This window comes from Salvelinus alpinus, chromosome 30 (genome assembly GCF_045679555.1).
Source record: "Salvelinus alpinus chromosome 30, SLU_Salpinus.1, whole genome shotgun sequence".
NCBI classification, from domain to species: Eukaryota; Metazoa; Chordata; class Actinopteri; order Salmoniformes; family Salmonidae; genus Salvelinus; species Salvelinus alpinus.
Genome location: NC_092115.1, coordinates 9,350,351 through 9,494,529, shown reverse-complemented (window position 1 = coordinate 9,494,529; position 144,179 = coordinate 9,350,351). Strand labels below are relative to the sequence as shown.

At 42.4% G+C, this 144,179-nt stretch overlaps 7 protein-coding genes across 9 annotated transcripts; 4 read left to right on the top strand and 3 right to left on the bottom strand.

Moving 5' to 3' along the window:
• The first annotated feature begins 31,690 nt into the window (after window positions 1-31,690).
• On the top strand, window positions 31,691-41,208 carry LOC139560367 (zinc finger protein 723-like). The gene is made up of 2 exons (XM_071377069.1): window positions 31,691-32,002; window positions 38,179-41,208. The coding sequence occupies exons 1-2, from the start codon at window positions 31,837-31,839 to the stop codon at window positions 39,495-39,497; spliced, it is 1,485 nt and encodes a 494-aa protein (XP_071233170.1). The 5' UTR covers window positions 31,691-31,836; the 3' UTR covers window positions 39,498-41,208.
• A 259-nt stretch (window positions 41,209-41,467) lies between these two features.
• Window positions 41,468-55,689, top strand: LOC139560366 (dnaJ homolog subfamily C member 1-like). 2 transcript variants are annotated; one of them, XM_071377067.1, is made up of 12 exons: window positions 41,468-41,952; window positions 43,061-43,162; window positions 50,664-50,710; window positions 51,118-51,283; window positions 51,800-51,897; window positions 52,178-52,271; window positions 52,507-52,606; window positions 53,127-53,299; window positions 53,695-53,814; window positions 53,990-54,038; window positions 54,448-54,905; window positions 55,213-55,689. In XM_071377067.1, the coding sequence occupies exons 1-12, from the start codon at window positions 41,797-41,799 to the stop codon at window positions 55,279-55,281; spliced, it is 1,632 nt and encodes a 543-aa protein (XP_071233168.1). In that variant the 5' UTR covers window positions 41,468-41,796; the 3' UTR covers window positions 55,282-55,689. The 2 variants fall into 2 exon arrangements, with proteins under 2 accessions (XP_071233168.1, XP_071233169.1); XM_071377068.1 differs by having other exon boundaries at window positions 41,545-41,952; window positions 43,061-43,187.
• A 3,289-nt stretch (window positions 55,690-58,978) lies between these two features.
• riok1 (RIO kinase 1 (yeast)) lies at window positions 58,979-68,684 on the bottom strand. Its single transcript, XM_071377066.1, has 17 exons — window positions 68,543-68,684; window positions 67,402-67,603; window positions 67,085-67,175; window positions 66,211-66,280; window positions 66,043-66,085; window positions 65,348-65,440; window positions 64,874-64,986; window positions 64,334-64,414; window positions 62,868-62,954; window positions 62,243-62,380; window positions 61,813-61,916; window positions 61,202-61,308; window positions 60,935-61,000; window positions 60,681-60,800; window positions 60,403-60,456; window positions 59,987-60,118; window positions 58,979-59,602 (listed from the first exon to the last, which is right to left on the bottom strand). Exons 1-17 carry the CDS (start codon window positions 68,596-68,598, stop codon window positions 59,492-59,494), a joined length of 1,668 nt encoding a protein of 555 aa, XP_071233167.1. The 5' UTR covers window positions 68,599-68,684; the 3' UTR covers window positions 58,979-59,491.
• A 6,716-nt stretch (window positions 68,685-75,400) lies between these two features.
• Window positions 75,401-77,072, top strand: LOC139560395 (LYR motif containing 4). The gene is made up of 3 exons (XM_071377109.1): window positions 75,401-75,615; window positions 76,310-76,430; window positions 76,711-77,072. Exons 1-3 carry the CDS (start codon window positions 75,467-75,469, stop codon window positions 76,780-76,782), a joined length of 342 nt encoding a protein of 113 aa, XP_071233210.1. The 5' UTR covers window positions 75,401-75,466; the 3' UTR covers window positions 76,783-77,072.
• Window positions 77,073-79,826: 2,754 nt separating this feature from the next.
• On the top strand, window positions 79,827-88,255 carry rpp40 (ribonuclease P/MRP 40 subunit). The gene is made up of 8 exons (XM_071377108.1): window positions 79,827-80,081; window positions 80,312-80,456; window positions 80,581-80,649; window positions 81,986-82,081; window positions 82,233-82,358; window positions 82,623-82,821; window positions 87,338-87,472; window positions 87,867-88,255. Exons 1-8 carry the CDS (start codon window positions 79,965-79,967, stop codon window positions 88,063-88,065), a joined length of 1,086 nt encoding a protein of 361 aa, XP_071233209.1. The 5' UTR covers window positions 79,827-79,964; the 3' UTR covers window positions 88,066-88,255.
• A 6,974-nt stretch (window positions 88,256-95,229) lies between these two features.
• On the bottom strand, window positions 95,230-105,500 carry LOC139560393 (chromodomain Y-like protein). 2 transcript variants are annotated; one of them, XM_071377107.1, is made up of 7 exons: window positions 103,761-105,500; window positions 102,674-103,481; window positions 101,762-102,027; window positions 100,618-100,790; window positions 100,014-100,224; window positions 98,520-98,663; window positions 95,230-97,816 (listed from the first exon to the last, which is right to left on the bottom strand). In XM_071377107.1, exons 2-7 carry the CDS (start codon window positions 103,437-103,439, stop codon window positions 97,658-97,660), a joined length of 1,719 nt encoding a protein of 572 aa, XP_071233208.1. In that variant the 5' UTR covers window positions 103,440-103,481; window positions 103,761-105,500; the 3' UTR covers window positions 95,230-97,657. The 2 variants fall into 2 exon arrangements, with proteins under 2 accessions (XP_071233208.1, XP_071233207.1); XM_071377106.1 differs by having other exon boundaries at window positions 104,911-105,499.
• A 14,975-nt stretch (window positions 105,501-120,475) lies between these two features.
• Window positions 120,476-122,193, bottom strand: LOC139560107 (B-type lectin plumieribetin-like). The gene is made up of 3 exons (XM_071376614.1): window positions 122,098-122,193; window positions 121,094-121,187; window positions 120,476-120,966 (listed from the first exon to the last, which is right to left on the bottom strand). Exons 2-3 carry the CDS (start codon window positions 121,181-121,183, stop codon window positions 120,700-120,702), a joined length of 357 nt encoding a protein of 118 aa, XP_071232715.1. The 5' UTR covers window positions 121,184-121,187; window positions 122,098-122,193; the 3' UTR covers window positions 120,476-120,699.
• Between the last annotated feature and the right edge of the window lie 21,986 nt (window positions 122,194-144,179).

The following is a 144,179-nucleotide window of genomic DNA, read 5'->3' as shown; positions in this document are numbered from 1 at the left end:
ATAGAGACTAAATTCTACACTCCTGAAGCAACCTGAATTCTGTGCATTCATCATAGAGCAGATCAATATTTTTACTTTGACAAACAAACCCTCCGCTCCTGACAGTTTCATTCTTAGGCTTTCAATGTGTCCCAATCTGAGGGGACAGATCATTTCCTATACTGAAGGGTCGAAGAGAAAACACGGTGCGGAACTGAATATCCTTGAATCTGAAATCTCTGACCTAGAGAAAACCTACCAAAGAGGCCTGACTAAAGATCTATACAGGCTTTTGTAAATAAAAAACTGAAATATAATACTCTGAACACATATCAAGCTGAGAGGGCCATCACTAAATCAAAACAGCGTTACTACGAGCTTGGAGAGAAAGCACACAAAGTATTGGCATGGCAACTGAAAGCAGAGGAAAGTAAGAGGACAATTAATGCTATAGAAACTCTTACTAATGAGATATCTTTCGACCCTACTGAAATTAATCATACTTTTAAGAAATACTATGAAGACCTCTACACTTCCCAATCAAGTGATGATCTATCAGAGATCGACTCCTTTCTCCCCTCTCTCAACCTTTCATGCCTGTCAGAGGAAGACAGAGGGCGCCTGATTGAACAGTTCTCAGTTCCTGAATTGTTGGAGGCCATTAAATCCTTACCTTCTAATAAATCTCCTGGGGAGGATGGCTTCCCTCCAGAGTTCTATAAAGAATTTAGGGAGCTGTTGGTCCCCTACCTTATGGAGGCACTTAAAAGAGCCGGGGAAGACAACTGCTTTCCAGAGTCTTTCTCTCAAGCAGTGATTACTGTAATCCACAAGAAAGGGAAAAACCCGCTAAAGTGCGCCTCCTATAGACCAATCTCTCTCCTTAACACAGATTGTAAACTGGTCACCAAGATGCTATCTAAGAGACTGGAGTCATGTCTTCCCCTGTTGGTCAACCCAGATCAAGATCAGACTGGCTTCATAATTAATAGATTGTCCTCCAATAATCTCAGAAGGTTCTTCGATATAATTCACCTTGCTAACAAAAACAAAATACCTAGTGTCACAGTCTCCCTCGACGCTGAAAAGGCCTTTGATAGGGTTGAATGGCCATACCTCTTTCGCGTCTTGGAAAAGTTTAGTTTAGGTACCGTGTTTGTAATGTTGATAAAATCACTCTACAAATCTCCTAAAGCTAGGATTGCTACCAACGGGATTACTTCCTCCTCTTTCCCTCTCTATAGGGGGAACAGACAAGGTTGCCCAATTAGCCCCCACCTCTTTGCCCTCGCCATCGAACCTTTGGCTGAGGCTATTAGAACGTGCCCTGACATACATGGCTTTGAGGTGGGCCCCCAGACCCATAAGTTATCACTCTTTGCGGACGACCTTATCTTATTTCTAACAACCCCAGAACACTCCCTCTCTCACTTGCAGATCCTACTACGGTGTTATAGTTCTTTCTCTGGATATAAGGTCAATTTTGATAAAAGCGAAATCTTACCGTTGTCTGTCTTTGACCATCATACCATCAAGCACAAGTTTCCTTTTAGATGGTCGTCTATGGGCTTCACCATCATAAGCCTATGGGCTTCACATATTTGGGTATAATGGTGGATGGTAACCTGAAGAACCTCTATAAACTCAATCTGGCCAGCTTGTTGCAAAAGGTGGAGTGTAAATGGATGGATTTGCCTCTCCCTCTGCTGGGTAGAATCAATGTAATTAAAATGAATGTCTTGCCCAGATTTCTATATTTGTTTCTCTCTCTCCCTATCCCTGTGCCCGCAGCATTCTTTTCCTCTCTCGACAAGCTGACCAGATGCTTTATCTGGCACGGCAAAACCCCTAGGGTTGGCCTGGATAAACTGACCCTTGATTACGGTCAAGGGGGCTTAAACCTCCCCAATTTTAGAATGTACTACTGCGCTGCACAGTCTAGGTTTCTGGCTCAGAGGTTTGATAAGGGTCCCTCTCCCTCATGGTTGAACATTGAAAAGTTTGAGGTAAATGATGACACTGGGACAGAATTGTTTTACAAATGGGACAGAAAATCTATAAAAACCATCACAGACAACCCTTTAATCATACATTCTGTCCTGGCATGGTGCAAACTGCATGAGCTGTTCAGACGAGGGGGATTTCTTTCCCCTAAAACCCCTTTATGGAACAATAGATTGATTCCTATGTTTTTCCAGAATAGTAACTTTAGACCATTGGTCTGATAAGGGGATCACTCTTCTGGAACATTTTTATGAGGAGGGAGTTCTTATGTCTTTTGAACAGCTGAAACAGAAATACCACTTGCCTAACAGGGACTTCTTTAGCTACCTACAACTACAAAACTTTATTAGGGTGACTCTCAAGGGACAATGGAACCTACCTAAGATGTCACCTATTGAACAACTCTGCCACGCAGACCAACCACTGTTCAAGACCATTTCCCGTGTTTACGATGCTCTTATGTCAGGACTAACACTGCCTGAGCTAGATAAACCCCGACTTAGATGGGGAAAAGATCTGGGTATTAATCTTGATGAGGGTCTATGGAGTGACCTATGCAGGGATGGTGTTACATCCACATTGAACTCCAGATACAGACTGATCCAGTTTAATTTCCTCCATCAGCTCTATATCACCCCATCTAGACTGCACAAGTTCAACCCTGATATCTCCTCCCTATGTTTTAGATGTGGCTCAGATGAAGGAACATTCCTCCATTCCACTTGGCAGTGTTCAGTGTTCAGTGTTCAGAAACTACACGGTTTCTGGCAGGGGGTATGCGATACCATATCCTCAATTCACGGGGTTGCATTCCCTTTAGACCTGTAAGTCTGTCTACTGGGTAACTTTACTAACTTCAATCTTAGGCAAAGCCATACTATAAAGCTAACAGAAATATTGCTAGCGATTGCCAAGAAATGTATTGCCTTGAAATGGAAATTGGATTCCCCCCTGCCAGTTGCAATCGGAAGTTAATAGTTGTAACCCACTGGAGAAAATGACGTACTGCTTGAGGAATAAGTTAGAGACATTTTACAGAATTTGGCAACCTTTTACTGACTATATGGAGAATCTCCCCTCACATCACATTGATTGAATCTCTATATAATCCTCACATAATGTATAATGTGTAGCTTACGGCAGGTGACCATATGATCCAATGTCTCATTAATATTATTTTTTATTTAACTTTTTATTATGACTTATTTATTGTATGTTCGTATATATAATTATTATTATTTATTTATTTATTTTACGCTCGCCTGTTACTGTCACTTTGTCATATTGTTGTCTAATATCTTTTCACTTTTGTTTTGAATGTTCTTAATTGGAAAAATTAAAAAATGTTTTTAAATCAACTCGCCGTTGTTATCATTTATGTAAAAAAAAAAAAATCTATAATTTCAATCGTGTAATCACATGGAAATACATTTTAGCAAATGATTTATTTATTTCACACTCATGATTTAAGTGGCGGGCTGTGAGTGACGGACTGTGAAACTCAATCTCCCATGATTCCGTAGTACCGGAACTGACCATATAATTAATCAATTTATGTTGTATTTCACACACAAACTTTTTTTTTAAACAATTACTCTGCATATAATGTATAATAATAGAAGAAACACTTGTATTTTACATTTGAATTAGATCTGTGATAGTGTAGCTAGTTTATTTATAGACCTGCATGTGTCCAATAGAATAAAAATGGGTATGTCCTGTCTGCACAACCATTAAAATGGGGAATGCCTTTGAGCCTTAGTAGTTGCTCAGTGAAACATCGTTGACAATATATTGAGATGTTTATTCACAGTACACTCTGCTTTGGGGCACCATTTATGCCTATAGGGGAACCCTCTTTACAAAAAAAAGGTTCCAGATTGTCACACAGTTCACTGTTTATATTGACGGTCAGGTAAAACAGAGAATGACTGTTGTAGCATTAAGTTTGTGTGCTGGGACAGCATCAGTGGGCAGCATCAGTGGGCTAGACTGGGAAGGCTTACTGTCCAAATCTACAGGGGCGCCAGGGATGTGACCCGGCAATAGTGCAACCAATAAAACTATACTACTTTGGCAAGACTGCCATACAAAGGCAAAACGCAGTAACTATGAATTTGCTAAAAACATCTTTGATCTGCTGTAATGGTTTCCTGACACAAGAACAAGCCAGTCGATCAAAATGTATAATGGATTATCAGAAATTGCTGTCTGACTAGACAGAATAATTATTTGAAGTCAGATTTTGCAGTAATGTAAATGTAGTAGTTCCTGCGTTTTACATTTGTAAGGCAGGAGTGGGAGCCTAATAATCATATCTTCCTATCAATATATAGCAACTATACAATAAAATATAGGCCTACAACATTTCTTTTTTTTTACTTCGCACAAGCATGTTGACATTTATTGTCATCAGTCTTGTCCTGGAGGCAGAACTGAGCGATTTCCCCTTAGATAGGCCAGCTGGCTATATTTAAAAAATGAATAACAATAAAAATGAGCTTTTTGGTCTTAATTTAGGGTTAGGGTTAGGCATTAAGGTTAGCTGTGTGGTTAGGTCTTCTTTGGGCTAGGGGGCAGTGTTCGGAAGTTTGGATAGTCTGACATGCCCAAAGTAAACTGCCTGTTACTCAGGCCCAGAAGCTAGGATATGCATTATATGCAATTATTATATAATTGGTAGAATTGGATAGAAAACACTCTGACGTTTCTAAAACTGTTAAAATCATGTCTGTGAGTATAACAGAACTGATATGACAGGCGAAAACCTGAGGAAAATCCATCCGGAAAATGTATTTTTTGAGCTCCCAGGCCTATGTTGGCCTATTGAATTTCCAACCAAAAAGCGCCCAGATATCAGTACCTATGGCTTCCACTGGATGTCTTTATAAAAGGTTTCAGGCTTGTTTTTTGAAAAATGAACAAGTAGTTGAAGTTTTTCTAAGGTGTCTCTCGTTAGGACTCTTGTCTTGTGGCGCGCATGAATGAGGGCGCGCACTTCATTATTTATCTCCGGTATTGAACATACTACATTCCGTCTTAAATTAGATCGCTTATTTACATATCAGGGTACGTGAGGATTGATTAGAAACGTTGTTTGACTTGTTTGGACAAACTTTTGGGATTCCTTTTTCTGCATGTTGAACGAGTGGAACGGGTGGATTACTGAATCAAACGCGCCAACTAAACAGACTTTTTTGGGATATAAAGAAGGACTTTATCGAACAAAACAACCATTTGTTGTGTAGCTGGGACCCTTGGAATTGCAAACAGAGGAAGATCTTCAAAGGTAAGTGATTTATTTTATCGCTATTTCTGATTTTTGTGATGCCTCTGCTGGTTTGAAAAATGTTTTTAATGCTGGTGTATGCAAGGCGCTGTCCTCAGACAATCAAATGCTATGCTTTCGCCGTAAAGCCTATTGTAAATCGGACAAAGCGGTTCGATTACCAAGATTCTAAGCTAAAGAATGATGTATGACACTTGTATTTTCATGAATGTTTAATATTACTATTTTTGTATTTTGAATTTAGCGCTCTGCAATTTGGCATGCTAGCAGGACACCTGGCCCAAAGAGGTTTTCAAATCCTAATTTTATGACTTTGTGGCTGTGCCAGCTAGTGACCACTCTGCAGAGCTGCCTCCAGAACATGATTCATGATGAAAAATGCTAACCTGCACTTCACAATTCCAGACTCGATAACAATGCACAGTCTATTTTCTGAGAATTTATCAGCTCATTTTACCAGCATTGCGCTGCGAGAAAAATTGCTTTCTAATTTGGCTTTTTTGTATACTTATGATGCCATTGACGCTCACAGCCTGTCTGTTTTCTCTGATTGACTCCCATGCATTCAATTTCCAGCGTAAGCATGTTTGTTCACGCACGTATAAAAATGGCTCCCTGTGTGATTTGGGCTTTCACCCATAGTGAATCAGGCGTTCCCAGTTCACTCCCTAACTCTTCCTTTGGCCCTAACCTTTAGATGATTGTATACACTACCAGTCAAAAGTTTTAGAACACCTACTCATTCAAGGGTTTTTCTTTATTTTTACTCTGTTCTACATTGTAGAAAAATAGTGAAGACATCGAAACTATGAAATAACACATATGGAATCATGTAGTAACCAAAAAAGTGTTAAACAAATCAAAATATATTTTATATTTGAGATTCTTCAAATAGCCACCCTTTGCCTTGATGACAGCTTTGCACACTCTTGGCATTCTCTCAACCAGCTTCACCTAGAATGCTTTTCCAACAGTCATGAAGGAGTTCCCGCGCTTGTTGGCTGCTTTTCCTTCACTCTGCGGTCCGACTCATCGCAAACCATCTCAATTTGGTTGAGGTTGGGGGATCGTGGAGGCCAGGTTATCTGATGCAGCACTCCATCACTCTCCTTCTTGGTAATATAGCCCTTACACAGTCTGGAGGTGTGTTGTGTCATTGTCCTGTTGAAAAACAAATTATAGTCCCACTAAGCCAAAACCAGATGGGATGGAGTATCGCTGCAGAATGCTGTGGTAGCCATGCTGGTTAAGTGTGCCTTGAATTCTAAATAAATCACAGACAGTGTCACCAGCAAAGCACCCCCACACCATAACACCTCCTCCTCCATGCTTTACGGTGGGAAATAGACATGCAGAGATCATCCGTTCACCCACACCGCGTCTCACAAAGACTCGGCGGTTGGAACCAAAAATCTCCAATTTGGACTCCAGACCAAAGGGCAAATTTCCACCGGTCTAATGTCCATTGCTCGTGTTTCTTGGCCCAAGAAAGTCTCTTCTTCCTATTGGTGTCCATTAGTAGTGGTTTCTTTGTAGAAATTCGACCATGAAGACCTGATTCACGCAGTCTCCTCCGAGCAGTTGATGTTGAGATGTGTCTGTTACTTGAACTCTGTGAAGCATTTATTTGGGCTGCAATTTCTGAGGCTTGTAACTCTAATGAATTGATCCTCTGCAGCAGAGGTAACTCTGGGTCTTCCATTCTTGTGGCAGTCCTCATGAGAGCCAGTTTCATCATAGCGCTTGATGGTTTTTGCGACTGCACTTGAAGAAACTTTAAAAGTTCTTGAAATTTTCCGTATTGACTGACCTTCATGTCTTAAAGTAATGATGGACTGTCATTTCTCTTTGCTTATTTGAGCTGTTCTTGCCATAATATGGAATTGGTCTTTTACCAAATAGGGCTATCTTCTGTATACAGTGGCTTGCGAAAGTATTCACCCCCCTTGGCATTTTTCCTATTTTGTTGCCTTTCAACCTGGAATTAAAATAGATTTTTGGGGGGTGCTTTTCCAACAGGGTTATCATTCGATGTACACAACATGCCTACCACTTTGAAGATGCCAAATATGTTTTATTGTGAAACAAATAAAAAATAAGACAAAAAAACTGAAAACTTGAGTGTGCATAACTATTTACCCCCCCAAAGTCAATACTTTGTAGAGCCACCTTTTACAGCCATTACAGCTGTATGTCTTAAACATTTAAATGTTTCCCCTTAAACCAGTTGAGTGTTGCTTTAGCAGTATGCTTAGGGTCATTGTCCTGCTGGAAGGTGAACCTCCGTCCCAGTCTCAAATCTCTGGAAGACTGAAATAGGTTTCCCTCAAGAATTTCCCTGTATTTTGCGCCATCCATCATTCCTTCAATTTTGACCAGTTTCCCAGTCCCTGCCAATGAAAAACATCCCCACAGCATGATGCTGCCACCACCATGCTTCACTGTGGGGATGGTGTTCTCGGGGTGATGAGAGGTGTTGGGTTTGCGCCAAACATAGCATTTTCCTTGATGGCCAAAAAGCTCAATTTTAGTCTCAGAGTACCTTCTTCCATATGTTTAGGGAGTCTCCCACATGCCTTTTGGCGAACACCAAACGTGTTTGTTTTTTCTTTAAGCAATGTATTTTTTCTGGCTACTCTTCCGGAAAGCCCAGCTGTGTGGAGTGTACGGTTTAAAGTGGTCCTATAGACAGATACTCCAATCTCCGCTGTGGAGCTTTGCAGCTCCTTATCTTTGGTCTCTTTGTTGCCTCTCTGATTAATGCCCTCCTTGCCTGGTCCGTGAGTTTTGGTGGGCGGCCCTCTCTTGGCAGGTTTGTTGTGGTGCCATATTCTTTCCATTTTTTAATAATGGATTTAATGGTGCTCCATGGGATGTTTAAAGTTTCAGATATTTTTTTATAACCCAACCCTGATCTGTACTTCTCCACAACTTTGTCCCTGATCTGTTTGGAGAGCTCCTTGGTCTTCATGGTGCTGGTTGCTTGGTGGTGCCTTTTGCTGAGTGGTGTTGCAGACTCTGGGGCCATTCAGAACAGATGTATATATACTGAGATCATGTGACACTTAGATTGCACATAGGTTGACTTTATTTAACTAATTATGTGACTTCTGAAGGTAATTGGTTGCATCAAATCTTATTTAGGGGCTTCATAGCAAAAGGGGTGAATACATATTCACACACCACTTTTCTGTTTAGAATTTTAAAGAATTTACTTAAACAAGTAATATTTTTTATTTCACTTCCCCAATTTGGACTATTTTGTGTATGTCCATTACATGAAATCCAAATAAAAATACATTTAAATTACAGGTTGTAATGCAACAAAATAGGAAAAACGCCAAGGGGGATGAATACTTTTGCAAGGCACTGTACCCCCCCCCCCCCCCCCCCCTCCCAACTTGTCACAACACAACTGATTGGCTCAAATGCATTGGCTCAAAAGGAAAGAAATTCTAGAAATGTGCTTTTAAGAAGGCACACCTGTTAAATGAACTGCATTCCACGTGACTACCTCATGAAGCTGGTTGAGAGAATGCCAAGAGTGTGCAAAGCTGTCTTCAAGGCAGAATGTGGCTATTTGAAGAATCTTAAATATATTTTGATTTGTTTAACACTTTTTTGGTTACTACATGATTCCATATGTGTTATTTCATAGTTTTGATGTCTTCACTATTATTCTATAATGTAGAAAATAGTAAAAATAAAGAAAAAACGTTGAATGAGTAGGTGTTCTAAAACTTTTGTCCGGTATTGTATGTGTAAGTAAGGTGTAAGCAATATGGTGTAAGCTTCACCACTTTCATGATTATACCTATCCAGACCCTTCAGAACAATCTAAGGGTTAGGTCAGGGCCAAGGAGGAGGGGTAGGGAGTGAATTTGGACCAGCAAATAATGTGTATGTGCCACCTAAGAGTTTCAATACCAATCATGTCTGTGTGTGTTCATTCAGGTTGAAGTTCACAGTGGAAGAGAAGCAGGGGTCCATTGTGACCGTGGAGGAGGACACTGGCACTGCAGAGTGCCAGAAAAGACAGAAACCGAATAAGTGCCAAGGTACCTATCTTTAATTTGTCACTGACTATTTTCTTTGTCTCCACAGTACACAATGCGAGTCTGGGCTGTCATCTCTATAGTCCAACATGTTATCTAAGTTGTTTATTAATGTGCCAGCAATGACAGTGAAAGTCGACTAAATTATCAACAGCATGTATTGCTATGTTTGAGGCAACGACTAAAATACATTACCATGTGTAAAAAAAGAAAAGAATGAATGATGACAGAAAAAATATCATTTTTCAGAATACAATATACCAATGGAAATATGGAAATAGACCGATGGAAATCTGTCCTTTGGTCTGATGAGTCCAAATTTGAGATTTTTGGTTCCAACCGCCGTGTCTTTGTGAGATGCAGAGTAGGTGAACGGATTATCTCCGCATGTGTGGTTCCCACCGTGAAGCATGGAGGAGGAGGTATGATGGTGTGGGGGTGCTTTGCTGGTGACACTGTGATTTATTTAGAATTCAAGGCACACTTAACTTGCATGGCTACCACAGCATTCTGCAGTGATACGTCATCCCATCTGGTTTGCGCTTAGTGGGACTATCATTTGTTTTTCAACAGGACAATAACCCAACACCTCCAGGCTGTGTAAGGGCTATTTGACCAAGAAGGAGAGTGGTGGAGTGCTGCATCACCCGACCTCAACCCAACTGAGATGGTTTGGAATGAGTTGGACTACAGAGTGAAGGAAAAGCAGCCAACAAGTGCTCAGCATATGTGGGAACTACTTCAAGACTCTTGGAAAAGCATTCCTCATGAAGCTGGTTAAGAGAATGCCAAGAGTATACAAAGCTGTCATCAAGGCAAAGGGTGGTTACTTTGAATAATCTAAAATATATTTTGATTTGTTTAACACTTTTTTGGTTACTACATGATTCCATATGTGTTATTTCATAGTTTTGATGTGTTCACTATTATTCTACAATGTAGAAAATTGTACAAATAAAGATTAGACCCTTGAATGAGTAGGTGTGTCCAAACTTTTTACTGGTACTGTATAAAGAGGTAGAATGGTAAACATGCAGGTTTGGGTCACTGCTGTGTTCTTCCGGACGTCACATGACGTTGACACTTCCTTTGTAGGAAGGGTATCACGTGATCCTGTCAGAGTTCATAAAATATTGTCTTTAATTTGTCTTTAATTTGAATCACGTTCACATTTGCTTATACAATAACCATAATCGGATTCGTATGAATATATTCACCAATATCATTATAATAATGCTTGTAAATTGGCACATGCCAACTCAATGTTTAAAGTGGTGCGCTTTTTAAAATGTGTTTTTCAGTCCTTAATATTTAATCTTGAAATGTGGGATCCTCATAATTTAATTAGGATCCATTAGTAAACCTTCATGTCAAATAATGTTTGGATATGTCAATCTGTTCTCGACCTACAAATCATTCAAATTTGGAGGAATTGCACCTTTGGGGGGCGCTACTGAGCACCCCATGGCCACCAGGGGTATGGAATTGCACAAATATGTCTGATTCACCACAAATATATTTTGTGCCAAGCCACAAGTCTGAGCTACCAAAACCAAAAAATGTAATTTGGGGGATTCCATGACCAGACATGGCTTGTTAAAATAGAAGGTTTTCTAGGGGAGTATATACACTGCTCAAAAAAATAAAGGGAACACTTAAACAACACAATGTAACTCCAAGTCAATCACACTTCTGTGAAATCAAACTGTCCACTTAGGAAGCAACACTGATTGACAACCTTCTTGCCACAGATCGCATTGATGTGCCATCCTGGATGAGCTGCACTACCTGAGCCACTTGTGTGGGTTGTAGACTCCGTCTCATGCTACCACTAGAGTGAAAGCACCGCCAGCATTCAAAAGTGACCAAAACATCAGCCAGGAAGCATAGGAACTGAGAAGTGGTCTGTGGTCACCACCTGCAGAATCACTCCTTTATTGGGGGTGTCTTGCTAATTGCCTATAATTTCCACCTTTTGTCTATTCCATTTGCACAACAGCATGTGAAATGTATTGTCAATCAGTGTTGCTTCCTAAGTGGACAGTTTGATTTCACAGAAGTGTGATTGACTTGGAGTTACATTGTGTTGTTTAAGTGTTCCCTTTATTTTTTTGAGCAGTGTAGCTTCATGGCAGAAAACAAGTGTATACTCTATACTTAGGGGTGGCAGGTAGCCTAGTGGTTAGAGCGTTGGGCCAGTAACCGAAAGGTTACTGAGCTGATAAGGTAAAAATGTGTCGTTCTGCCCCTGAACAAGGTAGTTAACCCACTGTTCCTAGGCTGTCATTGTAAGTAAGAATTTGTTCTTAACTGACTTGCCTAGTTAAATAAAGTTTAAATAAAATTAAATCAGTCAGTAAGCTTTAACAGGACACATGTCGTACCATTTGAAATGATGGTGTAGGGTACAATGCACTGCTGAAATATATGGGTTGGGAAACAGTACATTCCACTCAACATCAGATTAGAAAGATGATGTTATACTTACAATGTTGCAAGGGGGACTTTTTATTACGTCAAAATAAGTCATTCAGACTATGTAATCGATTGAAACACACACTCAGAGCTGTTACTGATTAATGCATTTATTTATTAAGACCTTTATTTATTTATATTAGCAGTCCCATTGAGACCAAGGACTCTTTTGCAACTCACAATTACACAAAAAAAAAGTCCCAATCACGACATCATAGACAATACTTAAAGAAAATACAACAAAAAACAATCATGAAGAACAAAACACATTCCTCGGTAAAGAGGTCTTCGAGCAACAGTCTGAGTTGCTGATGATTTCGCCATAGCCTAGGACCAGAGGAAACAGAGGAGAGGAGGTGAGGAGAAGACACATGGCAACAAATGCGCTGAAAATGACACATTCCTTCTCCACTAGCGAGTCATCAGGCAAATTACATTTCCCTGAATGGGTTCATAAGGTGAGGGGTCAGGGGTCAACGTCAGGAGACCAGGCTGCTCCCAAGGGAGGTGGTGGCGGCCTTCTCTCTCTTCTGCGGGAGACAGCGAGACCGAGAGAAAGAGGCAGGGGTGTTGTATGATTTCAGAAAGCATAGCAGGAGTCATCTGAGCTCTCAGCAATAGGACTTCTATCTTCATCTGAGTTCTCGTCTACATCAGAGTCATCAAAAATATCCCCTCCCAGAATCCCCCCAGTGCCTCCAGAGTTCCTGCTGCTGTTTGTAGGCTCCCCCCAGTGCCTCCAGAGTTCCCGCTGCTGTTTGTAGGCTCCCCCCAGTGGCTCTTCATCTCCTGCACCAGGATCCTCTCGTCCTCCTGTAGTCTGTTCACCAACATCAGTCTGTCCAAGATTGCCTTTTTTTGATGGCAAGATGGCTGTTGCCTGTGTGATGTAAACTCACAGAGGTATATAACAGAACAGCAGCAATGATTGCAGCCTACGCTAAAAGGTAAACATTCAATCCCAATAGATACCTTCTGCAATCATATACTTACTGGTGCCAAGTCTCTCCCATGGCCACACAAAGTTGTCAGTATTAAGCAGCTCATCCACTGTGGGGAGCCTAAACTCTGTCTGCTGTTGGTGAAGTTGAACAAGGGCAGCTGTCAAGGCTACTTTGTCCTCGACAATTTTTCTCTGAATCTGATGTCTCCTTTTGTTGCCATGTGAATAAAAAGGGGTGATTAGACAAGACTGTATATTCAGATACTATATTACATGACTATAAGTTACAGAACTACTATGGAGGCACAAACAAAGAGAGTACAAAGCAGTCAACTCATTTCTAAAGTGTTTGTTGTCATGCGGTTATAACATTATACAAGGCATACAGAGTTGTGGCTCACAAGATACTCTGCTGTTTAAAGGTCATGTAATTTCTCAGTTTAATTAATGAAACGTTTTGCATGAGATCAATTAATAACATAGGTCATGGATACATTTGATCATAAACATGGTCTGATGTGTATGACTAATGCATTTTCTTTCACAAATCAGTTTTACTGCTTGATTAATAAGGTGTTTGATATCATATTGTTGTTGGGGCCTTACCTGTCTAATGGTAGAGGTAGTGTTTCCTCTGTTTCACACTGAGGTAAAGCCCCTCAGTCTTCTTCTGGAGATGCCCCGTCTACCCTGTTTGACTATCCTGAAGTGTGGCGGTCAAACATAGGGCAAGTTACAAACATGACTCCACTGACATCAATGCAATTATGACGTTGAGAGACAGAGAAACATTCACTTTTCTACCTGTTGGATTCTGGCTTGAAATATACTTATTCCTGTCATCATATTAGAATGTATTGATTACTTTATATGTATAAGAAATGTACAGTACCAGTCAAAAGTGTTAAACAAATCAAAATATATGTTATGTTTGAGTGCTGCATCAGATGACCTGGCCTCCACAATCACTCGAGCTCAACCCAATTGAGATGGTTTGGGTGAGTTGGACTGCTGAGTGAAGGAAAAGCAGCCAACAAGTGCTCAACATGTGGAAACTCCTACAAGACTGTTGAAAAAGCATTCCAGGTGAAGCTGGTTGAGAGAATGCCAAGAGTGTGCAAAGCTGTCATCAAGGCAAAGGGTAGCTACTTTGAAGAATATAAAATAGATTTGTTTAACACTTTTTTGGCTACTACATATCTGTGATTTTATAGTTTTGATGTCTTCACTATTATTCTACAATTGAGAAAATAGCAAAAATAAAGAAAAACCCTGGAATGAGTATGTATGTCCAAACTTTTGATGTAATGTAATGTATATGTTAGGGGTCAATGAAGGGTGTATAGGAACTTTGGGTATGGAAAGTTACTGAGTGAGACAAGGGGAATTGCAGAAACTTCATATTCTGATCAAACATGTTATTGCTGAATATGAATATTTCTAAGGAAGGAGGCAAAGGGTAGCAGTATAGTTTCAGTTCCTGATAAGGCAGCTGCTGTGGAACCAGGACAATGAGGGATGTGGAACTCAACTCCAGAAAAGGTCAGCAGTTGAAGAGAGAAGACACTGCTGGGAGGGGGCCATAGGGGCCCACCCCGAAGACCATCTGACTACAGACCTATCCCATACACACTGCTGGGCAGGGGGCCATAGGGGCCCACCTTGAAAACCATCTCACAATTGAAGTGTGCTGGAGCTCAAATATAAAGGACCACGTTGAAAGTCCTATCCCATACACGCACTGCTGGGAGGGGGGCCATAGGGGCCCACCCTGAAAACCATCTCACTACAGTCCTATCCCATACACACACTGCTGGGAGGGGGGGTCATAGGGGCCCACCCTGAAAACCGTCTGACTACAGTCCTATCTAATACACACACACTTCCACACCTGTGAGGGTTCTAGACTTAGGCAGGCCATGACAATACCAGTGAGAGGAACCTATTGTGTTTCTGCCTAGCAACAGAGAAGGAGTGTTTATCTTAGACATGCAAGGTGGCAACTCCTCCTAGTCAGAAGGCTTGTGGGTAGAATAAACTTGGTTTGAGCTTTTTCTGATTGTCCGTTGCAGTTTTTGCTCTATTTGTTCAGAACCTGACATACCTTCAGGCCACTGGTGGATCTCAGAAACCCAATCCTGAACCTAGCATACCTTCAGGCCACTGCTGGATCTCAGAAACCCAATCCTGAACCTAGCATACCTTCAGGCCACTGCTGGATCTCAGAAACCCAATCCTGAACCTAGCATACCTTCAGGCCACTGCTGGATCTCAGAAACCCAATCCTGAACCTAGCATACCTTCAGGCCACTGGTGGATCTCAGAAACCCAATCCTGAACCTAGCATACCTTCAGGCCACTGCTGGATCTCAGAAACCCACTCCTGAACCACAGAGTCATTGATGTCCAGCTCTGCCCGCTTTTCTTCAAGGAGGCTGGTCTCCCCCTTCAGTCTTTTGACATTCTGAAAAAAAATACAATTAAATTAAGGAATAACATAGGTGAATGTTTTTTCAAGTGAATCACACTAAAATGTTTGACTTTAATGGATACAGTCATCTTCATGTTTTCCTACATCAAGATGACTAATAAAATAATAAAAAGCTGAACCAGGATTACAGACAGAAGATCAGACATGTAGAAATAGATGACCAAGAATGAGAAAGCAGATACAGGTAATAAATAAAAAAAGATTATGAAAGCCCCCCCCCCCAAAAAAAACAAAATACCTTCACATATCTCTTTGCCAACATGCGATCCATGTTGGTGAACTTCCTCTTATTCCAGCCCATTTCCAGTAGTGTGATGAAGTCTGTCTGTACTGTTGGAAAAACGATGTCAGTCAGCTATTCTAATAAATTACTACTGTGTGCCTAACCAATCAACCTAAATATTGCAATTACAGTCGTGTAAGATAAAATAGAAATCATTACCATTACATAACATCATTGCTTTGTCTACCTCCTACCCTTCGACCTGGACCGGCTTGGTTGCACCTGCCGGGAGCACTCAAGCCTCTCCACCATGGCAAGGTGACAGTCCAGGAGAGGGAGAATTAGGTTTATCTTATTAGGTTTATACTATTAGGCTTATCTTATTCATTGAAGTGTGCTGGAGCTCAAATATAAAGGATCACGTTGCAAGTCCTAAACCTTCTTCAGCATTAGTTATGACATCATAACTAATGACATAATAACATAATACAGGAGAGGGTGCATTTATAGAACTCTGGGCACACCTGCACAACTTTCTGACAATATGGACAGTATTTACATGCAACATTGTGCCAGCAGAAGACAGCTCCTTCTGCAAGTGCATTGCATAGGGATTTATCTCTCCTCTGTACATGTGGAGGGCCTTGAGCAGCACACCGTGCCAGCACTGCTATCTCAAGGCCCTCCTCATCTACTTTGGCAGATCATTATCCTGACGTCTCTTTGGCCGCTGTCCACTCTGACGTGCCGCACACTCCTTTGCCTGGCGTCTACAACATGAAAAATCACAGTAAAGTGCAGAGATTAACTTAAAAGAAACAAGTTCTAAACTAGGTGACATTAAGTTATGTTATAGAAACTGTGAGAATAATTATATGATTGGTCTTTGTACGGGACATGTTTGACGAAGGATAACATATCGTCGTCTTTTCCCAGGAAGACACCATCATAGAAGCCCGTCTCAACACTAAATAGAAAGTCAGACTGCAAGATTACATCACAAAATTATACATAAAACCAAACTGCCAAAGTGTGGCAAGTAGCCTAGAGTGGTGGGTTGCTGGTTCAAATCCCAGACATCTGACTGTGTTGCTCCAACCTCTCTGTGTGTCTGTGTGTCTCAGAGGGATTTGGATAAAGCAAAAAAGACAAATCACTGTCCAACAATTTTTCTTCATGGAAAATGACCTTTTAGTTGACAATTAATCTTCTTCTAAAAAGAAAACCAACTGCAATATAACATCACAAACATATACTTCATAACAAAAAGAAAAACAACTGCAATATACTAGCACAGCCACACAGCGGTGGCACAGCCATGGGCAAAAGACAAACTAGACCACAAAATGTGACACCAAAGAATCACAAATAAATTGTTCTATATATTTGGATTGTAAATAGTGATGCATTGAAAATTGTGCAGCATTACTAAAAAGTGTGTATTGCAGGAGGTGCTATCAGATTTAATTAGAAACACCTAAACAATAAACACACACCTTTCTCCTGGAAGGTAAGGGACCCCTCATCATCCTGATGAATTACGGTGGTCGGGGGACAAGGGTTGATAAAACCCTTCAAACAAGAGACTCCCTGTTATGCAAAACCTTGGTGCTATGGGTGGCTATGTCACATGTGGCACAGAAAGGATGCCTGGGCAGGCAATCTGCACTGCACAACAGCATCCTTCCTCACTGTTGCAATACTGACACTGTCCCAACACAGTACATTCAGCAGCGAGCATGCTGTCCACCATTCTTCCCCCCACTCTTTTGTGCACACAAGACCTGTCTCTCTGCCCAAGTCACCTTCGGGGTTACATGACAATCTGGCCGTGTGAAACTCCTCATCAGCTCCTGTAGGTCCTGCATCAGGGAGTCTTGTGGAGATAAAAAAAAAAAAAAAAAAAAATTGACAGAATTCATGAAAAAAAATAGCTTGGCTGTATTAAAAAATGTTAAGGTTGGCATGGTATTTGTTTGGCATTCTAGCATACTGTACCTTTATCTTGTGGGGATAGGTGCAGGAGCATGGGTACTGCAGGAGGATGGGTACTGGTACTGGAAACTATTAACTAAAAATGGTGTTATATTTCTTCATCAACGCAACTTAAGTATAACTGTTTATTGGGTGAAGAGATGAGAATCCACTCTGACAGATATATGTCATTAAATGATGATATACTGTATGTCCTTATATTAGATATATATATTATTAAATGACATGTGCCTAGCTATGTGTTTTTAATGTACATTAGCAACAGGTTCTTCTTATTTCGGGAGTACTATAACATATAACATTTTCAGTACATGCAACCAAAGAGTTCATGCCTGCCAGACAGAGGCTGAGGTTACAGTCAATCTGTAACGACTCTCGTCGTTGGTTGAAGGAGAGGAGGACCAAATCGCAGCGTGGTATGTATCCATATTTATTTGAATACTTTTTTTACACGAACAAAAACAATAAACAAAACGAAGCTACAGTCCTGAACTTGAGAATATATAAAACACAAATAACGCACGAACAGGAACAATCACCCACAAACAAACAGTGAGAACAGCCTACCTTAATATGGTTCCCAATCAGAGACAGCGTAAAACACCTGCCTCTGATTGAGAACCATATCAGGCCAATTAGACAACCCTAAACCAATGAAACACATAACATAGAATATACCCACCCAGCTCACGTCCTGACCAACTAAACAAAGACTAAACAAAGGAAATAAGGTCAGGAACGTGACACAATCGGTGTGTGGATTTGAACTTTTTATAGCACTACTTTGCATTTAATCCCACATTGAAATGAAAGCCAGTGAGACAGCTAAAATCGGTCAGTATATTACAACTGGATTTAGTACTAGTTAGAAATAATGTCCTAACAAGGTAGTCATGCTGCCTGACCAGTTGAACGACGCTAGATGAGGCCCTTGACTCTTGATGAGGCCCTTAATCTCTTGATGAGGCCCTTGTTCTCTTGGGGTTGTTGTGTGTAGCGTGATTTCCTTCGGGTCATGTGACCTGGGCTTCAAGCCTACCTCAGGTCAATACCCCCCCTACCATTTGATGTCCTTAGGGTCATGTGACCTGGCTTCAAGCCTACCTCAGGTCAATACCCCCTCCTACCATTTGATGTCCTTGGGGTCATGTGACCTGGGCTTCAAGTCTACCTCAGGTCAATACCCCCTCCTACCATTTGATTTCCTTAGGGTCAAGCGACCTGGCTTCAAGTCTACCTCAGGTCAATACCCCCTCCTACCATTTGATTTCCTTAGGGTCAAGCGACCTGGCTTCAAGCCTACCTCAGGTCAATACCCCCTCCTACCATTTGCTACTCTGATAAGCAGAAGTAGGATAGTGTATGAGGGTTAAAAGCATGTCCTGTTAAGGTGTGAGGGATTTGTGATAGAGAAGCACAGGTTGTGTTTTCTGAATCGAGGGAGTCGTGTAACGATCCTAGCCTTGATAAGTCGATTAAGAAATACCCAGAGGGAGATCTCACTGTTGGCATCTCCCTTTGGGTTCCTTTAGGCCAGGGTTTCCCAAACCTCTCCTCGGCCCCTTCCAGACGTTTCACATTTTTGTTTTAACCCTTAACTGGCACACATGGTTCAATTAGTCAACTAATCATCAAGCCTTTGACTAATTGAATCAGGTGTGGCAATTTAGGGTTAAAACAAAAAATCTGAACGTTCTGGGGGGGGGGGCAGTGGAGAGGGTTGGGAAACCCTGTTTTAGGGTCAGATGCCCCAGGGTCAAGCTCTATTTCAGGCAGTACTCACCCCCACCATTAGCTGCTATATGGCCACCTGTTCCAGTAAGGTCCATGTCCTCCGTTGTGACTTCTGATGACAATAATATACAATTAACATGAGGCAGCCAGGACTGGCATATGTTATCTATTTAGAAAAAATGGTTACACTTTACATGCGTAAACAAACACACAACTAAATAGGTACATAACACTTACCATGTCTTGAAGTCTTCTTAGACCTTTTAGTCTGGGTCTTTTGTAAATGTTGTTACCTCTGCTGTCCCTCTCTATCCATTCGACAGGGGCAAGGCTAGTGGCAGGAGCAGGTGACTGTCGCTTTGCAGCTCGCTCCTTCTGATCCTAAAGTATTTATTCAAATCAATCATAGACTTGGAATCTGTCTGTGATTAAAATTACAACACAACAACATTGTGTTATGTACCCAAAATTCAACTGCACTAAAAATATACTGGGGAAATGGGAAGAAATATCACTTACAACTACAAGTTGAAATTGTAATGCGATAGCTTTCTCAAATGCCACCCATGCCACATGCCGCTCTTTGCTCAAGCTCATTTCTGTACTTGGTTGAACATAAACATTATTGTATGTTAAAGTAGAAAAAACGTACTAAAATGTGTGATCATATACTGTTTGACACAGTCAAATATATATAGTAGATTCACACATGATAGAAGTAAATTGGTATACATTGTGGATGGTTGATTTTCATTATTCGTGGAAACTGTTATATTGTGCAAAAAGCAAAGCCTCCACAGTTAATTAACACTCCATGCTTTAATTCATTAACATTTCAGGTGCGAACAAAGCTGGTTATTATTATTTATGAACTAGATTTGTGTATTCATATTTACACAATTGGTATACAGACAGCAAAAGGAGAATTACAGTTTACAGTATGCAGACACCTGTGTCGCTATGTAATCATATTTCTATGGGACACACACAGGCCACAAATAAACTAGCTATGCCATCGAAGATCTAATTAAAAGGATAAATAGTTTCTTCTGTTATATGTTATGTATTCTGTGCAGAGTAATTGTTTATTTTAGGTTGGGTCTGGTATTCAACACAACCACAGGTATAATAAGAACAAACACAACGGTCAGTTCTCGGGTACAAATGATAAAACATCATATCTGGTAATACGTGAATCATGGGAGATTTGAGTTTCACAGTCCGTAACTCACTGCCAGACACTTTAAAATAATTAAATTAATTAATCAATAATTCGCTAAAAAGTATTTTTATGTACTTACACGATTGATATTATTGATTGTCTTTTTACATAATTAATATTGGAGAGCAGCGAGCTAAATAGGCCCAATGTTCACTGGGTTTGCAACCGGCGAGAACCAAAAAGCTAACATTAGCATTCAAGATACTGTTGGCCAGAGCGAATAAATATAACTTCCTGTCTACAAGATGAACCAATATACGTAACTGATTGAAATAAAAGAAAGTTTAGAATTATGCCAGCCGAAATATTGAAAATACTAGAGTGTTTGTACTTTCTTGTCCAATAACTTAGCTAAAATAGCTAGCTAGCTTCAACCAAATAAGCAGTTATGTTAATTTGTACTAATAGGACAAACTCAGGGGGCATCGAGTTTAAATGGATTCAGAAGGGGTATCAGAGGTATCTGGTGTTATTGAGTTCGATGGGCCATAAGTTTGTGCTATTAGTACATAAAAACATTGTGCTTATTTGTACATATAGTACATTCTTAATGAGAGACTGGGTTGTCTGTATAGCACACATACAAGTATCTTTAAGGTCCCTCAGTCGAGCAGTGAATTTCAAACACAGATTCAACCACAAAGACCAGGGAGGTTTTCCAAAGCCTCGCAAAGAAGGGCAACTATTAGTAGATGTGTAAAAAAAAAAAATAAGAAAAGCAAACATTGAATATCCCTTTGAGCATGGTGAAGTTATTAATTACACTTTGGATGGTGTATCAATACACCCAGTCACTACAAAGATACAGGCGTCCTTCCTATCTCAGTTGCCGGAGAGGAAGAAAATCGCCATGAGGCCAATGGTGACCTTAAAACAGTTAGTGTTTTAATGGCTGTGATAGAAAACTGAGGATGGATCGTCAACATTGTAGTGACTCCACAATACTAACCTAATTGACAGAGTGAAAAGAAGGAACCCTGTAGAGAATACATATTCTCAAAAACATGCATCCTGTTTGCAACAGTGCACTTAAGTAATACTGCAAAGCAATTCACTTTTTGTCCTGAATACAAAGTGTTATGTTTAGGGCAAATCCAATCCAATATATTACTTAGTACCACTCTCTATATATTCAAGCATTAGTGGTGGTTGCATCTCGTTATGGGTATGCTTGTAATTATTAAGGACTGGGGAGTTTTTCAGGATAAAAAAGAAACGGAATGGAGATAAGCACAAACAGAATCCTAGAGGAAAACCTGGTTCCGTCTGCTTTCCACCAGACACTGGGAGATGAATTCACACTTCAGCAGGACCATTTACTAAAACACAAGGCCAAATCTACACCGGAGTTGCTTACCAAGAAGAGAGTGAATGTTCCTGAGTGGCCGAGTTAAAGTTTTGAATTAAATCTACTTGAAAATCTATGGCAAGACCTGAAAACTGTTGTCTAGCAATGATCAACAACCAATTTGACCGAGCTTGAAGAATAATGTGCAAATGTTGCACAATCCAGGTGTGGAAAGCTGTCCGAGTCTTACCCAGAAAGACTCACAGCTGTAATTGCTGCCAAAGCTGCTTCTACAAAGTATTGAATCAGGGGTGTGAATACTTATGTAAATAAGATATTTCAATACATTTTCAATTCATTTGAAAACATTTTAAAAAACATGTTTTTACTTTGTCATTATGGGGTATTGTGTGTAGATTGGTGAGAAAAATATATATTTAATCCATTTTGAATTCAGGCTGTAACAACAGAATGTGGAATAAGTCAAGGGGTAGGAATACTTTCTGAAGGAATTGTATGTCAAATCAAATCAAATCAAATGTTATTTGTCACATACACATGGTTAGCAGATGTTAATGCGAGTGTAGCGAAATGCTTGTGCTTCTAGTTCCGACAATGCAGTAATAACCAACAAGTAATCTAACCTAACAATTCCACAACTACTACCTTATACACACAAGTGTAAAGGGATAAAGAATATGTACATAAAGATATATGAATGAGTGATGGTACAGAACGGCATAGGCAAGATGCAGTAGATGTTGTGTTTTGGACACTTTTTGATGCTGGTGACCAGCTCATGCTGGTGATACTGGTATGCAAAGTAATGTTTAATCCCTATTGGAATCTATCCAGAGTAGGGATTTCCCAACATTTTTACATTTATTCACCCACAACCTGCATTCAGAATGACTTCCAGGGTTGGAAAGATATATGAGACTACCTAAACCAACTAAAAGGCAACAACTATTTCAGTCCAACTAACAGATTGATCAGTGTACATGGTAAAATACAGATGTTGAAACAAACAATGTGTCACGTTCCTGACCTATTTCTGTTAGTTTGTTTTATGTGTTAGTTGGTCAGGACGTGAGTTTGGGTGGGCATTCTATGTTTTCTGTTTCTATGTTGGTTTAGGGTTGCCTGGTATGGCTCTCAATTAGAGGCAGGTGTTTGGCGTTTCCTCTAATTGAGAGTCATATTTAGGTAGGTTGTTTCACAGTGTTCGTTGTGGGTGGTTGTCTCCTGTGTCTGTGTCGATGTTACACCATACGGGAATGTTTCGGTTTGTTCGTGCGTTTATGTAGTCTGTTCCTGTGTCAGCGTGCTTCGTGTATTTGTAAGTTCGTTTGTTCAGGTCTGTCTACATCGTTTTGTTATTTTGTTAGTTATATCAAGTATAGTTCGTTTTCGTCTTTGTCTGTTTTGTTTATTTAATAAATCAATATGTCATCACAACCCGCTGCATTTTGGTTCAATCCCTGCTCCTCCTCTTCGGATGAAGAGGAGGAAAACCGTTACAGAACCACCCACCACATTACCAGAACCAAGCAGCGGGGAAAAGGGCAGCGACAGCAACCGCAGAGACCCCAGGATTCATGGACATGGGAGGAGATCTTGAACGGAGAAGGACCCTGGGCACAGGCTGGGGAGTATCGCCGCCCCAAAGCTGAGCTGGAGAAAGCGAAAGCTGAACGGCGGCGATATGAGGAGGCAGCACGGCAGCGGGACAGGTACGAGAGGCAACCCCAGAATTTTTTTTGGGGGGGGCTAGAGAGGAGTGTGGCTAAGCCAGGTAGCAGACCTGAGCGCACTCCTCGTGCTTATTATAAGCAACGCGTCACTGGTCAGGCACCGTGTTATGCGGTTAAGCGCACGGTGTCGCCAGTGCGTGCCCATAGCCCGGTGCGCTATAGAGCAGCCCCCCGAAAGTGTCATGTGAGTGTGGGCATCCAGCCGGGGCGTATTGTGCCTGCTCAGCGCGTCTGGTCTCCGGTACGCAGTTTCGGTCCAGGGTATCCTGCGCCGGCTCTGCGTGCTGTGTCTCCGGAGCGCTGGGAGGGTGCAGTGCGTCCTATGCCTACGCTCCGCTCGTACCGGGCAAATGTGGTAGTGGAGCCTAAGAGAGAAGTGCGCGTAGTAGGCACTAGATCTCCAGTGCTCATCCACAGCCCGGTTCAACCTGTGCCTGCACTCTGGAGGGTACGGGCTGGTGTATTATTCCAGCCTGGGGGAGTGGTGCCAAGGCTGCGCACCAGAGCTCCAGTACTCCCCCACAGCCCGGTCCTTCAGGTGCCTCTTAACATCAAGCCTCCTGTAGGTCTCTCCAGCCTGGTGGGTCCTGTGGCAGCCCCAGGCACCAGGCTGTCTCTCCGTCTCCTCCCTACAGGTGTGCCCGTCTGCCCAGCGGCGCCTGAACTGCCCGTCTGCCCAGCGGCGCCTGAACTGTCCGTCTGCCCAGCGGCGCCTGAACTGCCCGTCTGCCCAGCGGCGCCTGAACTGCCCGTCTGCCCAGCGGCGCCTGAACTGCCCGTCTGCCCAGCGGCGCCTGAACTGCCCGTCTGCCATACGCCGTCTGAACTGTCCGTCTGCCATGAGCCTGCAAAGCCGCCCGTCTGCCATGAGCCTGCAAAGCCGCCCGTCTGCCATGAGCCTACAGAGCCGTCCGCCAGACCGGATCAGCCAGAGCCTTCCGCCAGACCGGATCAGCCAGAGCCTTCCGCCAGACCGGATCAGCCAGAGCCTTCCGCCAGACCGGATCAGCCAGAGCCTTCCGCCAGACCGGATCAGCCAGAGCCTTCCGCCAGACCGGATCAGCCAGAGCCTTCCGCCAGACCGGATCAGCCAGAGCCTTCCGCCAGACCGGATCAGCCAGAGCCTTCCGCCAGACCGGATCAGCCAGAGCCGTCAGCGAGCCATGACCGTCCAGAGCCGTCAGCGAGCCATGACCGTCCAGAGCCGTCAGCGAGCCATGACCGTCCAGAGCCGTCAGCGAGCCATGACCGTCCAGAGCCGTCAACCAGCCATGACCGTCCAGAGCCGTCAACCAGCCAAGAGCGTCCAGAGCCAGCCAGCCAGGATCCGCCAGTCATTCTGGTGTTGCCCCTCATTCTGGTGTTGCCCCTCATTCTGGTGTTGCCCCTCATTCCGGTGTTGCCCCTCATTCCGGTGCTGCTCCTTATCCTGATGATGCCCCTTAATTTAGGTGGGGTTATTTGGAGGGTGGGCATTGTGAGGGGGATAAAGAAGCGGGGATTGATTATGGTGGGGTGGGGACCTCGCCCTCAGCCTGAGCCACCACCGTGGTCAGATGCCCACCCAGACCCTCCCCTGAACTTTGTGCTGGTGCGCCCGGAGTTCGCACCTTAGGGGGGGGGGGTTATGTCACGTTCCTGACCTATTTCTGTTAGTTTGTTTTATGTGTTAGTTGGTCAGGACGTGAGTTTGGGTGGGCATTCTATGTTTTCTGTTTCTATGTTGGTTTAGGGTTGCCTGGTATGGCTCTCAATTAGAGGCAGGTGTTTGGCGTTTCCTCTAATTGAGTCATATTTAGGTAGGTTGTTTCACAGTGTTCGTTGTGGGTGGTTGTCTCCTGTGTCTGTGTCGATGTTACACCATACGGGAATGTTTCGGTTTGTTCGTGCGTTTATGTAGTCTGTTCCTGTGTCAGCGTGCTTCGTGTATTTGTAAGTTCGTTTGTTCAGGTCTGTCTACATCGTTTTGTTATTTTGTTAGTTATATCAAGTATAGTTCGTTTTTGTCTTTGTCTGTTTTGTTTATTTAATAAATCAATATGTCATCACAACCCGCTGCATTTTGGTTCAATCCCTGCTCCTCCTCTTCGGATGAAGAGGAGGAGGAAAACCGTTACACAATGCTAAAAAGTTGCTGGTTCGAATACCTGAGCCGACAAGGGGAAAAATCTGTCTGTGCCTTTGAGCAAGGCACCTATTATTTTATAAACCATTTAATGTAACCTTTATTTAACTTTGTCAGTTAAGAACAAATTCTTATATACAATGACGGCTTACCACGGCCAAACCAGGACGACGCTAGGCCAATTGTGCGCCGCCCAATAACCATCATTTTCTTCAGGGGTGTTGTACTACTATGGCTGACCCTTTAAAACAACACATTTCACTGCACCTATCTGGTGTATGTGACCAAAAAAAAGATTAACTACTTATTTGTTTTGTATATAGTGTTGTGAATTGTGGTGAAAAGCCTTTAATCTTTGCTCTAATTCCTTTGCAGGGTGCAGTTGTGGCTACAATGGCAACACGTATCACCACTTACATCAGATCAATACACAGATGGCAATTCAATGCAAGAATCAAGAAACTTAAAGACCACCTGCCATAAATGAACAAAGACCAATTCATTATTTTCCTTTAACAACCTTTCCCTCCCCCCCATATTTACCAAAAACTTTTTTGTACATTTCATTCTTCACAGCATGTATCCCCACTTGTATCGAGTTAACACAGGTGGCAGAACAATTGGCAGTAAAAAAAAAAAGGATAACAATGCTTGGATAAAGAAGCTCAAACACCACCTGCGCTTTTTAAAAAAAAGTAAAGGAGCCTTTTGGAAATGCCTGTGCAAACAGACAAAGTGCTAGTTAGGCATAAATATTATTCCTTTCACCAACCCAACCCACCCCATGCCATGCGAATAGTCAACAAAAGTGACTTCACCCTCTGCAATGAATGTACCTGGCCATAATTCAAGTATTTATTTGCAAAAAAACAGAAAAAAAACTAGTTTGGCGCTGCCATCTTGTGTTACTTTCTGGAACAGCATGAGCTGAGCTCCCATGTATACAAAATAATAACCTAAATGGATAGTGGTTAGTGGTATGTACTGTATGAGACAAAGCAGGCAACAAATAAAGAATTACATAAGAAAGTTTAATAAAAAAATAAAAACATGATATAATAAGTTAAAAGTAATCTTGGGAGACGTTGCCCAAACACTTGCCATATAAACATATCAACAAGGCTTAAAGAGGAATCATATCGCACATTTACACTACGGCCATGCAGGTAACACATTATCATCTTTACATTTTCATCAATAAATACAAAATCTGTAAACATTCTGACATTGTCATGTGGGAACCAATAGATTGATGAGGTGAAAAAAAAAGTTTTTATGTTTATTTTTTTAACCCCTTTTCGTGGTATCCAATTGGTAGTTACAGTTTTGTCCCATCGCTGCAACTCCCATACGGACTCGGGAGAGGCGAAGGTCGAGAGCCGTGCATCCTCCGAAACACAACCCAGCCAAGCCACACTGCTTCTTGACACAATGCCCGCTTAACCCGGAAGCCAGCCGCACCAATATGTTGGAGGAAACACTGTGCACCTGGCGACCGTGTCAGTGTGCATTGAACTTTCGAACTCCAAGAATAAAATCTCTCCTAAAATTAAATTGTTCTGGAATGCATATACAATGCATTTGGGAAGTATTCAGACCCCTTGACTTTTTCCACATTTTGTTATGTTACAGCCTTATTCTAAAATGGATTAAATTATTTTCTGCCCTCATCAATGTACACACAATGACAAAGCGAAAACAGGTTTTTCAAATTTTTTGTATGCATCTGAATACTTTCCGAATGCACTGTATTACTGAAATTGAATGGAAGAAAGCTTGGTTGCTCCCTCACAAATTCTGTATATCAAATAAAGTAAAATCTTGCACAAAATATACCCAATAACTTGTTGTTTAAATTCATGGACTTAGAGGACATATGCCTTTTCTGTGATAAAGAAGGGGAAACTATTATACACATTTTTTTACGAGTGTGAGTCTGAAGTTATTTTGGAGCGAGTTAAGTAATTAAGTTTTTAATTTAATTAAGACCCATGTATTTACAATGAAAGATGTAATATGTTATTATTCCACTGAAAACAAAACTACTGAATTAGTCATTCATTTCTTCATTCTCTTTGGTAAATTTTATATACACGAGAAAACAAATATTTGAAATCTGTCCCCAAATAGAATACAAGTTTAAAAAATATTGTAACAACTCTATCATACAATAGTCATTTACAACATTAACAATGTCTACACTGTATTTCTGATCAATTTGATGTTATTTTAATGGACTTTTTTTTGTTGCTTTTCTTTCAAAAATAAGGACATTTCTAAGTGACCCCAAACTTTTGAACGGTAGTGTATATATTTTGTATATTTTTATTTGTTATTTTATGTTTCTTCAGAGAACATATATGTGGTGAGGTCCTATGTTTTCTTTTGTTATTGTAATTTGAAATAATTAAAATTAAATATACAGTACCAGTCAAAAGTTTGGCCACACCTACTCATTCTTTATTTTTACTATTTTATATATTGTAGAATAATAGTGATGACATCAAAACTATGAAATAACACATATGGAATCATGCAGTAACCAAAAACAGTGCTAAACAAATCAAAATATATTTGAGATTCTTCAAAGTAGCCACCCTTTGCCTTGACAGCTTTGCGCACTCTTGGCATTCTCTAAACCAGCTTCACCTGGAACCAGGGATTTGTCCCAAATACAATGCTTTTAGTTTTAGAAATATTTAGGGCAAACTTATTCCTTGACACTCACCCTGAAACTAACTGCAACTCTTAGTTAAGTGTTGCAGTCATTTCAGTCGCTGTAGTAGTTGACTAGTGTATAGTGTTGAGTCATCCGCATACATAGACACTCTGCCTTTACTCAAAGTCAGTGGCATGTCATTAGTAAAGATTGAAAAAAGCAAGGGGCCTAAACAGCTACCCTGGAGAATTCCTGATTATTACCTGTATTATGTTTGAGAGGCTTCCATTAAAGAACACCCTCTGTGTTCTGTTAGACAAGTAACTCTTTATCCACATTACAGCAGGGGGTGTAAAGCCATAACACCCTCTGTGTTCTGTTAGACAAGTAACTCTTTATCCACATTACAGCAGGGGGTGTAAAGCCATAACACATATGTTTTTCCAGCAGCAGACTATGATCGATAATGTCAAAAGCTGCACTGAAGTCTAACAAGACAGCTGTGAAATTGTTAGATATTACTTGTTAGATATTACTGCACTGTCGCAGCTAGAAACACAAGCATTTCGCTAACTCCCGCAGTAATATCTGCTAAACACATGTATGTGACCAATAAAATTTGATTTGAACACCTTTTTATTGGTGCTTTGGTCTGAAAATCACAACTCTCCACTTCAGATCCTAATCATTTATAGAGCCAGGAAATCAAAACAAAACCACCCCTAGTCACTCTGACTCTACCTTTCCTAATGCCTGAACTATCTTTGTGACCACTAATAGATCTCCCAGAAATACATAATTGTTGATGAATCACACTCTTACAAGAAACTGATGTTCGTTTACAACTTTCGCTCTTTAGGCTCCATCTCCCGTTTGTCAGTGTCTTCCATTCATTCTCACCAACTTCACTCAACCGCACGCCATCAACCAGCACTTCCACCATCTCCCTCCTCCACCATGCTGCTATTGTTGCCAGCTAGCCAGCATAAACTAGCTTGCTGGGAAATGGGAAAGGCTCATCAGAGATGACTGACTGAACCGAATTCATTAGTCTCCACTTGACTCTGATCTGCGCGGCTAACGTCATCAAAGGTGTGTTCGTATAGCTTCTCCCTGTGAAAGGGGACAGTCTAGTGATTTCAGCCAATGTGGTCTCATCCAAAGATTATGGATTTACTGACAAGATACATGTCTCTCCGGCCTAACAATGAGAGTCGTTGTCCACAAAGCGGCACGGCGAGGCTGTCTAGCTCCAGCCTATTCTTTCTTTGGATTGCTGGATACATCTCATTATTGTAATCCTTTTTTGAATACTCAATGAGGGTTGTTGACATCAACCGCCTGTATTAAATGGAGAGAGATGCTATGCTACTAGCCTCATGTCATGAATATGCATAGCCGTCACGAGACAACACCCATTTAAAGTGTTTTTTTCTCTCAAAGTTGCCAGGATGTCACATGTCCTACTTATATCAGCACGCTCGTAACAACTTAAGCATTACAAAAACTTTTATTAGATCAAATAAACCTCACGTAGCAAATTAGCCATTCATTTTTTCGTTGACCAAATTCGACGTCCTCAATGACATCCATACAAAAACACCTTGCTTGGTGGGCGATACACAACGAAAATACGCCACCTGCTGGAGGGAGACAGATTTTCCGCCGAGTTGGGCCTCTCTCTTCCTCTTCCTCTCATCTCGCTGTGATATTCTCAGACGGATTTAGAGCTCACAATATGGAAAAAAATACTAAATCACTTTGTGCGTAAAGCTGAAGTTGTAAGGAATCTGCAGACATTCGAATGGTGTCTCAGAATTGCTCAGAGGAGGTTTGGCAGAAAATGGTCTGTTGTCAGTTATATTAAATGGGGCCAAATTTGTACTGTCACTAAATATAATCATATTCATTTTACAGTTATAAGAAAGGTGAAATCTTATAGTAAATCGTTTATTTTATTGTAACTATATTTCGAAAGCATTAATATTATTATAATATTTGGTATTATGTTCTTGAGTTTGTGTCCTCAAAAGTGAGTACACCTCAGAAATGAATTCCTATTTTTTTTTCCCCCAGAAAGGTGCTTTCCAGACCTTTCTAGAACTATGCAGCATTACTAGTTATGGTTCATGGCCATCTCATGAAAAAGTATTACTTTTGGGTATGTCTATTTATGCGTAAAACTACATTTTGCCATAAAGTTCCAAATAAGTTGAATAAAGTAATTTTAGATTACTTTATTTGCCGAGTCCATTTCAGGTAAAAAATCTAACTCAAAAGTCAGCTTTCAAAATATCGCAACATCCCAGGGATACTTTTGTAAACAGGTAGAGCCCATTTTTATAAAATGCAAGTCCGTTAAGAACAAATTATTATTTACAAGATGGACTAACCCCAGACAATGCTGGGCCAATTGTGCGCCGCCCTATGAGACTGCCAATCATAGCCAGATGTGATACAGCCTGGATTTGAACCAGGGACTGTAGTGACAACTCTAGCACTGAAATGCATTGCCTTAGACTGCTGCGCCACTCGGGAGCCCTGCGTATTATGGGAAGGTTATTAAAAACAATCAAACTTGAGCACCAAGCTGTGGAAACCTGTGGATATTGTATTTGCTCATTACAAATATATTTTATTTAGAAAACTGCTTTTCACTTATGTTAAATACATGTGATATGAACGTGTTTTGAATGGTACTGCAAACACTCATAATTAATAAGGTGATACTGTTATTAATGCCTCGTGTTATACCCTTTGGAGTGAAAAGATGGCAGATTGTACTGAGAAAAACATTTTCAAATAATCCATCCTGTTTGTACTGAGAAAAACATTTTCAAATAATCCATCCTGTTTGAAACTAGGGACATAAATAAATAATAATAATAATAAACTGGCATGTTATAGCAGTGTGTAGAAGAGAGATCCCACAATGTGAGAAATTTGCAGTGGGGCACAGTTAGAGGGAGCGTAGAGTTGGGATAGAGAAGGCATCGTGTGTCAACTGGGGATCCGAAGTGCCCTGTGAGGAAGCGACAGGTTGAAATTGCGAGAGCTCGAGAGGGGCAGAAAGTTTCCTATGCTGAGGCAGTGAAGAGAGTTAAGGCAGTTAAGATAGCCAAAGGGTGAGTGATTCGCCTGGGAGCCCCCCAGTGAGTAGGCCTGAAGAGAGACATACAGGGAGGATACGTTTTAGTAAGGTTGAATTTCTTGCGTTTATAGGCATAACATCAACTTTACTGCACTGATGGAGCGGAAATCACAGAAGATAGCTTTGTTAGTTGCAGCAGCAGAAATATTTGGGCGTGAGAGATTGTAGTGCAGAACGTCTACAGGGAGTTTTGAGAAAAGGAATTTCAAAGTAGTTGGATGATTGGGTTAGGTGTTGGTGCAATTTAAGATTTTCCCCATTTTTGTGACCAAATACTTCATCCGCACTCCGACCAACGAAAGGCAGCACCGCATCTAATCTGCCGGAAAAATCACACAAAGAAGAAGACAAACACAGGATTGTGGGAAATTTCGCACCTTGCGAAATGTAGGCTACATGCACAATTTGAACGGAATATTACATATTTATCGACTTTCATTTCGATCAAAATGTCTAAACTACAGTTGTTCAATGCGTATCTGACTGAACGTTTAACAGCAGCTGCTACAGAGATATCAGTGGCAGTAGAGAGAACGATAACAGATTACCAGGAAGAGAACGAACGTCTGCGTCGATTACTTGATTTGTTAACCAAGTCAAAGTTTCACAGAGCAGGTCTGTATTGGATCAATGGGACAGCTAACTAAATGTGGTATCATAACATTTTAAATAAGGCACACTGCCTAGGTAAGCTAACGTTAGCTAGCTAGACCCAATGAGGCGTATTAACCCAGGATTGTTGATGCTATGAATTGGACAATGACGGGCTTTGAAGGGTCATGGCTAGAAGGGATCCAGGTTTTGTTGAAGGGTCACGGCTAGAAGGGTTACAGGTTTTGTTCAATTAACGTCAGATTTTCGTACCAGGTTAGGATAACTAACGTAGGGGGTTAGGATAATTGGGTTAAGGTTAGGGATAGGCAAAATGCAAAAAGAATAATTCAACGTTTGACCTTAATTTGTTAAAAGCTGGATCCCTTCTAGCTAGCCATGCTGCTGGCTAGAAGGCCGCCCCTGCTGTTATCCCAGAAGGAGCAGTTCTCGAATGAATGGAATTCTACAGTATATCAATAAAAATACATTACATGTATTTAAGTATTTATTTGTTGTAGTGGGGACAGTAACATTACTACTCAAAATAACTGTTTCAAAGAATAGGTTTTTATATATTTTTTAAAAAAATAACATTTTAATGTTCATTTTAATTAGGGCTCAGACACAACAATAGCATTTGCTGGCCGAGAGTACTTCGCACCTCTGAACGTAACTTGCGAACCGAGTGTATACTGATTTTACATGTAGAATCGTGTGAAAATGTCGGCAGTCAGACATCTACAGTCGGTGGTCCCTAAAACACAGCGCGCTGAACGATCCGCAGACGCCAGAATCACATTCGGTGCGATGTGTAATTGTTACTGGCCTTTAAAGGCGCCCACCAGAGGGCAATGCTCAAATCAAATTGTATTTGTCACATGCGCCGAATACAACAGGTGTTGTTGACCTTACAGTGAAATGCTTACTTACAATCCCTTAATTAACCAACAATGCATTTTTAAGAAAAATACAACCAAAAAAAGTAAGAAATTAAAAGTATCCAATAATTAAAGAGCAGCAGTAAAATAACAATAACGAAGCTATATACAGGGGGTACAGGCACAAGAGTCAATGTGCAGGGGAACGGGTTAGTCGAGGTAATTGAGGTAATATGTACATGTAGGTAGAGTTATTCAAGTGACTGCATAGATAATAACAGAGTAGCAGCAACAGTGTAAAGGGGGGGATGCAAATAGTATGGGGGTAACCATTTGATTGGAGTCTTATGGCTTGGGGGTAGAAGCTGTTTAGAAGCCTCTTGGACCTAGACTTGGTGCTCCGGTAGCGCTTGCCGTGCGGAAGCAGAGAGAACAGTCTGACTAGGGTGGCTGGAGTCTTTTCAGTGCCTTCCTCTGCCTGGTATAGAGGTCCTGAATGGCAGGAAGCTTGACCCCAGTGATGTACTGGGCTGTACGCACTACCCTCTATAGCGCCTTGTGGTCGGAGGCCGAGCAGTTGCTATACCAGGCAGTGATGCAACCCGTCAGGATGCTCTCGGTGGTGCAGCTGTAGAACCTTGGGGCAGCAGGTAGCCTAGTTGTTAGAGCATTGGGCCAGTAACCAAAATATTGCTAGATCAAATCCCTGAGCTGACAAGGTAAAAATCTGTTGTTCTGCTCCTGAACTAGGCAGTTATAACCCACTGTTCACCGGTAGGCCGTCATTGTAAATAATAATAATAATAATTTGTTCTTAACTGACTTGCCTAGTTAAATAAAGGTTAAATAAACCTGTTGTATTCAGCGCATGTGACAGATTTGATTTGAAATCATTATCTTCGACTTCGCCATCTATTGTTATCTCCAAAGTTTTAGCATCTTCCATAAGAGACATGCGTTTTTCTACATTGTAATGGACATGGTGCAACCTTTGGTAGGTAGGCTGCTGGCAGGCTTCGGCTGCGGTACAGCAAAGCCAAGTCAGCCCGATCTCATGGTTCTCACAGGGGAAGTGAAATGATAGGCTACAATGACTTTGCTCTTGATGCACGTCACAAATGACATGAAACAACAACCCTGAGTGCATCAGACACAACAAAATAGATAAGTTCCTTTAATTTTCTTTCACGGTACCTGTTCATTATAGGATAGACACCTTGTGGTTTGCTGCACTAATCAAAGCAGTGAAGCGTGTGAGTGAAGCAAGACTTTAATGATCAAAACCATTCATCTTGGGGCGACGGGTGGAGCAGGGTTGCAAAATGCAATCATATCACGCAATTATAGTATTTCTATAATGGTTGTGTGTGTGTGTGTACACACACACACACACACACACACACACACACAGAGAGTATACAAAACATTAAGAATACCTGCTCTTTCCATGACACAGACTGAGCAGGTAGAAGCTATGATTGGGGTTGCACATTGAGGAATATTCAGCGATGGAAACTTTCCATGGTAATTAAAGGGAATATATGGGAATTAACGGGAATATATGGGAATTAATATTAATACCATTTAAATGTAGATGTTTTTTTGCATTGGATATATTTACCATGTCATATGGAGACACAAACCTTTTACCTTATCATAAGTAGACAATTGCAAATTATTAAATCCTTCCAATAGAAATCCAAAAAACAATTTAGTTACGAATTGAACTTTAATTAAATAAGTTGACTCTTCACATGGGATGATTTCACTGAACAACAAAAGAAAGGGGAATATTGAATGATGCCCAATGATCCATCGCATCTCCCCAAAATGTTTTCAACGTACAGCTGTAAAATGATAGTCTAGAAACTAAAGCTTTGGTTGTCTTCCTCTCAGGCTTCCATGTCTTCTCTCTTGACCTCCTCAATGTCCACCTCTTGAACATCGGACTCTGAGGCCTCATCTTCACTGTCACTTTCCAACCTTGTTGAGGATGGCTTGTTGTCAGGCTCAAAAAGCCTCAAATTTGCCTGGGTGGCCACCAATTTTTTAACTCTTACATTGGTCAGCCTGTTGCGTGCTTTGGTGTGTGTGTTCCAGAACAAGGACCAGTTGCGCTCTGAGGTGGCTGATGTTGGTGGGATTTGGAGGATAATGGAGGCAACAGGTGAAAGAGCCTCAGATCCACAAATTCCCTTCCAGCAGGTGCCTGATGAGATATGTTGGCATGACTGCCATATTGCATCTCCATCCCAAAGCCCTTGCTTGGAAGTGTACTTAGCCAGACTGCCAAGAACCTTGCCCTCATCCATGCCTTGTTGATCTCTGCACCAGACAGGATGCCCTGCCAGCATACTTGGGGTCCAACATGTACGCTGCGGTGTGTATGGGCTTCAGGCAGAAGTCTTCACACTTTTTGATGTATTTCAGAACTGCAGTTCCCTCTGATTGGAGCAATAGTGAAGTGGGCAGGGCAGTACATATTTCTTCTCTTACATCTGCAAGCAGAGTCTGAACATCAGACAGGATGGCATTGTCTCCCTCAATCCGTGCAATGGCTACTACAATAGGTTTCAGGCTGCTTACCACTCTCTCCTAAAATACATCATCCAGGAGGATCCTCTTGATGGGGCTGTCCATATCGGCAGACTGTGATATGGCCATTTCTTGGAGAAACTCCTTCCCCTCCAGGAGACTGTCAAACATGACAACACCACCCCAACGGGTGTTGCTGGGCAGCTTCAATATGGTGCTCTTATTCTTCTCACTTTGCTTGGTGAGGTAGATCGCTGCTATAACTTGATGACCCTTCACATACCTAACCATTTCCTTGGCTCTCTTGTAGAGTGTATCCATTGTTTTCAGTGCCACGATGTCCTTGAGGAGCAGATTCAATGCATGAGCAGCACAGCCAATGGTTGTGATGTGAGGGTAGGACTCCTCCACTTTAGACCGAGCAGCCTTCATGTTCGCAGCATTGTCTGTCACCAGTGCAAATACCTTCTGTGGTCCAAGGTCACTGATGACTGCCTTCAGCTCATCTGCAATGTAGAGACCGGTGTGTCTGTTGTCCCTTGTGTCTGTGCTCTTGTAGAATACTGGTTGAGGGGTGGAGATGATGTAGTTAATTATTCCTTGCCCACGAACATTCGACCACCCATCAGAGATGATTGCAATACAGTTCGCTTTCTCTATGATTTGCTTGACCTTCACTTGAACTCTGTTGAACTCTGCATATAGCAAATTAGTAAATAAAGCATGTCTGGTTGGAGGGGTGTATGCTGGGCAAAGAACATTCAGAAATCTCTTCCAATACACATTGCCTGTGAGCATCAGAGGTGAACCAGTTGCATACACAGCTCGAGCAAGACCTTCATCAGCATTTCTCTGACTACGTTCCTCCATTGAGTCAAAAACACATCTGATTCCAGGAGGACCATGAGCTGTTGCTATTGATAAGGTGTCTGATTCATCCTTTACACCTCGAATAGAAGTAGAGGGTCTTATGTCAGAGGTTGCTTGTTGTGAGCGCTGAGGGAACTTTATGCACTTGGCCAGATGATTCTGAATCTTTGTTGCATTCTTCACATATGATTTGTCACAGTATTTGCAAATGTACACAGCTTTTCCTTCTACATTAGCTGCAGTGAAATGTCTACACACGTCAGATAGTGCCCGTGGCATTTTCCTGTAAAGATTAGGAAAAAAATACAATTCCATGTACAGATAAATAGTTAAGCAGTTAGATTAAACAACTCATTTTGTAAGAAATGTTTTAAAATGAAACAAGCAAGCTAAAACCCACATGGTAGCAAAAACTAACTAGCAGAAATTGTTAACAAGTTAGAAATGATTTAAACACACTTTGCTGTAGGCTACTATTTACTAGTTAACAAAAAAATCATGTATGTTATATAAAATATATACACCCCACCCAGTATTGTAATCAAAACTTACCAGAAAGCATCTAGTCCTTGCCTCAGACAGTGTAGAAGTGTGGGCTCAATAGCATCTCATTAGTCTGCAAGATCTTAAGAATCAGCTGCACATTTGGTGGAAGAATGCACTGCACATGCAGACGGTTGCACATGCAGACGGTTCGAATTCCAATTCGGTTGCAATTCCAATTCGAATTGGGGATAGTTTAACCAAAATATGCCACAAGACCAAGAATTGCTTTATTCCACAAAAAAAGGTTCACTGTTATAAATTCCCCAAATTCCCGGGCTTATCTTCCCATGGAAAAATTCTGGAAATTTACCGGAAAGTTTACAAACCTTTGCAACCTTAGCTATGATCTCTTATTGATGTCACCTGTTAAATTCACTTCAATCAGTGTATATGAAGTGGAGGAGACGGGTTAAAGAAGGATTTTTAAGCCTTGAGACATGGATTGTGTATGTGTGCCATTCAGAGGGTGAATGGGCAAGACAACAAAATGTAAGTGCCTCTTGAACGGGGTATGTAGTAGTAGGTGTCAGGCGCACTGGTTTGAGTGTGTCACGAACTGCAACACTGCTGAGTTTTTCAAACAGTTTCCTGTGTGTATCAAGAATAGTCGTCGCCCCCCCCCCCCCACCAAAGGACATCCAGCCAACTTGGCACTACTGTGGGAAGCATTGGCCGTGGGCCAGCATCCCTGTAGAACGCTTTCGACACCTTGTAGAGTCCATGCCCATATTAAATAAACAATGCCATGCTGATGGGTGGTAACATTAAAATAAAACCCAGTCCTGAACAGAAACGTCGACTGAAAAGTATTAGCGCGTCATATGATAAGGGAAACACCACATTGTCACACAAAAAATATATAATCCCCACTTGGATTTCCCACTTCAAACCCAGCTATATCATACTTTGACTAAAACAATGACTTATTGACTTCAATCTTTGTGCAACGTCATGGGGTAAGCTCTGGGGATCATCTTTCAGTGGGGGGAAAAAAAGTTAATTTCTGCTCTTGTGGTACCTTAATATAATTGTAATGTATGCATTAAGGTGTCTAGTAGAATACACCTGTCAAAAAAAGAAGGTAGACATTAATAAATGCATTTCAATAGCTTCCCCAAAAACCTTTTTTTACAATGGAGTACCTAACATATTATTAATGTATGCATTCAGTACTGCTAAATGAAATGGCTGCGAAATGATGGCTGTCAGGTTAATACATAGCATTGGCTACACAACTAGCTAGCCTACAGCTAGCTACAGACTGTAGTGGTGGCACTAGTACATTTCTTCTGCAGGGCATAAGGGAACTGGATGATATACTTATTATATTTAAAAAAATATAATATTTCCCGTCTGTTTTCTTTTCAGACACCCAGCAACTCACTCTCCTTGTATCTGAAGAGGAGGAACAATGTGAGCAGGAGTGGAGCCCAAGTCTGGGGCAAGAGGACCCAGAGCCCACACACGTTAAAGAGGAACACGAGGAGTTCAGGACCAGTCAGGAGGAAGAGCAGCTTCAAGGGCTGGAGTCTGACACCAAAGACTCACTTTTCACACAGGCAGGAGTGAATGTTGACTGCAATGATCAGGGCCCACCGCAGCTCTCACATCTTTACCAAACTCAAACTGTGGAGAACAAGGAGAAGCACTCTATAGCCACCAACACAATTGAAGAGATCAAAACAGAACCTAATGGACAGGACTATGGAGTACCAGAACCAACTGGTGACTCTCATCTCCTCTCTGCAGTAAATCCTGGTTGTTCTGCAGCTCAGAGTGAAGCCAATGACAATGGGATGGAAAGTGAAGAAGAACTGCCAGGATCTACACTGCTCGAATCAACTAGAACATGGCTAAAACAAGGACAAAGCTCCCATACCAGTACTGATGACAAGACAGCCAAACAGTTGCCTCAATTTAAATCCCCCAGTCAAAGAAATTCTGTTCCTTTTTCTTGCAAGGTGTGTGGAGAGACTTTTGTTTTCATGGGCCATTTCGTCCATCATGTGCGAGAAACACACACAAAGAATCAAGACTACATGTGTGGTGTGTGTGGAGAAGACTTTGAGTCCACAGAATGTATGATCGATCACCTGCAAACACACACTACAGAAATATATTATTGTGATGTTTGTAGCAAACGCTTCTCCTTTGAGTCTCATCTGAAACAACACATGTTGGTTCACACTGGGGAGAGGCAATACCAATGCAAAGAATGTGGCAAATGCTTCATTCATAGTGGACAGCTGAATACACATATGAAGATTCACACACGGGAGAAAATGTATCAGTGTAAAGAATGTGAAAAATGTTTCCCCAGTAAGCATAACCTGGACAGACATATGGTGATTCACATATATTCTAATCTGAAAATGCATAAGACTCGCACAGGAGAGAAACGATATCAATGCAAAGAATGTGGGAAATGCTTCCTTCATAAGGGACACCTGAATACCCATTTAAGAATTCACACAGGAGAGAAACCATACCAATGCAACGAATGTGAGAAATGTTTTGGCCGGAAGGAAAACCTAACCGCACATATGAGGGTTCACACAGGGGAGAAACCATACAAGTGCCCAGTGTGTGGGAAATGCTATAGCACTGCACAAGTTTTAAAATTGCATCAACTTCAAAGTCACTATCTAGGTTTCCATCCAATTGGTGATGGATTTTCATGCGAATAGTCCATATAGAAAGAATATGGCCATTTTATCACCAGAGGTGTGTTTCCAACAAACTGAATTTTTAGCAGATAAAATGCTGTGCGTGATGTAGTTAACTTAAGCGCAAAAGTACTTTTATGTTTTCATATACCAAATAAATGTTTCCATTGCATTTTCAACTCTACGGATGGTTTTGTCACAAACTGTTGCGATAAATGGTATTACTTGCCCAATCTGGTTTTGGCACATGCTCTATAAACAACAGTCTGCTGATAAAGTGGACGATGTAGGTTATATGATGAGATATGGATAAAATCAATATCCTTTTTTGATTGTTATAATTGGCAGCTATCAAGTCACCAGCATCATTGGACATTTGCATGAAACTCATCACCGTGCACTTAACCACCATAACTTATTCCATCTGCCAATAAACTGCATGCTTTTCCATGTGGCGGTAGTAGGCTACAACATCATTGTGTGACTCGGAAGTTTAATGAGACATGGTGGTTTTTCCACCGCAATTGTTGCATGATCTATTTAATCGACCCAAAAAATAATAATATCCCACCTTGTCTAGCGTGTTTAGTTGACATTAGAAAGTTTTTCAAAAGGCCTGTCGTGACTTTTTTTTATTACATCAGGTCATTGTTCTGTAGATCACTTCATTATTCCTTTTTGTTTACAAAGCTCTACTGTACGAGTTTCTGACTTACCCAACTTTTCTGTTAAAATATAAAAACATGAGAAACCAAACCTGTTCACAAGGTTGGTTAACTCTTGAGGTTTCTTCGGGTCTCCACCGAACTAGGTGAATCCGCTTTTAGTTATGAAGCACCTCGTTGCTGGAACCAACTACAAAATACTATTACAATAGGATGTTCTGGTGCCACTCGGGCAATTCAAAATATTGATTAGTGACTGTCTTATTGAGGAATGTAATGTTTTTTTTTTCTTGAATATTTGTGTTGTACTGTATTTTACTGGTTTTATATTGTATTTGATTTGTATTATAAATTGTATATGCAGGGCTCCTTTTGGAAAGAGACCCTTGTCTCAATGGTGACTCCCTGCTTAAATAAAGGTAAATAAGATTAATCTGCATGAAATGGTTGGATGAAACCCGGTTACTGTGAGGAATGTTCACGTTAGTATGTAGTAGGACTACACATACTAGTGCCTTTTTGAGTAGTGCTTTAATCCCAAATGGTGACAATCAAAAACCACCATACTTTCCCGGCCTTGTGGTTGGAAGTATTTTCTTTGGTGGTGCTAAGCACATACAATCTAAAATCTAAACATGATATAGTCTGAATGTGGGGGGGGGGTACTTCATTTATTAATTTGTGTTGCTTTATAGCAAAAAGTGACCTGCCCAAATGTTACGTCATGGTCCCTTCTTTAGCTTGGAGGCTGCTGAGGCGGCTCATAGTAATGGTTGGAACGGAGCGGATGGAATGGCATCAAACACATGAATGTATTTGATACCATTCCACTGATTCCGCTTCATCCATTACCATGAGCCCATCCTCCCCAATTAAGGTGCCACCAACCTCCTGTGTCGGAGTGTTTTTCAATCAGAAGGAATGAATGGCCTTTTCCAAATGAACACATCAGAAATGTGTTGATTCCTGTATATTTCATTTTTCCATGACGACCTACTCAAGGTTTACTCCAAAGTAGATATTTTAAGGAGATCCAAATAAAATAAAATACATTAAACTTGTCATTACTTAAATGTCCCTCTGTTTTCCATAAACCTTCAAGATCCAGTATAACAGAATCACAGAAGTTCATATTCCAAAATGTAGTTTGTTGAAGTGTTGCCTTTCTCTAGGGTTGCAAACTTCCTGGTTATTTAACAAAGTTCCACGATTTTCTTTCAGATACTATGTTAATTAACGCGTGTATTTGGATATATCGAATGTTTGGGGAATTTGTAATTATTACTTTTTTTTAAAGTATATGAGCTCTAGTAGACAGACCACATGGTTCCTGAGAAAATAGCCTATTCTAAAAACATCTAATCAACAAAGTAATTTCACTGGGTTCAAATCGGGGACACGCTGGATTGAAATCGGAATCGGAGGGATATCATGTGCATCAATTGGTGCTTTTATGTTGAAGGCAAAAACTCTACAAACCGGTGTGACACGTGTGGAAACAGGAAGAGGTGACCAACACAGGATTGTGGGAAATGTGGCAAATCTTTAGCGCAAGCAGCCTGTTGTAAGGGTGGTAGCCGCGCTAGGTGTATATCAGCAGGATTTAAAAAAAAATCGCGGTACAATATTGCCGCCAACATTATCAAAGCCTGATAATGACCTCAGCTTCATGGAGCCTCTCGTTTATTGCTGCCGTCAGTATTCTTATTGCCTGCCCAAGACCCTCTCATTCCTGGGATTCAGACATTGAGCTCTACGATCTAGTGGAGGAAATTCAACAAAACTTTTACGAATTCCTGTCTGTTGAGCAGGTAAGTCATAACTAGTTGTTGTTTTTTTACCTGTAAACGTTTACTAACTAGCATTTTATTTTTAAAGTCCTAAATAGAGATCTGTTCCCATGAGGCCTGTTTTTTTTTTTTTTTAACTAGCTAGCGAACTAGCTACGTGTAACTAGACTACCGGGAGACGAGCAAACCATGACGTGTCACGTTGCTTCCCCTTATTTTGTATCATAACCCCTGATGGAAGTTAAGGTAGGTAGTTAAATACCGTTAGCTAGTTGTTCATCTTGCAAGGAACACTTGCTGGGACACTGTTGCTTCACCAGCCAAAGTTTACTGGTCTGGGGCAAGCTTTTGCTCCAGCCCTGTTTTAACACATACGATTTTTACTCATCTGATTCAGCTACGCATCAGGACCTTGATCAGCTGAATGAGGTGTGTTGAAACAGGGCTGGAACAAAAGCCTGCATGCCCGTCAGCTCTCCAGGAGGAGGGTTGGCCACCATATGGACAAACTTAGTACAGGATAGTGTTGAATAAAGTGTCGTCCTGCAATGGAGTCATCTGAGTGCCATGTCTTTGTAGGACTCAGTTAGCACTGGAGGTGATTACTGTCCTCTGGATAGGATGAAGAAGCGTAGGCCCCCGGTAACCTTGGGGTGGTTACTGTCCTCTGGATAGAATGGGGAAGCATAGGCCCCCGGTAACCTTGGGGTGATTACTGTCCTCTGGATAGGATGGGGAAGCGTAGGCCCCCGGTAACCTTGGGGTGGTTACTGTCCTCTGGATAGGATGGGAAAGCGTAGGCCCCCGGTAACCTTGGGGTGGTTATTGTCCTCTGGATAGGATGGGGAAGCGTAGGCCCCCGGTAACCTTGGGGTGGTTACTGTCCTCTGGATAGGATGGGGAAGCGTAGGCCCCCGGTAACCTTGGGGTGGTTACTGTCCTCTGGATAGGATGGGGAAGCGTAGGCCATGTCAGGTAGAATGAGAGCGTACAGACTGATTTAGTGCCGTAGACTAGTTATTATGTTTGTAATAAACCATGTGTGATATATCACCACACACAATACTCTCTGAAATGTGTCATATACATGTCGTTTTCCTTCTCACCTCTCTCTCTCTCCTGAGTGCAGGATGCCTCGTCGACGGACATCAGAAAGGCCTATCGCAGGCTGTCGCTCACGCTGCATCCTGACAAGAACAAAGATGCAAATGCTGAAACCCAATTCAGACAGGTCAGCTCACTCACAATTCAGACAGGTCAGCCCACTCACAATTCAGACAGGTCAGCCCACTCACTTAACATTTCGTTTATTATGGATCCCCGTTAGTTCCTGCCAAAGCAGCAGCAGCTACTTTTCTTGGGGTCCTGCAAAATAAAGGCAGTTTATACCATTTTAAAACATTACAATACATTCACAGATTTCACAACACACTGTGTGCCCTCAGGCCCCTACTCCACCACTACCACATGTCTACATGACTAAATCCATGTGTATGGATAGTGCGTGTATGTGTCTGCCAATGTTTGTGCTGCTTCACAACTCTGTTCCATAAGGTGTTTTTTAATCAGTTTTTTTTAAATCAAAATTTTACTGCGTCAGTTACTTGATGTGGAATACAGTTCCATGTTGTCATGGCTCTATGTAGTACTGTGTGCCTCCCATAGTCTGTTTTGGACTTGGGGACTGTGACCTCTTGTGGCATGTCTTGTGGGGTATGCATGGGTGTCAGAGCTGTGTGCCAGTAGTTTAGACAGACAGCAAGGTGCATTCAACATGTCAATACCTCTCATAAATAAAAGTAGTTTTGAAGTCAATCTCTCCTCCACTTTCAGCCAGGAGAGATTGACATGCATATTATTAATATTAGCTCTCTGTATATCCAAGGGCCAGCCGTGCTGCCCTGTTCTGAGCTAATTGGAATTTTTCGAAGTCCTTTTTTGTGGCACCTGACCACGCGACTGAACAGTAGTCAAGGTGCGACAAAACTAGGGCATGTAGGACCTGCCTTGTTGATAGTGTTGTTAAGAAGGCAGAGCATCGCTTTATTGTAAACAGACTTCTCCCCATCTTAGCTACTACTGCATCAATATGTTTTGACCATGACAGTTTACAATCTAGTGTTACTCCAAGCAGTTTAGTCATCTCAACTTGTTTAACACTCCCTACCTACTCCCTGTGGGGTTTAACACTCCCTACCTACTCCCCGTGGGGTTTAACACTCCCTACCTACTCCCCGTGGGGTTTAACACTCCCTACCTACTCCCCGTGGGGTTTAACACTCCCTACCTACTCCCCAGGCGGTTTAACACTCCCTACCTACTCCCCGCGGGGTTTAACACTCCCTACCTGCTCCCCGCGGGGTTTAACACTCCCTACCTGCTTCCCGTGGGGTTTAACACTCCCTACCTACTCCCCGTGGGGTTTAACACTCCCTACCTACTCCCCGTGGGGTTTAACACTCCCTACCTACTCCCCGCGGGGTTTAACACTCCCTACCTGCTCCCCGCGGGGTTTAACACTCCCTACCTGCTTCCCGTGGGGTTTAACACTCCCTACCTGCTCCCCGTGGGGTTTAACACTCGCTACCTGCTCCCCAGGCGGTTTAACACTCCCTACCTACTCCCCGTGGGGTTTAACACTCCCTACCTACTCCCTGTGGGGTTTAACACTCCCTACCTGCTCCCCGTGGGGTTTAACACTCCCTACCTACTCCCCGTGGGGTTTAACACTCCCTACCTACTCCCCGTGGGGTTTAACACTCCCTACCTACTCCCCGTGGGGTTTAACACTCCCTACCTGCTCCCCGTGGGGTTTAACACTCCCTACCTGCTCCCCGTGGGGTTTAACACTCCCTACCTGCTCCCCGTGGGGTTTAACACTCCCTACCTACTCCCTGTGGGGTTTAACACTCCCTACCTACTCCCCAGGCGGTTTAACACTCCCTACCTACTCCCCGTGGGGTTTAACACTCCCTACCTACTCCCCGTGGGGTTTAACACTCCCTACCTACTCCCCGTGGGGTTTAACACTCCCTACCTGCTCCCCGTGGGGTTTAACACTCCCTACCTGCTCCCCGTGGGGTTTAACACTCCCTACCTGCTCCCCGTGGGGTTTAACACTCCCTACCTGCTCCCCGTGGGGTTTAACACTCCCTACCTGCTCCCCGTGGGGTTTAACACTCCCTACCTGCTCCCCGTGGGGTTTAACACTCCCTACCTACTCCCCGTGGGGTTTAACACTCCCTACCTACTCCCCGTGGGGTTTAACACTCCCTACCTACTCCCCGTGGGGTTTAACACTCCCTACCTACTCCCCGTGGGGTTTAACACTCCCTACCTACTCCCCGTGGGGTTTAACACTCCCTACCTGCTTCCCGTGGGGTTTAACACTCCCTACCTGCTCCCCGTGGGGTTTAACACTCGCTACCTGCTCCCCAGGCGGTTTAACACTCCCTACCTACTCCCCGTGGGGTTTAACACTCCCTACCTACTCCCTGTGGGGTTTAACACTCCCTACCTGCTCCCCGTGGGGTTTAATACTCCCTACCTACTCCCCGTGGGGTTTAACACTCCCTACCTACTCCCCGTGGGGTTTAACACTCCCTACCTACTCCCCGTGGGGTTTAACACTCCCTACCTGCTCCCCGTGGGGTTTAACACTCCCTACCTACTCCCCGTGGGGTTTAACACTCCCTACCTACTCCCCGTGGGGTTTAACACTCCCTACCTACTCCCCGTGGGGTTTAACACTCCCTACCTACTCCCCGTGGGGTTTAACACTCCCTACCTACTCCCCGTGGGGTTTAACACTCCCTACCTACTCCCCGTGGGGTTTAACACTCCCTACCTACTCCCCGTGGGGTTTAACACTCCCTACCTGCTCCCCGTGGGGTTTAACACTCCCTACCTGCTCCCCGTGGGGTTTAACACTCGCTACCTGCTCCCCGTGGGGTTTAACACTCCCTACCTGCTCCCCGTGGGGTTTAACACTCCCTACCTACTCCCCGTGGGGTTTAACACTCCCTACCTACTCCCCGTGGGGTTTAACACTCCCTACCTACTCCCCGTGGGGTTTAACACTCCCTACCTACTCCCCGTGGGGTTTAACACTCCCTACCTACTCCCCGTGGGGTTTAACACTCCCTACCTACTCCCCGTGGGGTTTAACACTCCCTACCTACTCCCCGTGGGGTTTAACACTCCCTACCTACTCCCCGTGGGGTTTAACACTCCCTACCTACTCCCCGTGGGGTTTAACACTCCCTACCTGCTCCCCGTGGGGTTTAACACTCCCTACCTGCTTCCCGTGGGGTTTAACACTCCCTACCTACTCCCCGTGGGGTTTAACACTCCCTACCTGCTCCCCGTGGGGTTTAACACTCCCTACCTACTCCCCGTGGGGTTTAACACTCCCTACCTACTCCCCGTGGGGTTTAACACTCCCTACCTACTCCCCGTGGGTTAACACTCCCTACCTGCTCCCTGTGGGGTTTAACACTCCCTACCTACTCCCCGTGGGGTTTAACACTCCCTACCTACTCCCCGTGGGGTTTAACACTCCCTACCTACTCCCCGTGGGGTTTAACACTCCCTACCTACTCCCCGTGGGGTTTAACACTCCCTACCTACTCCCCGTGGGGTTTAACACTCCCTACCTGCTCCCCGTGGGGTTTAACACTCCCTACCTGCTCCCCGTGGGGTTTAACACTCGCCTACCTGCTCCCCGTGGGGTTTAACACTCCCTACCTACTCCCCGTGGGGTTTAACACTCCCTACCTACTCCCCGTGGGGTTTAACACTCCCTACCTACTCCCCGTGGGGTTTAACACTCCCTACCTACTCCCCGTGGGGTTTAACACTCCCTACCTACTCCCCGTGGGGTTTAACACTCCCTACCTACTCCCCGTGGGGTTTAACACTCCCTACCTACTCCCCGTGGGGTTTAACACTCCCTACCTACTCCCCGTGGGGTTTAACACTCCCTACCTACTCCCCGTGGGGTTTAACACTCCCTACCTACTCCCCGTGGGGTTTAACACTCCCTACCTGCTCCCCGTGGGGTTTAACACTCCCTACCTGCTCCCCGTGGGGTTTAACACTCCCTACCTGCTCCCCGTGGGGTTTAACACTCCCTACCTGCTCCCCGTGGGGTTTAACACTCCCTACCTGCTCCCCGTGGGGTTTAACACTCCCTACCTGCTCCCCGTGGGGTTTAACACTCCCTACCTACTCCCCGTGGGGTTTAACACTCCCTACCTACTCCCCGTGGGGTTTAACACTCCCTACCTACTCCCCGTGGGGTTTAACACTCCCTACCTACTCCCCGTGGGGTTTAACACTCCCTACCTACTCCCCGTGGGGTTTAACACTCCCTACCTGCTTCCCGTGGGGTTTAACACTCCCTACCTGCTCCCCGTGGGGTTTAACACTCGCTACCTGCTCCCCAGGCGGTTTAACACTCCCTACCTACTCCCCGTGGGGTTTAACACTCCCTACCTACTCCCTGTGGGGTTTAACACTCCCTACCTGCTCCCCGTGGGGTTTAATACTCCCTACCTACTCCCCGTGGGGTTTAACACTCCCTACCTACTCCCCGTGGGGTTTAACACTCCCTACCTACTCCCCGTGGGGTTTAACACTCCCTACCTGCTCCCCGTGGGGTTTAACACTCCCTACCTACTCCCCGTGGGGTTTAACACTCCCTACCTACTCCCCGTGGGGTTTAACACTCCCTACCTACTCCCCGTGGGGTTTAACACTCCCTACCTACTCCCCGTGGGGTTTAACACTCCCTACCTACTCCCCGTGGGGTTTAACACTCCCTACCTACTCCCCGTGGGGTTTAACACTCCCTACCTGCTCCCCGTGGGGTTTAACACTCCCTACCTGCTCCCCGTGGGGTTTAACACTCGCTACCTGCTCCCCGTGGGGTTTAACACTCCCTACCTACTCCCCGTGGGGTTTAACACTCCCTACCTACTCCCCGTGGGGTTTAACACTCCCTACCTACTCCCCGTGGGGTTTAACACTCCCTACCTACTCCCCGTGGGGTTTAACACTCCCTACCTACTCCCCGTGGGGTTTAACACTCCCTACCTACTCCCCGTGGGGTTTAACACTCCCTACCTACTCCCTGTGGGGTTTAACACTCCCTACCTACTCCCCGTGGGGTTTAACACTCCCTACCTACTCCCCGTGGGGTTTAACACTCCCTACCTACTCCCCGTGGGGTTTAACACTCCCTACCTACTCCCCAGGCGGTTTAACACTCCCTACCTACTCCCCGCGGGGTTTAACACTCCCTACCTGCTCCCCGCGGGGTTTAACACTCCCTACCTGCTTCCCGTGGGGTTTAACACTCCCTACCTACTCCCCGCGGGGTTTAACACTCCCTACCTGCTCCCCGCGGGGTTTAACACTCCCTACCTGCTTCCCGTGGGGTTTAACACTCCCTACCTGCTCCCCGTGGGGTTTAACACTCGCTACCTGCTCCCCAGGCGGTTTAACACTCCCTACCTACTCCCCGTGGGGTTTAACACTCCCTACCTACTCCCTGTGGGGTTTAACACTCCCTACCTGCTCCCTGTGGGGTTTAACACTCCCTACCTACTCCCCGTGGGGTTTAACACTCCCTACCTACTCCCCGTGGGGTTTAACACTCCCTACCTACTCCCCGTGGGGTTTAACACTCCCTACCTACTCCCCGTGGGGTTTAACACTCCCTACCTGCTCCCCGTGGGGTTTAACACTCCCTACCTACTCCCCGTGGGGTTTAACACTCCCTACCTACTCCCCGTGGGGTTTAACACTCCCTACCTACTCCCCGTGGGGTTTAACACTCCCTACCTACTCCCCGTGGGGTTTAACACTCCCTACCTACTCCCCGTGGGGTTTAACACTCCCTACCTACTCCCCGTGGGGTTTAACACTCCTTACCTACTCCCCGTGGGGTTTAACACTCCCTACCTACTCCCCGCGGGGTTTAACACTCCCTACCTGCTCCCCGCGGGGTTTAACACTCCCTACCTGCTTCCCGTGGGGTTTAACACTCCCTACCTGCTCCCCGTGGGGTTTAACACTCCCTACCTGCTCCCCGTGGGGTTTAACACTCGCTACCTGCTCCCCAGGCGGTTTAACACTCCCTACCTACTCCCCGTGGGGTTTAACACTCCCTACCTACTCCCTGTGGGGTTTAACACTCCCTACCTGCTCCCCGTGGGGTTTAATACTCCCTACCTACTCCCCGTGGGGTTTAACACTCCCTACCTACTCCCCGTGGGGTTTAACACTCCCTACCTACTCCCCGTGGGGTTTAACACTCCCTACCTGCTCCCCGTGGGGTTTAACACTCCCTACCTACTCCCCGTGGGGTTTAACACTCCCTACCTACTCCCCGTGGGGTTTAACACTCCCTACCTACTCCCCGTGGGGTTTAACACTCCCTACCTACTCCCCAGGCGGTTTAACACTCCCTACCTACTCCCCGTGGGGTTTAACACTCCCTACCTACTCCCCGTGGGGTTTAACACTCCCTACCTGCTCCCCGTGGGGTTTAACACTCCCTACCTGCTCCCCGTGGGGTTTAACACTCGCTACCTGCTCCCCGTGGGGTTTAACACTCGCTACCTGCTCCCCGTGGGGTTTAACACTCCCTACCTACTCCCCGTGGGGTTTAACACTCCCTACCTACTCCCCGTGGGGTTTAACACTCCCTACCTACTCCCCGTGGGGTTTAACACTCCCTACCTACTCCCCGTGGGGTTTAACACTCCCTACCTACTCCCCGTGGGGTTTAACACTCCCTACCTACTCCCCGTGGGGTTTAACACTCCCTACCTGCTCCCCGTGGGGTTTAACACTCCCTACCTGCTCCCCGTGGGGTTTAACACTCCCTACCTGCTCCCCGTGGGGTTTAACACTCCCTACCTGCTCCCCGTGGGGTTTAACACTCCCTACCTGCTCCCCGTGGGGTTTAACACTCCCTACCTGCTCCCCGTGGGGTTTAACACTCCCTACCTACTCCCCGTGGGGTTTAACACTCCCTACCTACTCCCCGTGGGGTTTAACACTCCCTACCTGCTCCCCGTGGGGTTTAACACTCCCTACCTGCTCCCCGTGGGGTTTAACACTCCCTACCTGCTCCCCGTGGGGTTTAACACTCCCTACCTGCTCCCCGTGGGGTTTAACACTCCCTACCTGCTCCCCGTGGGGTTTAACACTCCCTACCTGCTCCCCGTGGGGTTTAACACTCCCTACCTGCTCCCCGTGGGGTTTAACACTCCCTACCTACTCCCCGTGGGGTTTAACACTCCCTACCTACTCCCCGTGGGGTTTAACACTCCCTACCTACTCCCCGTGGGGTTTAACACTCCCTACCTACTCCCCGTGGGGTTTAACACTCCCTACCTACTCCCCGTGGGGTTTAACACTCCCTACCTACTCCCCGTGGGGTTTAACACTACCTGTGTTTTTTTTTATTTTTAAGCCCAACTTCGTCTTGTTTGATCTCCATCTTCCAAGTAGTCTATGGACACCTTACAGAGAAATTCCAGCAACAAATAGAAAAGTTAACGTTTAAGTGGAACGCTGTTTATACGCAGTGTTTTGTGGCAGTAAAAAGTAGTTTGTGAGGTATAGTCATTTTCATACACTGCAATCTAACTGATTAGTTGGAAGTGTTGATTGCCTTTTCTGTCTATTGCCTCACTGATCTTTTTTTTTCTCTCCCATAGTTGGTGGGCATCTATGAAGTACTGAAAGATGAAGAGAGGAGACAGAGGTCAGCCCCCCCCCCCCAACCTTCTCTCACTACTTTCTTCAGCAAGTGGGAGGAGTCTGTCACATTCACAATTTCATATACAATTTTGTGGAGCGAACTTTACAGTATTCTGTCATCATTAGGTATATTATATTCTCACCATGTTATTCCCCAGTGTATTAATTGAGTATGTATTTCCTATGTTACCCATCACATCAGTGGGACAAAAATGAGGAAAGCACTTAAAAAAACGAATACCATTTTCACACTGCCGGGCTAAGCCAAGCTGTTCTGCTGCTTATCACTGCTAGAAAAAAAATTAGTTACCGTGTGGTTTGGGTCGGCACGGTAGTGTGAACCACCCCTTAAAATTTGCCATCTGGAAAATCCTCAAACCACCCTTTCGTTTTGGTTCCTCTCAACTACAGGTACAATGATGTTCTGGTCAACGGGCTACCGGACTGGAGGCAGCCAGTGTTTTACTACAGGCGAGTGAGGAAGATGAGCAATGGGGAGCTGGGCTTCCTGCTCTTCCTCATCCTGACCGTGTGCCACTATGTAGTCATCTGGTCCGTCTACCTGGAGAAGCAGCTGGTGAGGGGACCGTGCATGACCTTTCACCCTTCTGTTTTTTTTAAACTGCTAAACTGTAATCCAAGTTTGCTGTAATCTGTTACACAGCTTCAATTCTATTAACTTTGTTTCCCCCCCCAATGGGCAGTTATTGCTGTGCTGAAAAAAATGGGGTTAAAAAGCTTTTTTCTGTGTTTGGAAAGTATAAATACACCGGTGCAATTTAAGACCGGGTTTCTCAGCCTCGGCGTATTCAGGATTTTATAATAACCAATTACTCCCATTTAACAATGCTCAATTAAGTAGTCCAAAAAGGTAATTTATTGAATTATTCAAACTGAATATGTAAGAGATGTCACATTTCTCCCTCTGTCATATAATAAATGTAAGTGATTTGCAGTAAAATGTTTCCCCTTGAACCAAGTAGATTATGCAAATAAAACTTTTATTTTTATTTTTTGTGTGAGCAAAATGGAGCCCATAGACTTCTAATAACCTGCTTGACCTCTTCATTCCACACGGTGCTTCTCCTACTAGGACGAACTTCTGAGCAAGAAGAAAAAAGAGAAGAAGAAAAAAATGAGTATCAAGAGTGCTGAAGAATCGCGTTTTGTCGGACAGGAAAAAATAGAGAGGTGAGTGTCACAAGGCGTTCCTAATTTCACAAGTAAATATCATATTGAATAATAATACAGCACTGCTTTTTATTTTTTTGCTGTGAAAGAGAACGGCACCATGCCTAACTTCTCAAGCAGTGGAACTGTATATTGTATAACATTTGAAGTGCTCGTTGCATGTGAAAATGTCATGGAAAACACATTGGAATATTGCTCCTTTGTTTAGCATGTAGTGTGTAGCCTATTCATGTGTGTTGTATGTACACTTCAGCATGGTCACATGTCCTTTTCCTTTCAGGTCACATGACAAACCTCATTGGCAGGATATCCTGCCACTCAAGCTGAGCACCTGGCTGTATCTCTCTGTCAAGTCCCTCCCCCATGTCATACAGGTAGTCCTCCAACTAATTAACCCGAACGGAATTCTCTTACCTTCAGTCTAGGAACAGCCCTTAGCCATGGTATATTGACCAACATATACAGAGCCTAGTGAAAGTATTCCCTCTCATTGCACAGTTTCTCTCACTGTATTGGTGTACAATTATTTATTTTTTTAAATGGCAATTGATAAGATCCTATCAACATCCTCAGCGAGCGACAATTTATCTTTCATTTTGTCTGTTACAGGACGCCAAACAGTATTACGAAGATTATAAGGAGATGAAGATCAGAGAGAAAGAGGAAGTGGAAGCCATGGCACTGGCAGAACAGGAAGCTACTACAATAAGTAAGGACTTGTAGAAGATTGAAGTAGACAACTTAATTATCTGCCTAATTATGACTGATTGTTCACTTTTGCCTGGTCTTTATTTAAAAGTAAGATTTATTTTATTAACCTGCCTGGATAAATAAAGGTTAATGGGATCAAACAAGAAAATAGGACATCATAATACATTTTATTTGTAGAGCAAAATCGTTTTTCTGAAATAATTCAGTAACTGGGTTTGAATGTAAAAAAAAAAAATGTATTTAACCTTTAACTAGGCAAGTCAGTTAAGAACAAATTCTTATTTACAATGACTGCCTACACCGGCCAAACCCGGACGACGCTGGGCCAATGATACGCCGCCTTATGGGACTCCCAATCACGGCCGGTTGTAATACAGCCTGGATTCGAACCAGGGTGTCTGTAGTGACACCTCACGCACCGAGGTGCAGTATCTTCGACCGCTGTGCCTCTCAGGAGCATCAGTTGTCCCCAGCCGTGTACCGTGCTCTTGTCTTATCACATTCCTCACTTCCCACAGAAGAGAAACGATCCAAAGTGAAGAAGCCGAAGTTTGAGTTCCCCGTTTATGTGCCTTCCCTTACGGTCGCAGACAGCGCAAACTCACTGGCGTACGACCAGGGAATGTCTATCGAGGAGATCGAAAACCAGCTGGACGACTGGCTCGAGGATAAGAAGTCTCAGAAGAAAAAGGTGGGTCCACAATATTTTCCCTCTGTGGAAAGGTTTGTTCCCATGACATTAGTAAAGCTCTGGTCTTTTAATTCAGCCAAATATTGGATTATAAAGTTCATGTTTTATTTGCCATTTGTAGGTATAGTTGGACAGTTACCAGAGTTTGATCTGTCTAATAGATCCTATTCTAGGATCAAGTAAGGTAAATTGCATGAATCTGAGGCAACAAGCGACATGGAATAGATTTTGGATGGTCATTATAGCGTTATGTTCACCAAAATACCTAAAATTCACGCTTTTTTTCCCCAACAGGGATTTGCGTAAAACCTGGGAATTTTGGGAACGTTTCTGGAATTTTGCAGCCTTAAGCCAAAATGGCCTGGTCTTTGATCTAATGTTATTTGTTTCCTCAGGCTCCGGAGTGGTCAGAAGAGGACATCACTCTTCTGACAAGGAGTATGGCCAAGTTCCCTGGGGGAACACCTGGACGCTGGGAGAAAATCGCCCACGAACTAGGAAGATCGGTGACCGATGTGAGTATACATTGGGAATGGGTGGTGCATGGAAAACTCTAGACTTAAATGGAGGGAATGTGAATGTTTTGTCAGTCTTAGAAAAATATATAGCAAAATTAACATTTTGTGTTTAGAAATTTAGGAGAATAGTAGCTTGTCAAAGAAAAATTCCAAATCTTGTGATCCTTTGCAGGTTACTGCAAAAGTCAAACAAGTTAAAGATGGTCAAACCAACACATCAGGTAAGTCAGTTTCTTTTCACTTTAACGCTTTTGACCTTTGCAGTAACCTGCGAAGGACCACTTTATTGTTCAGTTTTTGCCTTATCATGCACGGCACATTTTTTTTATTTCTTCTACAATCATGCAATGTAACGAGATAAGAGATATAAAGAGAGAGATATAAATGTAACGTATACAGCTGAATCCATGATATTACTCCCAATACTGAAGCATTTGTATTATAGATGTCCATGAGGAGACGAGGGTATGATGTTCGGGAATATAGCCGTTCCAGTTTAAACTGGTTCTGAAATGAGTGCTGACAACTGCACTATTTCGTTTTTGTTGCGTTTAGAAAAATGTCCCCTTTTTTTTATTGAATACTTTATTCATCAGCATCTTAACTTGTACCTCTTTCTCTCTGATGCAGGGCTGGTGAAGCTCTCGGAGCTCAAGGCCCAGGGCAGCAGCGCTCTCCCAGGAAAGGGCTCCAAAGCTGGGGCCGGAGCCGTACCTGACAGCCTCATGACCCAGCGTGAAGACCCCCAGCCTCCGGCAGCAGCCACGGCAGAGGGGACAGAACACAGCGGCGGAGGGGATGAAGAAGAGGGCATCCAATCAGGTGGTGTCAGGAGGAGAGGTAAAAAGATTGGGGGTGATGCCAAGGGACACAGACAGAGGGACTTTGACTCAGCTGCAGCCGAGGACAGCGGGGAGGAGCAGAGTCCTCCCCCCTCTTCAGTCCCACAACCGTCCAAGGAGAAGGCGACTGATGACGTCTGGACCCAGAACCAGCAGAAGCTTCTGGAGCTGGCCCTACAGCAGTACCCGCGAGGCACCACGGAACGCTGGGACTGGATTGCCAAGGTGGTCCCGGGGAAGAGAAAGGTGAGAGATTACCCCCCACAATGCAACATTGCACGAGTGTGTCAAAATGTTTGGCCCGACCCCAGTTTAAGTCGTGTGTACAGTTTGCCTAATCTATATTGTCTGTGGTAATTGACATGATCTGTCAGCTTTTTTGTACACTTATTTATAATTGAAATACTTTCCTGAAACCTGAAGCAATTTCGATGAGTGTTAGATGTAGGTAGGTAGAATAATATGGAAATAACCTAACTTAAATTGTCATGAATAGCTGAGATGATAAACATGATTTAATTTTGGATGGTGATGGACCTATACTGTTTTTCAGGAGGAGTGTATGATCCGTTACAAACTTTTGGCTGAGCTGGTGCTGAAAAGGAAACAGGCCAAGAGCTGACTCCCCCCAGAGACCGCCATCTTGAAATCAGTTTTCTTTTGGATCCCCCACAATGCAACATTGCAGGGTGTGTCAAAACGTTTGGCAGACCCCAGTTTTAAGTAATGCGTACACAGTTTATTGCCTAATCTAGCCCCTTTTCCTGGCTACCCTTCAATGTGATCTAAAAGGATGGAAGAAGAGGACCTGGGAGAAGGGACTAGGGCCTATGGTCTCATGTCTGTCATGTGCCTTAGCTCCGCCCAAAGCATGCCATCCAGCCTCCTCTCTATGGACTGCCATGTGAGGAGTGTTCAGCGCACCAACAAAACAAATATCAATACTTTTTTTTACTGTGTCATTTTAAATCACACATGTACTGGAATATAACTTGTTTGAGATAAGGAAATAAATGGTTTTATTTATTTACATGGATCCATTGATATGCACTGCTTGAAATTTCAATTTGACCCCCAAAAATATATAAATAAACTAGCGGTCAAACAGCGAAATGGTTCCAATTGTTTTTCCAACATAAGTGTTCCTAAAAATTCCCTATGTTGGAAAATTTAAGGGCTGTGTAGGCTTATCCTGGCATGACGTTTTGATAACCATGTAATTCTAAGACAAGACAGTGGTTTTTATCAATATATTCAGCTTTATTTGAAAATGCTACTCAGCATCAAAGTAGACATCATGTAAGACTACAAATCTCTGCTAGCTCCTGCACCTCATCTCTAGCTGACACATTTGCTAACACGTATTGTGTCAATTTAAAACTTGCCCAAGATAGTTCACAGAATTGTCAATTTTTTAAAAAGAAATGTAGCCAATTTATTTATTACTAAATTTAGTTACCGTTGCAAGAACTAGAGATATTTACCCTTTTCCTCGATGCGGCAGTCTTGTCCAGGTCATCATGGCATTTGTATTTATTTGCGATAGCCATATTAGCGTTTCATTTTGGGGGGAGGGGGGGTAAATACAGGCGAATATATTAAGTCACCTTGTCCGAGATAGATTTACAGTTATCAAAACGTCACGCCAGGGTAAGCCTACACAAAACACAGCCCTTTATTTTAAGTGTTAGTCATTTTTCCCGCTAGGGGATTTTACTGGTGGAAAAACGATTGGAACCATTTTTTTTTGTTTGATCGATAGGTATTATGACTCATACTGTGGTACTCGTATGGAGACAGAGCTGCATGTAACAGTGTCGAGAAACATTTTAGCCTCAGGTGCTGACGAACAGACCATTTAATCAATAAGGTTGACTCAGTTTTAAAGAGCTTTACTTACTTTCGTCTACATAGGGAAATCATAAACAAATGTTTAGACAGTAAAACCTCTAAGGATCCGCCCCTTTAAAAAAAAATCGCCTAAAATGACATACCCAAATCTAACTGCCTGTAACTCAGGCCCTGAAGCAAGGATACGCATGTTCTTGGTACCATGTTCTTGGTACCATTTGAAAGGAAACACTTTGAAGTTTGTGGAAATGTGAAATTAATGTAGGAGAATATAACACAATAGATCTGGTAAAAGATAAAGAAAAAAAACTAATTTTTTTGTACCGTCTTTGAAATGCAAGAGAAAGGCCATAATGTATTTTCCAGCCCATTTCTGTTACATTTTCTATCAAGACTGCCCAAATATGCCTAATTTGTTTATTAATAACTTTGTTCAAAACTGTGCACTCTCCTCAAACAATAGCATGGTATTCTTTCACTAATAGCTACTGTAAATTGGACAGTGCAGTTAGATTAACAAGAATTTAAGCTTTCTGCCAATATCAGTATGTCTATGTCCTGGGAAATGTTCTTGTTACTTGCAAATCGCATTAGCCTACGTTAGCTCAACCACCCCGTGGAAGGGACACCGATCCCGAAGGAGCTCTAGCCTGTTCAACCTCTCGTATCGTCTGAGATCCCCAAAGATTGGAAAGCTGCCGCGGTCATCCCCCTCTTCAAAGGGGGAGACACTCTAGACCCAAACTGCTACAGACCTATATCTATCCTATCCTGCCTTTCTAAGGTCTTCAAAAGCCAAGTTAACAAACAGATCACCGATCATTTCAAATCCCACCGTACCTTCTCCGCTATGCAATCTGGTTCCCGAGCTGGTCATGGGTGCACCTCAGCCACGCTCAAGGTCCTAAACGACATCATAACCTCCATCGATAAGAGACAATACTGTGCAGCTGTATTCATAGACCTGGCCAAGGCTTTCGTCTGTGTACTCACCACATTCTTATCGGCAGACTCAACAGCCTTGGTTTCTCAAATGACTTCCTCGCCTGGTTCACCAACTACTTCTCAGACAGAGTTCAGTGTGTCAAATCGGAGGGCCTGTTGTCCGGACCTCTGGCAGTCTCTATGGGGGTGCCACAGGGTTCAGTTTTCGGGCTGACTCTTTTCTCTGTATACATCAATGATGTCACTCTTGCTGCTGGTGATTCTCTGATCCACCTCTACGCAGGCGACACCATTCTGTATACTTCTGGCCCTTCTTTGGACAATGTTAACTAACCTTCAGACGAGCTTCAATGCCATATAACTCTCCTTCCGTGGCCTCCAACTGCTCTTAAATGCAAGTAAAACTAAATGCATGCTACCAGCACCTGCCTGCCCGTTCAGCATCACTACTCTGGATGGTTCTGACTTAGAATATGTGGACATCTACAAATACCTAGGTGTCTGGTTAGACTGTAAACTCTCTTTCCAAACTCACATTAAGCATCTCCAATCCAAAATTAAATCTGGAATCGGCTTCCTATTTCGCAACAAAGCATCCTTCACTCATGCTGCCAAACATACCCTCGTAAAACTGACTATCCTACCGATCCTTGACTTCGGCGATGTCTTTTACAAAATAGCCTCCAACACTCTACTCAGCAAATTGGATGCAGTCTATCACAGTGCCATCCGTTTTGTCACCAAAGCCCCATATACTACCCACCACTGCGACCTGTATGCTCTCGTTGGCTGGCCCTTGCTTCGTATTCGTTGCCAAACCCACTGGCTACAGGTTATCTATAAGTCTTTGCTAGGTAAAACCCTGCCTTATCTCAGCTCACTGGTCACCATAGCAACACCCACGCCTCCAGCAGGTATGTTTCACTGGTCATACCCAAAGCCAATTCCTCTTTTGGCCGCCTTTCCTTCCAGTTCTCTGCTGCCAATGACTGGAACAAATTGCAAAAATCACTGAAGGTGGAGACTCATATCTCCCTCACCAACTTTAAGCACCAGCTGTCAGAGCAGCTTACTGATCACTGCATCTGTAAATAGCCCATCCAAATACCACATCCCCATACTGTTATTTATCTTGCTCCTTTGCACCCCAGTATCTCTACTTGCACATCTATCACTCCAGTGTTTAATTGCTAAATTGTAATTATTTTGCCACTATGGCTTATTTATTGCTTTACCTCCCTTATCTTACCTCATTTGCACACTATGTTTGTTTATTCCACGTGTAACTATGTTGTTTGTGTCGCACTGCTTTGCTTTATCTTGGCCAGGTCGCAGTTGTAAATGAGAACTTGTTCTCAACTGGCCTACCTGGTTAAATAAAGGTGAAATAAAATAACGTCTTGGATTGGATTCAAATGCAGGCAATTGGTTTCCAGAAGAAATACACTTTCCCTATGGGCACAATAAAATTAGTAAAGTGAAATTAAGTACTTAATGTTAAATAAAAATGTACACTACAAACATGAGGTAAATAATATTTAATTATTTCCATCCCTATAAAATGTGAGGACTGGCTGGTTGCAAGCCACAATTTTCATGTGGTTATTTTGGTTTCGTAATGACTAGCTTTAGTACAGCCCTGCAAGCTGTTGCAGTAACTGTACATAGAAGAGCCTTGAAACCTCTTTAGTAAAATGTTTCAAGGTAAAGTACAACTTCATTTAGACTTATGTATTTATAATTATTTTTTACATTTAATTGAACTGCTTTTCTATAGCGATTATCATAAAACACTAAAAGCATTGTGCATGACACCTGACATGGTCAACAATATTTTTCCCCACATACTTCTTATATAATAAACATGTCATATTTTTTCACTGTCTGTTAGTGTGGCCTAATACTGCACTTCTGTTCACCAGTTTCACTACAGTGTTACTGAAGGCCTGTGTGTGTTGAGCATGGAGGTTTACATCAGTTCATAAAGTCACTGGGATAAAAGTTCATGTTTAGGTCTGGCGTATTCCTGAGTCTACTCATTTGCCTTTCTTCATCTTTGAAACCCTCTCCTTTCTCTTCTTCACGTGTTTCGGTGTTTTGTTTTTTCTCTTTTCCCTCTGGGCCTCCTTGGCCAGTTTCTTCATCTCCTAAGAAACGCAGAAACAGGTTTGGGTATAGAATGTTAGATTAAAACAAACCGGGTTGGGTATAGAATGTTAGATTAAAACATTGATGTAATTTTAGGTGACTTAAATTCAGACTGAAAGAAATCCAAATAGTTTGGGATATTTGCAGAACATGCTCCAGATGTAGTTTTGTATAGGCCATGTAATAACCTAAAAGTAGTGGGCACAGCTGCAGGGTTACAATAACCACAAGGTGCTCACTCCCTCTGGTGGTCAATTTTGTAATTTCCTTATTTATTTTTTATTCATACCTCCAATGCAATAAGATTTTTTATTTGCTGATCGCAGTAAAATATTGCAAGATTACTTGACAAATTCACCTTCACAGCCTTAATAGAAACATACCTTCTTGTCAATCTGAGACTCCTCTCCCACAGACTCCTTTTTGCCACCATCCTCATCTTCATCCTCATCTTCATCTTCATCCTCTGAACTTGAGCTCTCCTCCACATCACAGTCCTGCAGCAGGGCAGGTACCTACAAATGGAGGGACGAAAATAACAGTCAACAATTAAACATTTACAACAGTCAATAAACAATCATACTTACCCATTCCTCAACTCATGCAGGGTCATGGTAAAAATATTCACAACCACACATTACTTTATTCTCAATAGAAGCCATTATTAAAATCTGTTTATTTCAGTTGACAGTCACCACAGAAAGCCATACCTCTAAAAAAAGATCAACCTCTGTTTAATGGACATGTAATCTTTACTGCCAATTCACAAGGGAAAATGGTGGCATGGAGTATGACTTACTGTCTGAACTCCAGACAGATCCTTCTTCAGGCCCGTCACTGTCTGGTAGAGGATCTATATCACAGCCATCAACACGGAAGAGACAGATTAATAAATCACACAGTGTAGGGGTTGGATCAGTCACATTGCTACTGAAAAAAGTAACAATAAATATCAGGAAGTAGAGAAACCTGTAATTGTGCATACGTTTAAGTGAACCATGAGTTAGGGGGTTGTTGACTACTTTGGTATCAGAATGGTGTGTTTGAGCGGTTAGACCAGGGTTTTAGTCAACTCACGTTGTCATTCTGCATGTTGCGTGAGGACTCGTCGTCTTTCATGTTTGTCATGGCATCCACGTCACGTTCGTAGTGGCTCACTTCTGTAAGCGTGCGTGGGATGTACGCGTTCTTAAACACCTGTCACAGTTCAACAATAAACCAAAACAGAGAACGTTAGAATATCGTGGAGGAGCCCAAAAAACATTTCACCTTCATGGTTATCAGATCTTTAAAAAAAAAATAGATATATATTTTTTTAAATCAGCCTTTACCTCCTCATTCACACTATCCTGATTGGACCTCTCCTCTGCCGTCCTCTCGGAAGCAATGTCCATCGCCTACAATGAGAAGAGAGCCATTATGAACACAGGCATATCAAATGGCCACGCTCGCTGAGTACTGAGCGTGCCCAGAAACGCACTGAGCGCCCACAGTGCAACTTTTGACTTTTGACAAATACAAAAAACCGGCATACGGTTATGATTCAATCGTGTAGATAAGCAAACTTCACATCAAATGAAACATGCCCCCCCCCCTACCTTTTCCAAGTAGAGGTTGATGTTGCTGCTGGTGATGGAGGGATCGGTGACAAACTCAAAGAGCTCGCGCAACGTCATCGCCGCTACACCTCGCTTCAGGAAAAAGTCTTGAGGGACACAGGACCAAATCTCATGGAGCCTTTCATTCAAACTCATACCCTCATACTTCAACAGAAACCATAGGCACTGGACACTCCCTAGTATATGCACTGCCTCTTGTCTTATAACCTCTGTCTACATTAACCTCTACGTTTCACATACTACGTGCATGTCAGGTTGGAGTGACGGCAATCTCAGATCAAATGTAGCACCATTTGACGATATTAAACAAAACAGAACTTTCATACATGTTTTGTTTGCGAAAACCTTTTAGAATATTAGAACGTTATGGCTAAAGAACGCTTTGTCAAATAATAAAGAATCTGCGCTTTGGAAATGCAATATTCTATTACCCACAAGCATTAAGGCTGTGGTTGGTTGACAACGTCACCGAGCACTGATCTAGGATCTCCCCCTAGCCATATGTATTATGATGGTAAAAGGCTAAACTGATCTGGTATCAGAACTCTTTCTCTGGCGTCTATGTGAATACGGGCCTGGACCACACGTACCATTGACATTGGTACAGTCTTTGCGCAGGAACTCCAGAGCGTGGGGGTGGTCGTGCTCCACAGACTGGGACACGTCGATGATGTAGGCGTCACCGTCGTTGTACCTTGAAAGATAAGCAATAATTTAAAAAAATAAATAATAAAAGATATATATTAAAATTAATACAATTGAATGTATGAATTTAGTCAACCCCAGTATCTGACAAAATTACACTTGCAGCGATCGGAACTTCCATAATTGCACCAATGGAAGGGTTTTTACTTAAAGGCACAATCAGTAATATTTCCTGTTGTTCAATTCAAATGGTAATTTCAATGTATGATACAACACCATTGATTCTCTATGAATATATAACGAAGAAGAAACGCCTTATGAATATAACTAATAAGCTTAGTTCACACACACGTCAGATAACAGGAGGGAACTTACAGCATGTTGAACTCACTGAGGTCTGAATGGACCAGCCGGGCCTCCTGGTACATAACCCTCATGTTGTGTATCACCTGGAGGTACAGCTCACGCGCTTTGGACTCGGACAGGGAAGCGTTCTTCAACAGAGGAGCAGGTCTGGGACCAGAGATACAGATTAAAACAGATCTTTAAAAGCCCGGAGAAGCATCCACGTTCATCAATTTGCTATAGTGAACGTAGATTTGTGTGCAGACCTGCGTAGAATGTATCTCAAACACCACACACACACTGCTATAACACAGCAGCAAAAACAACAATGTTCAACATTGACATAGTCAAAGTATAGAAAAACATAGCCTTAACAGTAGTTACCAGAAGTTCCAGAACAAACCCTGTATTGAACCTATTTGCTCTCAATTCATCACATTAGCAATGACTACAGTTGAATAAGTTAATTGTTTATTGTCCTTCTTGAGAGAATTCATTTGGACCACAACTTCACTACACACATACATACAGGCTAGATAAAACCAGAACTTACACATAGAACTAGGAAACAACCTTTAAGCCAGACATACAAACCAAACAAACCGGTATATAATATTGACATGTTAAAACAGAAACGAAGCCTGATCATACTCACATGTCATCCTTGCCGATGAAACTCATAAGGAGCACGTGGCTACGCAGCATGATTGGCTCCGGACTCGGGATGCCTGCCGTCTGCAACCTGGAGACAGGCAGTAGGGAGAGACAAGCAAAAACACAGGGTCGTAAATTCTTTCGGGTACACCGCAGAGTGTTGCAAGTGAAACGGAAAACCGGCGTTTCTTACATTTAACATTTACATTTAAGTCATTTAGCAGACGCTCTTATCCAGAGCGACTTACAAATTGGAAAGTTCATACATATTCATCCTGGTCCCCCCGTGGGGAATGAACCCACAACCCTGGCGTTGCAAGCGCCATGCTCTACCAACTGAGCCACACGGGAACATAAAGTTCTCTTAATTTACAGCATTTCCCTCACTCTTATTGGACAAGTCCAAGTAGTCCCTCCCCTTTTCCAGTCAGTTTTCAAAACGAATTAAAACTTGTTAATTTAGGGTCAAAGGTTATTCATTGACACAAGCGTAGGCTTGTACCATTTGGTGCCAGGTAGTTGCCCAATGGTGCCAGGTGGTTACCCAATGGTGCCAGGTAGTTGTTGAATTATTTGATGTTCCAGAAGGTATCTAGTATAGGTTCTTAACCATTTACACTAAATTAAAATGTTTCTTACATTAAGGAACATAAAAAGTACATGCATAAGCATGGTAGCAATTGAAACAGTCTGGAGATTATGGGAAAATGATTAGACCAAATGTGAGGACGACAGTTCACCTGACAAGACTGAATTCAAACATTACACTTGATTTTATGCGCATTTTACATTTACTGTACTTTTCGCTGCATTTTGTTGATAGCGAAATCTGAAAATCCTCTGGATACCTTCAGTAACACGATGAGAAAATTCGTGGACAATGTGTTGTAGGTGCAACATAAGACAAGAGAATGACAAGGGTTTGAGACAGAGGACTAACTGGTGTCTCAAAGTGGATACACACACACAGACCTCTCCAAAGTGTGCATATTTCCTAAGAATATTGAACAACAATATGAAAGCAAAATAAGTGTTGATCCCATGTTTCATGAGCTGAAATAAAAGATGACAGAATGTCCATATGCATAAAAAATTAATCTTTAAAAATACATAAAGTTCTCTTAATTTACAGCATTTCCCTCACTCAGACAAAACATTTAGCAAAAGCCCAATTATAGCGGGAGGGACGGACGCAACTTCTTGTCGCATGCAGTGCTCAAGTTCAGATTGTCTGTCAGTCAAAACCCACACAGAGCTGTGAAGCGCAGTCTGAGCTCTGACGTCATGTACAGCATGTTACTGTACAGCCACCGCGTTCCAATTTAGGCTCTTATTAGTGCCCAAATCTGCAATTTTCAACCAGTATACGGGTATGAGTGTAAAGAGGGTAAATACCACCTTAAACCGGGCGTAAAATAAAGCGTAACCAAGGTTACTTTTCCCATGGCTCATCTTGGGGCTGCTCACCTGATGAGGTTTCTCATCTCCTTCTCGGCCCAGGTTCGCACCATCTTCCTGGGGTTTCCTTTACAGTAGCCATGGCGGAACCTGGAGGGCAGACGACAGACTTCATCAGCTTTAAACATGGCTGATGCAATCCAAGTCTACTGTACGCTAGGGATGGGGGTGAGTACTCGATTAGTTTATATTGGATTAATAATCCCATACAGGTACTCAATATAAAATTGCAATTATTTAGCAGGTTACATTTCTAAGCACTGACAAAATCAACTAATATGCGTTTGTTTGTAGAGTAGGTAAAGTGCAGTAAAAAAAAAGTTTTACTTTCAGCCCTATTTCACATTTAAAAAACGCTAACATGTGAGTACTCAAATATTTTTCAATGCGAGTAAATCCAACACGGAATCTTTCAAATGCCCATTCCTACGGTACACAACAGACCTCACCAAATAGTTAGTTCCACATTGACCCCTTCTGAAATAGTTGGTTACTTTTAGGTCTTGGTTTTATAACACCATCTTAGACAAGCCAGGAAATGCTGTTCACCTGAATTCTCCACTAACATATTTGTCACGGTCCTTGAACAGTAAGATGGAGGTCTTGTAGATCTTGATGGCTCTGCTCTCACCATTGGCAGTGGTTGCGTGGTAAACATTTGCCTGTTGGTAAAAAGCACTTTGAAATAATGAAACTGAATATGCCATTCGTAGGACGATAAGTTGCCCACATTTTTTATTTATTTTTATAAATATAACTAGAAAAGTCAGTTAAGAACAAATTATTATTTACAATGACGGCCTAACCCGGCCAAACCCTGACGACGCTGGGCCAATTGTGCGCCGCCCTATGGGGACTCCTGATCACGGCCGGATTGTAATACAGCCCGGGATCGAACCAGGGTCTGTAGTGATGCCTCTGGCAATGAGATGCAGTGCCTTAGACCGCTGCGCTACTCGGGGAGGCCCGAGTGTTCCACAGTGGTGGATACGTTTGCCTCATGACGTTGTGCGATCAACTTGCCTCTTTGCCTGTGCTGATACAGCCATTGATCTCTGAAATGACACCCCTGCTGAGCATCTTAAACAGAATCATACGCGTCCGCGGGTCCAACACCTTTCAAACAAACAATACAAGGAAATCAATTCACTGTTGATTTTCTGTTTCTCAGGCTTATGCTTACAATGAAATCAGGTATGAAATCCAAACAGAATGTCATCACCACATAAAATAAAATGTCATTTTCATCTCTGATTTAGTACTATTGATTCAATTGGGATATTTTTCTAATCAATCTACAGACAATACCCCATAATGACAAACCAAAAACAGGTTAAGAAATGTTGACTAATTTACAAAAAAAAAAAAAAAACTGAAATATCACATTTACATAATTATTCAGACCCTTTCACTCAGTACTTTGTTGAAGCACCTTTGGCAGCAAATACAATCTTAAGCCTTCTTGAAAAAAAAATTACAAATGTGTTTTCACTTTGTCATTATGGGGTATTTTGTGTAGATTGATGAGGGTGAAAATGATTTTATACATTTTTGAATAAGACTGTAATGTAACAAAATGTAGGAAAAGTCAAGGGGTCTGAATACTTCCCAAAAACACTGTATGCATGTATTTATGTATGTATGTATGTATGTGTAATATATATAAACACACACACTATAAAACTCCAACGGGAATAAAACTATTTTTAAAAGCACACCTGCTCAACTGTAGCCCGATCAGATTTGTCTTTCACTCGAAACCTAGCGGAAGGAACCACAAACAGCCAACAAAATTATTCTTTATACTATAACAGAAATAAAAGTACTCTTTATTCCAAGCAGTGCAATGTCATGATGAATGTCATGTTCAGTGACAGGTTACGTACGTGTCAGCATTTTGTTGTTTCTGCATCACGGTCACTTTGTTGATCACAGAGTCAGCATAGTTGAGCTTATCTACAGTAAAACAAAATAACACATTCAGAGCTCTATACAGTTAATTCTCACATTGTATTATCCATCTACCCAGCTAAAATACTTAGTGCTGAGCGATTGGTGCTTTGAGGACTGTTCGGTTTCTGGTTGGATTATCAAAAAAATACCACGGTTTGCGATTATTTGGGTTGAATGCTATAACACAGAATAAAACAACTAATAAAAGTCCCATGATGGTATTAACCATAATTTATCCACATTACTTTAATAAAATATTTCAGTTGTTGTGTATATTATTTGATTACTTTTATTATTTCACTCCAAGTCATCTCTATAGAGCTACTGCCTATGCTGTCTGACAAAAATCACTATTTTGTAGTAAATAAGGCATGCTGAACACCAACTATCAATCACTTTCATCATTTCAGGTAGAGATGTCGCTAAGCAACAGCTGCTCTCTATATGACCTCACAATCGTGCATGCTTGTCTCTTCAGTAGCAGGCGTAAAAGAAACAGACTGTACAAGTAGATGTGCAATGGATTATGGTCATTGTAGTTAATTACCACGTTTTATGCGCCAAAATATGTAGAATATTGGCCTGTTGGAAACTACAACTCCCTACTACGGCGCACAGTTCAGGGTGGATCTTGATTTATCTCTAGAGAAACTGAAATGTGCGCATTGAGCTCAGATAGAAATACAGAACGAAATTGAATTAAAATAATCGTTAAATTAAAATAGTCGTCAATTAGTTGTTTAAAAAATGAAAAATTGCCAAAATGTCAGTTCATCGCTCAGCACTAAATATTCTACTTGAACTCACCTAAATTAATTTTGTGTTCAAACTTCCTCAGAGCTTTGTCAGTGGGGGTTGACAGTTTCTGTGATTTGTTACTAAGATTTTGTTTATTTGCCTGAAAAAACAAAAACAGATGACATCAGTTTGCTTCATCGTCTCATATACCCAATATTGGCTTCTGCTATGGGAGCAGATTATTATCAAACTCCACTAGTACATGTACATTCTGAAATAATGATTGATTTTCTGATAGTCTATAAAGTTCCGTTTTGGGCTGCCTGGGACTCAACACCACATCAGCCTGGGACATGGCCCAGAATATGTTGAGGTCCTGAACTTACCTGGTGATTCATTCCTGTTCTATTAGCCATGTAGCGTTTGGTCAAGTCCCCAGTCTCATCCCAGTCCCAATCATCATCATCCTCTTCTTCCTCCTCCTCATCATCATATTCACACAAATCATGATATTGTGTGTCCAGGCTAACTCCACTGACCTGGCCCTCTACTGCAAGCATCTCCTCAGCTGGTTGGGTGATGGCAACACTATTTAAGAGAAACATAGCTAGTGTCAGGCTCTGTACATTGAGACAGTGACAGAAAGGAAGCACATAACTGACTTAGCTAGCTACATGAACAATGGGAGGGGCAATACATGACATGTAGTGTGCTGTTTGTCTTGAGTCATAACATACGTTCCTTGAATAACCTCTGCTAGATTTGCCATGCTAAATGCAATGTAAAGAAACATGGGCTACCTTGTTTTATAGATAACGTTTTATACTAGCTAGCCAGCCCAAAGACCGGCAGATGGCGATATTCTGGCGCATGATTGTGGGAAATTATACATATTTTCCCAGTTCTCTCAGCCTTCTCGCCATTAAATTGAGTTAGGGAGGAAATCAACGCAATTTGTAACCTGAATGGAGAATGTTACGTACGAACCAGTCCACTGTGGATATGAATGTATAAGCTGGCTGCGTACAACAATATCGCCATCTGCCGGGCTTTTGGATACTAGCTAACACTAAGTGAGTAGGCACAGGACATGGGCACAACTCTACTAGCGTTTTAATTTTTTATTTAACTAAGCAAGTCAGTTAAGAACAAATTGTTATTTACAACGACGGCCTACATCTGACAAACCCGGACTACGCTGGGCCAATTGTGCGCCGCCCTATAGGACTCCCAGTCACGGCAGGTTGTGATACAGTTAGTTGGTTAAAGTAGCTAGCTAGATCATTTAGTCAAAACTCATGTTGTGAAATACAAATTCAACACGCTTTTTTTTACATATCCAATAAGTTGTTCAAACAATGAAATAGTTAAATACTTAGCTATAGCTAGCTATATGCCTGTGGTGTAAGTGGTTGGTAGCTAACGTTAGCTTAGATAACGTTAATGCCACGCATGCTAGCAACAACAAACAAGGATATAAGTACGACTAGCAGTAAAGGGCTACAAATAAATGATATTTGTCGACACCTGTTTGATTCATCCGCATCATCAAACTGTCCTGGTACAATCTGGGCCATGGACATTTCAATTCAGTATTTTACTCCAATGTGAGTAGCAACTCGTGTACGAAGCTTGTCTGTTTCTACACACTTCCTTCTATTTTTCTTCTTCTTCGATGAGGTTTAACAGCGGTTGGCATCCAATAAATGTTGCATTACCGCCACCTGCTACACTGGAGTATAACTACCTTATACTTTGCTTGAATAAAAAAATATATATATACCTTACCATCTAACACTACACTCACAAAAACATAAAAAATAAGACCACCCTACTCCACTATTCAAATATATTAGTCCTACCTCAGTCCAACAACCTGAAGGATGGGACACCACCCCTTAACACACCCTGTGACACTTCTGATGTCAAGTCTCGCACACCCAAATACTTCTCTGCAGCTGCCACCACAACCTCAATATTCTGCGACTATTCGGAACTCTAACATTTCTGACTTGCTAACTCATTGAAAGTGGAACGCATTATACATATAACTACAACCAGTTAGCAAGTCGGACATGTAGACATTTAAATCCAACTGAAGGAGTACAGGTTTTTAGGGTAGTAGAGGGAATTTTGGTTAGTGTTTCTTGTTTTTGGTAATTAGTCTGAATTTTTTCAACCAAAACAGCTTTTGTTTTTTGGGATGTTTGTTTTTTACTAACTCATACAGTGTGTGGTGGAAATACACCTTATGAGTGTAGTCTGCCTACAAACCTAAAAAAAAATATATAAAAAAATATGTCCAAAATGTCAGAGTTTCCTATTTTGGTCTAGCACGTGAATGTGGCATTACCCCTGGTTGAATGCAGGGTGCAACATCAGGAAGTAGCATTAGCCACTGTAGCATGGTGGTGTAAAATTGTGTTTTATTAAGACAGTATGCATATTTTTTCATTTTTTTGTTGTTGGGCGGCACGTCATTAATGTTAGTTAAGGAGGAAAGCGATGGCTTTGCAGCCTGAATGGAGGATGTTTTATGTAAGAACCGGTCACTGGGGGACACTAGTGTATTACCGGCTAGGCACAAGCCCAGACGATAGTGGTGACCCATAGTGCCCACAATGACCCGACACACCTCAAAGCTGTGTAAGGGCTATTTGACCAAGAAGGAGAGTGATGGAGTGCTGCATCAGATGACCTGGCCTCCACAATCACCTGACCTCAACCCAATTGAGATGGTTTGGGATGAGTTGGACCGCAGAGTGAAGGAAAAGCAGCCAACAAGTGCACAGCATATGTGGAAACTCCTTCAAGACTGTTGGAAAAGCATTCCAGGTGAAGCTGGTTGAGAAGAAAAACCAATGAATGAGAAGGTGCGTCCAAACTTTTGACTGGTACTGTATATATATCTATATATATATATATATAATAATTGTTTTTCTTTCTTTAAAACAACAATACAGTACACAGACAATACAAATGGCCGCTCCCATCAGTGAGTGCTCTGGTCAGTGGGTGCTCTGGTCAGTGGGTGCTCTGGTCAGTGAGTGCTCTGGTCAGTGGGTGCTCTGATCAGTGGGTGCTCTGGTCAGTGAGTGCTCTGGTCAGTGGATGCTCTGATCAGTCGGTGTTCTGGTCAGTGAGTGCTCTGGTCAGTGGGTGCTCTGGTCAGTGGGTGCTCTGGTCAGTGGGTGCTCTGGTCAGTGGGTGCTCTGATCAGTGGGTGCTCTGGTCAGTGAGTGCTCTGGTCAGTGAGTGCTCTGGTCAGTGGGTCGCCCCAAAAGGGATTTTCCAAGGGCGGGAAAAACCAAGCTCCGCCTGACGCCCGGCCAGGCATGGAAGCGAGCGCACCTATAACTACCAGGACCAGCACACACACCGCTTACAGCATGAAACCAAACCACAAAACATATATAACGAAACGCAAAACATCAAATAATCACATCCCCCACCCTCACCCCTGATTGGAGGACCTCGAACATTTATACTGTACATTTGTGTATATAATTATTCCAACACTCATCAATTCCACCCTTCAGACAGCCACAGATCAGCCCATCTTTCCCAATGAATCATCATTTTTATTTGATTTTATTTAACCTTTTTTTAACTAGGCAAGTCAGTTAAGAACAAATTCTTATTTACAATGACGGCCTACCGAAAGGCTCCTGCGGGGACGGAGGCTGGGATTAAAATAAATAAATAACATAAATATAGGACAAAACACACATCATGACAAGAGAGACAACACAACACTACATAAAGAGAGACCTAAGACAACACCATAGCAAGGCAGCAACACATGACAACACAGCATGGTAGCAACACAATATGACAACAACATGGTAGCAACACAACATGGTAGCAGCACAAAACATGGTACAAACATTATTGGGCACAGACAACAGCACAAAGCGCAAGAAGGTAGAAACAACAATACATCACGCAAAGCAGCCACAACTGTCAGTAAGAGTGTCCATGATTGAGTCTTTGAATGAAGAGATTGAGATAAAACTGTCCAGTTTGAGTGTTTGTTGCAGCTCGTTCCAGTCGCTAGCTGCAGCGAACTGAAAAGACGAGTGACCCAGGGATGTGTGTGCTTTGGGGACCTTTAACAGAATGTGACTGGCAGAACAGGTGTTGTATGTGGAGGATGAGGGCTGCAGTAGATATCTCAGATAGGGGGGAGTGAGGCCTAAGAGGGTTTTATAAATAAGCATCAACCAGTGGGTCTTGCGAAGGGTATACAGAGATGACCAGTTTACAGAGGAGCATAGAGTGCAGTGATGTGTCCTATAAGGAGCATTGGTGGCAAATCTGAGAGGTAGTAATCACACCTGTGGGGAGAGCGGCATTCTTCTTACCACATTACCTTTACTTTGGAGGTGTTCAGAACAAGGTTAAGGGTAGAGAAAGCTTGTTGGACACTAAGAAAGCTTTGTTGTAGAGCATTTAACACAAAATCCGGGGAGGGGCCAGCTGAGTATAAGACTGTATCATCTGCATATAAATGGATGAGAGAGAGCTTCCTACTGCCTGAGCTATGTTGTTGATGTAAATTGAGAAGAGCGTGGGGCCTAGGATTGAGCCTTGGGGTACTCCATTGGTGACAGGCAGTGGCTGAGACAGCAGATTTTCTGACTTTATACACTGCCATCTTGGAGAAAGGTAGTTAGCAAACCAGGCCAAAGACCCCTCAGAGACACCAATATTCCTTAGCCGGCCCACAAGAATGGAATGGTCTACCGTATCAAAAACTTTGGCCAAGTCAATAAAAATAGCAGCACAACATTGCTTAGAATCAAGGGCAATGGTGACATCATTGAGGACCTTTAAGGTTGCAGTGACACATCCATAACCTGAGCGGAAAACAAACAGATTGCATAGCAGAGATAATGCTATAGACATAAAAAAAAACAGTCAGTGTATTATTGACAAGTTTTCCAACACTTTTGGTAAACAGGGCAAAATAGAAATATGCCTATAACAGTTAGGATCAGCTTGATCTCCCCCTTTAAATAATGGACAAACCGTGGCTGCCTTCCAAGCAATGGGAACCTCCCCAGAAAAAAGAGACAGATTAAAAAGGTTGGAGATAGGCTTGAGTCTAAACCATCTGACCCAGATGGTTTTTTGGGGTCATGTTTCAGGAGCTCCTCTAGCACCTCGGACTCAGTGACTGCCTGCAGGGAGAAACTTTGTAGCGTGGCAGTGGAAAAAGAGAGAGAAGCATCGGGGATAGTCACATTAGAAGAGGTGGGAGATGAGGAAATGTTGGACGGGCAAGGAGGCATGGCTGAGTCACATAGGAATCCTGACTTAATGAAGTGGTGATTAAAGAGCTCAGCCATGTGCTTCTTGTCAGTAACAACCACATCATCAACTTTAAGGGACATTGGCAGCTGTGAGGAGAAGGGTTTATTCTCCAGGTCTTTAACCGTTTTCTAGAACTTCTTGGGGTTAGACCCACAGAGAGAGAACTGCTCCATAAAGTAACTAACTTTGGCTTTACGGATAGCCTGAGTGCACTTATTTCTCATTTGCCTGAGCTAGAGCCAGTCAGCCTGAGTGTAAGTGTGCTGAACCTTTCCTCAAATGTAATTCTTGAGGTGGAGTAACTCTGCAAGATCTCGGTCGAACCAGGGGCTGAACCTGTTTTTAATTCAAATTTTCTTTATGGAGGCGTGTTTGTTAACAATACCACTGAAAATAGGTCCAAGCGTCTTCCACAGAGGGGATCAAGCTGATTCTAAACCATTTTTACAGAGGCCAGTTCATGAAGGAAGGCTTGCTCATTAAAGTTTTTTAGCAAGTGTCTATTACAAATCAGGACAGGTCGTTTCACTGAGCAGAGGCTGTAAAACACAGGCTGTAAAACAGTGATCACTAAGGTCATTACAAAAAACACCAGACAGAAACCTATCAGGATTATTTGTGAAGATAACATCAAGAAGAGTAGCCCTTTCTGGGTGTTTGGAGTCATACCTTGTGGGATTGGTAATAATCTGAGTAAGATTTAGGGAGTCCCATTGCTTTAGGACTTGGTCAGGTGGTTTAAGCATGTCCCAGTTTAGGTCACCTAGCACAACAAATTCAGACTTGGTGTAAGGGGCCAGGAGAGAGCTTAGGGCAGGTAGGGTACAGGCTAGTGCTGATGGAGGACGATAGCACCCAGCAACAGTCAACAAAGAGCTATTTGAAAGTTTAATACTTAAAACCAGCAAATCAAATTGTTTGGGGACAGACTTGGTGGAGACAACCGAGCACTGAAGGTGATCCTTGGTAAAGATTGCCACTACCCCACCTTTGGAGGATCTGTCTTGCCGAAAAAGATTATAACCAGAAAGGTTAACATCAGTATTGAAAACGCTCTTCCTTAACCACGTCTCACTAATGACCAAAACATCTGAATTGGAGCTGTGAACCCACACTTTCAATTGATCCATTTTGGGTAATAAGCTTCTAGTGTTAACCAGCAGAAAACCCAGGATTTTACGAGAGCAGAAATCAGTGAAGCAGTTATCAGAGCACAAGTCAGAATTGGGGCTAGCAACAGTAGATGGGCCAGGGTGTACATGCACATTTCCAGATATCATCAACAGTAATACAATCAAGGCACGGCATAGGACAGGGAGAGCTCTGCAGTGCTGATTTATGACATCTGAATGTGCATCAGATGGCAACAAGATCATATTGTACAGCAATTTCATCAGGTAACACGAATACAAAGCCGGCGAGAGGTGTTTAGAATGGGATGGGAGGCCAAAAGTCAGTGTAACCAATAGAGAGTCAGAGTACCGAGTGTGGGAACAAACATAGTCTGTCCCACGGTTTGGTAAAGAAAGTTCGTAGTCAACAAAGCATGCAGGAGTCATGAGGCAAATAGCAAAATGCACAAGAAAAAGGCCAGGGCAGACGGTGAACAGATCGCCAGGTGGAATCCAAGCAGCAGTGCAACAGGCAATGGGAGTAGGTGGGAGATGGGAGCAACTTGGGAGAAGCTTTTATTTCTGGAGGCAGATTTCGTGTAGAAAATGCCAGTGGATGGTCTTTGAACAGCAGGAGGAGGCTTCAAGAACTCTGGATCTGGGTGGGGGTAGCCTGCCATTTGTTGGGCTCAGAGGCTTCGACACCTCTCGCTTCACACGTCAGGGCTAATTGAAGTTGTATCTTTTTGTCCTAGCAAAGCTTGGTAGCCTGAGCATTCAGTCCTTATTATGTAAAATATATAATTGTAATGTATTTTTCTTCTTGGCTTTTGAAAGTACTTTTTTTTTTGCTTCAGACTATGGAATCACTCAGCTCCAGGTTGGATGGGGTTTTCAGGTCTCTGCTTGTTTGCCAGAGCATTTGATGTATAGTTTGGGAATAATAATCCTTGAATGTAGGAAGCCTTTCAAGTAATTCCATCCAAAATCAGGTTGTAGGTTTGGAGTTTCGATTTGGAGTGAAGGTTATGTTGTTTAGGGTAGAATCCTGTATATGTCCTGGTGACATAGTGAAGGTTATGCTGTTTAGGGTAGCATCCTGTATATGTCCTGGTGACAAAGTGTAGGTTATGTTGTTTAGGGTAGCATCCTGTATATGTCCATCCCCCCCAAAATCTAAGTTTGTCTAACTCTAAATCTATCTATTTTTAAAAACATGCTGAAAAATGTGGGAGCTCATCTGCTCATGACCTCTCTCTCTCTCACATGTTATCATTCTACCATTTCCTATCGCAATTCATCCCTCCATTCTCCCATGGTGTCTCACTAGGGACTTGAACCTCTCCCAATTCACCCCTCCATTCTCCCATGGTGTCTCACTAGGGACTTGAACCTACCCATCTGCAACATTTTACCCAAGAGCACAATGATATTTCCTATTGACTGACTGTGGTCCTTCAAATCCCCCAGCAATACAGTTTGCAGGTCCAACAGCACCCTGACATTATGGCATAACAACCATTCCTGGACCAGACTCCAAAAACAAGCCACCGATGGACAGTGCTAAAAGAGATGCTCTATTGATTCTGTTTCTGTATTCTCCAGAGACTGCACTGGTCTGACTGTTGAAGACCCCATATACTGAGCATTCTTTTTGTAGTAAGAATGTTATTTAATAGTATATATTGAAAAGAATGAATTGATGCATCAATTGTTGTTTTGTATATCAGTTCATAAACCTGATGCCATGGTATCGGGACATCAAAAATCTGTTCCCAACTATCTCGAATTTTATGTGGCATAGTTGTCACTCTTCTTCACCGTAAGTGAAACTGATACGATATATTTTGCGATTTATATTAGTCATTTTAAGCCATTTATGATTTTTAATTGGTGGCAGACAAACTAATTCATTCCTTTCTCTTTTGAGAAATATCCTGTCAGACTGTATCACCGCCTGGTACTTCTCAAAACCGATTGGAGGAGATGGTCAGAGGGGCAGGACATCTGACTTTCTTATCCAATGGGTTTTGAGAAGGAGGTGAGGAGTCAAGGGAACGCAATCATAGTGTTTACATTAACCAACATGGCGTCATGCAGCAGAACGCAGGTGATCTCCTTGTACAGGATGCTTATAAAAGAGAGCAAGAAATTCCCCTCTTACAATTACAGGTAAGGGATTTAATGTAGCTACACTGGTTGGAATGATATGTGTTCAATCTAATGTTGATATAGCTAGCTTACAGTAAGTTCGAAATGTCTTTCACAACGTCGTTAACATTTCCATTGCTAGAAGTTGTGTAAATCACAACTTCTTAGTGTGAGTTTCTAGTACCACCTTTTTATATAATATATACTTTTTATTTTATTGTGTTGTAACGTTACAGGTAGCTAGCTAACTAGTTTTTTTTAATGAGGTGTAACGTTGCTAGCTAGCTCACGCTGGCGAAAGTAGTGAACGTATTCAAACAAAACACTTTGGGCTTTGCAAAGATCTGACACCAATGATATGATAGCTAACTATCTAGTGGTTGCCCTGACAGGATCTAGCTATGTGGACCAAGCAATTAAACTAACCTCGATAAACTGCTAGTGGTCGCAGTTTTTCCTATCTTTTCCACTTGCCTAAGTCAAGACAGGAACAACAGCGTCCGCTAGCGCTCTCTCGAGCTACAATCAAATGTAGGTATGAGTCGCATGATTTTATACTGCACAAAAACAAGCCTGCAAGGCGAGCATACAGTGGGCTTTTCTTTATTACCGTCTGAAATGTTTGTTGAATGACAATGCAAGTAACGCAACTTATATAACATTTTTCTCCAGCAGATTTAAGATGTATTTACTTTTTGCTCCTGCCTTCTTTCAGAACATATGCCCTGCGCAGGGTAAAGGATAGCTTCAGGGAGAATCTCCATGTTGACAACCCAAAAACTCTGGATATGCTGCTCAACCAGGCCAGAGAGAACCTTGCTGTCATCAGGAGACAGGTGAGTGACTCTTCACTAGTGTTGATTTAGATGTGCATATTATGGATGTTAATTGTTAGTAGAACACATTTCTCTACCTGACGATGGCCCAACGGCCAAGTGTTGCTCTTGTTTCCTCTAAATGAAACAAATAGCATAAAAAACTTTGAAAATCAAATTTGAGGGCAGACCTTATACAAATCCATCTACTCTAGTCCATACAACCTACTACAGGCTATAAAAAGTCAGAACATGTCTGTGCATTGTCATGTAGAGACTGATTGTTCTCTTTCTATTGCAGGTGTCCATTGGACAGATGTACACTGCTCAGAGGACCATTGTTGAGGAAACTGGAGTGCACAGGGACCTCTGAGTTTGTAGTGGTGGTGTTGTTGTGATTGTTGTTATCATAGCATGTCTTGGACCACATTTTGGACAGTTAAAGTCATGTTTTGCTATGGTAACAGCACTGAGGAAAGACTTTAATCCCAGAAAGCACTCACACCAGACAACATTTCTCTCTGATGTATTGAAATGTATGACCTCTTTTTAAAACTCTTAACTCATGTTATCATTTATATGTATTTGTAACAGCTTGTAGTGATATGTAATACCCTTTTGTTGCAATGATGGCAGCATCTCAATTAAACAGTAATATATGAAGTATGTGGTTTTTAGAGTTTGGCCCGGATGTTTTTTATAATACTATTTTATAATTTCACATGATTTACTCTCAATGTTTAAATTTCACTAGTTCTGGTGTCTAAGCCACAGATTCTTATAAATTCATGCTTGTTGAGTCGAGCCTTGACGATCACAGAAGACACCGTTTGTGTATGTTCTATGCAGATGTTGAACTTGTGCAGAAAAGCTTTTTCCAAACCGCTGTTGTTGAAGCTCAGATTAGAGAAACTAAGGGTGATAAACATGAGCGCAAATCTGGCCAAGTGGCTGAAAATTAAGCGGATATTAATGAATATAAAATGTATGTAATTAAATAACTAAAGCTTAAAGGGGTTAATCTACGTTTCAAACACCAATACCAATATTGGTTAACCTCACAGCTGAGGGATGGGGCTGGAGAAATCGAACCACTCTCAAATTCATAGACGGGGCGATGGAGGCAAGGACTGACCATTCATCAAAATGAAAGTTTGTAAAGAGACACTGTATAGCTTCAAAACAGTAAGACGGTTGAACTAAACTCATTGGGCATTTATAAATATTCTTCAAGAATCAATGGCAACAGTAAGTCCATTGATGCAGCACTTGCTGATTGCCCCTTTAATAATACATTTTAACATGACAAATTATAAATATGGAACTGATAGACTTCTCTGACAAGAACTGCCGTAAAGCGCTCTACTCTTAACACTGCTCAACCCTTGTAGTATTCGTCAGTCTGTTATTGTTTGTTCTCACATAAATGACCACAATCTAATACAAATAAATGGGAGAGTGCTCTGATGAGATATTCAGGTAAGGCACAATGAATGTGAACCTCCTCTCCTACCTGATACATTTTCCCTATCCATCACAAGCAGTGGGGGCTGCTGAGGGGAGGACGGCACGAATGGAATGGCATTGATACCTTTCCACCTCTACCACTCCAGCCATTACCACATGCCCATCCCCAATTAAGGTGCCACCAACCTGTGATTTATAAGTACATTTTGTGTATCTGGAAATGTCTGCTATAAATGACTACTCGTGGATTCACCAGCATGCAGTACTAATTTCCATTTCATACATCATGATCTTTCAGCAGATATACCAGGCAGTGGAAATTAAAGCTTATATCATGTAGAACTCACAATGGTCTTCCCTAACGGTGCAATATGTAAGATTTTCTCCTGCTCGTTGGTCATTTCAACTATGCTGAGCAAAAATATAAACAGAACATTTAACAATTTCATTGATTTGACTAAGTTACAGTTAATATGAGGAAATCAGTCAATTGAAATAAATTAATCAGGTCCTAATCTATGGATTTTACATGACTGGGAATACAGATATGCATCTGTTGGTCACAGATACCTTTAAAAAAAATGGGCCTCAAGTATTTTTGTGCATTCAAATTGCCATTGATAAAATGCAATCGTGTACTCAACGTTGACATCAGCAAACTGCTCGCCCACACAACGCCATACACGTGGTCTGTGGCTTTGAAAACGGTTGGACGTGGTGCCAAATTCTCTATAATGACGTTGAATGCGGCTTATGATAGAGAAATTAACATTAAATTATTTGGCAACAGCTCTGGTGGACATTCCTGCAGTCGGCATGCCGATTACACTCTCCCTCAAAACTTGAGACATCTGTGGCATTGTGTTGTGTGACCAAACAGCACATTTTAGAGTGGCCTTTTATTATCCCCAGCACAAGGTGCACCTGTGTAATGATCATGCTGTTTAATTAGCTTCTTAATATGCCACACCTGGCAGGTGGATGGATTATCTTGGCAAATGAGAAATGCTCACTAATAGGGATGTAAACAAATTTCTGCACAACATTTGAGAGAAATAAGCCTTTTGTGCATATGGAACATTTCTGGGATCTTTTATTTCAGCTCATGAAACATGGGGCCAACACAAAATGTGTTTAGATTTTTTGCTCAATGTAATTGAAGTTCCTTCATATTTTATTAATGTGGATACATTGATTGGTATTTTTGTAATGTGTATTTTTTATTACCATCACATCACATTTTAGGGCTCCCGAGTGGTGCGGCGGTCTAAGGCACTGCATCTCAGTGCAAGAGGCGTCACTACAGTCCCTGGTTCGATTCCAGGCTGTATCACATCTGGCCGGGATTTGGAGTCCCATAGGGCAGTGCACAATTGACCAAGCATCGTCCGGATTTGGCCGGGGTAGGCCGTCATTGTACATAAGAATATGTTATTAACTGACTTGCGTAGTTTAATAAAGTTTTTTTTTTTAAATAAGCTTTTAAACAAATGTGTAACTTCAACTGCACAGAGTCTCCACACCTTAAAACACATGCACTCACTCACTCACCCACACATCACAACTGCTGCTACAAGACTCTTATTTACTATTGCTAAATACTGCACAATTTAAACACTTGCCCCCCCAATCCCCCCTTCCCCAAAATGTGTAAATATTAGACTATAAATTGTGTATTCTACTGAGCCATTTACTTTACGTTCGAACGTTGCATATATAAATGCTGTCATGAGAGATTATGTGATTCCTTATACTACATGTAAGAGAGGTATGTTTGTTCTACATAGCATATTTCTATCTGAACGTTACAAAACCTCGCGTCCTTCTGAACGAGCCCAAGGCATATTTGATGGTTTGGACAAAGACTACAGGTTTCTAAACTGTGGTTTAGATTTTTGCTACTGTTTTGCTATTGGCTACTTTAAACACGTGACAAGCAAGCACGCTGGCTCTCTAGCCGGAAGTAGTTTACACGTTCAGAGAGGAACATACTGTATTTCACATGTTTGATTCACAAGTGTGTGCATAGCTAAATGTCTTTGGTTTAAATGTGTTTAGATTTGTTGTTGTTGATACAAGTCTAATAAAATGTACCCGGAGCTAGACAAGTGTCCAAGAAGTTTACTTGTTTGCGAGAAATCGAACTTTGAGCATGAAAAGTCTAGACACGACACTCACGTGTCAAAACATTATTTTAACCACAAGGTAAGCAATTTTATGGTTCTGTGGTAGCTAATGTTAGATGGTTTAGATTATCTGCACGGAACCTGCTGCCACTTCGTTTGCTTTGCCACTTGTTTGACCTACGTGTTAAATCTAAACAACACTGTTTGCTAACTAGCCAGTCTGGATTAAGCAAATTACCAATGTAATGTGTGACACTAGATGCATGTGATGTGAACTAAAAACATGAGGTAATTAATTAATCCTCTCAGGTGTCGGTTGTAATACCGGAATGTGGTGCCCTTTCTTCCCGGCTGGCCAGTGTCATAAACAATTTCAGCAAGTATTTTCTGGTGAAGAATTTACCAGTCTATGAGTTTTTGGATAAAGACTTCTTGAAGAATGTTGTGTGGAATGGTAAGTGCATAGAAGGAGGACACTATTGCATGCACTATTAAATTGGGTAAATGAAACAACTACCATTCAGTAAAAAAGTGTTATTTTCATGCTAGTTATAAAGTATGCCTATTTGTTTCCCCAGGTGCTTTCTATGCTCTTTCCTACAAGACAAGCATTGACCAGGATAATACCATTGCACTTCTGCCTAGCAGTGAGTTCCCTTACCACTGTGTTCTACCTATTATCATATTATTACAGGACATGACTCACACTGTAGTCCTATCGCTGTAGTCTTAATAAAAGACCACTGGCAACTTTTAGCCTGTGTGTAGAGTAGTAGCCATGGTCCAAAACAGGCTAGAAAGTACACTACCGGTCAAAAGTTTTAGAACACCTATTCATTCAAGGGTTTTTCTTTATTTTTACTGTTTTCTACATTGTATAATAATAGTGAAGACATCAAAACTATGAAATAATACATATGGAATCATGTAGTAACCAAAAAACTGTTAAACAAATCAAAATATATTTGAGATTCTTCAAATAGCCACCCTTTGCCTTGATGTCAGCTTTGCACACTCTTGGCATTCTCTCAACCAGCTTCATGAGGTAGTCACCTGGAATGCATTTAACAGGTGTGTCTTCTTAAATGTTAATTTGTGGAATTTCTTTCCTTAATGCATTTGAGCTGATCAGTTGTGTTGTGAAAAGGTATGGGGGGTATACAGAAGATAGCCCTATTTGGTAAAAAAACAAGTCCATATTATGGCAAGAACTGCTCAAATAAGCAAAGAGTAACAAGAGTCCATCATTACTTTAAGACATGAACGTCAGTCAATATGGAACATTTCAAGAACTTTGAAAGTTTCTTCAAGTGCAGTCGCAAAAACCATCAAGCGCTATGATGAAACTCTCATGAGGACCGCCACAGGAATGGCAGAGGATAAGTTCATTAGAGTTACCAGCCTCAGAAATTGCAGCCCAAATAAATGCTTCCCAGAGTAGTGTATAATATTGGGATCAGAAGACATTACAAAATTGCGGTCATGTTGTCCTGGGCAATAGAATCAATGGAAAAGCCAGGCGTGTATTCACTAGGAAGCAAAGTGTCTGAAAACGGGGAGAGACTAACCTAAATTTGTTTAATAAGAAACGCTAATCTTTGTTGCAAACGTTTTGCTACAGTGTACACTCATGAATACACCCTAGAGCTCCCCTGCCAGGCTGCCACATTGGTCAGTGGAGATTATTTATTTGATTTAACCTTTAACTAGGCAGGTCAGTTAAGAACAAATTCTTATTTACAATGACGGCCTACACCGGCCAACCCCGGACGACGCTGGGCCAATTGTGCACCGCCCTATGGGACTCCCAATTACGGCCGGTTGTGATACAGCCTTGAATCAATGCTAGTTCTATTAAACTAACTCCACTACCATCGAAACTGGTTGTATTTTGACTTCCAATACTAGTACAATGTACTACAAGAAAGGAGGCCCCATGTTACATTGACTGGTAAATAAACCTCTGCTTTGTCTGAATCCAAGGTCAGCTGATCCTCTCCGTGGATAAGGACACGTATGAACAGCTGGGTCTGGAGGGAAAGCCGTCACAGTACAATCACAGACAACCCATGAGATATGGTGAGAAAGGATCATGTATCTTTTAATATTATGTTTTGATATTTCATTGCTCCACACCTCACCTGGTTTCTTACCCGCAATTTTTGTTGTTGTGCTGTTCGAAATGAAATCTAACCTGGTTTAATTTAATAACAATGATGATGTTCTGCAGTCGTGACCATTGACCTGACGAACAAATCCATGGATCCGGAAGGGAAACGCTACCAGCGAGTTCTCTCCAGCCTTAAAGAAAGGGTGCCTCTGAAAAGCGACTTCCTGCTAGGACGGCACAATTCAGGTAGGAGAACCTTTTTATGTTTGTTTGCACTGTTGAGTCTGAGGCATGTAATGTCTAGTCTGTCCAAGTCCTGGGTTGTTTTCACTAGACTAAATGGAAGAAAACAGACTGAAACAGAGAGGGGACCACCTGAACTTGTCCAATAAGAAACTCTTGTTGTTTTGTTGGCTACAGTATGCTCTTATGAATACGACCCTGAACTTCCGTAAGCTGACCAATGTTTTCTTTCAAAGCATTTCTAAAATTACGTCTGTCTACTTCAAGGGGCGGATGGGGATAGAGCGCTGCAGAGTCTTCTGTCCCGTTACCAGTGGAAAGAGCACAGACCAGTGGTCAGTAGCCACACCCTGAAGGATCTGCCATGTCCATCCCTGCACGCTTTGGACCTGCGCGGGGACCAGCGGTCTTGTGACCCCCACAGCTTCCTGGAGTGGCTTGGAGCAGTGAGCGCTGGTGTCAGTTGGTACGTGCACAACCATATAGTTCTAATGGATATAAATACAGTGCTTTCAGAAAGTATTCTCACACCCTTTGACTTATTCCACATTTTGTTGTTACAGCCTGAATTTAAAATTGATTAAATAATAGGTGGCATGCACTCACTGTGTGCAATAAGTGTTTAACATGATTTTTGAATGACTACCTTAATCGCTGTACCCCACATTGAGTGTCCCTCAAACGGACACTCAATTTCAAATACAGATTCAACCACAAAGACCAGGGAGGTTTTCCAATGCCTCGCAAATAAGGGCACCTATTGGTAGATGGGTATAAAAAAACAAAGCAAACATTGAATATCCCTTTGAGCATGGTGAAGTTATTAATTACACTATGGATGGTGTATCAATACACCCAGTGACTACAAAGATACAAGCGTCCTTCCTAACTCAGTTGCCGGAGAGGAAGGAAACCGCTCAGGAATTTCACCATGAGGCCAATGGTGACTTTAAAACAGTTCGATTTTAATGGCTGTGTTAGGAGAAAACTGAGGATGGATCAACAACATTGTAGTTACTCCACAATACTAACCTAATTGACAGAGTGAAAAGAAATAAGCCTGTAAAGAACACAAATATTCCAAAACATGCATCCTGTTTGCAAAAGGGAACTAAAGTGATACTGCAAAAAATGTGGCAAAGAAATTTACTTTTTGTCCTGAATACAAAGTGTCATGTTTGGGGCAAATACAACACATTATTGAGAACCCCTCTCCATATTGTCAAGCATAGTGGTGGCTGCATCATGTTATGGGTATGCTTGAAGTTAAGGACTGGGGAGTTTTTCAGGATAAAAAATAAATGAAATGGAGCTAAGCACAGGCAAAATCCTTGAGGATGACCTGGTTCACTCTGCTTTCCCCACACACTGGGATATGAATTCACCTTTCAGCAGGAGAATAACCTTAAACACAAGACCAATCTACACTGCAGTTGCTTACCAAGAAGACAGTGAATGTTCCTGAGTAGCCGAGTTACAGTTTTGACTTAAATCTACTTGAAAATATATAGCAAGACGTGAAAATGGTTGTCAGGCAATGATCAACCAATTTGAATAATACATTTTTTGGGGGGGGCAAATGTTGCACAATCCAGGTGTGGAAAGCTCTTAGAGACTTACCCAGAAAGACTCAAATCAATCGCTGCTAAAGGTGCTTCTACAAAGTATTGACTCAGGGGTGGGAATACTTAGGTAAATTAGATATTTCTTGTAGAAGAAAAAGAGGAGGAAGGGAAGCGCTGCTAAGGTACACAATAGTAGATTTTGGTAGACAGAAGGTGCTCTTTGGTAAAAGGGGTAAATTGGTCATCAAATTGGTCATCAAAAAGAACATGGCATACAAATAAAGGCATTTAAATTAATTATATGAAGAGTGCCTTGGTCCTCCTTTCTTTTTTAAATTAGATTTTTCTATTTAATTTTCAATAAATATACAAAAATGTCTAAACATTTTCACTTTGTCATTATCAAATCAAACTTTGTCACATGCGCCGAATACAACAGGTGTAGACCTTACTGTGAAATGCTTACTTACAAGCCCTTAACCAACAGTGCAGTTCAAGAAGACCTAAGAAAAATATTTACCAAATAAACTAACTAAAAAAAAAAAGAAAGAAAAGTAACACAATAACAACAATAACGAGGCTATATACAGGGGGTACCGGTACCGAGTCAGTGTGCAGGGATACAGGTTAGAGGTAATTTGTACATGTAGGTAGGAGTGAAGTGACTGCATGGATAATAAACAGCGAGTAGCAGCAGTGTACAAAACAAATGGGGGGGTCAATGTAATAGTCCAGTGGCCATTTGATTAATTGTTCAGCAGTCTTATGGCTTGGGGGTAGAAGCTGTTAAGGAGCCTCTTGGACCTAGACTTGGCGCTCCGGTACCGCATGCCGTGCGGTAGCAGAGAAAACAGTCGGTGACTGGAGTCTCTGACAATATTATGGGCTTCCCTCTGACACTGCCTATTATATAGGTCCTGGATTGCAGGAAGCTTGGCTCCAGTGACGTACTGGGCCGTACACACTACCCTCTGTAGCGCCTTACGGTCAAGATGCCGAGCAGTTGCCATACCAGGCGGTGATGCAACCGGTCAGGATGCTCTCGATGGTGCAGCTGTAGAACCTTTTGAGGATCTGGGGACCCATGCCAAATCGTTTCAGTCTCCTGAGGGAGGAAAAGATTTTGTTGTGCCCTCTTCACGATTGTCTTGGTGTGTTTGGACCATGATAGATAGTTGATGTGGACACCAAGGAACTTGAAGCTCTCAACCCGCTCCACAACAGCCCCGTTGATGTTAATGAGGGCCTCTTCGGCTCGCCTTTTCCTGTAGTCCACGATCAGCTCCTTTGTCTTGCTCACATTGAGGGAGAGGTTGTTGTCCTGGCACCACACTGCCAGTTCTGACCTCCTCCCTATTGGCTGTCTCATTGTTGTCGGTGATCAGGCCTACCACTGTTGTGTTACCAGCAAACTTAATGATGGTGTTGGAGTCGTGTTTGGCCACTCAATCATGGGTGAACAGGGAGTACAGGAGGGGACTAAGTACACACCCCTGATGGGCCCCAGTGTGGAGGATCAGCGTGGCAGACATGTTTTTGCATACCTTTAACACCTGGGGGAGGCCCATCAGGAAGTCCAGGATCCAGTTGCAGAGGGAGGTGTTTAGTCCCAGGGTCCTTAGCTTAGTGAGGAGCTTCGTGGGCACTATGATGTTGAACGCTGAGCTCTAGTCAATGAACAGCATTCTCACATAGGTGTTCCTTTTGTCCAGGTGGGAAAGGGCAGTGTGGAGTGCGATTGAGATTGCGTCATCTGTGGATCTGTTGGGGCGGTATGTGAATTGGAGTGGGTCTAGGGTATTTGGGAGGATGCTGTTGATGTGAGCAATGACCAGCCTTTCAAAGCACTTCATGGCTACCGATGTGAGTGCTACGGGGTGGTAATCTTTTAGGCAGGTTACCTTCGCTTCCTTGGGCACAGGGACTATGGTGGTCAGCTTGAAACATGTAGGTATTACAGACTCAGTCAGGGAGAGGCTGAAAATGTCAGTGAAGACACTTGCCTGCTTTGAGTACACGTCCTGGTAATCCATCTGGCCCTGCGGCTTTGTGAATGTTGACCTGTTTAAAGGTCTTGCTCACAACGGCAACAGAGAGCATTATCACACTGTCATCCAGAACAGCTGGTGCTCTCATGCATACTTCAGTGTTGCTTGCCTCGAAGCGAGCATAAAAGGCATTTGCTTGTCTGGTAGGCTCGTGTCACTGGGCAGCTCGTGTCTGGGTTTCCCTTTGTAGTCCGTAATAGTTTTCAAGCCCTGTCACATCCAACGAATGTCAGAGCCAGTGTAGTAGGATTCAATCTTAATCCTGTATTGATGCTTTGCTTGTTTGATGGTTCGTTGGAGTGCATAGCGGGATTTCTTATAGGCTTCCGGATTAGTGTCCTAAAAAGCGGCAGTTCTAGCCTTTAGCTCGTTGGAGTGCATAGCGGGATTTCTTATAGGCTTCCGGATTAGTGTCCTTGAAAGCGGCAGTTCTAGCCTTTAGCTCGATGCGGATGTTGCCTGTAATCCATGGCTTCTGGTTGGGATATGTACGTACGGTCACTGTGGGGACGACGTCATCGATACACTTATTGATGAAGCCGATGACTGAGGTGGTATACTCCTCAATGCCATTGGATGAATCCTGGAACATATTCCAGTCTGCTAGCAAAACAGTCCTGTAGCGTAGCATCCGCACCATCTGACCACTTTTGTATTGAGCGAGTCACTGGTACTTCCTGCTTTAGTTTAGCAGGAATCAGGAGGATAGAATTATGGTCAGATTTGCCAAATAGAGGGTGAGGGAGAGCTTTGTATGCATCTCTGTGTGTGGAGTAAAGGTGGTCTAGAGTTGTTTTTTTTCTCCTCTGGTTGCACATGTGACATGCTGGTAAAAATGTGGTAACTGATTTAAGTTTGCCTGCATTAAAGTCCCCGGCCACTAGGAGCGCCGCTTCTGGGTGAGAATTTTCTTGTTTGCTTATGGCCTTATACAGCTCGTTGAGTGTTGTCTTAGTGCCAGCATCGGTCTGTGGTGGTAACTAGATGGCTACGAATAATATAGATAAGAACTCTCTTGGTAGATAGTGTGGTCTACAATTTATCATAAGGTACTGTACCTCAGGCGAGCAATAACTCTAGACTTCTTTAATATTAGACATGGCGCACCAGCTGTTATAGGGTATTGTGTGTAGATAGGTGAGAAAAAAAAACAATTTAATATTTATTTTTTATCAGGCTGTAACACAACAAAATGTGGAACAAGTCAAGGGGTATGAATACTTTCTGAAGGCACTGTACGTGGCACTGGGTACTAAGAGAGAGGGAAATCTGTCATGGTATTATTAACATCTCCTTTGTGGCTAATCTCTCTCTCATAACACACATACACTCATGCAGAAAGCTAGTGAATATGTTGTTCGTTGTTTAGTGACAATACAGCAGCCAGCTTCCTTTCGACATACGTCTGTCCAGAGCCCCAAACACTGGTGAGCCAAGCCCTGCATTGCACAGTGTCTGGCCTGCTGCTGCCCGAAGACATCTACTCTCTGCTGCAGGAACTGCGGTAAGTTCACCTTCTGAAACACATGACTGTATCGGTCCTTCTGAACACCAAAGAACGTGCGATGTTTATACAGTTGACTCCTATGACACTTAGTTCTACCATCTTAATTATCTGGTTTAGTGAAGGCATTTACCAAAGACCCAGGTCATCATATACAGCTGTTAGAGAGCCTGCAGAGCCGCACGGTCTACAGTGACATGCAATCCACAGTGACACGCGACTCGATAAAAGCTGAGGACTCTGAATGGAGCTTGTCAACTGTATTGCCCCAAAAATTGCTCACCTTTTTGATTTTGTTCATTGTTTGGAAATTCACTCATGAAATAAGTTATATAAAAAAAAATCAAGTCTTAAATATATACTCATTTACTATGTGGTTTTCTCTTAAACCCAGGCGGTACTTTGACGAACCCAAATTCACGTCCTGGCTGTCATTGACTGTGCACGGCTTCATGGACAGTCCCGTTTCCTGGGGAGACGCAGAACACGGGTTTCACAAGGGTGGCGAAAACTTCTACAACCTCGTCCTCTTCAAGAACCAGGACTACTGGTTGCACATGGGCACTGGCTCTCATGATAGATGCCCCCCATGATGACCACATACCAAAAGTTATTATTATTTTTTTTGTTCAGCTTGGTTTTAGGAAAATAAGGTATTATGTGTACATAACTGTTCACAAAATTTACTGCTTATCAATTGTGACTTTTGTAAAGAAAACGACTAATTTGCTCAATCTTAATTTGTCTTTGCCATCTTCAATAAAATAATTAAGTCCAACTGAAGTGCTCATAGTAACTTATTTTGTGTTGTTTTTATACATTTCAGGAAACATGAAATTCATTTCATCCAGTCATTTTAAGGGATTAAATAGAAATTCAAGTGAAGGTGCTACACAGGATTTTAAAAAATTAAAAGAAATCTGGATTTAAAAAAAAGTGCATTGTCATTTCAAAACATTTCCATAATATACTGAACATAAATATAAATGCAACATGTAAAGTGTTGGTCTCATGTTGTGTTTACATCCCTATTAGTGAGCATTTCTCCTTCGCCAAGACAATCCATCCACTTGACAGGTGTGGCATATTAAGAAGCTGATTTAAACAGCATGATCATTGCACAGGAGCACCTTGTGCTGGGGGACAATAAAAGGCCACTCTAAAATGTGCTGTTTGGTCACACAACACAATGCCACAGATGTCTGAAGTTTTGAGGGAGCTTGCAATTGGCATGCTGACTGCAGGAATGTCCACCAGAACTGTTGCCAGAGAATCTAATGTTAATTTCTCTACCATAAGCCATCGTTTTAGAGAATTTGGCAGTACGTCCTACCGACCTCATAACCGCGTGTATGACGTCATGCTGTGTTAGCCGTTTGCTGATGTCAACGTTGTGAACAGAGTGCCCCGCGGTGGGGTTATGGTATGGGCAGGCATAAACTATGGACAACGAACACAATTCCATCTTATCAATGGCCATTTTAATGCACAGAAATACCGAGATCTTGAGGCCCATTTCTTAAGATATCTGTGACCAACAGATGCATATCTGTATTCCCAGTTATGTGAAATCCATAGATTAGGGCTTAATTTATTTATTTCAATTGACTGATTTACTCATGAACTGTAACTCAGTAAAATATTAGAAATTATTGCATTTATTTTTGTTCAGTATACAGTACCAGTCAAAAGTGTGGAGACCTACTCATTCAAGGGTTTTTCTTTATTTGTACTATTTTCTACATTGTAGAATAATGGTGAAGACAACAAAACAATGAAATAACACACATGGAATCATGTAGTAACCAAAAAAGTGTTAAAAAATCCAAATATATTTTATATTTGAGATGCTTCAACGTAGCCACCCTTTGCCTTGATGACAGCTTTGCACACTCTTGGCATTCTCTCAACCAGATTCATGAGGTAGTCACCTGGAATGCATTTCAATTAACAGGTGTGCCTTGTTAAAAGTACATTTGTGGAATTTTTGTTAATGCGTTTGAGCCAATCAGTTGTGTTGTGACAAGGTAGGGGGGTATACAGAAGATAGCCCTATCTGGTAAAAGATCAAGTCCAAATTATGTCAAGAACAGCTCAAATAAGCAAAGAGAAACGAGAGTCCATCATTACTTTAAAGACATGAAGGTCAGTCAATAAGGAAAATTTAAAGATCTTTCAATCATACTTTCAAAACCTTAGCTAGCTGTCATCATGAATCAAGTCGACTATCTACTGGCAAATCCTTTTTAAGCCTTGTCATATGAAGAGAAATTATAGATAAAACGTATTTGGTGCTCATCGGCCATTGGACATAAACATTACACAACAAGTTGGAAATAACAAATTCAACTGAGAGGTTTGGTAGGAATCAGTGACTAACTGCAAGCATTGCACTACATTTACATTTAAGTCATTTAGCAGACGCTCTTATCCAGAGCACTAGCCTGCTCTTCAGTGGAGTGGATGTGTGGTTCCAAGTCTGAGTTTAAGGGTCTCTTTTCCCAGCTTAAAAGGATAAACATTCAACATTGGCCATGCTGTCAATCCAGCATGACTTCTGCAACGCTCAAAACAACTGGAAACTCAGAACTGGAATATCTGACACCTGAAGATCACTGACATCGTCATGATTCTACCTTGTTTTTTCCGAGTTCCCAGTTGTCTTGAAAGCACCATAAATCCGGAAAATGCCGACTTTGATGAAAGTTTGATGACATTTGCCCACGAAGGACTGCCGCGCCACCTTCCTGTTCAAGTGAGCACAGCACAAGGTGAGTCCAAAAATGTCTTGTATGCTGTTGTATAAATGATGTAATATGCCGGGGAGATACAGTGGGGAGAAACACTGGCGATTTTGCAGGTTATCAAATACTTGTTCTCCCCACTGTATGTATACTGTAGCTAAGAAAGTAATACTAAGTGTATGTTGTGTAGTAAGCTGTTAGTGGCCCATGTGCCTCACCCTAATAATTTGGTCCCGTTTCCCCTCCTAATTTCACCTACAGTTCTGACTTGGTGCACATGTAGCCTATAGCCTGTTTAAGAGAAATGTAATCATCGAATATTGTAAGAGCCTTCATTGTCTGCTTATATCCCCCCTTTAATTTATCCCACGGTTCTGACTTGGTGTACAGGGAGAATACTGTAAGAACGGCCCATGTTCTGAATTGTCGCTGTACATTTCAAAATTGCTGAACAAATAGTTATATTGACTATGTCCATCCTAGCTCGCTCATAATCAAAATTATGGATTGCCTCTTATCCGCTCGTTGTCCCCTTATGCCATAGTTTGTACATCTCAATTGTCAGTAAAAACACTTTTTAAATTAAGTCAGCTGTCATTCAGTAAATGAGGCTGAATGAACTGTTTCGCTGCCAGACAAGCCTCTGCTGATAGTAAGGTGTGGTAAGGTGTTGGGACTGCTGTTGGGACAGCTTTATGTAGGCCCCAACAGTGTGTGGGCACCGTTTGTCACTTTTATAGTGCAATTTGTATATTATTTAGTGTTGTGTAGTGGGTTTACTGGCATGAATCAACATATTTATTTATATTTTTTGCCCCACCAAGATTTACATGCTAAAATCCCCACTGCTTATGTAAATATTCAGACGCTTTGCTATGAGACTCGAAATTGAGCTCAGGTGCATCCTGTTTCCATTGATCATCCTTGATGTTTCTACAACTTGGAGTCCACCTGTGGTAAATTCAATTGATTGGACATGATTTGGAAAGGCACACACCAGTCTATATAAGGTCCCACAGTTGACAGTACACATCAGAGCAAAAACCAAGCCATAAGGTCAAAGGAATTGTCCATAGAGCTCCGAGACACAAATCTGTGGAAGGGTACCAAAACATTTCTGCAGCATTGAAGGTCCCCAAAAACAGTGACCATCATTCTTAAAATGGAAGAAGTTTGGAACCACCTCTTCCTAGAGCTGGCCGACTGGCCAAACGGGGGAGAAGGGCCTTTGGTCAGGGAGGTGATCAAGAACCCAATGGTCACTCTGACAGAGCTCCTCTGTGGAGATGGGAGCACCTTCCAGAAGGACAACCATCTCAGCAGTACACTAAATCAGGCCTTTATGGTAGAGTGGCCAGATGGAAACCACTCCTCAGTAAAAGGCACGACAGCCCACTTGAAGTTTGCCAAAAGGCAATTAAAGGACTCTCAAGAGTCAAGACCATGAGAAACAAGATTCTCTGGTCTGAGGAAACCTGGCACCATCCCTATGATGAAGCATAGCAGCATCATGCTGTGGGGATGTTTTTTCAGTGTCAGGGAGACTAGTCAGGATAGAGGGACAGAGAAAAATATAGAGAATCCTTAATGAAAACCTGCTCCAGAGCACTCAGGACCTCAGACTGGGGCAAAGGTTCACCTTCCAACAAGACAACGACCCTAAGCACACAGCCAAGACAACGCAAAGAATGGCTTCGGTACAAGTCTCTGAATGTCCTTGAGTGGCTCAGCCAGAGCCCGGACTTGAACCCGAATACACATCTCTGGAGAGACCTAAAAATAGCTGTGCAGCAACGCTCCCCATCCAACCTGACAGAGCTTGAGAGGATCTGCAGAGAAGAATGGGAGAAACTCCCCAAATACAGGTGTACCAAGAAGACTCTGTAATCGCTGCCAAAGGTGCATCATCAAAGTACTGAGTAAAGGGTCTGAATACTTATGTAAATGTGATCCGTTTATTTTTTATAAATGTGCAAACATAAAAATTAAGAAAAACTTTACCTTTTCATTATGGGGTATTGTGTGTGGATTGATGAGGGGGAAAAACGATTTAATACATTTTAGAATAAGGCTATAACGTAACAAAATGTGGAAAAAGTCCAGGGGTCTGAAAACATTCCGAATGCACTGTATAACCTAACCAACACAATATTACTTTAACAGGTTCACACCGTTTATTTTCACAGCGAGTATATATTTCAGTAATCTATATATATATATATATATTTTTAAAAAACACTTTCAGATTGTACAGCATGTATATTTATATAAGTACAACTACAAAATAGGTCACATGTATGCAAAAATGCTGTACCAGGATTTGAGTCAAGGCAGTTCACACAGTTCTTCAGAAGGGTGAGGGTTATGCGATTTCAGACTTTAAAATTATTTCGCTGCTGTACTAAAATGCAGTCAATTTCAACAACGCTTCTTGGAATCTTTCAACAGAATGAGTGAATTCTGTGTACACTAGACAAGCCTCATCATCATGATGTGTTAACAAGACAAATTATATATATATTTTTTTAAATACAGTACATTTCTTCAATGAGAAAAACGTGTTGAGGACATTACATTAACTAAGCTATGGTCCAAGTGTTGAAGATGCTTGCTAATATTTCTAAATCAGCATTCAGTGAAACATGAAGTATGTTTTAAAAAAAAAACATCTTTATTTAACTAGGCAAGTCAGTTAAGAACAAATTCTTATTTACAATGACAGCCTAACCCGGCCAAATCCGGACGACGCTGGGGCCAATTGTGCGCCGCCCTATGGGACTCCCAATCACGGCCGGTTGTAATACAGCCTGGAATCAAACCAGGGTCTGTAGTGACGCCTCTAGCACTGAGACGCAGTGCCTTAGACCCGCTGCGCTACTCTGGAGCACTCGAGGTATGACATGCTTCTCAGGCACAATTTGGGGAAAACTAAGCAAAAGGACATGTTTTACAAAGAGCATCGCCTTATTGATACGCAATACCTCTTTGCCTTTGCTTACAGAAAAACTCAACCGAAATACTGACTTCTAACCCTTCTAGAAGAAAAAAAATATGCTAAGAAAACAATTTCACTGGTGCAGTTGCGGCGTTAACAATCTATGCGCGAAGGCCAAAACGGAATTCTGACGAAGATCGCGACGAGGGCTGTAATAGACTAGAGCCGAAAGTAAAAATCATACTATGTCCACGAGTAGACTGCCCCGAGAAGATACTTCACATTCCAATAAAATAAAATCAACTGTTAAACAAACCATGAGCAATGACTCAAAACAGACACTACTTTTGTCCAAACCATCTCAACTTTAAATACTCATAGACAATATAAATAATGACATTTTCCATAATTCTTTATGGAAATAGGCAAAGGTAACAGCAGTTGTCCAGATATTGGGCGCTGTCATCTGTTACCCCCGTGCTCTGCTACTTTTATAAATCCAGTGAAACAAGGAATATGGCCAAATGATTGGTGAGGCCACAAAACATTGGCCAAGTCAGAATTCATATATAAAAAGACATATTACAAACAAACTGTAGGCGAATAACGTTTTTGTTTTACAAATTCAAAAGCTGTACATCTTTTTTTCCCGGGGCTTTGACTAATGTAAATAGAATGCCTCCCACAGCAGTTTAGAAGTAACCTTTGCTCAATGCAACAACAAAAAACAGGGTGAGATATGCTGAAGCTGCAAACGTCCTATATCCATGGTACTGAGTGGTTAGATTAAAGGCTATTCTCACTGATAATCGCTCTTCAGATCAGAACACACATTTTGTCATTAGAAAATGGATTAAAGAACAAGGCACTGCTTTTAGAAGGAGCCTTGAACCGTGTACCCTAGTCTCGTCACAACTGAGCCTTGAACCGTGTACCCTAGCCTCGTCACAACTGAGCCTTGAACCGTGTGCCTCGTCACAACTGAGCCTTGAACCGTGTACCCTAGCCTCGTCACAACTGAGCCTTGAACCGTGTACCCTAGCCTCGTCACAACTGAGCCTTGAACCGTGTACCCTAGCCTCGTCACAACTTAGCCTTGAACCGTGTACCCTAGCCTCGTCACAACTGAGCCTTGAACCGTGTACCCTAGCCTCGTCACAACTGAGCCTTGAACCGTGTGCCTCGTCACAACTGAGCCTTGAACCGTGTACCATAGCCTCGTCACAACTGAGCCTTGAACCGTGTACCCTAGCCTCGTCACAACTGAGCCTTGAACCGTGTGCCTCTTCACAACTGAGCCTTGAACCGTGTGCCTCTTCACAACTGAGCCTTGAACCGTGTGCCTCTTCACAACTGAGCCTTGAACCGTGTGCCTCTTCACAACTGAGCCTTGAACCGTGTACCCTAGCCTCGTCACAACTGAGCCTTGAACCGTGTGCCTCGTCACAACTGAGCCTTGAACCGTGTACCCTAGCCTCGTCACAACTGAGCCTTGAACCGTGTACCCTAGCCTCGTCACAACTGAGCCTTGAACCGTGTACCCTAGCCTCGTCACAACTGAGCCTTGAACCGTGTACCCTAGCCTCGTCACAACTGAGCCTTGAACCCTGTACCCTAGCCTCGTCACAACTGAGCCTTGAACCGTGTACCCTAGCCTTGTCACAACTGAGCCTTGAACCGTGTACCCTAGCCTCGTCACAACTGAGCCTTGAACCGTGTACCCTAGCCTCGTCACAACTGAGCCTTGAACCGTGTACCCTAGCCTCGTCACAACTGAGCCTTGAACCGTGTACCCTAGTCTCGTCACAACTGAGCCTTGAACCGTGTACCCTAGCCTCGTCACAACTGAACCTTGAACCGTGTACCTTAGCCGCGTCACAACTGAACCTTGAACCGTGTTCCTCGTCACAACTGAGCCTTGAACCCTGTACCCTAGCCTCGTCACAACTGAGCCTTGAACCGTGTACCCTAGCCTCGTCACAACTGAGCCTTGAACCCTGTACCCTAGCCTCGTCACAACTGCATTCAGAATCTTGTAATTGTCTCTCCTTTGCGTGTATGTTTCAAGGATGGAATAATTCAGGAGTTGCAGAATATTTAATATAATTATATTGTAATAGTCTTAAAACAATAAAACAAAATCTGTTTACCATAGAAACTGTTTGGTGGAAAATACAGTCCCCCAAGCCAAATAAGACGACAACAAAAAGATGACCTGGGTGAAATATCATCTACAGAAAAAAGTAAAAAATACAGTCAGGAGCTGTGTTAAAAATGTATATGACAGACTCTGTCCTGGATTCAATCAAAGGCTTGCTGTTCAAAAAGCACTGCACTGTTGACATTGAGTCTTTTAAAAGGCAATTTCCCTGACGTTCGAAGATGGTATTCATGGTGAACGCTACAGATAACGGCTCAAGCTTAAAATGACCTTTTAAAGTCAAGTGCAGTACACTTACATTTACATTTACATTTAAGTCATTTAGCAGACGCTCTTATCCAGAGCGACTTACAAATTGGTGCATTCACCTTATGACATCCAGTGGAACAGCCACTTTACAATAGTGCATCTAAATCTTTTAAGGGGGGGGGGGGGGGGTGAGAAGGATTACTTTATCCTATCCTAGGTATTCCTTAAAGAGGTGGGGTTTCAGGTGTCTCCGGAAGGTGGTGATTGACTCCGCTGTCCTGGCGTCGTGAGGGAGTTTGTTCCACCATTGGGGGGCCAGAGCAGCGAACAGTTTTGACTGGGCTGAGCGGGAACTGTACTTCCTCAGTGGTAGGGAGGCGAGCAGGCCAGAGGTGGATGAACGCAGTGCCCTTGTTTGGGTGTAGGGCCTAATCAGAGCCTGGAGGTACTGAGGTGCCGTTCCCCTCACAGCTCCGTAGGCAAGCACCATGGTCTTGTAGCGGATGCGAGCTTCAACTGGAAGCCAGTGGAGAGAGCGGAGGAGCGGGGTGACGTGAGAGAACTTGGGAAGGTTGAACACCAGACGGGCTGCGGCGTTCTGGATGAGTTGTACGGGTTTAATGGCACAGGCAGGGAGCCCAGCCAACAGCGAGTTGCAGTAATCCAGACGGGAGATGACAAGTGCCTGGATTAGGACCTGCGCCGCTTCCTGTGTGAGGCAGGGTCGTACTCTGCGGATGTTGTAGAGCATGAACCTACAGGAACGGGCCACTTCTCGACAACGCGCCTTTAATTTAATCCCGGGGCCTCTATTCAGTTCAAATAGCAATAAGTCCTGTTTTGAATGGAAAGCTTTACAGGTGTCAATATGGAGAATCCAATAAGCCTCCCATCCACTGGGCTGCGCTGTTTTCCCAAGAGTTCAGAGTGTTACATCTTATTGCAGGCTCCACAATGGAAAGTCGCCTAGGTGTTTGTCAAAGTTTTCAATGTGCACTTTTGTTGTGTCATAAATTCTGATCCATGTTGATACAACATCCCACCCAAACCAATCCTGAGGTGAGTAGGACAGACACCCCACTATGCAAGACACTTTTATGTGTATTCATCAATGTCTTCACCTCCTCCAATCCCTCCATCCCTTTCAATCTAGGCCACGTTTAGTTGAACCTGTAATGTGGAATGGTATTTCGCGCAGGCCAGGGCTATTGGGTAGAGCAGTGTTTCCCAACTCTGGTCCTCCAGTACCTTCAACGGTCCTCCAGTAGCCCCAACAGTGTTTCCCAACCCTGGTCCTCCAGTAGCCCCAACAGTGTTTCCCAACCCTGGTCCTCCAGTACCTTCAACAGCCCAACCCTGGTTCTCCAGTACCCCCCAACATTGTTGTCCAACCCTGGTACTCCAGTACCCCCCAACATTGTTGTCCAACCCTGGTACTCCAGTACCCCCCAACATTGTTGTCCAACCCTGGTCCTCCAGTACCTTCAACAGCCCAACCCTGGTTCTCCAGTACCTTCAATAGCCCAACCCTGGTCCTCCAGTACCTTCAACAGCCCAACCCTGGTCCTCCAGTACCCCCCAACATTGTTGTCCAACCCTGGTCCTCCAGTACCTTCAACAGCCCAACCCTGGTCCTCCAGTACCCCCCAACATTGTTGTCCAACCCTGGTACTCCAGTAGCCCCAACAGCCCATCCCTGGTTCTCCAGTACCTGCAACAGTAAACCGTTTTGTTGTAGCCCTTGACAAAACATACCTCATTCAACTCATTGAGGGCTTGATGATTCGTTTACAAGTTGAATCGAGTGTGCTTGTCCAAGGTTACAATAAACATGTGTACTGTTGGGGGTACTGGAGGACCAGGGTTGGGAACCACTGGGGGTAAAGGGTCAAAGGCCGGGGGTTATTGGGTAAAGGGTCAACACATGGTCACCGGGATGCTAGGAAGAGTTAAAGGTCCAGCAGCAACATCTCAATGGGCACACACACATACAATAGATCACACAGATTGCAGATTGAACCTGTTGCACTCTCAGTGCTGTTTGTCTGGTTCCCCCACTGAATGAGGCTTGGGAACATGGGGGATACATGCTTTCCTTAAAACTCATCTATCTTCTTCTGCAGGTATTGGAGGATGGAGTCCATCCCCTGCGAGGAGCCCCAAACTCTCTTCAGCGCCTCACACTCGCGTTCGTTGGCCTGCTCCAGGGCGGCCCGGTTTGCGTTTCGGACCAGTGCTTTGGACTCCCGCAGGACCTACAGTGCAGCAGAGGCCCCCACCCCACCCGGCGGGAAAAAGGAAAGGAAAATGACTGATGGATATGGATGCATTGAAGGATATTGGCATAGACTCGCTTAACCATTCATTGTGGGACATGAGATCACTCTTATGTCAACAACCCTGGTGTCCTGGCTAAATTCCCAATCTGGCCCTCAACCATCAAGGTCACCTAATAATCCCCAGTTTACAATTGGCTCATTCATCCCCCTCCTCTCCCCTGTAACTATTCCCCAGGTCGTTGCTGCAAATGAGAACGTGTTCTCAGTCAACTTACCTGGTAAAATAACGGTAAAATAAATAAATAAAATAAACAATGTCTGCACAGACGATTCATGAGAAATTTTGCAACATCCAGATATTGTGACTTGATCTCAATTCAATGTATTCCTAAAAGCATTATATTATTATTATTATTTTTAAACACACTCTTGGTTCCGTTTCGGGTTGGGAGACATTGAAAAGTTAACAATTCAAGTGGCCACTTGTGGCTAGGAGAGTGTGTGTGTGTATATATATATGAGTGTCAGTGACGTAATGTTTATGGTTTTTGATGAGACAAAAACGTGAACAAAAAAAGAGGGAGGACAATGAGGGCTGGGGAGGGCCGTGGGCGTACTGTGACTGTGTAGAAATATTTTTTTTAAATCTTCAAAAATCAAATGAAAGAGGATGACTTACAACTGAATTACAAGAGACTAGCTCCCTAATGCGAACCATCACCTCCTGAGTGAAAGTCCCGGGCCACAGCACCTGGGAGACAAGCCCTTTAGCACAGGCCTCCTGGGCCGTCAGCTTCCTCCCACTCAGCAGCATCTCATTGGCCTGAGAGACGAGGGGAAGGGGGAGGGAGAGAGAGAAACAAAAAGAGAAGAGAGAGGGAGGTTAACGAGCCACTGAACACAACGATTGGCACGTGTTTTCCTGTTGCTCATTTGACAAACTAGATTTCAGTCTTGGAGGTGTGTTTCCTGACCGATTCAGTTTGGTTAATGATGATTGTCCCCTATGAGACACTGTAGGAAGCCTATTTCACTTTCTCAAAATCCCCAGAATGAATCTAAGATAAAGAAATCTGTAATAAAATGTTGACATTTTTGCCGAGGATGTTTTAGTGAAGCAATTTGACATCTAGCTAAGGTCTTTGGTGCAGTATTTCTGAAGTAAAGAAATGCGCAACGTATTTTCTATGCTATTAGATCGGAGATAAAATCCCCATGTCGTTGCCTACTCGGGGGGGCACTGACGCTCGATTAATGTGAGCAGGTCAGGGACGCAATCTGACGGCCGATCCCGTCTTTGGGCGGGATCGGCCCAAAAAAATAATAGTAATTAAACCGGGACAAAATCTTCAATGCTCTTGTAGTGTGAGATGTGCAACGACAAGTTTTGAGAACGGTGATCAGCAGTAGCCAATGAGAGCTCGCCAGAGAAAAAGCCAGTAAGATGATGACATCACCCAGGATGTGTAGACTCTGGAGCAGGAGCCATGATTACTACTAGTATGGGTCTGTACTTGCTTTTAACCAAAGCGTCAAATCGTTACAGCTCTGATGTTCACAAGCAATGTTATTTAATTCAAAATGTTGGCTAGATATTTCAACTCTGTAATGGCAAGCGTGAATGTCTCTGACTGAAAACAGTTACGAGACTGCTTTGAGCCATAGATCATTCTAGCTACGTTAACCTAAATCACATCATTGTTTTCACGAGACAGCGTGGTATGGAGAATCGTCACGACCAAGTGAGGAATCTTGTAGTCTGACCCGGATCGCTTAGTGCGCACCTCTACGTTCGGCAAGACAAAACAATACAAGATAAGACGGTCGTTTAACGTCTAGAGGCTCAGCGATGTTTAGGATTTTGAAAGTGGTATACTGTACACCCGGCATTAGTGGGGAAAATGGACATAGCCAAATCAAAACCCAACCTTCATTTACCCGTTGTGAAGCATGGATACTTGATTCAAACCCCACGATCGCAGCAGTACAATGTGATCTAGAAACCACTAGCCCACCCCAAATCATTGACATAGATTAAACCTAGTCCTGGAGCAAAAAGCAGCTAAAAAAATGGTGAGTGCTACACTTAAAACCAGTTCCCCAAACAATATCTGTATTGCTGTGCTAAACAACCCCCCTCTGAGAATGTGGAGGATTTTCAGCATCAACTCACCGAGGCCACGCCCATGATGCGAGGGAAGGTGATGGAGGCGCAGGCGTCGGGTGTCTGTCCGTAGGTGGTGTAAGGCGTCTGGAACCAGGCTCTCTCGTTGGCCCAGACCACGTCACACAGCGGGAGGATGGAGGCTCCGAGGCCCACGGCCGGTCCGTTCACGGCTACGATGATAGGCTTCTTGAATTGGATGAAAGTGTTCACGAATGTTCTGAGAGGATGAGAACAACAGACTGGGTCTGAATCACCATCTTCTGTGGCATTATTACAACGACTGACACTACAACATAGCATTCTACTCATCTTTTTCACCAGTTTCAAAAATAACCGATGATTCCAGACAATCTGTCATTTGCACTGATCTGAAAGAACTGACCAGAGATGAAAAGACAGCCTAATGATGAGCTTCCACCATTTTGTTTTCTTTAATCAGTGCAGATGAAGATAAGGGGGACAAGGAGGATGAGGACAGATTTTTGGACAATCGAGAAATGAGGAAGTTGAGTCATCCTGCCGACCTTTTAAAAAATATATTTATTTTTTCTCCCTTTTTGAAAATCATCCACATTAAAAAATAGAAACCGAGATAAGCCTTCTGACCTACCGAATGGTCTCGGCCATCTTGATGCTCTCTTTCTTACGGTCGTCGGTGAGCCGCCTGATGAAGTAGATGAAGTCCAGGCCGAAGCAAAAGAAGCTGCCTACGGCGCTCAGTAGGACCAGCTTACTGTCGTCTGATGCCGCTGTGGCCATGGCACTCTGTATCTCCTTCATCACCTGAGGCAGCCAAGAGAGGGATTCAAAAATATTATACATTTTTATGGGCCAGTTTCCCAGACACAGATGAAGCCTAATCTTGGACTAGGAAGCCCTTTCGATGGAGAATGATCACTGGAAATACTTTTTTAGAGGTAGCCTGACTGCCATTAGGTACCGAGATGAGATCCTCAGAGCCCTTGTGAGACCATATGCTGACACATGCACATTTGTGGCCTGCTGGAGGTCATTTTGCAGGGCTCTGGCAGTGCTTCTCCTGCTCAAAGGCGGAGGTAGCGGTCCTGCTGCTGGGTTGCTGCCCTCCTACGGCCTCCTCCACGTCTCCTGATGTACTGGCCTGTCTCCTGGTAGCGCCTCCATGCTCTGGACACTACGCTGACAGACACAGCAAACCTTCTTGCCTCAGCTCGCATTGATGTGCCATCCTGGATGAGCTGCACTACCTGAGCCACTTGTGTGGGTTGTAGACTCCGTCTCATGCTACCACTAGAGTGAGAGCACCGCCAGCATTCAAAAATGACCAAAACATCAGCCAGGAAGCATAGGAACTGAGAAGTGGTCTGTGGTCACCACCTGCAGAATCACTCCTTTATTCGGGTGTCTTGCTAATTGCCTATAATTTCCACCTTTTGTCTATTTCATTTGCACAACAGCATGTGAAATTTATTGTCAATCAGTGTTGCTTCCTAAGTGGACAGTTTGATTTCACAGAAATGTGATTGACTTGGAGTTACATTGTGTTGTTTAAGTGTTCCCTTTATTTTTTTGAGCAGTGTATTTTTGAAGAACCAGTCTTTGACTTTCTTTTAAAGAAATTTTGCTTACATTCAACAATTATATTTGACTACCAACTGTTTGGAAATGTTGGCATAACAAAACTATAAAAGTACTACTAACTGTCACGCTGTATAACAATTGTTTTGTTAGGGCAAAGACAGGCAGGCAGAAAGACAAGCAGGCATATGACTCACGTTGGGGTTGAGTGAGTTGTTCTCCGAGGTCTTGGTGGAGAGCAGGATGTGGGTGAAACCGTCCTGCTTCTTGACGACGAGGTCCCTGTAGCGATAGGCACTCTCCGTCTGCCGTACGCTGAACCGAAGGCGCTTGTCGAAGACCGAGCGCTGCTCTTCAAAGCGCCGTTTCCCCGCCACTCCGGAGACAGCGGTTACTCGCGCCACGGCACTCTGCAGGTTAGCCGTCCCGTTGGTTGCCAAAGCCTCCATGAGTGTCGATGTACCTGGTGGTTAAAAAACCACATAAGATACAGGGGGATGGAAATGGGAAGCATTTCTGCCTTTCTTAATATTGTCTGTTGTAATAATCAGCAATATTAATTATCTGGAACAGGCTGAATAGTTTACTGCATGTCATGAGTAGGTCTCAGTGCTTTTCCGGGCTTCCCTTCTGTTCTACTCAACAGTAGATGAACAGTGCACCAAATTTGAGTTAATTGATAACGAAAGGGGAGAAACGGAATTGGCCTGGAGTAAAGATTTGCATGGTATTGTCCCCAATCACTCCCCTCGGGCATTGTGGTCTACATAGACCAGAATGAGAAGTCTGTACCTTCATAAGTCCTCCAACGCTACTTCCAGCAGCATCTGGTCCTCCAATGATAAAACAGGTCCAATCAGAGGCAACACAACAATGGCTTCTGCCATTTACTGCTGCTCTTAAATTGATTGTTACTTTTATTTCTTAACTGCATTGTTGGTTAAGGGCTTCTAAGTAAGCATTTCACTGTAAGGTCTACTACACCTGTTGTATTCGGCGCATTTAACATAACATTTGATTTTATGACTTTTGAACGTTCAACTACAAGACCTGGGTTCAGTAAACAGCACAACAACAACAGTCATTGCAGTCTATTGAAAAAGCCTTACCTTTCCCATTGAGGGTGTGTATGGATGCGGGTGTTATGGGGACTTGCTGAGGGATCAATGGGACTTGGCTTTGAGTCCTGGGCCGAGTCCCCATGCGTGCCCTTTCTTCCCCGGGCCCCAGCAGCAACCCCAGAGGCTTTTCCAACAGGGCCACCTCTGGGGGCACAGAGTCCTGCTCCTGACCCCCCTGTTCCAGACTGTGGGCCGCCTCGCTGGGCGACTCTTCAGAGTCCACCCAGCTGCTCATGGGGCTTTTGGGAACCAGGATTTTGATCCCGGACTTGGCCAGGTCCATACTCCGACGCGCCGTGCCCACCGGCGAAGCAACGGGACCACTTGTAAAGCTTGGACTAGAAATGGCACAGGTAGTGAAATCACTGTACTTTTGGCTCAAGATAAGCTGCTGTGTGTCCGTTTTGGAATTTGCCAGGCTAGAGTCAAGTGGTGGCTGCGGCCGTTTGGAGACGGCCGTAGCTGCTGTGGTGGGCGAAGAGGCGGGTTTCACTAGAGCGTGGTTTCCTGCTCCACTATTGCCGCAGAGTGGCTGAGGCCTGCAGATCTGTTTGCGGGCGTTGTTGCTCGAACTGTGGCTGTGGGCCATGCTGGGAGAGCTTTGAGTGGAGCGCAGTAAACTGCCGTCTCTCGGTCTTTCGCCGTGTGACTGATTAAAATGGTGAATGAACTCCATGCAGGCGGAGAGGTGCGACTCGGGTTCCCAGGTGTCCCCCTCGTATCCGTACCCTCTCCAGCGGACCAGGTACTCCATCTTTCCCTTCTTGTTCTTCCGTTTGTCCACAATTTTCTCAACCTGTGACAGAATTAAACAAAATAGTTGGCAGTGGCAGTGGCTAGACGTGGGGCAGTCACTAAGTCACGATCATTGAGACTGAAACGTCTAGGCTATAGCCCACACTGGGCAAATGTTTATTTGGTATAATGGTGTTAGCAACAATTTATATGTGCATTCCGCTACCTACTAAAAGGAAAGAAATGCGCGGGTCATTTTTTAATTTTCTATACAAACTATCAATAACGAAATGTTAAACTAAATCAGCCTGCTTTTCTGTTTTTAAAATCAGGTCCCTACACATGCTCAGAATCCTGTGATGGTGGGACATTTCCTGGCGACAGTAGTCCTTGTAGTGCTTCTGCCGTTAAGTCTTGGAGACGACCGTAGCTTCTGTGGTGGGCAAAACCTTCCAACTGCAGATATAATGGATGTCCAGCGTCTTGGACTTCTTGTGCAGTACAATTACTAACTGCTATAAAATGTTACAAGATCCACCTTCTTCACAATAAGTGTATCCAGATCACTTGATTGACGTATAACATTTTCAACTGGTTGAGATGTATCCACTGCCATATCTTCTTCAGCACTGTGGCCTTTAACCCCTTCAACTCTCTTCACCGCCTCCACATAGGAGAGTTGCTGTACAACCATGATCCTTGACACCTCAACCTTTTTCACCCCAACAGGGAACTCTGGGTATTCGGGAAAATATGATCCCTACCACAGTTGCAACATTTTACATTCACAGACTCTACAAAACATATTCCTTCCGTCTGCAAACACTTGACACAAACTTTTTACACTTCTTGCGTTGCATCGAGTTTTGCACGAACGCTCTTACGGCGTATCTTATATATCCCAAACTTTACATAGGGTGGTAAATACTCAACATCAATAATACAGATGAACTTTGCTCCTTTTTCCTATTCTCTATACAGAATATTTTTGGGGGATTATCAAAATGTCCAACGGGACACCAGAGAACACCTTTTACTGGTGCCCTGCGTCGAAAATAAAAGCTGTCCACTTCATGTGTCGATCATTTCACGACCCACAATGCACGCTCCTTTAACTCTTTAGATACACAGGATATCAACACCATACCACTTCTGGTTCACACTAGGCTACATGTGAGACATCAGAGATGTATTCAGTAAACCACTGGGTTCATAAAAGGCAGTTACTCTACCCAACAGGCAAGTAGTGTGACTACTGAATAGATGACTTCATGGCTAATTGGGCCTGTTGATTGTATTAGCCTACTTTTAGATATTCCTCCTATCGTGTGTGTGTGTGTGTGTGTTACCTTTATTTAACTAGGCAGTTGCAACAGCTTTGATTTATATATACACACACACACGCATACTACCGTTCAAAAGTTTGGGGTCACTTAGAAATGTCCTTGTTTTCACGCTAGCTAGCAGTCGATAGTAGCTAGCTAACTCACCTCATAAAGCTCTTCCGAGGCCATTATGAGCAATTTATCTCGCCGTTTGGCTATCAAAACGTATTAGGTTGTAGACACCTTCTCCTCAAAATGTGATGAAGCCCAATTTAGGTGTCTTTGGACTACGCCCAATCCTCGTAACGTTAGCTATCTAGGTACTCGGTGTGGTGTTCTGTCCAGCCCAGCATGCGAACTTTTTGTCTGGGGTCTGTGTACCGAACTATTTATTTTGCGCTCTCACTGCTGCGCATATTTTGCGCATAAGGATGCGGCTTTGGAACTTAGACAGACTGCTGGTAGCTCAGTGATGCACAATGTATATATTTTTTCGCTTCAGTGTATATATGGAGTCAATGTTCAATACATTAGCCTTCATACATGACTGTTTGATATTGTCCTTTGCAATTGTTGGGTGATCACAAATGACATCCTTTCCTTTCTTGCTTTTTCATATGCTCTGCACTGTATCAGTGATGTCTTTTACTGTATGGACTTATGCATTAAAGCCATTTTCATTACTTTACTTAAACCTTTCATGTTGTAGTTACACATAGGCCTATATACATTACATTATTACATTACATTTATACATCTTACATGTAGGCTTTGCGACTTGAAATCCTTCATACAAAGGCACATACATGTGGATGGCGGAGGATGAGTGAGTTCATGTGCATTATTATGTCAAACCTCAGTGCTGCTCTCTCTTAGCAAAAATATACCAGATAGTCCTTGGTAAGCAAATCCAGTGTAGATTTGGCCTCGTGTTTTAGTTTTTTTCCCCCCTGCTGAAAGTGAATTAATCTCCCAGTGTCTGGTGGAAAGCAGACTGAACCAGGTTTCCCGCTAGGATTTTGCCTGTGCTTAGCTCCATTCCATTAATGTTTTATCCTGAAAAACTCCCCAGTCCTTAATGATTACTAGCATACCCATAACATGGTGCAGCCCCCACTATGCTTGAAAATATGGAGTGTGTTGTATTGAATGTGTTGTATTGGATGTGTGGTATTGAGTGTGTTGTATTAGATGTATTGAATGTGTGGTACTGAGTGTGTTGTATTAGATGTATTGAATGTGTTGTATTGAGTGTGTTGTATTGGATGTGTTGTATTGAATGTGTTGTATTGGATTGTTGTGTGTCGTATTGCATGTGTTCTATTGCATGTGTTGTGTGTTGTATTGGATTGTTGTATTGGATGTATTGAATGTGTGGTATTGGATGTGTTGTATTGAATGTGTTTTAATTGGATGTGTTGTATTGAATGTGTTGTATTGAATGTGTTGTATTGGATGTGTTTTAATTGGATGTGTTGTATTGAATGTGTTGTATTGAATGTGTTGTATTGGATGTGTTGTATTGAATATGTGGTATTGTATGTGTTGTATTGAATGGGTTGTACTGAATGGGTTTTAATTGGATGTGTTGTATTGAATGTGTTGTACTGAATGTGTTTTAATTGGATGTGTTGTATTGAATGTGTTGTACTGAATGTGTTTTAATTGAATGTGTTGTATTGAATGTGTTTTAATTGGATGTGTGGTATTGAATGTGTGGTATTGTGTGTGGTATTGTATGTGTTGTATTGAATGTGTTGTACTGAATGTGTTTTAATTGAATGTGTTGTATTGAATGTGTTGTATTGGATGTGTTGTATTGAATATGTGGTATTGTATGTGTTGTATTGAATGTGTTGTACTGAATGTGTTTTAATTGAAGGTGTTGTATTGAATGTGTTGTATTGAATGTGTTTTAATTGGATGTGTTGTATTGAATGTGTTTTAATTGGATGTGTTGTATTGAATGTGTTGTACTGAATGTGTTTTAATTGGATGTGTTGTATTGAATGTGTTTTAATTGGATGTGTGGTATTGAATGTGTGGTATTGGATTTGCTCCAGTCTGTAAGGACATAAAGTGAATTGCTTTGCCACATTTGTTTTGCAATATTACTTTACTGCAGTATTACTTTAGTGCCTTGTTGCAAACAGGATTCATGTTTTGGAATATTTTTTATTCTGTACAGGCTTTCTTCTTTTCACTCAAAAAAACACAATTCTACTTTGACATTATGGGGTATTGTGTGTAGGCCAATGACAAAATATCTAAATGTAAATCCATTTAAAATTCAGGCTGAAACACAACAAATTTAGGAAAAAGTCAAGGGGGTGAATACTTTCTGAAGGCACTTCAAGTCCTATATGATTGAATATTTTGATACTACAGTGTTGATGATGCCTACACGTTCAAATCAACGTTTATTTGTCACACGTTTCGTAAACAATAGGTGCCTACTTACTGGCCCTTCCCAACAATGCAGAGAGAAAGTAATGACACATAATAATAAAAGTATTTAACTAACTATTTATCAGTCTTATGGCTTGGGGGTAGAGGCTGTTTAGGGTCCTGTTGGTTCCAGACGTGGTGCATCAGTACCTCTTGCCGTGCGGTATCAGAGAGAACAGCCTTGCTCTGACACCACCTGGTATAGAGGTCCTGGATGGCAGGGAGTTCGGCCCCAGTGATGTACTGGGCCATACGCATTGATGCTTTTATCATCATTTTATCTCGGCATTTGAGAGAAACGGTGGTTTAATTGACCCTGGTCAGTCAATCGACTGCTCCTCCTTCTGTCAGCCTCTAGCTGACTCAACGGTTAATCCGTCTAGTGAATCTTTGTTTTCATTTCAACAATTTACTGTGATGTGCTAGATGCCTTGCTTAAGATTGATGTAAAAATAAATCCTCTGGGGCTAATATGCTTGATCTATTTTTGCTGCAGCTCTTTTCCTCCCTGATTGATGAATCATTAACCCATATTTTCAACCTGACAATAATAGCTGGTACTATCCCCAAGGTTTGGAAGGCGGCCCATGTACTCCCCCTTCACAAAGGTGGTGATCCTTGTGACCTAAATTAAACACAAATTTAAAATAAAATAAAAATCTGCCTAATTCTAAACTTTCTTGACTAGCTAAAATATTAGAATCCTTGATTAATTCTCAGCTAAGATCTTTCTTATCTTTGAAATGTATTCTAAATGTACATCAGTCGTGTTTTAGCCTAGGTCATAGCACTTTCGATACTGTTGCTCACTGCTAATTCAGAGGCTTTCTTCAACTGGCCTAGACCAGGCTTCATGTAACTGGTTTAAAAATGACTTGACAGATAGAACTCAATGTGTATCTACTGATGGTGTTAAATCAGGTTTCCTGGATATTACGAAAAGGTGACCCGCAGGGGTTGATTCTGGGTCCTGTACTTTTTACTGTTAACATGAGCAATATCGACTTGTCTGTAAAAAAACTCTAACCTGCACTTGTATGCCGATTTTGTTGTGTATGCTATTGCCCCCACGGTTGACCAGGCTCTAACTATAGTCTGCCTTCATTGTATTACAGAAACTTTATTGACCTGAAATTAGTATTGAACGCAGGTAAAACTAAGTATATGTTGTTCTCTAGAGCGCTTAAAAATAACTCTGATTTAAACATATGTGTGATGGTGTCCATATTGACCGTGTCCCTGCTTACAAATTTCTGGGCATCTGGATAGATGAAAAGCTGTCTTTTAAAAAGCATATTGATGAGTTAGTTAAGAAGCTGAGAATAAAAATGTGCTTCTTCTAAAGAAATAGGTATTGCCTCAATAAATAGTAGAAAGCAGATTAGGAACGTCGACGTTCCTATCAGTCCTAGACTACGGCAACATCATCATCTATATGAACACAACTGCCACTTCATTAAAGCCATTAGATGCTGTTTATCATAGCGCACTGCGCTCAGTACTGCAGTGCCTTGCGGTCGGATGCCAAGCAGTTGCTATACTTAGCAGTGATGAAACCATTCAAGATGCTCTCAATGGTGCCGCTGTAGAACTTTTTGAGGATCAGAGGGCCCATGCCACATTTTCTCATCCTCCTGAGGGGGAAGAGGCATTGTAGTGCGCTCTTCACGACTGTGTTGGTGTTTTTGGACCATTATAGATGCTTAGTGATATGGACACAAGGAACTTGAAGCTCTCAACCAACTCCACTACAGCTGACTTGAATGGGGGTGTGCTCGGCCCTCCGTTTCCTGTAGTCCATGATCAGCTCCTTTGTCTTGCTGACGTTGAGGGAGAGGTTGTTGTCCTGGCACCACACTGCCAGTTCTCTGACCTCCTCCCTATAGGCTGTCTCATCGTTGTCGGTGATCAGGCCTACCACTGTTGTGTCGTCAGCAAACTTAATGATGGTGTTGGAGTTGTGCGTGGCCACGCAGTTATGGGTAAACAGGGAGTACATGAGAGGACTAAGCACGCACCCCTGAGGGGTCCCATGTTGAGGGTCAGCGTGGTGGATGTGTTGTTGCCTATCCTCACCACCTGGGGCCCATCAGGGAGTCCAGGATTGTCACGATCGTCGTAACTTTGAAGAAGAGTGGACCAAGGCGCAGCGTGAGAGAAATACATCTTCTTTTATTAGACACGAAGATGAACACGAAACGAAACACTTTTACAAACTATACAAAACAACAAACGACCGTGAAGCTACAAAACGAAAGTGCACACACAAGCTACTAACGTTTAGACATAGACAATTACCCACAAATCCCCAACACAAAACAAGCCACCTATATATGATTCTCAATCAGGGACAACGATAGACAGCTGCCTCTGATTGAGAACCATATTAGGCTGAACATAGAAACAGACAAACTAGACACACAACATAGAGTTCCCACCCAGCTCACGTCCTGACCAACACTAAACAAGCAAAACACACAAGAACTATGGTCAGGACGTGACAAGGATCCAGGTGCAGACAAGCAAAGCATCAGTATAGAGACAAAGTAGAGTCGCAATTCAACGGCAAAAACACAAGAAGTATGTGGCAAGGTCTACAGTCAATCACGGATTACAAAAAAGAAAACCAGCCCCGTCGCGGACATCGATGTCTTGGTCCCAGACAAATTAAACAACTTCTTTGCTCTCATTGAGGACAATACAGTGCCACTGACATGGCCTGCTACCAAAGCCTGTGGGCTCTCCTTCTCCGTGGCCAACATGAGTAAAACATTTAAAACGTGTTAACCCTCGCAAGGCTGCCGCCCCAGACGGCATCCCTCGCCGTGTCCTCAGAGCATGCGCAGACCAGCTGGCTAGTGTGTTTACGAACATATTCAATCAATCCCTATCCCAGTATGTTGTCCCCACATGCTTCAAGATGGCCACCATTGTTCCTATTCCCAAGAAGGCTAAGGTAACTGAACTAAATGACTATCGCCCTGTTGCACTCACTTCTGTCATCATGAAGTGCTTTGAGAGACTAGTCAAGGAGTATATCACCTCCACCCTACCTGATACCCTAGACCCACTCCAATTTGCTTACCGCCCCAATAGGTCCACTGACGATGCAATCGCCATCACACTGCACACTGCCCTATCCCATCTGGACAAGAGGAATGCCTATGTAAGCTCAGCATTTAATACCATAGTACCCTCCAAACTCGTCATTAAACACCCTGTGCAACTGGGTCCTGGACTTTCTGACGGGCCGCACCCAGGTGGTAAAGGTAGGAAACAACATCTCCACCCCGCTGATCCTCAACACTCGGGCCCCAAAAGGGTGCATTCTCAGCCCTCTCCTGTATTCCCTGTTCACCCATGACTGCGTGGTCATGCACGCTTCCAACTCAACCATAAAGTTTGCAGACGACACTACAGTGGTAGGCTTGATTACCAATAACGACGAAACGGCCTACAGGGATGAGGTGAGGGCCCTCGGAGTGTGGTGTCAGGAAAATAACCTCACACTCAACGTCAACAAAACAAAGGAGATGATCGTGGACTTCAGGAAACAGCAGAGGGATCACCCCCTATCCACATCGACGGGACAGTAGTGGAGAAGGAGGAACGTTTGAAGTTCCTCAGCGTACACATCACGGACAAACTGAAATGGTCCACCCACACAGACAACATGGTGAAGAAGGAGCAACAGCCCCTCTTCAACCTCAGGAGGCTGAAGAAATTTGGCTTGTCACCTAAAACACTCACAAACTTTTACAGATGCACAATCGAGAGCATCCTGTCGAGCTGTATCACCGCCTGGTAAGGCAACTGCACCGCCCTCAACCGCAAGGCTCTCCAGAGGGTAGTGCGGTCTGCAAAACGCATCACCGGGGGCAAACTACCTGCCCCCCAGGACACCTACAGCACCCGATGTCACAGGAAGGCCAAAAAGATCATCAAGGACAACAATCATTAGTCGCTTTAAATAATGGCACTTTAATAATGTTTACATATCCTACATCACTCATCTCATATGTATATACTGCCCTATACCATCTACTGAATCTTGCCTATGCCGCAAAGCCATCGCTCATCCATATATTTATATGTACATATTCCTATTCATCCCTTACATTTGCGTGTAAAAGGTAGTTGTTGTGAATTTGTTAGATTACTTGTTGGATATTACTGCATTGTCGGAACTAGAAGCGCAAGCATTTCGCTATACTCGCATTAACATCTGCTAACCGTGTGTATGTGACCAATAACATTTTATTTTATGATTTGGTGCTGAACACTCAGCTGTAGTCAATGAACAGCATTCTCACATTGGTGTTCCTCTTGTCCGGGTGAGAGAGGGCAGTGTGGAGTGCAATAGAGATTGCGTCATCTGTGAATCTTTTGGGATGGTGTGGAAATTGGAGTGGGTCCAGGGTGTCTGGGATGATGGTGTTGATGTGAGCCATGACCAGCCTTTCAAAGCATTTCCTGGCTACAGATCTGAGTGCTACGGAGTGATAGTCATTTAGACAGGTTACCTTGGCGTTCTTGGGCACAGGGACTATGGTGGTCTGCTTGAAACATGTAGGTATTACATACTGGGTCAGGGAGAGGTTAAAAATATCAATGAAGACACTTGCCAGCTGGTCAGCCAATGCTCTGAGTATGCGTCCTGGTAATCCATCTGGCCCTGCAGCCTTGTGAGTGTTAACCTGTTTAAAGGTCTTACATCAGCTACGAAGAGCGTGATCACACATTCGTCCGGAACAGCTGGTTCTATCATGCATGGTTCAGTGTCACTTGCCTCAAAGCAAGCATAGAAGGCATTTAGCGCATTTGGTAGGCTCACGTCACTGGGCAGCTTGCGGCTGGGTTTCCCTTTGTAATACATGATAGTTTGCAAGCCCAGCCACATCTGACGAGTGTCAAAGCCAGGGTAGTAGGATTCGATCTTAGTGGCGCTTTGCCTGTTTGATGGCTTGTCAGAAGTCGTAGCGGGATTTGTGTCCGTATTACTGTTGCGCTCCTTGAAAGTGGCAGCTCTAGCCTTTAGATCAATGTGGAAGTTGCCTGTAATCCATGGCTTCTGGTTGGGATATGTACATACGGCCGCTGTGGGGACGATGTCGTTGATGCACTTATTAAATTAAGCTGATGTGGTAAAATCCTCAATGCCATTGGATGAATCCCGGAAAACATATTCCATTCTGTAGCTTAGCATCCGCTTCATCAAACCACTTCTGTTTGATGTATGACTGGTACTTCCTGTTTTTGCTCGTAAGCAGGAATCAGGAAGTTAGAGTTATAGTCAGATTTGCCAAATGGAGGGCGAGGGAGAGCTTTGTATGAGCTTCTGTGTGGGGTAAAGGTAATCTAGTAAAAATGAGGTAAAACAGATTTAAGTTTCCCTGAATTAAAATCACCAGCCACTAGGAGCACTGCCTCTGGATGAGCATTTTCTTGTTTGCTTATGGCTCTATAAAGATCTTTTACGTAGGTCTTAGTACCAACATCATTTTGTGCTGGTAAATAGACAGCTACAAAAAAATATAGATGAAAATTCTCTTGGTAAAAAGTATGGTCTACACTAGCTTATCATGAGGTATTCTACCTCAGGTGAGCAGAACCTCCAGACTTCCTTTAATATCATGCACCAGCTGTTGTTTAACAAAAGACACATCTCCCCCTATTGAGTTTAACCGAGGCTGCCGTTCAATATTTCACTTTCTCTTGTCATTGTATAAACACAAATTGGTGCATGAAGTTTCGCTATTAGCTGGAAGACCATGTCCCCTTTTCTCAGCGGAGGGAGTGAGAGAGGAAGGATGGTGAGATGGGTGAGAGGCCGCCTTACCGCGGCTCCCTCCCTCCCCACAGACTGACTAGCAGATGCAGGCCATCAGTCCAGTAAAAAAAAAATATATATATATATTATGCTCACTCAGCTGTGCCTCACAAGTAATACAACAAATGATCTAGTACCTGTGTGATCATATATCTAACATGTTGAAATATAATTTCAAAATGGTCTGAGAAGAACAACATTGGCAGGGCAATTCAAGGGTAGTGATAATGTATTGGGCCTATAGCCTACTGCAAAAACCTTTTTATCTGAGCTGTACATCTCGGCTTGCACAATTGACTCAAAGTGATCTATACTCAGAAAAGGTTGGTGACCAATGTACTAGGCTATTCAAAATCAAATACACATTCACTATAATTGCAGGCTAATTCTGTAACCGACCCTGCACAATCAATGAACAGCATCGACTAGACTCTCTACGAGACTCATGGATAGAAAGTTTGGCGCGTAGGCTAAGGTAACCATTCCATCCAGTATGCATAATAATAAGGTCCACACTCAAAGGCGATTAGTAGAATTAGTTTTTTAAGTTCATGCTAAACCAATTATGTACCAAAGACATCAGTATTTGTTTAGCTCTTTCTGCTGTGCGTAATATGCGGGTAAGCTATATATTGTATAACGGCACAGTCATTATTGTAATTCAGTTTTTTTCCCCCACGGGCCTATGCGTACGCATCAACTCTAATATGCATATGTTTGTTTTGAATTAACCATCACCTTAGAAAGCACTGTCCATTTCGTTGTGTTAGGCTTTCAAACAGCATCCACATAACTAATCATTGAAAATGACAAATTACCCAAAGGATCATGATGATATTTTGTAAAAATTTGCGCCCTTATTTTGAAAGTGGGGTTGCAGCTGCACCGTTTGTGCCATTGCTCAGTCACCTAATGCTTTGGAAAGAAGTACATTTCCTAAGTCTGAATCGGCCCCATGGCTACTTAGGTGTGCATTGTTTACCTTAAAAGGGGTGTTCATTATCCCCTCCCAATTTCTCCTTTATTGGCAAAATCCCCTTTTCCCACTCTTCCACTACTGAGAACAAACAGTATTTTTGTTGAAGATTAAATGTAAATTTAGTGAAGCGTTTCTTATCTTGCACCCCTCTTTTACTTTTTTATTTTAAACTTTAACAAAATTATTGGGAGGAAAACAGCCATCTAGTTTGCACCCAGTTGTCCCCCAACATCAAATGTTTTTGTTTGTTGATTATTTCCCCCATATTACCCCTAAAACATTTTTTTTTACAATTCCATTGACTTCAATATATACACATTGAAGTGTACCATCTAGTGTTATTTTTGCCCCTTTACACCCCCAAATCTCTCCTAAATAACCGCTAGATTTTAAAAGAAATTCTTCTATTGACGTCATGTTAATAGTGTTCTGATTTTGCCATTGGCGTCAATGTAATTGTATTGATAGAACACTCCCATCTAGTGGCAGTAAGGAGTACTTCAGTCAGTTGAGCATCTACACACGGACTATGTTCAAATCAAATCAAAGTTTATTTGTCATTTGCGTCGAATACACCTTACAGTGAAATGCTTACTTACAGGCTCTAACCAATAGTGCCAAACATGTATTAGGTGAACAATAGGTAAGTAAAGAAATAAAAACATCAGTAAAAAGACAGTGAAAAGTAACGTTTAAAAAAAAAATTGAACCTTTATTTAACTAGGCAAGTCTCAACTGTATGTGTTCCGACCTACACCAATGTGTATGAAACTGTAAATCAATACTAATTGTTTAGATTAATGTGACCACTGTAAATTAGTGACAGGTGCCTTTGATTGAAAACTGGATTTATTGTAACTGCAAAAACAATATTTTCAATTCAGGAGATGAACGTTGAAGATCACATCGAATATTTTCTTGAACAAATCAATTAAAAAATAAATAAATAACAGAATTGCATTTAATGTCTGTCATATATATCATTTTAAATCAACTTGGTTTGACACAGACATAATTTGCAAACGTTCATTCATTTTAGGGGATTATTATGGAGCAGGACCATTCAGGGAAATCAAAGAGTTGGTTGGTGAATCGGTGGTGGTCAAACCTGCCTCCCTAGACCCAGGCTCAATGACCCAGCCTCCCTAGACCCGGGAACCATGACCCACCAGCTGCCCCCCCCCCCCCCGAATATGATTGGACCAAACGTCAAAATCGGCGACGGTGGTTGGTTCGCGTTAATCGAGACAAATTCGCATCCCCGTTGCTGGCTTTTGGTAGCTTTTAAGTATTCGAGACAAGCTAGTCATCGGATTGGCTGACACTGTCAGTGATAGAGACAAGCGCTAAAGCCAATGGATGCAATAGCGCTATATGGCCACCAGATGGCGTTATTGGAACAAAATTAACAAGAAGTCAAAGGAAGAATTAAAAAAATAATATCTAGTCGTTATTTTGGATATATTTTGGGGAAAATATGGGCAAAAAATACAGATAAACTGCCATTATGGTGCAATTTCCCCAACAACTGCCTTGATATTGAAGTCAATGGGATTAAAAAACAAAACAAAAAAATGATGGGTAATACTAGCGGGAAAATAGATGTCCCCCCCCAAAAAAACATTATATATATGGGCAAAAGGGGTCAGGAACGCTTCACGAATTTGCATGTCATCCTCTGTTATAAGTTTCTTGAAGGCCCAGTGTGCTTATTTAACATGTTTTGACATGAATATTACATAATTAATTCAATACCTTAACATGTTTACATCAAGTTCATTTGAGCCATCTTTGGGGACCCTGTAAAGTCTGTTAAGGTGCTCCACGAGCCCTGCGGAGCCCCCAGTGGCCCGTACAAGATGGCCACTCTGAGCCAGGGAATCTTCGTTGCTATCTGTTGCTTTTTTGTTGCAATCTTTGGCTAACCTCATTGGCTAGTTAACTTTGTTGCATTTTTGGGTGCAGAGACGGATTGGTCATGTTGCAAATTATGCCACCAATGAGATTCTTATGTCATTCATGTCCCGCCTCCCCCCAAAATCCACTGAGGAATTCTGGACAGTTCTCCATCATTCCAAGTAGTTGTGAGAAAGATAGTCGTAAAGGTAACATTAGCTATATTTCATCCAGGATTTCGGAACACAGTTGTGTATTTAGGTGAATTAAGGTGAGTTTCATTCGTTGAGTTTCTTGTAACCGATTCTTGTCGCTAGCTAATAACGTGTAATAAATGGCGGTAATAATTGATAGTTAACTGGCTAACTAGTTAACGTTATTATATATGTAGATATTCAGCCAATGTAGTTCACTTACAGTGTTAACTTACAGTGTACTATATATACAACGCACACTTGTCAGCTAGCTAATGTTATATGTAGAATCAAATTGACCTTTAATGCTGTATGGTCTCTACTGTAAGCAGCGTAGCTATGTGGTCCACTGTGTATTGCTGTCAACAAATAACAACGTGTGTGTATGTGTGTGAATAACCTCTCTTAATGAAAGGAAGAATGGATTATGATCACACCCCTGCTTTCCACTTGGAGCCCTCTGGTGCCCTCACCCTGAGGGCATCTGAAGGGGCTGCCAGGACCATCCAGGAGAAAGAGTTACGGGTGTCGTCTGGGTGCTGAAGCCACAACAAGTGAAAGCGAAGGCAAAGGCTTGTGTGGTAGCCAGAGGTGGTGACCCGGATGATAGCCGACTGGTGGACAAGTGAGAGTGCCATCCAGTTCGGCAAATACCGTGGTCAAACCTTCAAGTGGCTGCTATGCCACGATGTCGGCTACGCCGTCATGGTCTTGGCTTCTCACCAGCAAGAGAGGGAGATGGGGGACACAGACACGTCTCCTGAAATGGCCAACAAGGACCGGTTTGACTGGTACTCTTTTCCTTAAATAGTTGTACAGTCGTGGCCAAAAGTTTTGAGAATGACACAAATATAAATTTTCACAAAGTCTGCTGCCTCAGTTTGTATGATGGCAATTTGCATATACTCCAGAATGTTATGAAGAGTGATCAGATGAATTGCAATTAATTGCAAAGTCCCTCTTTTCCATGCAAATGAACTGAATCCCAATAAAACATTTCCACTGCATTTCAGCCTTGACACAAAAGGACCAGCTGACATTATGTCAGTGATTTTCTCGTTAACACAGGTGTGAGTGTTGACGAGGACAAGGCTGGAGATCACTCTGTCATGCTGATTGAGTTCGAATAACTGGAAGCTTCAAAAGTAGGGTGGTGCTTGGAATCATTGTTCTTCCTCTGTCAACCATGGTTTCCTGCAAGGAAACACATGCCGTCATCATTGCTTTGCACAAAAAGGACTTCACGGGCAAGGATATTGCTGCCAGTAAGATTCCACCTAAATCAACCATTTATTGGATCATCAAGAACTTTAAGGAGAGCGGTTCAATTGTTGTGAAGAAGCAAGCGCCAGGACCGTCAACCGCGTAGTCTGCCACAAAATCAACAGCGTAGTCTGCCACACTACTGGAGTTTTGACATAATTCAAGAAGTTTACTGGCCGCCTCTCTCCCGGATACCGGAGAATCAAATACCTTCCTAACTTCTGCCATGAAATCCTCCAGGTAGTTGGAATGGAAACAGAGCCACAATAGCAAGGCAGACTGCCCATTCTCCGGGGGCTAGTCCCAAGAATATGTCCATTTCCAGGAGGACAATCAAGGCTCCAACGTGAGAATTGACTCCCCCTTACTAAAGGATTTTGGAGCAACATTGCCAAGAGTTGGCAGAGGCCTTGTGCTTTTTAAAGAGCTTTTATTAATCCTAATTGCACAAATACATGTTATGTGAAACTCTAATCAAGAGGAAAGGCATTTCATATTATACAAATTCAATAACATAAAAAGACATTTAATAATTGTCAATTTCTTGAGTTTGTGTGCTGTGGATCATGCTAATTGTGTGTGTGCAAAAAAAACAAAAAAACAAAGAGCTGTGACTGGATATCAAAGGTCCAAAAGGTGGGCTCTTTGTTTACTGTCCTGAAATGTAATCACCCCACAGTAAAATGATTTACATACTGTAGATTGCCTTGTTTTACACCTTGATTAAAAGCAGATGTTTGTCAATCACATCATTGATAAATAACATACCATTTGGCAAGTAGACCATTAGGGCCAGGATATTTCCCACGTTAGGTTGCTTAATAATAGCATGAAAAACTTCTCTGGTAATTTCACCCAAAATATAATTTATTTCCCCCCCTAATGGTTGAAGATTTTTTGTATTTTTTTTTGATATTCATTCATTTTTGTTTCATCAATTTTATTATACATGTCAGAGCATGTTTCTTTTACAGCTTTTCTTTTCCCTTTTCTCATCAGTAACAGTTTCAAGTCTTATTTTCATTCTCTTTTCTTGTTATATACGGCATTAGGTGCATGTATTCTGGCAAAACCCGCTTAAATGTGAATGTTGAAAAGAGATGAGTCATTAAAAGCATCTTTCATTTTTCAATTCATATAATTCATCTTCAAAGTTGTTTATTCTTTATTTCTGTTGTTCTGGATAAACTCTTGTCAGATTTCGTTAATATTTTCAGTTCACCTATTTTCTGTCTTTCAAACTTCAATTCATTTAAATCTTTGTTTTCCCAGACATTTCACATGAAGTTTCCAAAACTCGTATTATTTTTAACCGTAGTAATTACTGACTTGACAAAGGAATGTCAATCATTCAGTATTCCAGAGATTATACCTCTTCTTTGAATAGTGACATTGCAGAGAATATTGAAATGTGTTTTGTAATAAAGAATTCAGTTGACTTGTTTTCACACTTTTTCTACGATGGGAATGCTGGTGGTCTGGTCATCATTGGGACGAAGGGATGGAGGGGACGTAATCAGGGAAGGGCAGGGCAGGGTCATCTTCTTCCTACTTGCAGTTGGACTGTGGGGATTGGTCGGTGTACTCGCTGTCTGCACTTTTTCGTAGGTGTCGTCTTCATCTCTCATCTTCACTGTCGGTCTCGCTGTCACTTTCTTTCATATTGCAGCTCGAGGGCTGGTGGGAGACATCTTCTTTGGAGCTCTGGTGGTCGACATTCCTGGTTCCATCTCTCTGTGCTGGGATCACTCTCTCACAGTCCCTGGACCAGCAGCGGTGACATCACGGTAGTGGTCTCGCTGACTTGTCTGGGGTGCTGGGTTAAATGCTGTGGGCTCTCTCTTCGTCAGGCTTTGGGTTAGAGGCTGGATCTCTTCTTGCTATGTAGGACACTTGACATTGGAAGAAGGTGAGGCCTTCACCTCCACACAGGCTGCACATGCCTTCAGTCTCTTGGCATTCGGGATGGACAGCCCGATCTAGGTAATGTGTGGGTGGTGTAAACTTTTTCCACTTCCTGACAGTGCCCAAAGGAATATTCAATGAGTAATACATTTCCTTGTAGCCTTCTCCTAATCTTTGCCTTTCAACAACCTTATCTGAGTTCTTTTGGCAGTTTCTTCCTCCTCATATTTTGATCTTTGCTGGAAATTCCCTTAATGAAATGGGGACCAGAGTTCTCTTTATGGTCCCCATTTCATTAAGTGAATTTCCAGCAAAGATCTTCTCATTGGTGTATTTAAATGTTTTGAACCACTGTGATTGGACACAGGAAGAGTCTAATCCACTTATGTGCCTTCTTAAAGCTGCAATATGTAACTATATAGATCTGTCATTCTTATTGAAAGCAAATTAAAGAAGCGGTAGATCTGTTCTATGTGCGTTATTTCTATGCTTCCCATTCTTACGTTTTTTTAAACTTTCGGTTTGGTACACCAGCTGAAAATACAGTATTTTTGGTAATGGGAAATATATATTTCACAGCGGTTTAGATGGTACAATGATTCTCTACCGTATCATTGCTTGTTTTGTCACAAACTGAAATTAGGGGAACTATTAGTGCTTTTGCAAACAGGAAATGGCAGCGCAATTCCTGCACATTGCATCTTTAAAGAAATGTTGTGTAAGTGACTCGTTTAGGTTTGCCATGACAAAGGGTATGAACACAAGTCCATATTTCTCAGTAAAAAAAAAACTATTCTTCCACTTTGAAAGTGTGGAGTAGGTTGTGTCGATCAGTGAAACAAAATCCCAATTTAATGCATTTATTTTTTATTTTAAGGAAGCAAAATGTGAACCCGCAGGGGTGAGTAGACTTTCCCTGGTGACTGTATTCGTGACTATCCAAAATGTACGTTTTATAGCCCTAACATTAACCGTTAACCTAGCAGGCTATTATATATATATATATATATATATATATATATATCAACATGTTGATGTTTGAGCATCTGTAGATCATCTGTAGGGAACTATCAAAATAAAGTATAACAAAGTTAACCTAATGCTTTCCTCTTGCCAACTTTATGAGATCAGTGATTACTTCATGGAAAGGATGCATTTCTCATCGAGCTCAACAGACCACCATCAGAAACTAAAATAACATGCTTCACAAGACAGTTTTTGGGGGCATTTTTAAAAGGTTTATTGGATAATCATTTCACTGTGAATCCGATACATTAAGGCTATGTTCCAATAACCACACTAGCATAACACATACACAAAGCATGCAAAGCACATTACTCAATTTCTAAGTGGGATATTTGAACACAAGGCATTTGACTGATGGTACAGATGTACAGAGGTCATCTTCTTTGATGCCCGTTCGGACCGAGTCAGGACGTTCACTGCTTGTGACCCTTGGAGGAAGAAGAGTTCCACATTTCTTCTCCGTCCTTCTCGACGACCAGGTTGCCGTCGTTACGCAGGTACATGCGGCACATCTTGAACCCTTGAGCCTGGCTCTTGGTTTGCCACATCATCTTGTTATCCCTCTTGTACATGACAAAGTTGCTGTCGTCTTGCATGCACAGGCGGTAGGCGTCACGCTGTCCGGCGGTGTCAGAGGACCACATCTGCCTCCAGCCATAGATGACAAAGTTACCGTCCTCCTGTGCAGATGAGATAAAGGGTTGTGGTAAGGATGTGTATGCGAATAACCATTAAAAAAAAAATGTTTTACCACACAGTTTGGGAGCCACTGTCCACTGGTTCAGCAATAGCTGTAAATGTACCTACCTGGAAAACTGCCTTGTATTCCTTGTTATTGGACCACATGTAGTCTCCCTTACGCATCTCATCATACTTGGACATGTAGTTCTTGCTCATGATTCTGAAATAAAGAATAAATAAATAAAACTCTGCTTAGCAAAAATTACATATCGCTAGCCTTTTCTAAATTCCTAAAGCAAATATTCCCATGGCAAAAATGTGTAATTTAATCACTTTTGAATTAGTAATATAATGGCCCATTCAATGGACCACCTTTCAAATGGTGAATAGCACTCTTTATTTTTTATTTCCCCCCAAATTTCATGGCATCCAATTGGTAGTTAGTCTTGTCTACACATCGCTGCAACTCCCGTACGGACTCGGGAGAGGCGAAGGTCGAGAGCCATGCGTCCTCTGAAACACAACCCAGCCAAGCCGCACTGCTTCTTGACACAATGCCCATTTAACCCGGAAGCCAGCCGCACCAATGTGTCGGAGGAAACACCGTACACCTGGCGACCATGTCAGCGTGCACTGCGCCCAGCCTGCCACAGGAGTCACTAGTGCATGATGGGTCAAGGACATCCCTGCCGGCCAAACCCTCCCCTAACCCAGACAACGCTGTGCCAATTGTGAGCCGCCCCATGGGTCTCCCAGCCGGGACTCGAACCCAGAATCTCTAGTGGCACAGCCTTAGACCACTGTGCCACTCGGGAGGCCCGACTAGCACTCTTCCACTCAATTGAGGCACCCTGACTGTTGGCAAGAGTTTAAGTGGCCCCAAAAGACATTTCAGTTTTTAGCAAATTCAAATCACAACTTGGCGTTATCACCTGTAACACAAAATATAACTTAACGTAGCAGGCGTAAGAGTTCCCACAACCGTTTTCAGTGGAAAAGGAAGCTAGGTTTAAAATGGCTGTATCCCTGAACACCAGATAATTCAGTTGTTGCCAAGGCTACACAACATATAGCAGGAGACATGCTATACCCAGAAACTTAAGTTGCTAAACTCCCGCTTTGATACTCACAGTCCGTGTGGTTCAGTAGTTCAGTGGATCAGATTGATGAGGCTGGAGGTTCCAGATGAAGTGAAGTTGGAAAATAAACGTCCTCTTTTATACCCACTGAGGAGAGGGCAAGACGGGGGTGAGTGGAGGAGGAGACTGGGGCTGAATGGACACTGAGATGCACAAGACAACCTTAAAACATGTGGTAGTTAATTTGACTGGAATCTTGAAAAATGAAACGCTTTCACAGTTTGGATTAGATTGCCTAGATTAGAGTTAACTTTCATCTGGTGTATCTGGCTGGACACATTGACGGTGCTAAATACTGATCTGGCCTTGTGATCATTTTAAAGATCAAAGAGTTTAAAGTTACATATTTTTGATGGTTAAGTGTGCCTCTGCATTGCGTACGTATTAGCGACTAATTAGCCCTTAAATTCATTGTAAATTATTTAGCTAATGGAAAAGAGTTAGCTGTTAAGCATGCTTTTAAGAAGCATTCTAGATAGATAAGTATTGAATCTTGTTAAAAAAAAAACATTGTTTCAACACCATCTACCTTTTTTAGGCAATCATTATATTGTTACTTTGAAGTGATCTATTTCGGTTTTCCAAGTACCAGTACTGCTCATGTGCATAAGATTGTGCCTTATCCTATGACTACAACCTTTCCGTCACTGCTTTTATTTATTTACTTTTCTGCTCTTTTGCACACCAGTATCTCTTCTTGCACATGATCATCTGATGATTTATCACTCCAGTGTTAATCTGCTAAATTGTAATTATTCGATTTATTGCCTACCTCATGCCTTTTGCACACATTGTATATAGATTCTCTTTTTTTTCTACCATGTTATTGACTTGTTTATTGTTTACTCCATGTGTAACTCTGTGTTGTCTGTTCACACTGCTATGCTTTATCTTGGCCAGGTCGCAGTTGCAAATGAGAACTTGTTCTCAACTAGCCTACCTGGTTAAATAAAGGTGAAATAAAAAAATAAATAAAAAATAGGATAAATTATTCTTGAATGTTGAGTGTTTGTGTGACTGGCGAGTTTCTTTTTAAGTATGAGGAATAACACTGTTGTTCCCTTCAGCAAGCACACCATTGCTGCCTTCAAATGCTCATCGTAACTGGAAAATCCGACATGCTCTTGTTCAAATCTGAACAATTCTTCAACCATGGCGATTTTTAGCTTGGTACATTAGCTAGCTAACATTACTAATGATACATTTAGTTAACTTAACATTGATCCAATTGGTCCAGCTAGCTACATTATCCATGTACATACGTTTGATGTTGTCAAAAATGTATTTGCTTGATCATCTTTTGGTAGAAAAGGTGAAAGGTCAGTGATGAAATGTCACAACTCAAACTCGGGTGTCAACATCACCCCTATTAATAGCCTGTTCAACCTCTCTTTCGTATCGTCTGAGATCCCCAAAGATTGGAAAGCTGCCGCGGTCATCCCCCTCTTTAAATGGGGAGACACCCTAGACCCAAACTGTTACAGACATATATCTATCCTACCCTGCCTTTCTAGGGTCTTCGAAAGCCAAGTTAACAAACAGATCACCGACCATTTCGAATCCACCGTAACTTCTCCGCTATGCAATCTGGTTTCAGAGCTGGTCATGTGTGCACCTCAGCCACGCTCAAGGTCCTAAACGATATCATAACCGCCATTGATAAAAGACAGTATTGTGCAGCAGTCTTCATCGACCTGGCCTAGGCTTTCGACTCTGTTAATCACAGCATTCTTATCGGCAGATTCAACAGCCTTGGTTTCTCAAATGACTGCCTCGCCTGGTTCACCAACTACTTCTCAGACAGAGTTCAGTGTGTCAAATCGGAGAGCCTGTTGTCCGGACCTCTGGCAGTCTATATGGGGGTGCCACAGGGTTCAATTCTCTGGCCAACTTTTTCTCTGTATACATCAATGATGTCGCTCTTGCTGCTGGTGATTCTTTGATCCACCTCTACGCAGACGACACCATTCTGTATACCTCTGGCCCTTCTTTGGACACTGTGTTAACTAACCTCCAGATGAGCTTCAATGCCATACAACTCTCCTTCTGTGGCCTCCAACTGCTCTTAAATGCAAGTAAAACTAAATGTATGCTCTTCAACCGATCGCTACCTGCACCTGCCCGCCCATCTAGCATCACTACTCTGGGCGGTTCTGACTTAGAATATGTGGACAACTTCAAATACCTAGGTGTCTGGCTAGACTGTAAACTCTCCTTCCAGACTCATATTAGGCATCTCCAATCCAAAATTAAATCTAGAATCGGCTTCCTATTTCGCAACAAAGCCTCCTTCCCTCATGCTGCCAAACATACCCTCGTAAAACTGACCATCCTACCGATCCTTGACTTCGGCAATGTCATTTACAAAACAGCCTCCAACACTCTACTCAGCAAACTGGATGTAGTCTATCACAGTGCCATCCATTTTGTCACCAAAAGCCCCATATACTACCCACCACTGCGACCGGTATGCTCTTGATGGCTGGCTCTTGCTTCATATTCGTCGCCAAACCCACTGGCTCCAGGTCATCTATAAGTCTTTGCTAGGTAAAGCCCCGCCTTATCTCAGCTCACTGGTCACCATAGCAGCACCCACCCGTAGCACGCGCTCCAGCAGGTATATTTCACTGGTCACCCCCAAAGCCAATTCCTACTTTAGCCGCCTTTCCTTCCATTTCTCTGCTGCCAACGACTGGAACGAACTGCAAAAATCACTGAAGCTGGAGACTAATATCTCCCTCACTAACTTTAAGCATCAGCTGTCAGAGCAGCTTACAGATCACTGCACCTGTACATAGCCCATCTGTAAATAGCCCACCCAACTACCTCATCACCATATTGTTTTTTTTGCTCCTTTGCACCCCAGTATCTCTACTTGCACATTCATCTTCTGCACATCTATTACTCCAGTGTTTAATTGCTAAATTGTAATTGTTTCGCCACTATGGCCTATTTATTGCCTTACCTCCCTTATCTTACTTCATTTGCACACACTGTACATAGACTTTTCTACTGTGTTATTGACTGTATGTTTTGTTTATTCCATGTGTCGCACTGCTTTTGTTTTATCTTGGCCAGGTCGCAGTTGTAAATGAGAACTTGCTCTCAACTGGTCTACCTGGTTTAATAAAGGTGAATAAAAAAATAACATCTCAAACTTTCTCACTTGGACATCCGACTTGGGAGAGTTGTTCCAAGTGGTTATTGCCCAGCTGGAACCTCGTATTACCCACTTCCAAGGAGCATTTGAAGACAGTATATTTCTTGTACTGCATTATTTACAATGATAATACACAGTAATGAACACTAATCTACAGTCTTTTCAAACTTGTATTGAAAGAAAGAAAGAAACCTGAATTGTTCAAACCACCTTCATGGGAGATGGAAAGTCTGCCCTCAGAACCTGACATCATGAGGGTGGTACTTTCCTTACAGTACATTCATGCGTTGGCGCCAACAAAAATGAATAATCACAAGTATTTATTTCTGATGTGGGTGAAGACCAAATAAAAGCAAGTGTAATCAGTTTTCACTGATATAAATAATTGCCGTTCCACAAACTTGGTGCATTTTGAGAAGTGTAACTTTAATAATTTACAGTGTTAAAAAACACTTTGTGAACAATATTTTTTTGTGAACAAATGTTTAATTTTAGAGTTATAATAAGGTTGGTAACAACGTGGAAATCGTTATGGAAATCTGTTGTAGCTCAAGTCTACTACAAAATCCACAATACATGGCTCTCTCTATGGGCTGGCTGGTGTAGCTACACACAATATTGAAGATAATATCAGCATGTGAACTAGCTAAATAGCTGTAAAATCGGCAAAACAAACTGTACTATCAATTCACTGTAGGCGTCTACAATCTCACCATATTCAACCGGTAGATCAGTGCGTCTCGGCTCTCGACCTTCTCCTCTCCCGAGTCCGTACGGGAGTTGCAGCGATGAGACGACTAACTACCAATTTGGATACCACAAAATTGGGGAGAAAAAGGGGTAAAAAAAATCTAAATACAATTTAATAAAAACAATTCAAAACATGATTTCCCATCTCAAGAGGTTAAATAAAGAAATGACTATAGTAAGTGCCAAATAATCAATCAAATGTAATTGGTCGCATGCAGATATTAATGCGGGTGTAGAGAAATGCTTGTGGAATGTAACAGGGTTGATGACTTCTTCTTAAATCAGCATTGAAGCTTGTTGTGTGCAACAGAGTGGCAAATGCATGCAAGCTTCACCCCCCCCCCCCCAAAAACAAATATTGTTTAAAAATGTCTAGCCTGTTTCAGTAACAGGGTTGATGTATTATGCTCCCCCCCCCTCGTTTTTCCACCACAAAATGGCCAAAAAGAGATGAACCAGATCACCTGCTCTATGATTTTACTATTAGCTAGCTGTTCAATGTTTCTCTTGACAGAAAAATATTTTAAAAGGATTAGTTTCAGATATATATATAAAAAAAAGTTAAATTCACGTAACAGGGTTGGCTTTAAAATGAGGGACAGACGTAAATGAATCACTAATCACATTTAAAATAAATAATAACCTTCAGAAATGACTGTCAAAAGCAAGAAAATAACTAGGACTTAATTTACAATGAATGTAAAACTTGGGAGACATTTTGGGATTAAGTGGGTTAAAATCTTCCTTGAAGTGACATGGCTGACAGAGGGGCATGTCCAAATGCTGAATTTTGACACTTTAGCAAGCCTTTACCCATAATAAAAATGTGAGCTGTTGAATTATCCATGGGGTCTATATTAAAGGGCACATCATTAATATAACAGGCTTTTAAAAATTCAATATTGTTGCACAATTTTGACTTAAAATATCCAAGAGATGCAAAAGGCACTCTTCGTGGAACAACCCAATTTAGTATGAATGCCTTTCACATCAGTCTCTTCTTCGAAAAATATACTGTAATGTGTGGAATGATCACCAAGCTAACGAGAGCACACATTTTCAATTACCGATAAACTCTAAATTAAGGGTCAGATTTGAAAGCATAGGCTACTGTAATGATTTTTTGTTGTTGTATTAGAACAAAATAGCTAGTCCAAGATTACAAATTGTTCAAATTCTTTCCCTCTGAGTAAGGACCAGCATTGATCCATTAACATCAATACAATTATTTACTTCTATGTACCATGATTAACATGAAATCATGACTCTAGCTCTCCTTCTACTTAAGAAATGCATGCGTTTTTCTGCTGAAGTCAGCAGTCCTTCCCGGCCAACAGACAAGCTTCTTTCAGGGTGTAATTTGAGATAATCTGATTAGATTTGTGAGAGGCATCTGACTTGTTTGTGAACATGGATGATTAGATCCAACATGCACAAGGTTTTTATCTGTGAAAGTGTTTTACCGGTTCTCAGCTCTTGAAATAACAAGAACAGAGAACAGCTACCCATTGATCTAAAAGCATGCTTTGAGATGCAGTTTGAGTTAGAATTTATTTTGCCCAATTTGCCAAAGTTCTTTAAAGTGAAGTGTAAAGGGGTACTTGCTTGTACTATATAAGTACACATTAATTACCAGACAGACAACCTCCTATATGTATGTACAGCTTAAGTCAGAAGTTTACGTACGCCTTCGTCAAATACATTTAAACTCAGTTTTTCACAATTCCTGACATTTAATTATAGTAAAAATTTCCTGTTTTAGGTCAGTTAGGATCACCACTTTATTTCAAGAATGTGAAATGTCAGAATAATAGTAGAGATAATGATTTATTTCAGCTTTTATTTCTTTCATCACATTCCCATGTGTTAGAAGTGTTGTGGGGCAGGAGAGGTTAAAAAGGAGCGGGGGAGAAGTACAGTATCTATCTACGGTATCTTCCCACCGGGTCCATGATGGGGATATAAAAACAGAGGCCCCGAGCCGTGTGTGTGTCCCGAGCCGCCCTGTTGCTCCACAATCCACAACACAGTGCTCACATAAAAACGCAGGGTACTTATTATAGCTGCCAGCCATTACTGACGAACCCTGTCCTAAAGTGGTAGAGGTATGCCATGGTCTCTGGTCTCACGATAGAAATTTGAGTGTGAAAACAACTTTCTACAGGAACACTTTTAACACAGGATTACCCTCCAATCAATACATTTTGAAATATTTATATATATTTTTTACAATATTTGGTGCTATTACTGTAGGTGCCAAACTGGGTCATCTATACAAAAAATTTAAGTAATATTCAACAGTTTTCCTCTTGCTTTCATCTCAATGTTATTTTTTTTTAATCTCCAGGCTGAGGAACTCAAAGACCCACTTGCAATTAAGTTTCTCCTTAGGTTTGTAATCCAGGGATCTTTTAAAGTGCTTCGGGTCAACGATCAACACTTCAACAAGAGGAACAGAGGGCCAGGGTGTTAACAATAGTAAAAGTTGATAATAGTACTAAAGGGTCAGGTCTATACTCACTGCATCATCCTTTATCTCTTCTTTATTTAGTGGATCAGATGTCCAAAGATGCCTCTTTGTCTTTCCCCAACCAGGAAGTCCACTCAAATTTCAAATGGTTTAACATGATAATTTTGCTTTCAAAAGTTTTATTCCCGCGATTGCGTTTCCAAATTGTTGTGCATTGACTGCTTCAGGCCTGGGATTTTGCAGTTAACCAGCCTACTGAGTAAGCATAGAAGAGGACATTAGATTGCCACTTTGCCATGCCACTTTGCCAGTGACTCATTCAGGATGACTATAGAATGGAATAGGGTGCATAGTCCCTCTATATTGCACATTCAAGAAAAGAACAGTCAGTAGCTATAGTAATTCCACAATTATCAATATATTGTATAGGGTTAACATGTGCATTGTACATGAATGTAGGACGTGGGTGGACATGATCTAAAATAAGCAGTCTTACCGCCAGACAAACCCCATCCATTCAGTTAGTGTTTAAAGGAACCGACTGAACATTGATTCTTTCCATATTGAGCTAGGTAGCCCACTTGGGTGGCAATTGTAACATGGCTCATTAGCAAAGATCACTACAACATTTAAAAACAACAGTATGGGATCTTGAAGTCTCTTTAAAACCTTGTTTCAATCATTTATTTGCCCACTGATAAAAATAAAAACTATCAATGCCTCCTATCTGAACTTATCACAACCAATATTATATTGTCATTTCAAGTTCGTACCCTGTCACAAGACAAAATACAAGGTTTTAATATTACTCCATTGGTTACAGACAATAATGTTATTCTTCCACGTTTGAAACTGACCCTTTTATAGAGGGTTTAAACCTAGCATAGTTGGGTAGTATGCATTTCTAAACAACAACAAAAACAGCAGCACTGCATTTGTCAATATAGCTAACTAACTAGCCAGTATCAAAGCTACCCAGCTAGTAATGAGGAAGCGGCACACTTCCTGGGGGCCGGAACTGATTGAATTGGCCCGGGAATCGGCATGAATGACTGCCCAGAATCGGCAAAAGTACATCAGGTCGTTTCCATCTACTGGAATTCAGCCAACTTTGCCGGCATTTTACCAGAATCCCCCCAGAAGTGGCCCGATGCAAATTTTAAAATAAATGTATACAAAATTAGTAATTTTAAATATTATTATTATACATTTTATACATACTTTGTGGATGGGTATAATTTGTATTAAAATACTACTTAAACAGGAAAGACTGAAAGAATTTAATTTCAATGTTAATTTTATTTTTTCATCACAGAAACAATGAAAAGTAGTTTGATTTTGTCTATTTAAGCTTTCTTTCAATTTAAGCTCTGGTATGCATTCAGGTTTTCTCCATCACTCCTCCAAGGTCCGGTCACTTCTCACTCACTCCATCTCTGTCAGGGGCTAGCTGCTATCCATCGTTTTATGTATCCATCAGGAACTTCAGAATGGCTGCAACGTACAGTACCTTTGTAAATATCAGAAAGAGAGTAAATAGAACACTTAATGAAATACTTCCAGAAATCACTCATAGTTTAATAGCTTTTTGAAATATTTCCAGTTCATTATATTCTTTCTGCCTTAAACTTGTGTCGTAATAATGAACTTCCCAGCTGACAATCAAATTGACATGCTGGCCTTTTATATTTAATTAATCACTTTATGCCTCTCTGCCCCATGCAGTGGCCTTGAAAGCAAATGTACCGATAACAACACTTTTTAAGGCAAGAGGTTCAAAAGCCTGATTCCCATTGGCCCCTCTCCAATTCATTTTCATGACCAGGCCATTTGTAAGGAGTTTTGAGAGGATTCTTCACACATTCTCCTTGGTGGTCATCCCTCCAGACAGTCCCAAATATATGGGCTGAAAAACAAAACGCGTATATGATGAATATAATTGTCACGCCCTGACCTTAGTTATCTATGTTTTCTTTATTATTTTGGTTAGGTCAGGGTGTGACGAGAGTGGGTATGCTTGTTTTGTATTGTCTAGGTTTTTTTGTATGTCTAGGGGTTTTGGTATATCTAGGTATATGTAAGTCTATGGTGACCTGAATTGGTTCCCAATCAGAGGCAGCTGTTTATCGTTGTCTCTGATTGGGGATCATATTTAGGTTGCCATTTTCCCTTTTGGTTTTGTGGATTCTTATTCTATGTTTAGTTGCCTGTCTGCACTAGTCATATTAGCTTCACTGTTCGTTTTGTTATTTTGTTCGTTTTGTTCAGTGTTCATTCTTTAAATAACGAAGAATGTACGCTTATCATGCTGCGCCTTGGTCTCCTCCCTACGACGGCCGTGACAATAATAGTAATTTGAAGAAAGCTGGAATGGTACTCTGGGTCAGATTGTGGCTTGGTTGATTACTTTTCAGCAATCCATATAATTATAGAATGATATCTTGTCATACAAGGTTATTTTTTAAGTCTTGATCTGAAAGTTGGCCTTCGACTCTCCTCAAGTCTTACAGCGAGGACACTGGAAGTCGAAGGTCTGTCAAATCTGGAAACTCATCCAGGGTTGATCTGTTCGCCTGGAGCTTTTGCAGTGTAACGTTTATAAATCATTTCTATGGAGGTTTAAGATCTCACAAAGAATTTCTGCAAAAATACAAAACAGAAGTGTTTTATCCCTCACATTCTTTCAGTAGTTTAAAGTTTTATAAAGGACAATAAAGATAAATATAAACAACATAATCAACGCAATCACATTATAGATCAGGGGTGGGCAACTTTGATGGTGGTGGTGGCCACAATATGTACCTGACTATGTAACACTTACGATCACACACTGGCTGCTGTCGTTTAATGTTTGGCTCAATCCTTTTTTGGCCTTTCAGAATTCCCAAGTGTCTCTCTTCTGCCCTCTGGAGGTCTGATAACTGGTGCAGGTGGAAAACCCTTAGAGGTGTTTGACTGGCCCTTGCGTGAGAACTTTTCCATTGGCTCCTCATCCTCACTTTCAGTGGCACTGAATATTTGCGTATTCGTGCCCCTGATGTTAAAAATATAAGGTTATTGAACTCATAAGAACGACCAGTGAAGTAAACATATGTTGTATTTTTAGGCCATCCACTGAAATAATGTTTTTATTTTTATTTTTTAAATCATATTTGTTATAGGTGTTATACCTTCCTTTTCTCTTCATATATGCAGGGCGGTCATCCTCCTCCTCAGTCTGAAGATCAGATTGGACAACAGCCATAGGAAGCTTACGACGAGCCTCTTCATATGTGTCTGTCAGGGAATATTAATGTACTGTGTTTAGATTGCAGATACATGTTGTTGTCTCAGAAGGCTGATGTCAGTTAAATAGTTGACTGCAAATATCACATTAACTCACCTCTAGTGCAACTGATGTTCACATCAAACAAATCCCATGTTTCGTCAGGTGCTCATGGACGTTTCATTGCGCTTGTGCAGTCTGTACTGTGGATGTAAACTCAGCAAAAAAAGAAACGTCCTCTCACTGTCAATTGTGTTTATTTTCAGCAAACTTAACGTGTAAATATTTGTATGAACATAAGATTCAACAACTGAGACATAAACTGAACAAGTTCCACAGGCATGGAATAACGTGTCCCTGAACAAAGGGGGGAGGTCAAAAGTAACAGTCAGTATCTGGTGTGGCCACCAGCTGCATTAAGTACTGCAGTGCATCTCCTCCTCATGGACTGCACCATACTTGCCAGTTCTTTCTGTAAGATTTTACCCCACTCTTCTACCAAGGCACCTGCAAGTTCCAGGACATTTCAGGGGGGATTGGCCCTAGCCCTCACCCTCCGATCCAACAGGTCCCAGACGTGCTCAATGGGATTGAGATCCAGGCTCTTCGCTGGCCACGGCAGAACACTGACATTCCTGTCTTGCAGGAAATCACGCACAGAACGAGCAGTATGGCTGGTGGCATTGTCATGCTGGAGGATCATGTATGGATGAGCCTGCAGGAAGGGTACCACATGAGGGAGGAGAATGTCTTCCCTGTAACATTCAGCTTTGAGATTGCCCGCAATGACAACAAGCTCAGTCTGATGATGCTGTGACACACCGCCCCAGACCATGATGGACCCTCCACCTCCAAATCGATCCCGCTCCAGAGTACAGGCCTCAGTGTAACGCTCATTCCTTCGACGTTAAACGCGAATCCGACCATCACCCCTGGTGAGACAAAACCGTGACTTGTCAGTGAAGAGCACTTTTTTCAGTCCTGTCTGGTCCAGCAACGGTGGGTTTGTGCCCATAGGCGACGTTGTTGCCGGTGATGTCTGGTGAGGACCTGCCTTACAACAGGCCTACAAGCCCTCAGTCCAGCCTCTCTCAGCCTATTGCGGACAGTCTGAGCACTGATGGAGGGATTGTGCGTTCCTGGTGTTACTCGGGCAGTTGTTGTTGCCATCCTGTACCTGTTCCGCAGGTGTGATGTTCGGATGTTCCAATCCTGTGCAGGTGTTGTTACACGTGATCTGCCACTGCGAGGACGACCAGCTGTCCGTCCTGTATCCGTGTAGCGCCATCTTAGGCATCTCACGGTACGGACATTGCAATTTATTGCCCTGGCTACATCTGCAGTCCTCATGCCTCCTTGCAGCATGCCTAAGTTACGTTCACACAGATGAGCAGGGACCCTGGGCATCTTTCTTTTGGTGTTTTTGAGAGTCAGTAGAAAGGTCTCTTTAGTGTCCTAAGTTTTCATAACTGTGACCTTAATTGCCTACCGTCTGTAATAAACCCTTTACAAATGAAGATCTGTGAAGTTATTTGGATTTTTACAAATTATCTTTGAAAGACAGGGTCCTGGAAAAGGGACGTTTTCCATTTTTGCTGAGTTTAGTACCCACAGCTATGAGGTTTTTTTGCAGGAAAAACCCTAACCCGAGGTCTATCCCTTAAATGTTGTGTGTCACCCTTATTTTAGCCCTAACCCTGAACAGACAGTAACCCTAATAGTAGGGCAGGATAACCTACAACACTTAGCAATTATTTTAGTAATAATATTTTGTTACTAAATACCATTATAGTACTAAATAGCAGTTATTATTTTAATCAAACCTATAAGTATTTGCTGGTTTTATTTATTTTTTATTGCAAGGCAGAACACTTCTAATGAACATGTTTGAACTGGGTGGGACCTAGTAACCTCTATGTAAAAGTTCAGCAATTGGCATGGAGCAGGTAATGAGACATCTCTGGAATTAACAAGATAAATATACTTTTATTTATCAGCTGCCTCTCCAATGTCTTTACAGTCTGCTGTGAATGATTAACTTTTCAATATTCACAGGTCCTGACGGCAGGCACTGATGGAGGGATTGTGTGCATTGCAGGCAGCAAACAGCTCAGCAGAGGCAAAGGCTTTTTTGAGAGCCTCCATATTTATTAAAAACAACTTATTTCCTGTGTCTGTGTGTTTTATACTGTATGTTAAAGCTAGAATCCTTAGTTGCTACATCCATTTTTGGACTTATAAATTAATGATGAATATAACTTGTACCCTATAAGAACCAAAAACACAAGCTTGTTTTACTCCAATGTTTGTAAATGAAAAACATGGTTAAATATGTATGACTACTATAATGTTGATATCATGCATGGTCTGTCCTTGCATCATTGGCTCTTGTCTATGGATTTGAGAGTGGATACATTACCCCAGGCCCATTCTTTAGCTTTTTATCAAAACACAGGTCTGCTTCATTTTGTATACTGTAGGGTAGCAGTCGGCTTTACACTTCAACCCTACCAACGACAGCAAAAGCATGAATATGCATGAGCAAAGATACACCGTGCACGTCTCTATGGCCTTTAGAGAGGCTTGGCCCTGCCGCGTTACCTTGAGGTGCAGGTATGCAGCCTAATATTTTTTTAATAAAATCTCAACCTGGCCGAACTCTGTTCCTTGTGAATGACTTTGTTTTTCCCAACAGGACTTAATCTTTGTGTCCTCACAGACTCAATGCTTAAAGACGTGGATCATGATGCACAACCCTGGCACAACTCTGGAACAAGCAACATACCAGAAGTTGTATTATTTACGTACCGCAAGTGGTCCACTGCTATCGTTAATACAATAATAATACATAATATAAAAAAACGTAGTTAAAGGGGATTCTCCTTATGACATTATCAAGATGATACTGGAACTGATCATCAGACTGAGGTAAGGTTTGCAGTTTGCTCTATTCTGCCCCCTGGCCAAAGGACGATGCTACCACTAAACATGTAGTTAAGGAAAGAAATCGGCTTCTGGAGCATCTGTCAAATGAAAACGATGTTATTTATTTTAGGACTAAAATATTATTAATGATGCCCTCACAACCCAATCACACACTTTATAGCAGTGACCCGGCTTCATCCGATTGTCACGGCAGCATAGGTTTTATTGTGATGTCCTGTGTTTATGTTCCTTGTTGTTTTTCCAAATATTAAAATGCACCAAATCTCCTCGGTCATGTGATGCCATTCACTTTGAATAAGAGCGTTGGTTTACAGTGTCTTAGACAGGCCTATCCGTGTAATATCTAACTTAATTTTACCCAACAGGTGCAGGTGTACAACGCAAGCATGCTATATATATTTCCCACTCCCCTAATGATTTTTTAAAAATCCTCCCAACCATGAAAATGAATAAATAAGTCTGTATAGACTGTGTACAAAACATTAGGAACACTTTCCTAATATTTAGTTACACCTCCTTTAGCCCTCAGAACAGCCTCAATTCGTCGAGGCATGGACTCTACAAGGTGTCAAGCGTTCCACAGGGATGCTGGCCCATGTTGACTCCAGTGCTTCCTAAAGTTGTGTCAAGTTGGCTGGATGTGCTTTGGATCATGGACCATTCTTGATACACAGGGGAAACTGTTGAGCATGAAAAAATCCAGCAGTGTTGCAGTTCTTCACACACAAACGTCTGACACCTACCATACCCTGCTCCAAATATTGAACATTGTAAAATATTGAACTTTGCCATTGTATAAATTGGGATTTGGCTCAAATGCGACAAATTGAATCACAATTATTTGTGAGTCAGTTTAGGAAAATATATTAGATGTAGTTTTTCTTTTGGATTATGTGGCTTCAAAACTTGTTTTGTTGATACTTCCAGTTGATTTAGGAATCCAATATATGGGACATTGCAACTCAATAGATGCTAGTCAGACTGCAAAGAAAAGGTACATTTCCTGAAGAAAATACAGTGCATTCGGAAAGTATTCAGACCCCTTGACCTTTTTACAGCCTAAAATAGTTTTTCCCCATCATCAATCTAAACACAATACCCCATAATCACAAAGCAAAAACTGGTATTTATACATTTTCACAAAAAAAAAACTGAAATAATACATTTTACATAAGTATTCAGACCCTTTTACTCAGTACTTTGTTAAAGCACTTTTGGCTGCGATTACAGCCTTGGGTCTTCTTGGGTATGAAGCTACAAGCTTGGCACACCTGTATTTGGGGAGTTTCTCCCATTCTTCTCTGCAGATCCTCTCAAGCTCTGTCAGGTTGGATGGGGAGCGTTGCTGCACAGCTATTTTCAGGTCTCTCAAGAGATGTTTGATTGGGTTCAAGGCCAGGCTCTGGCTGGGCCACTCAAGGACATTCAGACCACTCAAGGACATTCAGAGACTTGTCCCACGTTGTCTTGACCGTGTGCTTATGTTCGTTGTCCTGTTGGAAGGTGAACCTTCACCCCAGTCTGAGGTCCTGAGCTCTCTGGACCAGGTTTTCAACAAGGATCTCTCTGTACTTTGCTCCATTAATCTTTGCCTCAATCCTGACCGGGCATGATTGGTGGAGTGCTGCAGAGATGGTTGTCTTTCTGGAAGGTTCTCCCATCTCTGCAGAGGAACTCTGAAGCTCTGTCCGAGTAACCATGGGGTTCTTGATCTGTGCCTTGACACAATCCTGTCTCAGAGCTCTACGGACAATTCCTTCAACTTCATGGCTTGGTTTTTGCTTTGACATGCACTGTCAACTTTGGGACCTTTCCAAATCATTTCCAATCAATTGATTTTACCACAGGTGGACTCCAAGTTGTGGAAACATCAGGGATGATCAATGGAAACAGGATGCACCTGAGCTTAATTTCAAGCCTCATATTTAACCAATTGAGAGGGTTTTGGGATGACTTGAACCGCTGAGTGAAGGAAAGGCAGCCAACAAGTGCTCAGCTTTTGTGGGAACTCCAAGACTGTTGGAAAAGCATTCCTCATGAAGCTGGTTGAGAGAATGCCAAGAGGGTGCAAAGCTGTCATAAAGGCAAAGGGTGACTACTTTGAAGAATCTCAAATCTATTTTGATTTGTTTAACACTTTTTTGGTTACTACATGATTCCATGTATGTTATTTCATAGGATTTGATGCCTTTACTATTATTCTAAAATGTAGAAAATAGTAAAAATAAAAACCCTGGAATGAGTAGGTGTGTCAACTTTTGACTGGTACCTTAGGTCGGTACGAAACTGTCACGACTTCTGCTGAAGTCAGTTCCTCTCCTTGTTCGGGCGGTGTTCGGCGGTCGACGTCACCGGTCTTCTAACTATCGCCGATCCATTTTTCATGTTCCATTTGTTTTGTCTGATTGTCACACTCACCTGGTTTCAATTCCCTAATTACATGTTGTATATGTTCCCTCTTTCCCCCCCCCCATGTCCTTGTCGGGAATTGTTCATTTTAAGTACGTGTGCCTTTTGTGACTGGTGCGAATCGGGTTTTGTGCCCATGTGTTTTTTTGTGATTTTTGTAAGCCGGGAGTTATGTGCATTAAACGGCTCCGGCCATTTACCAAGTTCTGCTCTACTCCGTTTGACTTCCATGCCACCAGCTACGCACCCCTTGACAGAAACAGAGGTTACAGGCTTCACATTCATGCACAGCACCTGGTCGGAGTCTCATTCCAAATCCTGCCTTCCACTGGTTATACTAAGCCATCTAACTCCTCCGGAGCACAGTAGATGTGCACGTGGTTCCCTTTAATCCAATCCGCTCGCTTCAACTGGACAAACGGGTCCCACTTCAAAGCTAGCGACTCCATCCTTGTGGGTATTACTGCACTAGCTACGGACTACAGAAAACTACTACAACACTAGCTCGCTCGACTACCACTACCAAACACACTGGGGAAGAGGCGATGCAGTTTTTCTCATGCATTTATATAATTTATTTTTCTTGGATGTACATAGTAGCTCACCAATGCCAACACTTGATGTTGAATGCAATTACATGCTAGCATGGCTAGTAGCTATCGTTAGCCAGCTGCATGCTAGCTAGGTAGGACCGGTTCTCCATATGACGTAATGTAATGACATAATGAGGAAAAATGGGGACGCTTGCAAGCTGAAGAACACCATCCCAACCCTGAAGCACGGGGGTGGCAGCATCATGTTGTGGGGGTGCTTTGCTGCAAGGGGGACTGGTGCACTTCACAAAATAGATGGATTCATGAGGGAGGAAAATTATGTGGATATATTAAAGCAACATCAAAGACATCAGTCAGGAAGTCAAAACTTGGTCGCAAATGGGTCTTCCAAATGGACAATGACCCCAAGCATACTTCCAAAGTTGTGGCAAAATGGCTTAAGGACAACAAAGTCCAGACCTCAATCATTTACATTTACATTTAAGTCATTTAGCAGACGCTCTTATCCAGAGCGACTTACAAATTGGTGCATTCACCTTATGATATCCAGTGGAACAACCACTTTACAATAGTACATCTAACTCTTTTAAGGGGGGGGGGGGGGGGTTAGAAGGATTACTTTATCCTATCCTAGGTATTCCTTAAAGAGGTGGGGTTTCAGGTGTCTCCGGAAGGTGGTCCTTCCTATAGAAAATGTGTGGGCAGAACTGAAAAAGCGTGTGCGAGCAGGAAGGCCTACAAACCTGACTGTTACACCAGCTCTTTCAGGAGGAATGGGCCAAAATTCACCCAACTTATTGTGGGAAGCTTGTGGAAGGCTACGCGAAACATTAGACCCAAGTTAAACAAATGAAAGACAATGCTACCAAATACTAATTGACTGTATGTAAACTTCTGAACCACTGGGAATGTGATGAAAGAAATAAAAGCTGAAATAAATAATTCTCTCTACTATTATTATTTCACATTCTTAAAATAGTGGTGATTCTAACTGACCTAAGACAGGGAATTTTTACTAGAATTAAATGTCAAGAATTGTGAAAAACTGAGTTTAAATGTATTTGGCTAAGGTGTATGTAAACTTCCGACTTCAACTGTAAAAACCTTGGGACTCGTATTCAGAACCAATTCAATTCAATTCAAGGGGCTTTATTGGCATGGGAAACATGTGTTAACATTGCCAAAGCAAGTGAGGTAGATAATATACAAAAGTGAAATAAACAATAAAAATTAACAGTAAACATTACACATACAGAAGTTTCAAAACAATAAAGACATTACAAATGTCATATTATATATATACAGTGTTGTAACAATGTACAAATGGTTAAAGCACACAAGTTAAAATAAATAAACATAAATATGGGTTGTATTTACAATGGTGTAAACCATCTATCGACACATTTTCTGCTGTTATTGGAGACGTAAAAGCACGTATCGTTCTTACTCTTCTCAACGAGCAGCAGGTGCTGCCGTGGACACCACCCCAGTCCCAAAGCACTCACAGGCGGCCCAGTCCTCGCGCAGCAGTCCCTCCCAACTGTAGTCAGAGCAGGAGATGTTCACCCCTCCGCATCCAGACTGCAAATGAATTGCGCATGCTGGAAGCCGTAGCCTGGCTTACATTCAGGGCGGGATGTAAATGTAAAATGTTCTTTGTCTAAAATAAATGGCTGCACAAAAATAAATCACTGCATTTGACTCACACAGCCTCAATCACTTACTCACCTTGTCCACTGTGTGTGTGCCTCTGTGACATAAGCTAAACATCTAGCTGGCTAGCTCATGTCTGTCTAAACTGTACACTCAAAAATACAGAAAGGAGTGGGAATCAAACCCTGAATTCAAAGGCTGGTTGAAGCCGTTTATTGGAGATGATACACGGGCATACTGCCTGTATTGTAAGGCTGATTTATACGCCAAACTTAGTGATGTAAAAAAACACATGACAACTCAAAAACATACTCAAAAGGTAAAGCCTTATAACAGTTCCACCCAAAACAAGCTGCCATTTATGGTTAAAAAGGCTGAGGCCACCATGGCATTAGCTATCGCTGAACACTGTTCCATGCTGGCATGTGATCACATTGAAGAAGCATGTAGAGCTGCTTTCTCAGACTCCACTGCTGCTACCCACTTCAAAGTGCACAGAAATGATTAATGATGTTCTAGCACCATACTTTCTGAAAAAGTTGGTCGCAGATGTGGGTGACCAGCGTTTCAGCCTCCTCCTCGATGAGTCCACGGATGTAAGTGTTTCTAAGTACCTGTGGGTTGTGATAAGGTACTTTAGTGACACCAAGCAGACAATTGTATCAACATTGAGTTGGAGGGAGGAGATTGCAAATCTATAGCCCGTGCTGTTGTGGCTTTCCTCGAGAAGCGTTGTCTTAAAAAAGAAACGCCTGGGGATAGGGACTGACAATGCCTCTTATGACGGGGATTAACAATGGGGTCCATAAAGTGCTGGAGGAGGAGTATAGCCTCAAGTATCTGGTTCTTATTCACTGTGTGCCACTCTCTGCAGCTTGCTGTAAATCATGCTTCCAATGACACCATCCCCCATAGTGGAGAGACTTATAACTGGTTTTCAGTGTCTCCAAAGCGCAGGGAGGCCTACAAGGCCATATATGAGACCATCAACTGTGGGGAGAAACCTTTACAGATAACCAAGGTGTGTGCCACACGTTGGCTCTCCATTGAACCTGCGGTTTCACGCATTTTGGACCAGTGGGAGGAGCTTAGGCTGCATTTCGCAGTCACCAAGTCCAGTGAACACTGCTACATATTGTATCTGACTTTTTTGAAATCAGTGCTGGGTGAGGTACAGTTGGCCATCAAGGCTTTTGAGGGAGAGCAAGTAGATCCTCTTAAGCTACTTGACAGCTTGGTTAGCCTGATCAAGTCTGTGAGCAGCAGGTTGCTGAATCCACTGGCAAATGTTGATGTACTCAAAGGGCCAATAGATGGACACCACTCCCCAACCGTACCTTGGTTACCTTTTTGAGTCAAAGGCAGCTGAGCTCCACCTTGCGCCTGAGGATGAAAACAATGTCCGAAAGCGGTGTGTAGCCTTCCCCATCTCCCTCACTAATGAGTTGAGGGTGAGACTGCCGGACAACATCGAAGCATTGCAGTACATGTCGGTTTTCAATGTGGAGGAAACTCTAAAGCACAATAAGAGCCCTGGAGAAATATAAAAAATAGCCAAGCTCCTTGGCTACTCCCCTGCAGAGATTGACAAGATTGTCCAGCAATGGCGTGCCATCCATCTTAGTAAACGGAACGAGACAAAAACACACTGGGCTTCTGGAGTGAGATTTGGAAGTTCAGGGATGCAGCTGATATCAACCCGTTTCAAGAACTTGCCATGGCTGCTGTGTCTATGTTGTCCTTGCCACACTCGAATGCTGAAGTCGAGAGAGTGTTCAGCCAGATGACTGTGGTAAAAAGCAAACTTAGAAATCGGATGTCCTTGCAGACCCTTAACTCCATCCTGTACATTCGATATGGACTGAAGCTGTCTGGTGAGGCTTGCTATGAGCACCAGCTGCCTGATTATGTTTTGCAACTTTTTGGCACATCAGCTGCTAACTCATTTAAGTCACCTCCCTCAGTTGCTGAACCTGCCATAGAGAACCTTGACAAAATGACGATGACACCCACTCTTTCTGTGAGCCAGCACAGCCTGTGTGTGTGTGGAGGGGGGTCTGGAAAAAACAAAACAATTAACCTGAATTAGGGCCAGACTAGTTACCAATTTTATCACATTGCCATTAACAGTTTTTTCTATTGTCTCTTTTTGGTCCATTTAGATTGTTAATGTAGACTGTATACAAAAAAGTGTAAAAATGTTATGGTTAAAAATGTTCATAATTTACTGTGACTTGTTGTAGGCTCCTAAGTGGACCATAAGGTTAAAAACCAAACCAAATTAAGAAAACGAAACTAAAAAACAAAAAACAAAGTAACTCCGCCAGAGAGTCTCTTTTGGGTCACTTTTGCCGGTCCCAAGCCCGGATAAAGGAGGTGGGTTGGAATTGTGACATAAAAAACAAACAAGAATCAACAGAAGAACGTTTATTTGTAGTTCTAAACATCTTTAGGGTGTTTTTACTCACTTTTTGTCTGTCCCACAACGTTATTCCTCTCTCCTACAGCGTCCATCACAAGGCCAAGTATGCAAATTAGGTGACAACGTCATTTTGTGACTTCTAGCGACTTTTAGGACAGCCAATAGCTACTTTCCTTACTGAGGAGTTGGCAACGCTGGGTACCTCTTAGTCCCGCGGTGTAAGCTCGCAACTTTTAAAGGAGGAACCACTGTAATTGTCCAGATACATTTTTGCATGTGATGCAGTTATTTTGAGTATCAGAACGTGCTGGTGGACATCACTTGTACATGTATGAAATAGGACCCACCAAATTCTTATAAAACACCCACCAAATTAGTTTTATTCATTATTCTGGTAAGGATGCTTTAGTAAAACATTGTTGGATCACATCTAACTACTCCCAGTCAACACAGTGTGTTCCCCATCGACTCGGACGGCTTCATACAGGCGGAGCTCTTCCCGAGTCGTCAGGCAGATTAATATTACTCTGGGTTCTGGCTAATGGGTCCACTTGAGCATGTCTGGCCCAATTAACTTTTTCAGAAGTAGGCCCATATTTGTTTTTTATTCGGCAAGTGAAGGAACTAATGTAATACTAATTCTATTAATTTAAGTCATTCGGACAATCCTGGCTCAATTTAATGGCATTAGCGATTTTTAGGTTTATGCTGGTGGCCACGTTAATTATAGGACAACTTGGGAGACATGATCCACGACAGACAGCACATCTGTGTTTTAATTTTAAATTTAAACTTTATTTAACTAGGCAAGTCAGTTAATAACACATTCTTATTTACAACAACGGCCTACACCACAAACCCGGACGACGTTGAGCTAATTTTGCGCCGCCTTGTGGGACTCCCAATCACAGCCTGGAATCAAACTAGGGTGTCTGTAGTGACGCCTCAAGCACTGAGATGCAGTACCTTAGACCACAGCTCCTTTCGGGAGCCTTTTGATATCAATAGTGGACCGTCATGATTGTGGTTTTGATTCCTGGGGCCACGAATAGAAAATGACTTAATGTGTAGGAGAGTTAAAATGGTTATACCGTCAAACTTCAAATAATTAGAATACTACACAACGCAGAACATAACATCTAGCTTAAGGGTCAGTGGCCCCAGCCCGCGAACAGGACTGTTCCAAGTTCAGATAGAAGGGGGGGGGGAGTCAGATCGCCAGGAACTTTACGTTTGGTTTCTATTTTCATTTGTTGCGCTACTAATACTGCCTATTGATGTTAAAGAGGGAGCTACAGTAACTGGATGGTATTAACATCTTCGGTTTTTATTTCATTAAATGTATTTGATTTAATCTGGGTGCTTACGTCACCTACTAACACCCTGGTACTACCCGTAGCTCCCGTTCTCCTCAGTCTGAGAAAAAAACAGAGAGAAAGGTATGTCGCAGATTACTCCCGTGTAGAAGTTCATAACGTTAAATAAATAAAGCATCCTTAGGGTAATACTATAGGTATTGTTATAAGGGAAGTGTGAGACTATTGAAACATGTCACTTTCAGAGTTTTATCATTGTTATTGATATAGTTTAGTGCTAAAAAGTATTGCTGTTGCTAGCTAGTATGTCTTTCTGTAATGCAGATGGTTAGCGTTGCATTAAGGTCTGAATGGGATAAATATGATTTCACATTGTAGCTTGTTTGTATTACAGTGTTTTTGTACATGAGTTGTTGTATTTTTTTTAATACTCTCAATGCTGAAAGCACCTAGCAATGTATTGGAGATGTGAGACAAGATATGTGTTTTAACCTTTTTGTTCATGCTCCTCTATAGAACAACTTGTCAGATGGTGCATCGGAGACAGATTTTATTCCTGTCCTTTTATAAAGACAGCCGTGGTGTAGCTCTTCATGTCTGGGTTCTTCTGTGGTACATATACAAGACTGCTACACATGCATACTGTCGCTTTGGATAAGAGTGTGCATAATGACACATTTTATTATTTTTCTACACCACATGTGAGACCTCATATGTTCCTGCATGGAAATTTGACAGTAGCTAATGGGCTGCCTGTGCATTGTAAGAAGACGGAACAAAATAAAAAGTTTTTCTAAATCGGGTAACGTTAGATTATGAATTATATTACCAACTGTGTTTTTGTCATAATCCAAAATTGCATGCCACATTTTTGCTGAATCTTACCATAGACAAAGTTTAATTCAAGATTGAGACCTCACATCACCAAGTCAACAATAGGCTACTATTTCCTGTCTGTTTTACAAATCTGATTGTAATTTTCAACATAGCAAATATGTATTGTCAATTGCCAACACCAACGCTTGTTGAAGTATCCTTAACAGGGAGCCAGCATTTAGAGGTCGACCGATTATGATTTTTCAACGGCGATACCGATTATTGGAGGAACAAAAAAGCCGATACCGATTA

What these genes read in the sequence shown, in the direction of transcription:
- LOC139560107 (XM_071376614.1), bottom strand. Translation starts at nt 121,183, where the DNA reads ATGAGCAAGAACTACATGTCCAAGTATGATGAGATGCGTAAGGGAGAC. An exon ending in AATACAAGGCAGTTTTCCAG is followed by an intron (nt 120,967 to 121,093) that starts GTAGGTACATTT and finishes TCATCTGCACAG; the next exon opens with GAGGACGGTAACTTTGTCAT.
- riok1 (XM_071377066.1), bottom strand. Translation starts at nt 68,598, where the DNA reads ATGTCCATGGCCCAGATTGTACCAGGACAGTTTGATGATGCGGATGAA. An exon ending in TTCATCGGCAAGGATGACAT is followed by an intron (nt 62,381 to 62,867) that starts GTGAGTATGATC and finishes CTCTGGTCCCAG; the next exon opens with ACCTGCTCCTCTGTTGAAGA. An exon ending in GCAACATGCAGAATGACAAC is followed by an intron (nt 60,457 to 60,680) that starts GTGAGTTGACTA and finishes GCTGTGATATAG; the next exon opens with ATCCTCTACCAGACAGTGAC.
- LOC139560393 (XM_071377106.1), bottom strand. Translation starts at nt 104,934, where the DNA reads ATGGCCTCGGAAGAGCTTTATGAG. An exon ending in CCTCGGAAGAGCTTTATGAG is followed by an intron (nt 103,482 to 104,910) that starts GTGAGTTAGCTA and finishes ATTCTGTCACAG; the next exon opens with GTTGAGAAAATTGTGGACAA. An exon ending in AAGATGGCCGAGACCATTCG is followed by an intron (nt 100,225 to 100,617) that starts GTAGGTCAGAAG and finishes TCATCCTCTCAG; the next exon opens with AACATTCGTGAACACTTTCA.
- LOC139560366 (XM_071377067.1), top strand. Translation starts at nt 41,797, where the DNA reads ATGACCTCAGCTTCATGGAGCCTCTCGTTTATTGCTGCCGTCAGTATT. An exon ending in TCTACCTGGAGAAGCAGCTG is followed by an intron (nt 51,284 to 51,799) that starts GTGAGGGGACCG and finishes TTCTCCTACTAG; the next exon opens with GACGAACTTCTGAGCAAGAA. An exon ending in TGGTCAAACCAACACATCAG is followed by an intron (nt 54,039 to 54,447) that starts GTAAGTCAGTTT and finishes TCTCTGATGCAG; the next exon opens with GGCTGGTGAAGCTCTCGGAG.
- LOC139560395 (XM_071377109.1), top strand. Translation starts at nt 75,467, where the DNA reads ATGGGTTTTGAGAAGGAGGTGAGGAGTCAAGGGAACGCAATCATAGTG. An exon ending in TTCCCCTCTTACAATTACAG is followed by an intron (nt 75,616 to 76,309) that starts GTAAGGGATTTA and finishes GCCTTCTTTCAG; the next exon opens with AACATATGCCCTGCGCAGGG. An exon ending in TTGCTGTCATCAGGAGACAG is followed by an intron (nt 76,431 to 76,710) that starts GTGAGTGACTCT and finishes TTTCTATTGCAG; the next exon opens with GTGTCCATTGGACAGATGTA.
- rpp40 (XM_071377108.1), top strand. Translation starts at nt 79,965, where the DNA reads ATGTACCCGGAGCTAGACAAGTGTCCAAGAAGTTTACTTGTTTGCGAG. An exon ending in GAAGAATGTTGTGTGGAATG is followed by an intron (nt 80,457 to 80,580) that starts GTAAGTGCATAG and finishes TTGTTTCCCCAG; the next exon opens with GTGCTTTCTATGCTCTTTCC. An exon ending in TCTCTGCTGCAGGAACTGCG is followed by an intron (nt 87,473 to 87,866) that starts GTAAGTTCACCT and finishes TCTTAAACCCAG; the next exon opens with GCGGTACTTTGACGAACCCA.
- LOC139560367 (XM_071377069.1), top strand. Translation starts at nt 31,837, where the DNA reads ATGTCTAAACTACAGTTGTTCAATGCGTATCTGACTGAACGTTTAACA. An exon ending in GTCAAAGTTTCACAGAGCAG is followed by an intron (nt 32,003 to 38,178) that starts GTCTGTATTGGA and finishes TTTTCTTTTCAG; the next exon opens with ACACCCAGCAACTCACTCTC.